The sequence below is a fragment of the Ornithodoros turicata genome, chromosome 1 (genome assembly GCF_037126465.1).
Source record: "Ornithodoros turicata isolate Travis chromosome 1, ASM3712646v1, whole genome shotgun sequence".
In the NCBI taxonomy this organism is placed as follows: Eukaryota; Metazoa; Arthropoda; class Arachnida; order Ixodida; family Argasidae; genus Ornithodoros; species Ornithodoros turicata.
This window is the reverse complement of record NC_088201.1, coordinates 29088237-29202832: the sequence shown is the minus strand read 5'-3', so window position 1 is coordinate 29202832 and position 114596 is coordinate 29088237. Positions and strand designations below refer to the sequence as shown.

General features: G+C 43.1%; 3 protein-coding genes and 2 long non-coding RNA genes across 7 annotated transcripts in view; 3 read left to right on the top strand and 2 right to left on the bottom strand.

The window, feature by feature from the left end:
• The first annotated feature begins 14106 nt into the window (after positions 1 to 14106).
• Positions 14107 to 17537, top strand: LOC135397928 (uncharacterized). Its single transcript, XR_010423891.1, has 3 exons — positions 14107 to 15266; positions 15340 to 15488; positions 15584 to 17537. It is a non-coding gene; the product is annotated as an uncharacterized LOC135397928 (long non-coding RNA).
• A 10852-nt stretch (positions 17538 to 28389) lies between these two features.
• Positions 28390 to 57488, bottom strand: LOC135377813 (uncharacterized). Of its 3 annotated transcripts, none has more exons than XM_064610503.1 (13): positions 57401 to 57488; positions 50442 to 51538; positions 50246 to 50340; positions 47555 to 47686; positions 45837 to 45948; positions 40682 to 40745; positions 38674 to 38805; positions 37485 to 37577; positions 37356 to 37406; positions 34181 to 34257; positions 34008 to 34110; positions 33660 to 33783; positions 28390 to 28775 (listed from the first exon to the last, which is right to left on the bottom strand). In XM_064610503.1, exons 2-12 carry the CDS (start codon positions 51509 to 51511, stop codon positions 33661 to 33663), a joined length of 2052 nt encoding a protein of 683 aa, XP_064466573.1. In that variant the 5' UTR covers positions 51512 to 51538; positions 57401 to 57488; the 3' UTR covers positions 28390 to 28775; position 33660. The 3 variants fall into 3 exon arrangements, with proteins under 3 accessions (XP_064466573.1, XP_064466572.1, XP_064466571.1); XM_064610502.1 differs by lacking the exon at positions 57401 to 57488 and adding an exon at positions 57238 to 57337; XM_064610501.1 differs by lacking the exon at positions 57401 to 57488 and adding an exon at positions 57033 to 57115.
• LOC135377814 (protein farnesyltransferase/geranylgeranyltransferase type-1 subunit alpha-like) lies at positions 57439 to 58666 on the top strand. The gene has a single exon (XM_064610504.1). It carries the CDS (start codon positions 57506 to 57508, stop codon positions 58496 to 58498), a length of 993 nt encoding a protein of 330 aa, XP_064466574.1. The 5' UTR covers positions 57439 to 57505; the 3' UTR covers positions 58499 to 58666.
• A 2523-nt stretch (positions 58667 to 61189) lies between these two features.
• Positions 61190 to 97404, bottom strand: LOC135377812 (short transient receptor potential channel 4-associated protein-like). Its single transcript, XM_064610500.1, has 23 exons — positions 97258 to 97404; positions 95009 to 95158; positions 93820 to 93942; positions 86303 to 86363; positions 86132 to 86199; positions 85872 to 86025; positions 85602 to 85712; positions 85463 to 85525; positions 85328 to 85390; positions 84911 to 85024; positions 82161 to 82294; positions 82023 to 82102; positions 81298 to 81352; positions 78871 to 78929; positions 78705 to 78757; positions 78561 to 78588; positions 78370 to 78462; positions 73693 to 73783; positions 72775 to 72915; positions 70634 to 70748; positions 70182 to 70291; positions 67716 to 68000; positions 61190 to 64427 (listed from the first exon to the last, which is right to left on the bottom strand). Exons 3-23 carry the CDS (start codon positions 93940 to 93942, stop codon positions 64305 to 64307), a joined length of 2124 nt encoding a protein of 707 aa, XP_064466570.1. The 5' UTR covers positions 95009 to 95158; positions 97258 to 97404; the 3' UTR covers positions 61190 to 64304.
• A 16354-nt stretch (positions 97405 to 113758) lies between these two features.
• Positions 113759 to 114596, top strand: part of LOC135377811 (uncharacterized) — a 1845-nt gene continuing 1007 nt past the window's right edge. The window contains exons 1-2 of the long non-coding RNA XR_010418204.1: positions 113759 to 113907; positions 114473 to 114533. This is a non-coding gene — a long non-coding RNA (uncharacterized LOC135377811). The remainder of the gene's footprint in view (positions 113908 to 114472; positions 114534 to 114596) is intronic.

Genomic DNA, 114596 nt, shown 5'->3' with positions numbered 1-114596 from the left:
TGAAAATCAGTACCACACAAATGCCCATTAAAATTTTGTGTTTGTGTTCAGTACCTCCAAACAACAATGAAAAACGTGTTGTGGCCACGGCTACAAAGGGCGAAAATGACTGACAGCATCTAGGATTGTCATAATTTACCTTATCGAAGCCATTGCTTCCACCAAGGGAAAACGGAAACTGACTTTTTTTGTATAAATATCAGCTGTCGGACGGTGCTGTCGTTTTTAAAAGGTTCGAAAAATAAAATTGAACCAGAAAATACAACGCTTACTATAATTAAATGTTTTACACAGAGGGAAAAGACGAAGATAAATTACGAAACTGTCAGGGTGGGCTCATGGTAAAATAGAACGGGGTGAGCAAATGTCCGGTCTCAGCTCCGGACTGATGAGCAAACGTCCGGTGAGCAATTGTCCGCTTTCCATCACGCACACCCTCAGTTGCAAATGTAAAGGGCCCTTGTTTCGGGCGACGTAAGGTTGTTGTCAGACGAGCGCATGGGGGGGGGGGGGTATATTTATTAGACGAAAAGGGGAAAAAAAACGGGGAAAGGTCGCATGGATTTCATACAGATGTCGCTATCGGGGTGGGACGTGTAAGTAACGCCCACTTCCAGACAGTCCCGTTTCGCCTAATAAGATTGCACGGCAGTCCCATTCCGCCTAACGCCTGTCACCCCCTGACCTTTTTAATCCGATAATCCGGATTAGGCGAAATGGGAATAGGCGAAGTGGGATGTAACCTTGATAACGTGGCTTCCAAAGTACCGTATCTACCGCACCCAATCAACGGACAAGATTCTGAATCACACACGCTGCCATTGGTTCTGGTATGTACGATAACTTCACCATGACGTTATCAACAGTCTACTAACAAGAGTATTAGTAGACCGTTGATAACATGGCTTCCAAAGTACCGTGTCTACCGCACCCACTCAACGGATAATACTCTGAGTCACGCACGCTGCCATAGGTTCTGGTATGTACGATAACTTCATGGGGACTTTATGAACAGTCTACTAGTAGACCATTAACAACATGGCTTCCAAAGTACCGTGTCTACCGCACCCACTCAACGGATAATATTCTGAGTCACGCACGCTGCCATAGGTTCTGGTATGTACGATAACTTCATGGGGACTTTATGAACAGTCTACTACTAGACCATTAACAACATGGCTTCCAAAGTACCGTGTCTACCGCACCCACTCAACGGATAATATTCTGAGTCACGCACGCTGCCATAGGTTCTGGTATGTACGATAACTTCATGGGGACTTTATGAACAGTCTACTAGTAGACCATTAACAACATGGCTTCCAAAGTACCGTGTCTACCGCACCCACTCAACGGATAATATTCTGAGTCACGCACGCTGCCATAGGTTCTGGTATGTACGATAACTTCATGGGGACTTTATGAACAGTCTACTAGTAGACCATTAACAACATGGCTTCCAAAGTACCGTGTCTACCGCACCCACTCAACGGATAATATTCTGAGTCACGCACGCTGCCATAGGTTCTGGTATGTACGATAACTTCATGGGGACTTTATGAACAGTCTACTAGTAGACCATTAACAACATGGCTTCCAAAGTACCGTGTCTACCTCACCCACTCAACGGATAATATTCTGAGTCACGCACGCTGCCATTGGTTCTGGTATGTACGATAACTTCATGGGGACTTTATGAACAGTCTACTAGTAGACCATTAACAACATGGCTTCCAAAGTACCGTGTCTACCTCACCCACTCAACGGATAATATTCTGAGTCACGCACGCTGCCATTGGTTCTGGTATGTACGATAACTTCATGGGGACTTTATGAACAGTCTACTAGTAGACCATTAACAACATGGCTTCCAAAGTGCCGTGTCTACCGCACCCACTCAACGGATAATATTCTGAGTCACGCACGCTGCCATAGGTTCTGGTATGTACGATAACTTCATGGGGACTTTATGAACAGTCTACTAGTAGACCATTAACAACATGGCTTCCAAAGTGCCGTGTCTACCGCACCCACTCAACGGATAATATTCTGAGTCACGCACGCTGCCATAGGTTCTGGTATGTACGATAACTTCATGGGGACTTTATGAACAGTCTACTAGTAGACCATTAACAACATGGCTTCCAAAGTACCGTGTCTACCGCACCCACTCAACGGATAATATTCTGAGTCACGCACGCTGCCATAGGTTCTGGTATGTACGATAACTTCATGGGGACTTTATGAACAGTCTACTAGTAGACCATTAACAACATGGCTTCCAAAGTACCGTGTCTACCGCACCCACTCAACGGATAATATTCTGAGTCACGCACGCTGCCACAGGTTCTGGTATGTACGATAACTTCATGGGGACTTTATGAACAGTCTACTAGTAGACCATTAACAACATGGCTTCCAAAGTACCGTGTCTACCGCACCCACTCAACGGATAATATTCTGAGTCACGCACGCTGCCACAGGTTCTGGTATGTACGATAACTTCATGGGGACTTTATGAACAGTCTACTAGTAGACCATTAACAACATGGCTTCCAAAGTACCGTGTCTACCGCACCCACTTAACGGATAATATTCTGAGTCACGCACGCTGCCATTGGTTCCGGTATGTACAATAACTTCACGGTGACATTAGAGAGTGGTAGTAGACCGTTGATAACGTCGCCGTGAATCTGTTGATTGTGAATCGCCGTCATCTGTTGATTGGGTGCGGTAGACACGTTACTTCGGAAGCCACGTTATCGACGGTCTACTAACACTCAGTATTAGTGAGTGTTAGTCGACACTACGCGCGCGCTACAGGTCAGCTACGATCATTGCTTTTCTGCAAGAATTCATGTTGTTCGTTGTTCATGTACTTTACCCCGCCGCATGCAACCGATGTTTATGGAGGGTCGTTCACTGCTCCTTTAATGGCGGCCGCTGTATACTCTGCATATGTCGGACAGTATTTACTACTGATCGATGATTCATTGAATGTCAAGAGAACAACTGTCCATCAGCACTTTCGGAAAAACAATGGAAGATACGTGTCACCTTCACCACAGACCAGTGGCGGATCCAAGGGGGGGGGGGGGGGCGATCGCCCCCGCCCCAAAAAAACCGTCAGTTTATACATTGGATTTCCCTCTTTCCCCTCCCCCACTACGCGCTCTGACAAAGAAACCGCCCCCCCCCCCCCCCCAAACCGAGGGTCTGGATGCGACCCTGCCACCAACAGTTTTATTACCGAGGAGGAACATTGCCTTTATCTGCAAGTCCTGTTGTATTGTGGTCTGTTACCAAGCGGGATAGCTGGATGACAAAACAAGGTTAAGGCATCGCTTTCCCAGGCACATGCCCCCGCCGATTAGGTTCTACAGTTCCTCGACAAACGAAGAGGCAAAGACCGTCGACTGCAAGTAGGAGTTGATCCGCAAATGATGAAAAACCATGGTTCCTTAGTGTAGTTCACGGCGCGTAGATTAGTTGAAATTTATGAAAACGAGCACGCTCGCTGTGATGGACTGAGCTAGCAATATACCGAGCGGTAGTGCCGCTTCACGGCGCTTGTCAGGCTGCATTTTCGTTTAATATAGGCGCCCGTAAATTGGCCCCATACCCTGCAGAAGCGCATATTTGCAGGATTGTGACACGGCATCACATGCACCCTATTCGAGCCAAAGTGTGCGTGCCCTGCTCGTGTCCACACGTAACAAACAAGAGTGACCGTACACTTTCTGGTGAATACAGTGTTCAGCATTTTTTTTCACAATCCATCCACTATCCATTCGGTATTCAATACTCCGCATTGATTTAGACGTGGAATGTCAGCTGCACCACGAACTTCACCGAAATTGTTCTGCGCTAAAAACTGCGCTAAGTGTGCTGCATGTGGATCTCAACATAGTCCATAACAAAACATATAGTGACAAGACATCCTGGGTCATGACATACGATAAATGGCCACGATAAATGTAGAATATACTACTACCTTCCTTGGGTGGGCTACTGTCCACTCCAATCACGGAAGCGTATCCATCCTCCAATTACGTCTCTTCTAACTGAACATGCGTGTTTCCGAAGTAAACGCCTCACCACAGCGTCAGGGACGGTACGCAAGTAGGGAAACATCTTACGGGACCTCAATTTTGTGTTGCATGGTTGTACAGGCAACCTCTTCCTTGGTGACTTTGACTCCAACGTTCAACCTTACATCAGAGAGCTGGGAATGAACGTGGAATGAAGAAATGATGTTGCAATGAGTGTATGATCGATATTCAATGTTTGAGAGCGTGGCCAATTGTGTTGGGTATATTTTGTTCGGTGATATTCAACTTCGTGGCACGCCCTCGTTGCTAATTCTAGTGTCTGCATTTTTCTGTCGTCGTTACCATCATTTCACGGGGTTTTAAAGGAGCAATGAGGTGGCATTTAACGTGGCTCGAAACCCTGTCTCATTCGTCAAGCTGTCCATCAGGAGCCACCATGCAAAATATTTTCGCTCTGCGGTGTATTGTTACTGCGCAATCAAATTAACCAGTCAAAGCAAGCAGCCCCGAACGGTCAGCACGATCCTCGCGTGATGTCGAAAAGTCCCCGTGCCTTTCTGTTGTTTCTTCTCGGATCACGCGCTGCTAATACCCGCTTGAGCTGCCGCGGTCTACGTCGCGACTCACATGCCAGGGGAACACTATACGTCACGACGTTGTCACGAGTTGAGTGCCAAGAGACAGTGAGGGGGTCAGCGGAAGCGATACGTGCTTCAAGGCGGCAGAGAACGTGCACCGATCCGCGCGAAGATATCCTGCAGAAACGAGAGCGATCTTGGACCGGACAGGCTGCTAACACCGGACCCGCTTCAGACCTTGATTTTTTTTTTTTTTTCGGGCATCCTTTCAACCGCCGAGCCCCACTGTCTCGAGTCTTGGTTTTTAAGTCTGCTTTCATCATCCCACAATGCCCGGGCTTGACTACTACCTGAGTTCACCTATACACATTTTCACCGCTCACTGGTATTAAACCCATTTATGAGCGTTCTTGTGTCGCCGTTCCTGATCTTGTGACGCTAGTACCTCCTCCTGACCTGTGATGGTCGCTTTGACCGACCACCCTCCTCGTTCCCTCATTCTCGGATACGCTCTTTCCAAGAGTGGAGGACATTTGAAAGGTGTGCGAAACAGAGGTCCTGCAGGTAACCAGCGCTCGTCGTTCTTTCGCATTTTATTCGTTGCACAAAACGCCAAAAACAAAACATTATTGGGGGTCATCCAAGTGATTCTTTAATTTCACGGGGGAAAAAATGACGACATTCGCGAAAATTAGTAATGAAAGTTCTGTCTATGGAGTTCTGACGCGTGGGAAGCAATTTGAGCGATGGCTGTCGGCCGGCACGTCCGGCGCCAGCAAATGGTCGTAGCAGACGACGCCAGCGGTCGTTATCGCACTTTCTGGATTATATGAGCATAAAAAAATGTTCCAGATATTGCTGGAATCGAATTCTTCAATATGCGTGTGACGTCATTAACTGTGACGTTATTACATCGCGCCATCAATCGACATCGCCACCATTCTGGGCTTTGTAACGAGCTCTATTACGGTAGGCAAGTGAACTAGGTTTGGCACAAACTTTCCACAGAGGAATCGTGAAGCTTTCTGGTATGGTGGTGTGATACATTGAGGCCCAGAGGCATGATACTCAGTACATCTAGAGTGTGTCTTGGAATTGCACCACCAGCTACAGGGTATCATTCATACACAGCAGCTATAGTTGACAGTTCACAGTCACAATGCAGAAATACCTTTTAGCTGTGCCGAGCGAAGCTTTATTCGGGGTCATTTTGTTTTCGAGTCCAACGCCTTCTTACCAAATATCTGTAAACGTACCTTCACGTATTCTCCGTGCGACGCAATTGGAGGATGCCAAATGGGGGGAACCAAGTCGCCCCCGCAGGGGAGACTCTTTCTTTTCTGTTTTTTTCCTTGCCCAATTACTTCAATATCAAGACCACACAAAATGTATCGTATCTATGGAGTCGCTACGCACATATGCAGTACAGTAATGTAATATTATTTACAACTGTATTTGCAATGGTAATGCACTTGGCAATCGATGTTTTCGCTAACATAATCTGCAAAGATTCCTCCAAACGAAGGGACTTAATTAAAACGGAAATTCACGCGAAAGCAAACTCTCCAATAACATCCGACAGAACGCGGGGAAATGCTGCACCACAGTGCAACATTTCCCCGCAGCCGTGACACGGGCAAGCACGAGACATCATCGTAAAATACATGTCTACTATTTAGTATACGTTTGCCCATGTCGTAGTGAAGAGAGGAAGAGTCCGCGCCGCGCGGGGACCACGCGAAAGCCAGCTGTGAAGCGCTCTCACCTGTATCAGTCCGGTAACCGGCAAAGTTTGGCCCGGTAGATTTCCAAAAATGCATGTGGGGTTCAGGGACGTACTCTCTCGAAACAGAAAGCAAACATGGGATACGACGGACGCATCTGTTGTGAACACACCAGCGTGAGCAAATACACACCTAGATGAACAGCGACGTTGTGTTGCTCTGCGCAGTGCTCGACGGGAATTTGGGGAAGGAAGGAGGAGTTCTACCATCCGCTACGTGGCGCCAGCGGACGGAGTATGACTGAAACCGTTACCCTAGGAGCGTCGCACGGGAAATTCGATTGGGAATGGTAATAACATTCCACTTATTGGCGCACTTGCTACGATGTCAAAGCATTAGGACTGGTCGCAGGTAGTTCGTGTCAGGTGGGAACATTGGCAGATCAAATTGCTTCGCGGCGAGGGAGAACCGCTGCCAATTATTTCATCAGTCGTAGAATTTTAGTGGGAACACGGGAATTGTGCAACTTAATCAGCATTTGCTACAGTGCTGTGCCGCTGGGTGGCCTGTTTCGAATCGATTTTTTCTTCACTACCTCTCTCTCTCTCTCTCTCTCTGGAATCGAATGCTGTCATTCAAATTTTCCCATGACAATGCATTCTGTGGCTTTAGGCTTGAGCTGTTTGGCAGACACCTGAACAAAACTACAAGAATGCCAAAAGATGCGAGTCCAGAGTCGGATCATTTGAAAAGTCACGTAGGCGGTACAATCTCTGAAACGTAACCACTGAAATTTGGCTAAAGAAGGGTGAAAATGGCTGTCATTCCCGGTTACACAATGATACGCCCGTTTATCACGATCTCGGGATGTCGCGCTTTTTATCAAAGACAGTCCAAGTTCTTCTTCTGCCTTGCCACCAGTCACATGTAGCGCACTGTTTATCGAAACATGACTGGAATGGTCGCTGTTAGTTGGCGTCCGTTGTTTTACTTCCTTTCTCGATAAACTTTTCTTACGCTACGCGAACAATAAAGAGACCGTGGAGACATAAACATCGACCCTCGAAGCACACTGGGGGACTACGCGTATACTTACCAAAATCATTTTACTCCGATTATTTAATCCCCGCACCACTCGGGTAACATGTTTACCGGCGACATCATGACGCACAAACCAATTCCAATACATGCGTAACTGCTGAGGTGTATGATGAACCCATTTCAGATTCCTTTCCTTTCTTTTTTTCTTAATAAACATATCCCCTCCCCCCCCATTTCAGATAACTTTTCTCATTATTGATGATTTGTCTCAATCAAAACGCGGAAGTCCCCGATTAGTAACGAAATATCGAAAAGTAGTCAAGACGACGCGGTCTCCTGATACGCCGTCCCTGGATTAATACACCTATCATCGAAGCGCCAAAAAATAAGGATTACTGGTACCATAAATGGGGCGCAAAAGATAATGATTGTTATATGCGTCAGTTTAAAACGATGCCCAACAAATTCGTAGCGATGATGAGAGCTAAAAGAAATAATTAACTGTACTTCTTTGACGCACAGCCAAACGCGTCAGAAATGCGAGAGCATTGCAGCAGACGAAGGACGGTCGGTCTCTGCACTATGACTGTGCATGATTTGCGTGCAGCGCAACGGCAAACCCGACCATAGGTTGCCATGGGCCACGTGCAGAAACGCGGGTTTCGCCTGCAAACGTATAGTGTCCGCTCGTTGGCGGTAGCCAAGGTCGTGCTAAAGACTGGGAGGTGGTGAGTTCGAATCGTACCACCGGCTGTGCTGTCTGAGGTTTTCTTTGGGTTTTCCGACAGTCTTTCGAGGCGAATGTCCGCAGAGTTCCCCTTGAAGTCAGCCCAGGACGCACACCAACCCCCCCCCCCCTGTCCCCACTCCTTCCTGCTGTCCTCACTCCCTCTGTCCACGTCTGTACGCCACTCATAAATAAAATGTCTGCTTGTCATGTTATGGGTAGTAAGCAGGATTCTATTCTGCTGCACAATTATATCCCCCTGTGGCGATTTTTCTGTAGAAGCAGTATTGATTTGCTAGAATAGGCAGTCCTCCTCTCCTGTCAATACGTTATACGTATATCCCGTGGAGCGCCTGATATACAGCCGTTACTAAGCTCTACACATGGCGTTGGGCTTACTCTTACCGCTTAGCCTGCGGATGCCGCTCACTACATTTTTTCCTGGCAGTCCGGACACTGCTTCTGGCGGTTTCAACCGCGGCACTAATCCCGCGAATGGTTTCAGCAGCTGCAGATCTTGGCACGGTATCCCTGACGACATTACGTAAAGTTTGTTAAACCTACTTGAGCGCTTCACTAATAAGCATGGCTGGGTGGGGACCGCCGAAGACGCTCGTCATGTGGCACTACTCAATCATCTAGCGGTATAATATCTAGCGGTTCATAAAGCGGTGAACAATTTTTTTTGACGTTAGAAGGGTAGAACTTCATATTAAGTAGCAATACATATGAAGGAGACAAGACAACCTTCATGGTGCGAGAGCTAACGAGAACTGATTTAATGACATATGATCTGGTGGAAGGCTCTGCAGCTCGCGCCAGGTGAACATGATTGTGGTGACGATGGCGCTACAGTTGCCCCCCCCCCCCCCCCTAGCGAATGGGCGAAGACCATGAGTGATGATGACACAGGTTAGGCGCCCATGAGACCCGCAGACGGCGTTTGGCGGGCTGCGAAGGGGATCTGGCAGGGGGAAAATCCTCGGTCGTCAGAAAGTTGACGTCGGTGGATGGCGGTGACTCGGTGTAGGCCGGCTTGAGCCTGTCGATGGAGATCTCCTCTGCTTTCGCGTTGATGCGGATCGTGAAATGCTTCGGAGAGCGTGCGATGACGAGGTAGGGACCGTTGTATGGGGGCTGCAACGGTTTCCGAACAGAGTCGACGCGCACAACGACGTGCGTGCACGAGGAGAGGTCCGGGTGGACGTACACCTTGGTGGTTGAGCCCAGGCGCGTGGGTGCGGGACGCAGACCGGTGAAGACGTCGCGAAGGCGGGAGACATAGTCAGTGGGATCGGGAATGGTTGGCGGTGCGATGTCCAATATTTTATCAGCCATCTCGGCCAAGGCTTCAAGAGAGACTGCGGTGGAGGTCGTTAGAATCATGCGCACCGTGTTCGGGAGCCGCTGCAAAAACAGCTCGCGCAAGATGGAATCGTCTAGGGCGGAAGCACGGTCGCCCAAGAGTTGTTGCATTCGGCGGAGTAGCTGGGATGGCCTTCTGTCGCCGAGGGCTTCAGCGGTGAGGAGTTGTCTTAGGCGCTCCTGTTCAGACGCGGTGGTGCGCCGGGTCAGAGCTGTCTTGAGGGCGTCGTACGAGTGGTCTGCAGGCGGCACGGTGATAATGTCACGCCCCTCTGCTGCTTCATTAGGTCCGAGGGCGCCGACAACGTGATATCCAGGTGGTTACGAATGCCGCCGCCACAGTGGCTGCGGTGATGTCCGGGATGGGTGTTGCTTTCGGCCACCGGGTGAAACGGTCGATGACTGTTAAGAGGTAACGTTTGGCCTTGAGAAGGCGGTAAGGGGCCGACGATGTGTAGATGAATTTTGTCGAACCGTGAGTCAGGCGGGAGGAAGGTGGCCACGGACGCGTAAGTGTGACGGGGCTATTGCGCCTTGCACCATAAGATTAGTAGTAGCATTCATGGTGCGAGAGCTAACGAGCACTGATTTAATGACATGTGATCTGGTGGAAGGCTCTGCAGCTCGCGCCAGGTGAAGATGATCGTGGTGACGATGGCGCTACACATCCATCTATTTTGCGAACGCCGATATATCGATATAACATCAGTAGTATAAGGACGTGTCCAGTACAGACCCTAGGTGCCTGGTTCGAACCCCCACGGCGTCTGGACCGACTTCTCTCGCGAATTTTTCACGGCGCGCGGTGGGTGGCGCGCAGGTGAGGGGTTGTTCGAGTGCATACCAGCGGGCGGAAGGGCTGAGCGTGACTTTATCGTTGTGCATTTTTCAACCTGGGCCGACTTCGTTCGCGAATGTTTTCCCGCTTATCGGCTCGCGGCGCGTGTGCGGAGGGTTGTCCGCGCGCTTACCGGCGGGAGGGGAGCGCTGCGCGTGCACTTACCTTCGCAAATTTTCCAGCCTGGGCCGAATTCATTCATAATTTTTTCGCTACAACAGCCGTGTGGTAGGCGGTTTACATGCAAGTATAGACGTCCAAAGGATAGTCATACACAAAAGTACAATTGAAAATATATTTATTAAAGTCAATAATGCCAGGGATTGTGCCAGTTGTAATGCTAATAGTGCTGCCAATTGTGATGCCAATCAGGTGAAGGAGAAAAACCAAGCCGAAAAACCTTCACGACCTGAAACAGAAGAAATAAAAACACAAGGCAGTACATGTAACGAATATACATAATTTATTCGCTATATCCAGTCCCTAGATTCTGAAAGAAAACATAATATCAACATTCATCACATTGCTTACCAATTGTTCACTTACAGAGCCCTACACCAATGACCTGAAAGATGACTTATTATTATAGGAAACTACATTCGCATTCAATAATACATTCAGTATTGTGGCCACACTGGATAATCTGAAAAAGACACATTTTAATATCAACACACTGTCATTATAGCAACAATAATCTGAAAGAGAATCTCATTTAATATTCTACTTTCAATAATACATACAATACAGAGGCCACATTGGATAATCTGAAAAAGGTACATTTTAATATCAACAACCATACTTGAATCCATGGCAGACCATGGACGTGAACGACAAGAACGACACGAACACAAGAGGAAATAAAATCTATAACACCACATTTAATCAAAGAAGATATTCTTAATCAAAACAACAGAGGACGAGAATTTTAACTATCATAAAATCATCCTCGTGACTTAATCTAATCGAACACCATACAATTTTCATTCTAAGAGACACTACAAACCTTACTTTGTTTTATGAACCCAACACAGAAAATAGATATGTTAAAAAATGAACTTCGCCCCATAGCACGCTCCTAGCCAACAACCAGCTCTAACAATATCTGCCCTGATTTGTTGAAGACGAGAGGCGTACGCCTGTTTTGTGACAGTTATGAACATTTCGAGCGCAATAGGGAAGATAAGTTGATTATTCCAACATTACGCAACTTTTAGTTAATCAATTTCTAATTAAGTGAATAGCATAGACATAAGGAAATAATGAGAAACAACACAATCAACAGCTAGCATTAATAGCGAGCCAAACCTGCAGCTCCTAGCCAACACGTAAACAACAGATACATGCAATAGCGAAACAATCTATCAAAACAAGAAACATTACAATCTAATACTGCGAATAGCACAGACTTAACACTGAAGAACAGAGGAACACTCTAAGCGGCGCAACGTAAACAACAACAGAGGAAAATAATCTATCATTGAACCATCATAAAATCATCTTCGTGACTTAATCTAATCGAACACAATACAATTTTCATTCTAACGAACGCTACAAACCTTGATGGAGGTACCCAAGACATAGAAAATATGCACTGTTTTCATCTCGGTTTTCACTCTTTTTGCTCAAAGCCGGGAGACTTTATGTCTCTATCTATATGACGAAAACGAAGCAACTATCATGCTTTATCACTCAAAGGGTTGGGGGCTATATTCCTTCCTCCAGCAAACAGGGCGCTCTCGAGCTCAGATAAGATAGTTCAAAGGTCATATATTTTATTGTGCAGCGCAAATAGTTGCCGATATTATTCGCGGGGATCACTATCTTTTCGTATCCTTTCCTTGAAACGGAAGTCTTTCGTCAAAGTGGATGACAAGTCGGCTAAGTTTGTACAGATGCGATATTTTCATTGAACATGTAGAGAAAGTCCAAATTATTAAATGATACGCAACAATATTCCATCAAAAACGAGAAACAAATTCGATTACATCAATTTTTGTAATATCTTGCAACAGAAAGTTCTATATAGATGAACCACACAGAAATATCAAATGTGAAATGCAACTCAGATATATCAGGCATTCCCATCTTAGAGATTATTTTTACTTATGTCAATCGAGTGAACAATTGAAACAAATACAAGACAATAATTATTTCAGGTAGTAACTTCACAACTCATAGAATATCAGTCGAGTGAATACTTGAAACAACGTCAAAACAATAATTAATTCAGACAAATCATTTCTAAACAAGCAGCGTGAATACAGAATCATTAAAAGCACACGTTTTTTCTTGCTCATCATGTCGTTTTGTAAATCAATTTCCATAATTCTCACGACAGGTGGATATTATAGCATTCTAAACCAGACAATAAAATTTTAATCAATAAAATGAGCATACATAAGTGTAGACGCGCACTTGAAAACAGAAGAGACAATTGCTATACATTGAAGAGATGGACAGATTTTGTACTCGATACCATAAGTCATGGGAAGATGTGATAAAAAACTGCTTCGAAAAGGAAGAGCCGCGAAACGATTCCATTATCGCTGCATTTCAATACGTCTTAGACATGGTCGTATTCGGAGATATGGTACAAATTACGGAATTGAAGGTGCAAGAACTTGTATGCCGAATCTACAATAGTTATAAAAATATTTGCACGTCAACAACGGAAGGGCCGCTGGGATTGATGGCGGAGTTTTTGAGGTTTTGCTAACGAAGAATTGAAATACACTAGACCAGATGTAATTGTAATCATTGAAATGGGCATTGCGTTCATCAAGAAAGCAGTCAGATCAAATTATCACATACAAGCGGTCTATATCGTACGATTCATTACGGATTTGTTGAAATTACACATATCTGAGATGGAAAGTACATAAAATCTTATCACATGATATGTTCAACTACCACGGCAACGCAATTATTTTCTTCTACCAGTTCTTGCAACGATGTCGAATGAGCAGAAGTTCAATATTGTTGTACAAGGTCTGATGTATCATCACTTATTGAAACTCAACGAACATATCAACTGCGGTGGACCACCGGACGATTTTCATCTAATACTGTATTGTACGCCATTCAAGCACAATCATACAAAGAAATGACACATCAATAAGAGATTGTGCAAGTTCGTCGCAACAAAGTGCAAGTTACTGAAGCGATACAAATGCGGCGACAACGTTTCGATTGCATTAATCAACGCTGGATTCAAGCGACCGATAATAAAACATCATTATGTAATACATTCCGAATTCATCAGTCAAGACAACAAACGAAAACTTCAAAGATTGGAATAGGACAATTGTAATTTATCGGAATAAACAAGCATATAACTGAAACAATAAATGTAATCTTTGTCATCATTATAATGAATTCTACGCATCACAATGGAAAACACTTTGCATTTAGCATGCCTGGACTGAGAGCAATGATCGCTAAGGAAACGAATATTCCACATTGTGTGTAAGAATTCTCATATGGAATCAGAGCTGACCATCAAATAGGTTTCACCCGACTACACTCTGTACAAGTTCAACACCCGAACGATAGAATTGCCGGAGAAGGATCGGTCATTGAAATTTAGAGGCATGATACATCAGTCTATGATTACAAAAAAGGATCACTAATCTTTCGTGAAAACTTATCATATTTCATGAATTAAATTCCACAGTGCATGTATATTTCTCAAACAGTTGCACTAGCCCAGACGTAGGAAACGAAGAAGAAAAGGCGTCTTTGACAAGAAGAAGAAGAAGAAGAAGAACCCGAGTGGAGTGCGAAGGTGAATCGGGTTCTGTATCTTGCTGCTGGAGAAGGCTGCTTCTCCGATAGCTCCTGCAGGAAACGGTCTGATCCCGAAAGCGACTAAGTGACTTTGCTCTTGGCCTCTATAGGACTGCCACTTGCCCATACCTTGCTGGTGCCCGGCGGTGTAAAGGGGGCTCCCCGCGGTCGTAAGATGCCGGTCCGCGTCAAGCGACATTGGTTCCTTCCCCTTGGAACACTTTTTAGAGAACGGGCTTTCTGCCATTCCTGTTGTTCTCATGCCTACGAATGGGTCTACCATAAGCTCTAAAAACCCTCAGATACTTATTCAGTGCCTCGAGGGCGTAACTCCCAATTTTAAGGATATTAATGAGGTACGTCAGTATGGGAAAGACGGCATCGTTTGTAGGTCCTCTGACATGAACGTGGTTCGCTCTTTGCTTCAAACCTCTACATTCGGAGGCCTTCCTGTCAAGTCCTACATTCCACATCACTTAGCCTGCGTCAAAGGGGTGGTGAAGGGGGTTGATGTCTCGTTGCCTGCCAGTGAGCTCCTTGACCTTTTCTCCCATCTCGGGGTGCTTGAAGCTTACCGGTGTAGCGCACCCGGTAACGACAGTCGTGTAGCTACAGAGTCAGTCATAGTGACCTTCGCGGGGCACACCTGCCCTTCGGAGATAAAGTCGTGGCCGCTGATATTTCGCGTGGACTTGTTCAGGCGTAGGCCGCTGCAGTGCAAGCGCTGCTACCGCTTTGGCCACATCACTAAGCACTGTAAGTCCGAGATGCGCTGCCGGCGCTGCGGTGATTCCCCCATGACGAATCTGCTTGTTCCCCTGATTCCTCTTTGAAGTGTTGTTTATGTGGAGGCGATCACAATGCTGATTTCCCGGCTTGTCCCTGTCGCGATCAGGAAATATCTCTCTTGGATCTTATGGACTGCGGCGGGATAAGTCAACACCACCTAGATAACACAAGGCCTCTTCATGCTTCCCTCTCCCTGCGTGTGACATAACGCTATAGTTGCCCGAGCCTGATCCCGAGTCCGATGGCCCGATACATGCTGATGCAAGCGTTGTGCAACTTGCCGGTCATCTCTTCATGCTTCTAGAGTCTGTTTCGTGAGATTTTGGCCTGTGCGTCGCGTACTGCATTGTCAGTTTTCTCGAGTGACAGGTACGTATGCTTTTGTAACGCTCTATGTAGAGATAGGCAGTGTCCGTTAACTGAAACGATGTTGGTGAGTCAGTTCCACAGGGCCGGTGCTGCGTTCCTCGCTGTCGAGACAACGACGAGGGCCCAATAGTGCATGTGTTCTCGTTCCCAGATGAAACTCTCAAGGAATAATAGCTGAAGGCGATTCCACGCGCAGATTTTAAACCGAGCATTCGCTCCAAGGTATGTAAGTAAACTTGAAGCCACTGCTGCTGAAATGCGCTGTGGGATCTTGCTTACATGTTGATTGTAATACGGTCGTCCTCATTCTCTCGCAGTTCTGCGAATGGCATTTTCAGCAATCGGAATTGTCGCTAAACTCACGCACAGCGATGGGAAGATGACTGAAATCGAAAGCGATCGACTACGATTGGTGCCAGGTGCTGTGCCTTCAGTTTATTCAAACTGCCCGGCCTACATGTCATCTACGCGTGCTCGTCGCGAATCAACGAATTCCAAACGCGCCAGGACGAAGAACACGACCCTTCAGAAAGCCCTAGAAAATTCACTAGGAACCAGAAGAGAAGAAGTGATGAAGAATTCAGTGTTTTCTATGACGACTTAAAAGCAAGTTAGGAGGCATCTGCAACACCAATTTTGGACAATGAGTGTGACCGACAAGTGTGTGATGTTTCTCCACATTGAAAGCAACCCATCGTCGCACTTAAGGTTTTATGTAACCATTTAAGTGTTCGAAGGAGTAAAGTAGTATTTCCAACGTTCGGATAAATATATAAACTTGGAAGTGCTTCATTCATCAGTTGGCCTTGTTCCTGAGTTGAAGCTAAATTCCATTACGTTCGTTAAAACATCGCTTTCAACAATAAGAGTGCGACGTCGCTTGCTTAGGCACGCTCTGGCGACCGTCCAAGTACCAGAGGGAAGCAGCGGAGGGACAACTAGCGTGACGTCACGGCATGCATGAAGAGGCCTTGTTTTATCTAGGTGGTGTTGGGTAAGTCAAAGCGTTCGCGACACAGTGTCATCAACTTTTACAATTGCATTCGGGTTCAGTGCCTGCAAGATAATACGAAGCCTTTGCGAAAAGCGAATCTATTATCAAATGCCGCGATGCAAATGGAGGATTTTACAAGCATGATGTGCAGGCGAAGTCTACATGAACTTCTGCTCATTCGACATCATTGCAAGAACTGGTAGAAGAAAATAATTGCGTTGCCGTGGTAGTTGAACATATCATGTGATAAGATTTTATATACTTTCCATCTCAGATATGTGTAATTTCAACAAATCCGTAATAAATCTAGCGATATAGACCGCTTGTATGTGATAATTTGATCTGACTGCTTTCTTGATGAACGCAATGCCCATTGCAATGATTACAATTACATGTGGTCTAGTGTATTTCAATTCTTCGTTAGCAAACCTCAAAAACTCCGCCATCAATCCCAGCGGCCATTCCGTTGTTGACGTGCAAATATTTTTATAACTATTGTAGATTCGGCATACAAGTTCTTGCACCTTCAATTCCGTAATTTGTACCATATCTCCGAATACGACCATGTCTAAGACGTATTGAAATGCAGCGATAATGGAATCGTTTCGCGGCTCTTCCTTTTCGAAGCAGTTTTTTATCACATCTTCCCATGACTTATGGTATCGAGTACAAAATCTGTCCATCTCTTCAATGTATAGCAATTGTCTCTTCTGTTTTCAAGTGCGCGTCTACACTTATGTATGCTCATTTTATTGATTAAAATTTTATTGTCTGGTTTAGAATGCTATAATATCCACCTGTCGTGAGAATTATGGAAATTGATTTACAAAACGACATGATGAGCAAGAAAAAACGTGTGCTTTCAACGATTCTGTATTCACGCTGCTTGTTTAGAAATGATTTGTCTGAATTAATTATTCTTTTGACTTTGTTTCAAGTATTCACTCGACTGATATTCTATGAGTTGTGAAGTTACTACTTGAAATAATTATTGTCTTGTATTTGTTTCAATTGTTCACTCGATTGACATAAGTAAAAATAATCGCTAAGATGGGAATGCCTGATATATCTGAGTTGCATTTCACATTTGATATTTCTGTGTGGTTCATCTACAAGGTGTCCCAGAAAACGTGTCATTGAATTATAATAAAAAAACTACACCACCTAGAGTCATGCGGTCAATGACATTTGTTCTTACTGGGTTTTTGCCACCTCCTCGTGTGAATGTCGTGTAACGTAAGTTTAATTATGTAAATTTTTGCAAGCTTAAGTCAGAAATTTGCCTAGTAAAGGTCACTTTTTTACCCCACCAATGTGAAGAGCGTGTCTAATTTAGTCAAATTATTGACAATTGACAGGGATATTCAGAAGCTATCCCATCGGAAAAAATAGCCGAACATCATGCTCTAAGGAGGTCGCACAGAATAGCGCACGATGAATTTTTCTCTTTGTCAGTCCGACGAAAGGAGGTTAGAAACCCAGCCCTCCCCGACGTCGCAGAGGGAGATAAAACAGGCAGGCTTATCACGTCCGACTTTCGCTGCGATAATGCTTTCCCTCTCCCAATTTAGGAACTTTTTCTACTATCACTCTGTGGGCTGGCTTCGGAACCTCCTTTCGTCGCACTGAGAGCGATTGCGCTCAAAAAGTCATCGCGCGCTATGGTCCGGTGCTCCGAAAAGCATGATATTCGGCTATTTTTTCCGATGGGATAGCTCGTGAATATCACTGTGAATTATCGTGAATTTGAGTGAATTCGGCACGCTCTTCATATTTGTGGGGTAAAAAAGTGACCTTTACTTGGCACATTTTCGAGTTCAGTTCGCAAATATTTACATAATTAAACTTGGAGTACATGACATTCCCATTAGGAGGTGGCAAAAACCTAATAAGAACAAATGCTCTTGGCCGCATGATTCTAGGTGGCATAGTTTTTTTATTATAATCCAATGACATGTTTTCTGGGACACCCTGTATATAGAACTTTCTGTTGCAAGATATTACAAAAATTTATGTAATCAAATTTGTTTCTCGTTTTTTATTGAGTATTGTTGCGTATCATTTAATAATTTGGACTTTCTCTACATGTTTAATAAAAATATCGCACCTGTACAAACTTAGCCGACTTGTCATCCACTTTGACGAAAGACTTCCGTTTCAAGGAAAGGATACGAAAAGATAGTGATCCCCGCGAATAATATCGGCAACTATTTGCGCTGCACAATAAAATATATTCGCCTTTGAACTATCTTATCTGACCTCGAGAGCGCCCTGTTTGCTGGAGGAAGGAATATAGCCCCCAACCCTTTGAGTGATAAAGCATGGTAGTTGCTTCGTTTTGGTCATATAGATAGAGACATCAAGTCTCCCGGCTTTGAGCAAAAAGAGTGAAAACCGAGATGAAAACAGTGCATATTTTCTATGTCTTGGATACCTTCATCAAGGTTTGTAGCGTTCGTTAGAATGAAAATTGTATTGTGTTCGATTAGATTAACTCTCGAAGATGATTTTATGATGGTTCAATGATAGATTATTTTCCTCTGTTGTTGTTTACGTTGCGCCGCTTAAAGTGTTCCTCTGTTCTTCAGCGTTAAGTCTGTGCTATTCGCAGTATTAGATTGTAATGTTTCTTGTTTTGATAGATTGTTTCGCTATTGCATGTATCTGTTGTTTACGTGTTGGCTAGGAGCTGCAGGTTTGGCTCTCTATTAATGCTAGCCGTTGATTGTGTTGTTTCTCATTATTTCCTTATGTCTATGCTATTCACTTAATAAGAAATTGATTAACTAAAAGTTGTGTAATGTTGGAATAATCAGCTTATCGTCCCTATTGCGCTCGAAATGTTCATAACTGTCACAAAACAGGCGTACGCCTCCCGTCTTCAACAAATCAGGGCAGATATTATTAGAGCTGGTTGTTGGCTAGGAGCGTGCTATGGGGCGAAACTCATCTTCCCCACGCCAGGCCTGGTATACTGACGGACGTCCTCTTCCCCGAAGGTTCTTGTGCGGAAAGACTTTCAAAAACTCGCGGCCTCGTGCGCTTTCTCGAAGAAACGGGCCTAGCGGAAAGACCACTCTAGTGCACCTCTCACCTACAGTGTGCCTCCGTCCCATCAGTATCGGTCATCCTACCTATGCATCACTTTGAAGTCCTCAACTCCCCTCTCCCACTTTCCTTTTTTTTCTTTTTTGCTATAGTCGTGACGATGCCCACTTGAGTGCGGCCAACAACGGCAAGCTACCTCGACACCCCCCCCCCCCCCCCATCATTTTTTAACATATCTATTTTCTATGTTGGGTTCATAAAACAAAGTAAGGTTTGTAGTGTCTCTTAGAATGAAAATTGGATGGTGTTCGATTAGATTAAGTCACGTGGATGATTTTATGATAGTTAAAATTCTCCTCCTCTGTTGTTTTGATTAATACTATCTTCTTTGATTAAATGTGGTGTTATAGATTTTATTTCCTGTTGTGTTCTTGTCGTTCGTGTCCCATGGTCTTGCAGGGTCTCTGCTGTTCACATTTAATTACATACATCTATTGGCACTTGTAATTATAATCCCGCAATCGCAATGATGGTGGTCACGTCTCAGACTTTCTATAATACAACTTGTAATTTTGATTGTAATTATATTGGTTAAGAATATCTCCTTTGATTAAATGTAGTGTTATAGATTTTATTTCCTCTTGTGTTCGTGTCGTTCTTGTCGTTCGTGTCCATTGTCTTCCATGGATTCAAGTATGGTTGTTGATATTAAAATATACCTTTTTCAGATTATCCAATGTGGCCTCAGTATTGTATGTATTATTGAAAGTAGAATATGATAATAAAGGAGATTTTCTTTCAGATTGTTGGTGTCCATCGCCGCTGCCGCCGCCGCAATGTATGTATTATTGAAAGTAGAATATTAAATGAGATTCTCTTTCAGATTATTGTTGCTATAATGACAGTGTGTTGATATTAAAACGTGTCTTTTTCAGATTATCCAGTGTGGCCGCAATACTGAATGTATTATTGAATGCGAATGTAGTTTCCTATAATAATAAGTCATCTTTCAGGTCATTGGTGCGGGGCTCCATAAGTGAACAATTGGTAAGCAATGTGATGAATGTTGATATTATGTTTTCTTTCAGAATCTAGGGACTGAATATAGCGAATAAATTATGTATATTCGTTACATGTACTGTCTTGTGTTTTTATTTCTTCTGTTTCAGGTCGTGAAGGTTTTTCGGCTTGGTTTTTCTCCTTCACCTGATTGGCATCACAATTGGCAGCACTATTAGCATTACAACTGGCACAATCCCTGGCATTATTGACTTTTGTACCTTTGTGTATGGCTATCCTTTGCATGTCTATACTTGCATGTTAACCGCTCACCACACGGCTGTTGTAGCGAAAAAAATATGAATGAATTCGGCCCAGGCTGAAAAATGTGCCGCAAAGCCCTCCCCCTATCTACCGAAATGCCATACCAAATATACCGAAATGCCATATCTACCGCGCAGAATCAGCGGATCAGATTCTCCGTCATGCACGCTGCCATTGGTTCCGCTATATCCGATAAGACCACGGTGACGTTATCAACGGTCTACTAAGACTCTCTAAAAGGGAGTGTTAGTAGACCCCTGACTAAATGCCTTCCGAAGTGCCGTATCTACGGTACCCAATCAGCGACTCGGAGCAATCAAGACTCGGAGTCATGCACGATGCCATTGGTATCGGTATGTAAGATAACTTCACGGTGTCGTTATCAACTGTCTACTAACACTCTCTAATAGGGTGTATAAGTAGACCGCTGATAACATGGCTTCCGAAGTGCCGTATCTACCGCACCCAATCACATGATAAGATTCTGAGTCATGCACGCTGCCTTGATTTCGGTATATAAGATAACTTCACGGTGACGTTATCAACGGTCTGCTAACACCCTCTAATTAGGAGTATTAGTAGACCGCTGATTACATGCCTTCCGAAGTGCCGTATCTACCGCACCAAATCGCAGATAAGACTCTGAATCATGCACGCTGCTACTGGTTCTGGTATGTACGATAACTACACTTTGTCGTTATCACTAACACTCTCTAATAGGGAGTGTTAGTAATCCGCTGATTACATGCCTCCCGAAATGCCGTAACTGCCGCACCCAACCAGCAGATGAGATTGAGTCATAATAAAACGTGATGTTCAATCAACGACAGTACTTTATTCAGGAAGTAAGATCCGCTGCCATTGAAATGAAGCTGAACCATTGTGCGCCCACAGGGAGTAAGATGCAAAGCGTTCGAATAGACCTCTACTAGAGAAACGTCATCATGACATTGGTAGACAGACTGAAACCGAAACAAATCTGAAGGAGAGGGCTGGGTTCCACGAACGGGCACTTGTTCGCTGCCTCCCATTGAAAGAAAAGTAGGGCCGAGGGTCGCGTCCCTTTAAGGGACCATATCTTATTCCCCTTAAGACCGTGGCTTTCGGGCGCGCCCTTGTTCACCTCTATCTTCGAGCGTAGTTCAATTCTACCAAATTTTAGCGCTGTCGAACACTATGACGTCATTTGTTTACAAACAGGGGGAGGTCTATTGTTGGACATAAACGAAAACGATCTAAGCGTGTTGCACTCCTCCCTTTCATTTTTTTTTTCTTTTTTTCTGCCAATAAATCCCCCCACCCCCTCTGTAGGCAACTCAAGGTCTAACCAGGGAAGGATAACGGTAATGGTAACGGAAACAGAAACGGTATATTACCGAAATTGGAGATCGTAACGATAACGGAAACGCATACCACGGTCCTCCATTACCGGAAACAGAAACGGAAACGAAAATTATCGTCCGGTATTGAATTCGGGTAATGGCTATTCCTGTTGTGCGATGATATTTGAGGGACTTTTCATTTTATTGTAGTATTTTGATGACTCCTTTCCCCGTAATGCTCTAAATACTACAAGAGAACACGGCAACAAAGCGCAATATTGGATCTCGAGGGTGCATCCCTCGCTTACCTACTCGTCCCAGTCCTCACACCCATTACATCAACACATGAGACTTACACAATATAGACTCCACGCACTCTACTCCACCATAAGCCTATAATTTTCATCTTTTTTTTTTACTTTTTTCATTTTACCGATGCCATGGCAGTATTGTTTACTACAAGACAGCGTCCGCCTATGAATGCGACATTGGACGAAGGTTAAGCCCATCTTGGGTTGCTGGACTCAGAGTGACTGAAGACATGCTCCTACATTACTTTAAAAAATCTTGCAAGACGTGCGCATCCCAACGACGTAAAATTAGGTACTTGTGTAGTGTGTACGCGTGACACTTAAGGAGCACTTAGGTAAACCAGGGTGCTGGCAGAGCCGAACGGCTGTCCTCCCGCAGCTCTGTAACAGCAGTTCCATTACCGGAAACAGTAACGGAAACGTAACGGAAACGAAATTGAAAAGCTGGTATCAGAAACGGATAACAGAAACTAAAATATAGCAGTAACGAAGATGGAAACGGTAACAAAAATACGTCCGTTATCCTTCCCTGGGTCTAACTCAACTGCTCACGCGCGCTGCACCTGCATAATGCTATTTTGTGTCCGAAGTAACTTGGAAGTAACTCGTCCTTTTTTTAAGTAACTCAGTAACTGCGAGTTACATTTCAGGCTGAAGAACTTCGTTATTAACTTAGTTACATTTTGCACACGGTAACTTAACTTGTAACGAGTTCTTTTTCACGGGTAACTTCTCAATCTATGACTAATACTCCCTACTAGAGAGTGTTAGTAGACCGTTGATAACGTCACCGTGAAACTATTGTACATGCTAGAACGAATGGCAGCGTGCATGACTCAGAATCTTATCCTCTGATTGGGTGCGGTAGACACGGCACTTCGGAAGTCATGTTATCAGTGGTCTGCTAATGCTCTCTATTTTAGTAGACCGTTAATAATGTCACCGCGAAATTATCGTACATACCGGAACCAATGGCAGCGTGCATGACTCAGAGTCTTATCTGCAATTTGGTGCGGTAGATACGGCACTTCGGAACGCATGTAATCAGCGGTCTACTAATACTCCCTATTAGAGGATGTTAGCAGACCGTTGATAATGTCACCGTGAAGTTATCTTACATACCGAAATCAATGGCAGCGTGCATGACTCAGTATCTTATCTGCTGATTTGGTGTGGTCGATGCGGCACTTTGGAAGTCACGTTATCAGTGGTCTACTAATACTCCCTATTAGAGAGTGCTGCAGGCTCGTTGATAATGTCACGGTGCAGTTAACGCACATACCGGAACCAATGGCTGCGTGCATGACTCAGGATCTCATCCGCTGATTGGGCACGGTAGACACATCACTTCATAAGGCATGTAATCAGGGGTTTATTAATATCCCCTGTAGAGAGTGTTAGTAGACCGTTGATAACGTCACCGTGAAGGTAACTTAGATACCGGAACCAATGACGGCGTGCATGACTCAGAATAATATCCGCTGATTGGGTGCGGTAAATACGGCACTTGGAAGGCCACGTTATCAGCGATCTACTAATACTATACTCCCTATTAGAGAGTGTAAGTAGATCGTTGATAACGTCACCGTGAAAGTATTGTACATACCGGAACCAATGGCAGCGTGCATGACTCAGAACCTTATCCGCTTATTGGGTACGGTAGATACGGCACGTCCGAAGGCATGTAATCAGGGGTCTACTAATATTCCATATTAGAGGGTGTTAGTAGACAGTTGATAACGACAAATTGTAGTTATCGTACATACCAGAACCAATGGCAACGTGCATGACTCAAAGTCGTATCTGCGATTTGGTGCGGTAGATACGGCATTTCGGAAGGCATGTAATCAGCGGTCTACTAATACTCCTAATTAGAGGGTGTTAGCAGACCGTTGATAACGTCAAAGTGAAGTTATCTTACATACCGGAATCAAGGCAGCGTGCATGACTCAGTATCTTATCTGCTGATTGGTACGGCACTTTGGAAGGCATGTAATCAGCAGTCTACTAATATTCCCTGTTAGAGTGTTAGTAGACCGTTGATAACGTCACCGTGAAACTTTTGTACATACTAGAACCAATGGCAGCGTGCATGACTCAGAATCTTATCCTCTGATTGGATGCGGTAGATACGGCACTTGGGAAGTCATGTTATCAGCGGTCTACTAATACTCTCTATTAGACGGTTTTAGTAGACCGTTGATAATGTCACCGCGAAATTATCGTACATACCGGAACAAATAGCAGCGTGGATGACTCAGAATCTTATCCTCTGATTGGGTACGCCAGATACGGCACTTCGGAAGGCATGTAACTGAATGGGTGCGGTAGATACGGCACTTCGGAAGTCATGTTATCAGCGGTCTACTAATACTGTCTATTAGACGGTGTTAGTAGACCGGTGATAACGTCACCGTGAAGTTATCGTACATTCCGGAACCAATGGCAGCGTGCATGATTCAGAGTCTTATCTGCTGATTTGGTGAGGCAGATACGGCACTTCGGAAGTCTCGTTATCAGCGGACTTATCGTCTTTATTAAAGAGTTTTAGTAGACCGTTGATAACGACACTGTGAAGTTATCTTACATACCGAAACCTATGGCAGCATGCATGACTCAGAATATATTATCCGCTGATTGGGTGCGGTAAATACGGCACTTGGGAAGCCACGTTATCAGCGATCTACTAATACTCCCTATTAGAGTGTGTTAGTGGATCGTTGATAACGTCACCGTGAAACTATTGTACATACTAGAACCAATGGCTGCGTGCATGACTCAGAATCTTATCCGCTGAATTGGTGCGGTAGATACGACACTTCGGAAGTCATGTTATCAGCGGTCTACTAATACTGTCTATTAGACGGTGTTAGTAGACCGGTGATAACGTCACCGTGAAGTTATCGTACATTCCGGAACCAATGACAGCGTGCATGATTCAGTCTTATCTGCTGATTTGGTGAGGCAAATACGGCACTTCGGAAGTCTCGTTATCAGCGGACTTATCGTCTTTATCAGAGAGTTTTAGTAGACCGTTGATAACGTCACCGTGAAGTTATCGTACATACCGGAACCAATGGGAGCGTGAAAGCGTGAAAAAATGCCATGAAGGAACTGGAGAGAAAGCAAGAAAATATGTGGACGTCAGTGAAAAGCGAGTTAAAAGTAACTTGGAACTGAACTTAAGTTACTTTGGAAAAGTTGCCTGAAAAAGGAACGAGTTCCTCTGAAAGTTACCACGGCACAAAAGTACCGAGTTACAAGTTACCAAAAAAAAAAAGGAACTTAGTTACAGTAACGAGTTACCTCGAACTCTGGTATTAGTAGATCGCTGATAACGTGGCTTCCCAAGTGCCGTATTTACCGCGCCCAATCAGCGGATAATATTCTGAGTCATGCATGCTGCCATTGGTTCTGGTATGTACAATAACTTCACAGTGACATTATCAACGGTCTACTAACACACTCTAATAGGAAGTATTAGTAGATCCCTGATTACATGACTTCCAAAGTGCCGTATCTACCGCACCGAAGATTTTGAGTCATACACGCTGCCATTGGTTTCGGTATGTAAGATACTTTCACGGTGTCGTTATCAACAGTCTGCTAACATCCTCTAATAGGGAGTTTTGGTAGACCCCTTATTACATGCCTTCCGAAGTGACGTATCTACAGTACCAATCTGCGAATAAGATTGAGTAATGCACGCTGCCATTGGTACTGGTATGTACGATAACTTCACGGTGACGTTATCAACGATCTACTAACACTATAATAGACAGTAGTAAAATCGGGTATATTCCACATAAAAGTCATCCTTGAGAGTTTTTCGGGGTTCTCTTCATGGGAAAAACCGGGACACCAGGAAAACACGAGGACAGCACGATCAAATTAATTCATGACGATGGTCACAAGCAGTAGCGTCTTAAAGTCTTATCTTTGCTAGTGCATTTGGGAGAGGGTAACGACGGAGGAAATCCACCTCCCCCATGTAAAGTCCCCATAGAACCCCTCCCGAAATATTTTCCTGGTTACACCACTGGTCACGAATCCGCCAATCACCACTGTGCTTCGGTGGCCGTGGAGACGAGCCACCATGATGCGCCAGTTGTTGCCACAGAAAGCCTGTGTTTGAAATCGGCTGTGGCGATCAGCTGAATACAGACTCCACATAGCGAGGGAGGAAGAGGCGGCATTAGCAGGCTTTCTAGCTGCCGCTGACCTGACCCATGCGCTGAGTGGGGAGGAGGGGGGGGGGGGTGAAGCTGGAGCACTGAAAACATGGAAGTACATCTCCGCAGCCTTCATTGGGATGCACTCTATACTATGTCAACGGCCAGGATGATTGGCAAAGTTACCCTATGCCGCAGTCTTCTGACGTAACAGAACAGAAATGGCATTCAGTGAAAGTGTAGCGGATTTGTCAGCAGTCAGCAATTCCAGCGCAGTTCCCTATGCAGTTTGTCTTGGATGCACTATCCCCCTCAAGTAGCATGAGACCATATGAGACAGCGGAAAGATCTCCGACACCATTACCTACCAAACTGTACATTATTTACATGCAAATATGTAGAAGCAATCAAATATGTAACACCATGAGTTAACCCATTCTGGGCCAATGACTCCTACAGGAATCATAATACAGTTTCGTCGATCAGGCTTCGCGAACGAAACCGAAACTCTTGTTCTCCGTGACCAAAGCTCACGGAGGGATAATACTTCATAACTCCACGAGCAGATGGCACTGGAGTGTCGTCTTCGTCTTCATCAGAACTGATTGGGTCAGCGAAGCGCGCGCTTTTTGCATGTGTCCTCGACAGCCAAAATACCTCTGAATAGGACAGCTAACAGTGATTTTTGTGTACAATAAAATTTCGGGTTAAGGCTATAAAACTGGAGTAGCAGTGCACACAGTGTGCTTCAATTCGTCGGTTCGTCTGTTTTATGGTCTGTTAATGACTCCCACAGAAATCATATGTCAGTTTGCTATAATAAACAGCGCAAAACTTTTCAAACTTTCTTCTTGAGTTCCTTACGTCTTGAGAAGCTCAGAAACAAAATTTTGAGGTTTTCCCTCGCTGGGGGGTAGAAAAATTCGGCCCAGAATGGGTTAAGGGTGAAGGCGACTGCATTTAGTGCATCGTGGGCAAATTTATGGATTTCATCATGACTGCAAGACACAAGCAGGGAGGGAGGTGACCTGCAGTCGAATCCCGACCATGCTTTCTGGGCGTTTTCCTTATGTGTTCTCTCGGTCGGACATTTTTTCGTCACTGCCCACCCATAGCAGGCTGACCTCTGTGCCATCTAAAGCTTTGATAATGCATATCTTTTTGAAGCTTTTCACCTACATTTCTTCAAGTGCCTTCTACACACATGTAGGAAATGTGCATTTCAGTACAAGCAAGGTCCTTCTCGATTTGTAGGTGCATGGATCACGGCTGCAGAATACTTTCCTCTTTCAAGTTAAATGTACCTAGACAAGTCATCTCCAGTACTGTGTACACTTTTCTGATACCACTGAGAAAGCATGGCCATGGTTGGCGTATTCTCATTTGGGGTGTCGCACCTTATTCACTATAGGTAGCACTTCCAGAGATCGAGGGGCATTAGCCAAGAGTGAGGTTTCAGAGGTTCAAACCTCACGAACTCGTAGCTTAGGGAAAAGAAAAATGGGAAAATATTTTTGTGGCTACACTAGTATGAGAGATAAACTGCAAACAACTGACCACATTTCTTGTCCATCTTGTTTAGCAAAAAAACAACCTAAATTCTTGCTTCTACAGTAGAAAATGAAATATTTGCTATAATTCAAGGTCAATTCTTATGTGGCACCTTGTGTAATTTTATTTTGATGTGTACAGTCTGCTCTTGCTGGGACAGTTGAGCCAGTGGCATGGAAATAAGTGCATCCAGCAAGCCCCTTAAAACTGAAAAAAAAAAAATCGGATAGTATTCTGAGTCTTGTCAAGCCTGTCATAGAATTCAACGGACTGAATCCTAGAAATCTTTGGCAAGATGGCAACACTCCTACCATGAGTATGGGCTAGGAAAAAAAATTATGCAACCCCTATTATGTCATGCAAAAATATGCAAAACTTGTGGTAAAACAGTGGTACACCAACTATGATGATTACGTTTATTTGAATCTTATGCATGTGTATTACAACAAAATTCATCGTCTAACTGTGCAATTCAATACCACGATACTTGCAGTCGTAATTTAGGTACATCCATTTGCATCAGTTAAGAGGGAGACAGGACCTTCCTTGCTTTAACCGTGACAACTGATAGGAATATGACATGAAAATGTGCTTGAGCATGGGGTGGGTCACATACACTATAATCACATCCACAATGCCACAGACAGCTGATAGAGCATGCAGTTTTTTTACACTTGTGACGTTACAGTAGACGCTGAGGGACTGAAACAGAGAGAGATTGAACAGATGATGCTGCATTTAAAGACTCCCATATGGCTTCTTGTCATGAATGATGTGTATTCTGCAGTCTGAAACAGCATGATTGCAGTTAGTATAATCTGCAAGACCTGAAACTCATGCTACAGGGCAATTCCACCAAATTTGAACCCGCATAAAACTTCAAACCAGTGTAGGATCTTAAATTTTGCTCAAGATATACATTTAGTACGTGTTGCAGAATGATTAAAACAGTGCATAATTTAAGGTTCTAGGCTAGAGCTCACGAGAGAAAAGAAAGAGAGAGAAAAAGGGGGTCATTTCACAGAGTCCTTGGCATTTCTAGATGATTTTCTCAAATGGCAACATCACATCTCAGAATGGGTGACTTTGTTGTTGCCTTTCAAGTAGGTATCTTTCTTCATCAAAATAGTCAACTTCACAAGAACAGGCTAAAATGCCTTTCGAGGATGGCCTAAGCATGAACTGTTAATTGAGGAAAGCTTGAAAAAGAATCCACTGTGGTCCCCTTGTAACACTTTCTTGCATACCAATGTACCACAAATGTACCAATGTACCAACTCGAATGGATCTGCCTCCAAAACCCCAACAAAAAGGTGCCACAATCTTTTAAAAATTTGAAAAAAAAAAGAAAGAAAACAACCCTCACAAAACAATAGAAAGAATAAAAAATGGCATGTGTGCTGGATTGAGAGAGTTGTAGCAATTTTTACAGCAAACCCTAGTCTGCATGCTTGAGCCAGCACATTAGCAAGTATTCCTCCACAGCTATTGCGCATTGTGTCTAATTAAAATGAAGTAGACTGAAGAAATCTGGAGAAGGAGCACATTTACATAGTTCGCATATCCTTTTGCTTTCTTGAGGTGGCCTCTCTGGATTACAGAACTTCAGTTGACGGAAAGGTTTTGATCAATGCAACAGACCACTATGAGACTTAAAGGGACTATCGCATCCGGACACATGGGTAGGAAACAGTTACGAGACTGCATGGCACCATTGGATATTCCATTTCGACAATTTTTTTCTGCCGAGAAATGCTCGGGTACCAAATAAACAGAGTTTTCTCGATCAGAGCAACCTCTGGGAAAACGAACATCATGACACATGAGATAATTCAACCAATGCGAGGGCGGCGCATCGCTCCCCCATTTTCTCTCCGAGCAATGCCCAGAAATATGGTGACATCATCTGCTTCGTGCATGGCTTCATGTATGGCTTCGTGTGTGGAAGAACCTATTTCCTCAAAATTGCTGTGAGTTTCGCTCAATAGTGAAATTGCGACATGAAGCGGAATGTGGGAACGCGGCCTGACTCTTATGTTATATCCACGATGTGAAATTGATGGGTAAAGAGTCTTAATTGTGGGTACAGCAGAGCCTGCACAGCGGTGCCTTCAGTTACATGAGGTAGCCATAAACCCAGCTTATAGAGGAACTAGACAGGGCAGATGCCTGTGTGAAACGGTAATAAAGAAAATAAAGTATCGATTTATTTACTAAGAGCGGTACGCAAGTCATGTATCACAAAAACTTTTCTTTTCAGTACAGCGTTGTGCTCCAAATGAAACAGGCATGTTCGTATAGAATCACCAATAAACGTACGTATGAGACGTTTTTGGCACTCTACCTAATAGGGAGTTTCCTCCCACCGACTCGAGTACCGCGCATGAGCTGTATGAATCAGTGAGCGAGTCGTAGGAAGCGCAATTTCGTACGAACGACCCACTCGCTCTGAGTCGTTTCGTTGTATTCGGCGAGCACAACGAAGCAAGATGGCAGCTGTTTGGAGTGGCGGAGTTGCAGTGAGACTGCCAGATGTTTACTGCTACTGACGGCATGTATCATCTGCGGTAAGTTGTTGGATGTAAGGACATATTTAGTTGAGCATTTCCCACACATCGGCGTTTAGTTGTGGCACTGGAAAATGTGCTCAGTGTCAGAAAGTTTGTTCGTATATGCAAGGCGCATTAAAGCCATGCAAAGTGCTTATCTCTGTGTCGTTCCCTGTTTGGTCTAACTATCGAGAGAGGCTCGCACATGGGTGATTAACCCTTGTCAAAGTGAAACTGCCTCCTATACATCCTGATTCATCAACGTGAGATCCGAGTCTCCCAACTGTGCCGGCGTCCGCCTGACAGCACAGTGACAACGCAGTGACCAACGTAGTTAATGTCAGGTACAGCCTTCCCCAAAGGGAAAGTCACAATGTACACTGCGATATGCTATATTTACTACAAGAAAACATGTGAGTGATACACCACGATCCAATTGCTGCTCAAATCCCTCTGGAATGCATTTGGGGATGAACGATTCTTCCGGTTTCGTAAAACTTTCTGTAGTTCGCTTCCCCTAAGCTTTTCGAATTGGATGAATCGGTCGTTTCGTTCAGGCACATACGACTCTGTAAAACTCCCTAATCAAATGGCTCATGAAGACGCATGCTGCGGTCACCATGACTAAAGATGGGTGCGTAGCATAAACCAGCAGGAGCTCCGTCCACAGACATATGTCAAATACAGCTGACATCTAGCTAACAGAACTAGAGCATAGGTGTTCATCAGGTTCCACTGGGGCACAGAGGCATCTTTCACTTTCAAGTGGACAACGGTAAAAACGCTTGGCTGAACTGTGCACAATCTTGAGCGATCAGATGTGACGCGTACACAAAAGTGTCATCGGACAGTTTTGTTCACACTTCCTGCACCTTCATCTGCGACAGGACGGAGTGGCAGAGGGTGCATCGAGTAAGGGTCATCATCTAACACAATTTCATCACTACTGTGCTCCTCAGAATCGCTTGCAAGCGAAGCGACGTTTCCTTCCGGTTCCTACGATCCCGACATAACCGGCGCTCGACGGCTCGCTCGCCTTTCCAATGCCCACCGATCAGCTGAGTGAGAAGACGTGCTCTCATTGGTGCAATTACGCGTGACGTTTTCAGGGTTTTTGTGAAGAGGAACTTCCGCAATCCGTCGTCTGCTCTTACGATGTTTTTCATCAGATTGCTCAGTACATACACAACCTATTCACTTGGGGCTTTCGCTGCCCCTGTCAGAGATCACAGAGGAATATCATGGTACTGAAGTTTCGGAATCGACTGGGATGGATGTGATAGTCCCTTTAAATGTGTGTTGCGTTCGTTTTCTCTCTATCATTCATTAGCCTGAGCTGCTTAGATCTGGATGTTGCGCTCTGGTCCTTCCACACATAATAAGATTGGATGTGGTACCCTACTTTTTTTTTTCCCCGAAACATAATATGATCAATGTCCAAGCACAGAATTAACATTCCTGCTCTTCTGCACTTTCATTTGTAGCTGTAATAGATTGATCTTTCGAGGCACTAGCCACATCCTACAACCTTTCTTGACACTGTGAAAGTTAAGCTACTTCTGTTGCTGTGGACTGAAAAATAAAGGCTGCGGTGGCATGTTAAACGATGGCTCCGATGCCATTGCAGGTGCTCTTGCCATGACCCAGGGCCGGGAACATCTTCTGCCACATTGTGCCTCATCTCGAAACACTAAAACGGCATTTCAAACCAAAGAGTACTGTTGTCACTAATATGCCCTTCCAATGAGAGAGCGTTTCCAATGAGACGCGACAGTGTTGTAAGTTACAACAGCTATACTGCTACCAGACATGTAACTTCAGATACGAGGAACTGTGACAGTAAGACAATGTGATGTTATGAGCTGCTTGACTTCCTCATCCCATGTCAAAAACAACCCAAATCCAAAACGACTTTATAAGAAACTCCATGATAGGCGCACCTGAGCAATGGGCGAAAACCACACAAACATGACTACCAGTTAGCTTGCATCTACGCCGCCTTATGCTTTGCAAGGAAGTGGACTTAGAAGGCTGTTTGACCTCCACTAGTTCTCTCAGACTCAAAAAAATGAAGAAAGAAAAACAGGTTTTATGGCATATGGACCAATATGAGGCACACACCAGAGGTCATCATGCGCATACTTCCTTCTCTGCTTGCTGCAGTAGCCCGCACACAAAGAGCAATTGCTACTCAATAGTAGAGACATTGTGTATATAACACAAAACAAAACACAAAATGAATGCACCTCAAGACTCATTACTTTTAGAATACTGCGTAAAATCAGAGCTACTTATGCGCTCAATGAATACAAACAAAGTGATATGCCATGCCAGAGTTAAATCTATGAACTGAAGTGATTACATGGAATGCACAGCAGACAGGAGCATCAAGGAGGTTATAGGAAGAGACAGAACAGGTTTTGACATCCTCCTGGGTAGCTCTGGGAGGTACATGATGGGACATCAAGTCTATCAGGTATATATCATTCGGTAACCTCATCAAATCACAGAAATGCCAACAGTGAACCCAAGGATACCAATCTTTTGTCTGTAATGGGTCTACACATGACTACCCTCGAAAGCTTCAATTACAAATTGCTAAGATATGCGTTGCTTTAAAATGTATCATCAAATGTGGTACCATCTCCAAATTTCTTCAGTCCATTCCACTTTATACTGGATTAAATGTGCAAGGTTTGTGTAGGGAGTCCTGCAAAATGAGGCTGAAGCTTGCAGGCTTTATTAAAACTTTAAAAATTGCTGTGTCTCCCTTGACCAAATAGTGTTATCTTTTTACATATTTTGTGCATAGCTTGCATGCAACAACATAAAGCCATCAACTGGATGACAACCCAATAGACATTACAAGGCAAATACTGAGACTGAGGCGATCTAGTGTTTCAGAAATGCCAGGGTCACTGCAAAGGAACACCATTTTTAGACGCCCTTTCCCTTGGAACCACCACTTGATATTTAGAAACAATAAAGGCGGTCATAAGGTTGCTCATTCGCTTGCTTCGCATATGAGCTTGCTTGTTCGAGTTTCAGTGGAACTGCCCTACAGTGATTATCCCCACAAAATGCACCACAATATATTCTCAAGCTAAGGTAAGCTCAGCTTACCTCAGATGTTAATGTCGAGTGATGAGTTGTTCTCAATTTCCATTGCCTCTTCTTGCACAGGACATTCAATCTCTGGCTTCCAGATACAAACAAATCCATCCTCTCCACCAGTCACTATGTGCTCCTGAAATGACATTGGCTACAAATTAGCGTTTAGGTCGGTAGGTAGATAATATAAGTAGAAAGTTGTAGTTGTTAAATAATTCACAGTAGACTTAGTGTGGGGTGCTCTTAAAATTACAAATCTGTGACTAAGGTCTGCACCTAGTGCACTGAGAAGAGAAAACCCCAATTTCTGCATCATCTGCAAAGAACTACAGGAATAGAAAATAGTCATGAACGTTGTACCTGATTGAAAAGAACCACCCTTGGGAGATCTTTGTGTCCATTACTTAGAACAGCTGTCAGCTCTGGGCTTTCATTCGTGATGTTCCACACTAAGCCCAAACCACTGAAAAATGCCAAGCATCACTACATAATGTCCTTCATTTTAGAAGAAAATATAAAGGAAGGATACACACCTTGCAGCACCAGTACAGGCATACATTTTGTCATCAAACATCACATTGTCCAGAACATGATCAATGGGCACATGGTCCTGAAAAGACCGGGCAAAGAGTACTTTATGCACTAACACTGCAATACTTTCAGAATAGGTATACAGTCGATCAGCTACAGCTATCACTATCCCAGTGTGGGTTTGGTCACCACACATTATATGATCACTTGTCTTCCAGTTGTATACTAATATGGGAGTAAAAGAATTAGATGACCTGCACCCACAATATCAACACAATAATTTTAAAATCATGAAATTTTGAAACAACTGGCCAGTATAAACAAGATTTGATGAGGGGTGGGGATCCAGGGAATACGACAACACACTGTTTGACAATCTAGTCACTCACACAAAGCACAGAGTGATTCCTGTTCTAGTACTTACAATGACATCAAAGAAAATGGACAAAGGAAAAAAAAAAAAGTACACTGCACAGATATAGAAGAGGGAACTGTTTCATATCCGGAAACATGTGTTACACGGTGATCTGTGGTGAAGGAATCTAGACAGAAGGTGTCAAAATATATTTTCAAATAGACGACGTTTCCATGATGAGGAAATGGGAGTAGGCTAAATGTGATGAGTTGTGGTCATTACTAGTGGGTCAACTGTGTGTCAAGTTCCTAGAATTAATGTGTAGTCGAACAATAACTCTGTTATTATGATATAAATACATAGAAAGTTCCTGTCAGCTTGTTCAGTTGTCAAAATTCTGCAAAATGTGTGTTAAATGTGTGTGTGAAAATGTGTGCAAATCAAGAAGCAAGATGACATTTTTAAAATTAAAAACAAAGAAAGGGCTTCACCACACCACACTTTTAGAATGATTGAGGTGAGAGTTTGATGCATTTAGTCTAACAGATGGGATTAGCCTCATTTTACCTTCATCAAGCCTTTAGCCTCATCAAGACAACCACGAATATAAGGGCCCCTCCAATATGCTCTCTCACCGTCACGTTTTTCAGTGACCACTGACCACATTTTCAACGTTGCTGCAGCTGCAATGCACTGCTATGTACAGCAATAGCATCTGCAGCCCTGGGCAGCATTTGGGCAGCTCTCTGCAGCTCTGGGCAGCGTTTCGCATGCTTGACAGAGTGTTCGTGATGATGCTTCTACGTAAAACCTTGCTACGAAGTATGGCCCTTCGTGAATGTGGACTCATAGGCACAGACTGCGTGAGCCAACCCCGGAACATTCCCGGGGGTGCCAGGCCCCCTCCAAGAACTCTACCCAGCTGACACCAGAGGCGGATCCAAAGGGGGATCGCCCCCCACCCACCCAAAACGTCAGTTTATACATTGGATTTCCCTCTCCTCCCTCCCCCACTACGCGCTCTGACAAAGAAGCCGCCCCCCCAAACCGAGGGTCTGGATCCCCTGGCTGACACTCAAGATGAATGTTACGATGGATATCCGAAAAATTGCATGCTTCATGCCAGTGAACATGATAATGTTGTAGAGCTTTGCCTCATGACACAGAATCCCAGACACCCCGCTCGACCTCTGTACTGAAGCGGGGGCAAAGTTCCCCGTAGCCTGAAGCGTTTGCACAGGGAAAGGGGGGTAGCCCACTCCAGTGAATTGAAAACTCTCTGCGTATGTGTGGACTACGAGATAGTTGCACATTGTCTCACAAGCAAAGGCCAATGAACAGTTGTTTCAACCTTAGAGCCTGCAAAAATATATCCATCCTTTCAATAAACATGCATGTTTCAGCATTCTTCTCAGTCTTGGGCAGTAACTAATGGCGAATTCGACTGGTCGATCTGGAGCAAGCCCCCAAATCCGCTACCGAGCAACAAAATCTGGCACGGAGAGACCAAATCCGAATCCACCCCCGAAAGACACTCGTGCTCCAGCCAAGAGCCTGACCTAAGTCATGCGGAAGTTACAACAATGCTTGTCGTTGAAGTTCCGGCCGAATCCAAGCTTTCTCGACGGGGTAAGAGGGAACACTCAGTCACGGAGCGAGATGATCAGAAACTACCAATGAAGCACCCTTTCTCCGCTGTGGAGCAGAAAAACCCGCTATAAATCGACCAGTCGAATTTGCCATTAGTTACAAGTAACTTTTATTTATTACTTTTTCAGTAACCAGTTACTTTTCTGCAAAAGTAATTTTTGACTGCAACTAGTTACCACTTTTGGTTAAAGTAACTTTTTAAAGAGGTAACTGTAAAGTAACTAAGTTACTTTAACATGGTAACTGTAGCTGTAACTAGTTACATTCAGAAATGACTAACTAACTCAGTTACTATTTTCACAGGCTCGCTGTTTCTGTAACTTACTTTTTAAAAGTAACTAAGTTACTTTAAGTTACTAAATTACTTTTTAAAAGTAACTAACCCATTACTGATTCTACTCATACATTGCCCCTCCATTAAAGGGACCACGAAGAGATACCAAACACCTCTGCAAGCATATGTAATGCATTCCTAGGTGCTAATCTGTTCAGCATGTGGAGTATGAACCCAACAATAACTGAGATATTAACTAAAAACCACGGCCAAAAAAGGCGACTGCTTAACGCCACCGCTGCCGGCATGACGGCGAAAACTGGCTGTGACGTCAAAAGCAGGTGACCTTGGCAGCTAGTGGGCCAGATTGGTGCAACCTTGGAGTGAGCAAAGGATGTAAGTGACATCAGTCCACTTGCAGGGGGTGTGTCGGGCGACCACTCGACGTTTTTTTTGTGCATGAACTACGCCCACATTGAATGCAATATGGCAAATATAGTATATATTTCAGATAATAGGCCTCCTTGAGAGCCGTTCTCCACTGAGAACTCTGATTTTTTGGGAATCTCATCCTGGACCCTTTCACATGAATTCGACTTATTTCACAGAAGCTTGCATATAACAATTCAATATCACGTAGAAGCCATGTAACACAGAGAACGCATACGCTGTGCAAGGGCGTCTCTGCGCATGAGGGGGGGCAGTGAGAGGGAAGAGGGAGGGCACCGCCGTAGCCAATGGGGCTTCCCGAGTGGAGTAACCGGGAGAGGAGATATGTGCAGAACGCTTGTTACTTGCAGAGCGTATTAGTATACACATTGGAAGGATACATTGGAGGTATGTACTTGGCACCAAGGAACTTATTATGAATACTATGAACAAGTATTACAAGTCTTACTACAAAGGCTTGACCAAGGTCCTTGCGCTGAATAATCCTCTGTGGCTTCGGCTATGGAAGGAAGAAGTGATGTAATAAAAAAGGTTACACCAATCAATCTAAAAAGTCTAGAGAAAAAAAAGGTCTCACATCTTCTTGTCGCCAGAGTTGAACAACCTCATCTGTAGTGATGCAAGATATCTGCTCCAAGCCATTTCTGTCTTTCACCCATGACAGCTTGTTCTGCAAAGATAGTAACAGTTGATATGTGTTTTTGGTAGATATAATTTCAACCTGCTGCTTCTGAGCACAGATAACAACAAAAACCAACACAACAAATTTCCCCATACAAAGAATTAACTTAAGCATGGTTCACAATGCTGTGTTTCATTGTGTGCAGATACCTGCGTGTGAATATGTGTGACATAAGCCATCCGCTGAACTGTTCACATACGTGCATTCACCACAAGTGTCAGCCAATGCAAGTCTTTCGTGACATCCTTGTCCACAAAGCGTTGTGTGTGAAACAAACTGCTTGAATGAAAGTGTAAGGAACCCTGCATTGTGTTTCTTGCCACATCTATGTGCTCCATGTTTATAGCAGCCACCATGTTGAAATTCATCTAATGCAGAGAAGGAGAAGCGCTTCAACACGCATGCGGGGAAGGCAGCGATTGGTTCTTCGCTTGCGGCTCGCTGCGTGCGTCGGAAAAAGTTCAACTCGGGCGAACCCTGTGTGTTCTGCTGTGAAAGGTTTTGCACGCGTCTGTTGCCACGGTAATCAATGTTCGCCCACGTCCGCATGCAAGGAAACGGAGAAGTGTGAACCATGCTTTAGGCTTCCAGATTTTCTGCCTTTCAACTGCAATTAAAATCAATGGTGACTCTATCAAAATAATTTCTCACACAATGCTCAGACTTTTATTAGTCTGGAGTTGCACCATTTCTTCGCAGAGTTCAATAGGAATCTTCTCAGACTATAAATGTTTTAGACATCAGAGGCTCATGAGATGTTCTAGCATACACATTCGTGTAGGGGTGTTATCCACGAGTTAACACTTGCAGCGCATTCGAGATCATTCTGTCTCATTTGAATGTGAATAGTTGTGTTTTCTTGCAGAAACAAGCTTGGGACCAGGGCAAGCAATGCAGCCCGATCAAAGCCTTCCATTGCTGACACACAACACTGCAATCATGAAGTGTGATTAAATGGACACTACTTTGATCCAATGCCCAAGACATTGTCTTTGACTAGACCATGTAAAGCCCAGTAAGAGTTATCATCTATGTTTTGTTTAGGCAACCTCGTGAGAGACACTTTTACAACTTAGCCACTTACCACTGCACACTCGCTGTTTAAGGTGGACTGTAGAGCCTCGTCCTCATCTGGCTGACCAATGTCAAACACGTTGATGAGACCATCCAGAGCCCCGGACATCAATGTGTTAGGCCGAGCTGGGTGGAACCGGATCTATCCCAAACACCACACACAGGAGGAAAAGGTGCCTGGGTCAACTTGGGCCTGACCCTCAGAGACAACAATGTTCAGGCTGCGTCTCATAAGGCGGAGCCCTGCACAAGAGCCCTGCGCAAAACACTCCTCCTTCGTCACGCAAGAAGAGCCCACTACCTATACGCTTGTTAGGGATGGAGTTTTTGCTAACCGGCCCAGTCTGATAATCAATGGACTCTACCGAACATTTATGAACAAAATATAATGTTACTTCTAACTGAGAGGGCATCAAGTTCTGGTTATTGCTATTAAAAAGTAGGGAAAAAAAGCGAAAATCCAAGAGCAGCTGAAGGGTATGAGATGCCCCAGTCAATATATCCAGCTCAATGCCTTAGCATACAGTAATGTGAGCACTTGAAACAAAAGTTCACTATTACATAATCTTTACCTAAGGTGGCTCACTTGCTGCCTGACACAATCCCTTTACTACAGCAGAGACATCAAAAGAAGACTCAAAAGGTAAAAAGGACCAAAGCTCAATGAAGGGTGTCATCACGTGTGGAGACGCAGCCTGCGAGAGGTATACTAATGCTGTGGTTGGCGCAGTAGGCCAGAAGGGTCCAAACGGGTCTGCCGTCTTCAGAGGCGGCTCCGAGCTGGGGCAGACGTCGAGTGCTCCACCCAACACGGTCTCAATCTTCCCTGCCCTTCTGCACACGCAGGTTGAAAACCCACTTGCCACAGCTACACATACACATTTACCACATCCCCACATATGGGACCTAGACCAAGCACACAGTGTGTCCCAAGTAACCTTATAGTATTCTGGCATATGTAGTGCATCACACCAGTTTTTCTACCAATCACCAGGCGTGTCTTGTTAAGATATTTTCAGAAAATTAGGTTTAGTTTTGTAATTCAATGCTGCAATGCCATTTCCTTTCACATATTATATGTACGAAATGTATTTACGTGCTGCATATCACAGGGCTCCTTGAGCTTGTTTGATTTTCTAACTATTTAACAGCCTTAACAAGGCTCCTGTGCTCACTGTAAAAATTATCAATGAATAGAAATTGTATGCCGATATCGTACACAAATTAAAGATTTAACACTTTTGGCACATTTGTTGTGATGAAATGGAGCAAGGAGTACATCCCACCTTAGTTCAAAAACACACATCCCCCAGTGGTAAGTATGCTCATACAATGAGTCAACACATGCTTGAAATACCTTTCTTTCTGCCACTCCCAGCCTCAGTAAACCATAAAAAAATTATTAAGGTTAGACACTGATCACTTTGAATGAAGAATTCAGTGATTTCTGGCCAGCAACTCAACTCCAGCCATCTACCAGAATACTAGAAGGTTCTCTTGGAAGAGTAAGTGTATGTGGCACACAGAGTAGCAGAGTTCACTTCCATGTACCTGCAGGGTCATTCATTGCCAGCCAGCACAAGCATCCCCTTTTTAGTTGACCTGTTCGCAGCACAAGCTACCTGCAGTGCTGGAAGTTGCTCATAATAATTGATTTTCCTCTTCTACTTATCTAGCAAGATGTTCAAAGTTAATGTGTTCATCAAATTAATATGAGAACAGGAACGCAATGCTCCTAGCATTTGCTGAGCAGTACTACTCGGGGAGAAGCTGGTTTGATGTTCATGTGGGAAGCATTGCATTACTTTGTATACCACATAAAGTTACCCTGGTACAGGCTGCAACCATATGTGCACACCTTGGAACAGCCATTGTAAAAATCCAGCTCCATGGTATGTTAGACAATGCTTGGCTTGGTTCCAAAAGTAAACAGTAAATGCAAAATATCCACTCAACAAGACAGATATAAAATCCTCTGTGCGAAAAGTAGTACTTTCCTTTCGCGACCATGTGCCCACCTGTGTTATGTCGTCACTATGTGTTTCCCAGTAGCCACCCAATATCTTGTTGATTCTGAAGTCCCTGAAACCATTAATTTCACAATGAAACAGCAAATCTGTACACTCTTCAATAACTTTCCCCGAAGGGCTGACCAACGTAAAACAGATTACAAAGTATTAAAACAAGGTTACGGATGGTGCCTGAACCATTAAAGTATCATGCAAACCATAAAAATAAGCTTTTTAAATTGTGGTGAAATGTTCTACCACTATATTAGCACAAGAAATAAGAGAGTAGCACAGCAGGCATATGACACGTGCAGCTCATGGCATATGCCACAAGACCAACAGCAAGGTCATTCATCACTCCAGAATCTCTTGTGTAAGTGTGGTGCTTTGGCAGCAGCGTATGAGATATCCCGCATTAATCTGCGTAATATACGGGGCAAATATTTCACCCTGAATGTCATGACAGTTATGTGCTTCTGTAACTGTGGTTTTGACAGGAGTCTGCAAGACTATGAAGATATTGTTCACACTTCATGGTTCATGTGCATCAACTTTATCCAGCATGTACTTCAATAACACTCTATTGCACTTCACAAGCACACAATTTTGCGTGGAGGATAGAAACTCGATGTGTAATGGAATATAATTGTGCATATCACATTGCAGGGCATGTACAGTTCTGGGTTAATCAGATGAAAGTTTAAACTCCACAAAGCAGCATCCTAAGTTGGCACATCCTAGCCATTCTGCCACGGTTTTCAAGCACCACCTCATGCTAAAGGGCAACATACAGAAGCCATGAAGTTACCTGAACTCTATAAAGACTTTCAGAGAGAAATATTTTCCATGAAACACAGCTTATCCACTCCTTGCACCACGCAGGTGGAGCCAGCGTCGTATGTCCCCTAGTGGCGCTGTGTAAAATATTGGGTAGCGAAGGGTGCGTATCTTCGCTTGCTTTGACTACGCTATTTGACTGCGTTGCAGCTGTTCCTGCTCTACTTGGCCTTAGAAATAGCTAAGGTTGCTGATTGTTGTTATGACACAGTTTCTGGCCCATGAACTTCCTGGACAAATTTTGGGACAAAGTAGGGCTGTCAAAGGGTCAAGAACCTGTGAATGCACATCACTCGACTAGTGCTGAAGATGTCTCGGTGCATTGTTGCAATGTGTGCTGGCTTGGAACTATTCCAAAATCGCCGTAAATCTCAGTAGTTGTCAGTTTGTTGAATTGTTATGGTTGAACGGTTATGGTATTGTTATGGTTACGGGGGGGGGATATAGAGTTAAAAGACGCGGAGAGGTAGGTCACAGCTATGTTGGTCACTGGGTTTGCGTAAACTATTCACAAACGGTACAGGTGATACTAAATTTCGATTAAAATTGCCATGGATACTGAGGTGGCGTTTCATTGGCCTGGTGGCTGTCTGGCATCAACGAAATTATGTCTGTGAGAGCTCGTTGCACAGCATTAATAATACACTCGTTAATAGTAACGTTCGAAACGAAAATGAAATTTCGAAAATGCAGAACTACACAACAATTTTTAGACCTTATTTCACTGGACAGTAGACATGACGACACCTTTAGCTTAATATTGCGTAAAGTCTTTTTAGCTTGTCGTTTAGAAAGTCCTGCAATGAGAGGGGTGGATTTCTGCGTATTTTGCTACACAATTAATAGTGTGTTTTAGTATAACGTACGCTGTCGCCTTTGCGCACGTAAGGGACAGCATTGGTGGTTCTTCGCACACGCAAGACATAAGCAGGGCTTTGTGCATTGCACAGAATCCATTACATACACAAAGGCGACAGCATACGGTATGCTAAAACTCACTTTTATTTATTACGGGCCCTTCCTATAGGGATGACCGTGTAGCACCGCAATTTCACCTCACCCTTGAATTCCACAAAGAATGTATCAAAAGAGAACACCAACCTGCCGGAAACCAGAAAAAATAAAACCCACCGCTAAGAAAGAAATGAAAACCATAAAAACCAGCAACCGTAAAAATGTCAAACCCACGGGAGAAATTGGGATTATTCGACTCCTATTTTATTTTGGCAAGGTTTGCCTGGCTAGAGCCATGACTGGCAAGTTTGTCGCGCCTCACACGTTTCATTACAAAAAGTTACGAACGCGCAGTGTAACTTTGTCTAACCTAGAGCCACTAAATAAAGGTGCGCTGTACAGAGAGATTGTAATTAGCTTCGCTTTAGTGGATACCATTTAGCGAGGCAAGTCTAACCGAAAGAAAGTAGGAGAGCCACCCCGAAGTTACTACCCAAATATTAACACGTGGCTGGTAGAGGGCGCTTCGGCTGCTGGAGAAACTCTACTGCAAGGAGCGGATTAGCAAAATATAAAATGCTACTTTCCAAAGTACCACACCTCTGAAAGATTCTAGCCTATGATGTGCACATGGTGCTGGTATCCATGTAAAGTAAGAGGCACGGGCAGAGAAAGTACTTTGTACTGTGTTTGACGACTTATGAACTGCTGTCCTCACACCCCTCGTTCGAGAAGAGCATTCATAAATTCATTGTATAGTCTTTGCCCTGAAGAAAGTGGAGCCTCTGCCATAACATGAACATTCTAGTTATCATCCCCCTTACACTTGTTTAAATTGTAAACCAGTAGTAAATAGGTTATCTTTTGTTAGTTTCTCTACTTTTCTCATTTCTTTTGTAGGTTTAGGTGCAATGCGGATGGCATTTCTTACTACTAGGCAACTTTGGACACAGAAAGCAAAAACCATTCTTCTTTTGTTACCTCAATGTACTTTCACCTACCACTACCTCCACTAGGTATATGTGCAAGCAATTATAAAATAGCTTTCAAAATATTTTTGACTAACTCAGAACAACGATTTTAATATTCCAAGTTGACAAATATGCTATGTAAGCGCATTGCCAAATATGAAAACCTGGACTGTGCCTGATATTTGTGCAGCACACTGTGAATGAACGAGATCCACTGACAACCTGGCTTGGAAGTGGAATGAAGGAGTCTTCATTCGTTCACAGCATGCTTGAGCGAATTAGTATTGCGGCACACTAAGTCCCAGATTCAAGTTGTCGCATTGCTTTCTTTCAAATTTTGCACACTTTACTAGAGACTGAAAAAAAAAAAAAAAAGTACGAGGTACTTGGGTACAGGCAACTGAATCACATCCACATCTTGCTATTCTTCATCTGCTCTAAAATTGATGTACAAAATTAACCTCAATACCAAAATATTCTAACTTGCACAAGGGAACTGTCAATCAAATCTCATACATTTCACCCTTGTATAATGCATAATTATATGCAAATATCTATGAATATTTGGATACCTGCCTCATGTGTGGTTTGCATGTGCTACCTAAATCTTATGTTACCATGAGTTCTTCAGAAGCGCATGTACGTACACATACTTTTACCAGATCCCATTGCAAACACCTTTCTGTCCCATAATCAGTTTCAGGCAATCTTGTTACTGCAGACTTCTATTTCCTATTATAAGGCAAGATAAATTCTAACTGTTGCTACTTTAGAGTTGTTGCAGGACTATGCAGTCAATGACCAAGTGGCAGGATGGACACAGAGAAGCAACAATTGGGTTGTAATTACCAGTGTGGGCAGGTACTTGTGTAATCCGTGCACCCAGGTAGTCAAATGCAAGGAAGAATTTCAGACTACCACTGCCCCTATTCTGACGGGGGTACTGCGAGTAAACACACTGGGTTGGACGCTTCTGCTACCACGACCCACGCGACACCAAGACATCACATGCGCCAATGAGCAGCACCACACAATGCACTTCACCAAATGGACCCAATTCCTAGTCACTGCACACACACCAATCAATGACAGCACGCACAATCTTGGGGGACAATCTACCATATACAAAACACCACCATAACAAAACTGTTGCTGCTTCACTGAACAGGTACAGCATAATCCAGCCCTCTCAGATACATTTATACCAACAGCTTCGCCATCCGTTAACCGCCGTACGCGCGACTCCTGCTTGGCCTCGTTCCCATGTTGACGGACGGCGAAGACGCCGGTTAGATTGGTGCGCCATGGCAGAAGCCTTGCGGCAGGCAAAACAGCGGCAGCTGCCGGTTACCGGACGGCGAAGCAGTTGGTTAGATTGGTGCACTATGGCAGAAGCCTTGCGACACGCGAAACAACGGTAACGCTGTGCCATCTCTTAGGCGAGAGCGGAGGCTTGGGAAGTGCCTGCCCTCGGCGTCCTCCTATTGGCCCGCATTTGGCCCTCACGCTTGGTCAGCAAATGCAAGGATAGTCGTTTCAGGAACCACTATCATGAAGACCTTCAAATCTGCTAAATCCCTGCCTGCCGAAACATTTCTTATCAGCTGAAGCGCCCAATAAAAAAACAAACGAGAGGGAGATAACACATCGGGAGAGTGAAAGTGTCCCTCTCCACTGACGCTACACTTCCGAGGCCCAAAAGTGTGTTAAAGAAATGCTATGGCATTTTAAAAGAAGCTTTGTTACAGTAACGAGTTACTCCCAACACTGCTCTTAATATAGGATCATGGTCAGGACAGACAAAGTGAGGAGGGAGAACAAAGTAGGTGCACCATCAACATGATTGATGCTGTTACACAACATTTTACATACCTATTATGAGAACCGCCAATACACCCGAACGCGTGCATACATTTGGGAACGCTTTACTGCTTTGGGAAAGCGTACACCATAAGAAAATTTCTGCCCACCTTTATAGCCAGTAAGCTTTACTGGTCTCTTACTGATCGAGGCATTAACTACACTCACCACATACTTTTGCACTTGTGCTTTATACTACCTTCACAATGTGCACATTTGAAGTCACACATACACATTTTCTATGTGTACGGAATATGTTATGGCGAAGTGTTTTCTCGGGAGATATGTGCTTCTCTGCAAGGGTGCTTCCTAAAAGCTGTATTATCGGGGGTTCTACTGCACTACTAAGAACCCATTCTCCAACTAAACATTGCTTACGAAACATTAATGAACAGGCTTGAAAATAGTCCATACAAGAATGGCAACAAAATGCTGTACATAAGCTATGAGAGATAATTTTCTGGAGAAAGAGATTGCTCTGGGTGCAATGACCAGGAGAGGTGGTCCGTAAAAAATGTCTCACAATAAAATGTATAGCTCACCAGAACAGCAAATAAGCATTCTCTTCATCCAGCTCTGTGCCAGCACATAAGTAGCGCTCGCTGCAGTTGAAGTCGAAACACGACAGCGGTTTCACCTTGCCCTCATGGTTTCCTGACAGTGCCAGTAACAAGGAAACCCCACAGAGGGATCCATACCCCACATAAGCAGATGTATGTGACAAACATTACACCCTTCTTTCTTCAATGCACATGCCTGCCTAAAATGTTATAATGTTGCATAACCATATTTCTACAGGACAGCAGGAACAAACCTTTTTAATAATTAGCCTTTTTAAGGCTGCAGTATGTACAAATAAATAAATAAATAAAATAAAATAAGATTAATATAACGGCACCATAAGGTTCATTTAGAAGATACAATTAAATTCAGTCTTTTAGTTATGGTGCCCACTAACAAGCATCCCATCAAACGCAGCATGGTGTGACATCAAACGCAGCGTGAACTGCTTTGCACGGAAAATGATAATCTTTTGTTCAACATAGCCAAGCAAAACACACAAGATATGCGAGATATTTTCAGTTATATTCTACAAATGCCAACTACCCCATTCTGCAAGATTGATCAATCGTTTGTTCCATCACTGAAATAGCTTTAGTGGAACAAGCTTGTTCCATAAAATGTTAATGTGTCGTGCAATACAGTACAACTTAATGGATGCAAATATGAGAACTGCCAATGGAACACGTAATATATGCAGATCAGCTGCAAAAAATTCCTCGTGATGTATCAAATTACACCAATGTATGTCACATGCTCACAAGAATCACTTTTACTTGCAAAAATTATCCATCAGCTACAGTTTGCATTTAAAGTGTGCATCTGAAAATATTCTCTGTCAATTCGAAGTGTTGTAGCCAAGCCTCAATGAGCCAAGAAATATTGTTGTTTTTCTGTTGTCGGAGCCCAAACTTTGATACAACGTGGCTGCATGCACTCAGGTTCAGTTATCCAATGCCGACTGCTTCTCCCTCTTTTATCCATAGAAATGTCAAGGTGGTCAATTGTGTCAAGGTGGCTTGAATGCAATTAAATCGAACTAAAGGTCAATCTGACCAATATCAAATTCATGGAAGCATACCATATAAGAATAACATTGGCTGCATAATGTCCCTGTTTTTGCATCCCATTTGATCTAGTGACAAGTAGTCTGAAAGTTGTTTCACCTTAGCAATGAGGAAGACACAGCTGAAGAGGAAGGGGATGAAAGATCCCTCATCTTCCACTGAGCTCAGCAAATTTCAATTCAGGCCGAGAAGTTATCCATGCACGAAACCTAACTGATGACTGACTATCATGCTTCTACTCTACATTGCATGTACAAGCCAATCCACAGCTTCAAAATTCATGCATGTTCCACTAGGCATTCAGCTGACAAACAATCTCCCATGGTAGTTGATCAACATCACATGTGCATCTTTGATAGTTCACAAATGCTCAAAGTTGAGAGAGAGAGAGACAAATGGGTCAATTTACATTTGTGTAAGTGTCATCCCTCTCTCCTCATGTTTTCAAAACAATAATGAATTCCCTATGTGCCATAATAAAATTTACTTGTGCATGTAGCTCACACCTTTGTCTGGCTCCATTGCATATTCAGCAGCTTGTATGCTCAGATGCAGCTTCAATGCAAACTGCAGTTTACTTCAAAGGAACAAATGAGCCCAACCTGTACAAAACACAAGTAGATTTTTCTCACCCACAAACTTTGCAACAGGATGGCGAATGTTTCGCATATCCCAGACACGGACACTACCATCCATATTGGAATTGTAGAGAAGGTTGGGGTTGCAGATGCTGAAGCGAACACCTGTGATCATCTGCATCTTATCTGTATCCGACAAATATGAAGGCTTGCATTAATAGGCATTAACTTCATTTGTGCTGTGCCGTCACACCCACAAGGCAGTTTCAACATGCCATTGCATGCCATAACACTCAAGAAAAGGACACGAAATATGAAGGACCTCTGTGTTGATGTGCCACAATTCTTGGTACTTTCATGCCTATACTACCTCCCCTTATTTGACAAATGAATAGATTATCCAAGTCCAATATATTCTATTTCTCCTTTCTGTTGCAAACTTCCCATTTATGTTGTTTTATTTGCGTTTGTAATTTCCTTAAGCATTGTTCGATGTCTCTCCAAATTTTCAATGCAGAATAATATTCTCTTTGACACGTCAATACTAAATGTGGCAAACATTTATGTAAATGGCCATTTTTGGGTGAAGTTCACTTGACACTCTCGCTAACACACAAGCATTAGCATAATTTCAGCAGCTTACCCTACATAAACTATATTTACCACAGGTAAGCTTTCATCACGCCTTTCTTTATCGGTGGCTTTATTTTGTTGTTGAACTATACATATACAGTCGACCCCCATTTATCGGGCTGAATTTGTCCGAATCCCACGCTATCCGGACAAGAAACCTTGGGACACGTTTCAGTCCGTGCAATTTGCCTTCATTTATCCAGGTTTCAGTTTACGGATTTGGGCGAACATTTCCGGGAACCACTGGGGAAGATGCCCAAACAACCACCTTCTCTTATTCAGTCTCGAGTCAGAGAAAACGCATGACCTACATTTTGTCTAGAGTGGACGACAACGTTGAGGAATTTCCCCCTTTTCTGCTGTACCCATGCACCGCACATTTTACTGTACAATCCAGTGTACTACAGGTGATACATTGTTCACAGGTGAAAACTGTTCACCTGCAGAGCTGTGATCTCTATGCAGAAACTAACGGCATCTTCGACTGGCAGCCTCCGATCAGTCTAAAGCGCTCTGGAGCGTGCTCTCTATCCTGACTGGTCAAAACGGAGCACTCTGCAACAGCTTCAGCAACTGTTTCTCAGCATGTGCCTCAAGCTCGGAGTGCTCTGGCTCAGAGCAACGTTACTGCAGTCGAAGATACCACAAGTTTGAAATCCATGGTCAACACCACAGTTCTGGAGTATGTCGACATTGACAGGCACGACAACACCTGCACAGCAACTGGGGATGAGGATGTCACTAAAGGGGCACTAAAATGCCACCACACGTTCACTTCAGATTACGTTACACGCTATGTTGATATCGCACCTTTTGTTATTCAAACCTTCCGATTCCGTTACGAAGCTACAATTAGAATTATACCAGACTCTTTCTTGCCTCTGCGCTACGCAGTGAACGTCGCTTCAGCCTGGGCATCGGGTATGCACCGGGTGCTTTTAGTCCATGCGGCGCGTGAAGGCGTGTGCCACGCCATGGAGCAGTTCTAGTGAAAAACATAGCGCGACATACGAAGCATGCTGGGGTCGCTGTCCGTAAGACATGAAGATAATTGTTGTCACTAGAACATTTGGGACTACTGTTGTGGGCTACAATTCAGTAAATCGGTATTAAAAAATGCAGCATGCGCATCGTGCCGCGCACTACACAACGCTACAACAGGACCCGTTGCAAATCCACACTAGCACAATAGGCATGCGCACGCTTCTCCTGCTGTCTGATAGGATGCCACCAATCTTTGCTTCCTGAGGATCCCGTTCATTGCCGCCAAAGACGGCTCTGTTTTCGTTGTGTTTTTCCTCTAAACAGTAGTGCTGTGTGAACTAGTTTTGGCGCATTATATGTACTACGTAATTGAAAAACAGACTTTCATTTGAGAACAAGTTGTTTTTGGATTTTAGTGCCCCTTTAACACTGACGATTCCACCAACAACTAGCATGAATTCAACGGTAGTGAAGAACCCAGTGTTGTGACTGTTGAGAATGCGCTAAGGATACAGAGGACGGCTCTGGCATTTTTTTGCACAAAATGAATAATATTTCTCGAGTTAAGTGCCGGATAGACGAGGGTCGACTGTATTACATATTTGAAATGGGAGAATACAACTAGCTCACTAGAAAGCTTCCCAGCCATGTAAACATTCTGCTTGCAATAGAATAAGACCAATTAAATTGATGAAGGGTAAGATTTTATCAGTTGCAAAACTTCACCTCAATGCAAGCTGTATGTGCAACTACAGCACACACGGTAATGCTCTTCTGCAAGAAAACAAAGCTGCAGACTGGTTATCCAACACTTCAATTAATCCAGTAGGTTGCAGAATGCACCCACTTATTCAATCAATCAGCCCTGCTTACTCCAAGCAGACGGATGATTATATCGGCCAGCAAGCTCTGCAGTGAACTAGACTTGTGGCCTTCCACACGAGGCAAGTAAACGTCAGTACAATCAATGTACACTTCGTTCCTAATTGTCCTCCAAAAAGGAAGCTTCAAATGTTTAGGAGGCACCGATTGCCCATATTAACTCGTAAAAAGTATTCCACGAATGAAGCAATACTAACATTAGGAAATGTGCCACGCACCAAAGGAGTAAAAAGAAGAGTGTCTCACCCTGTAGAATGGCCTTCTGATTTAGTTGCTCATCAAAGAGGAGTATGCTGTTGTCAGATGATGCTGCTGCTACCTTTCCATTCGTACTAGAGTAGCTACAAAATGGTAACAAACACACAACAAATATATCGGTAAAAAAATCAAAAGAGGCATAAAAGCTAAACAGACACAACCTGGAACCTGCAAGTTATGTTACCTGAGTCCAACCACAAACGGTTGTTCCTTAGGAACGTGCTTGATGGCATACATTCCAAGCTTCTTTGTTGCCACAGACTTCAACAAGCTGATGGGAACATGCTTCACCATCTCTTCAGGCTCTGGGCTCCTCTCTTTGGTACGGCCTTTCTCACGATCACTTGATCTGTCCTGGGTCTTGTCTTTGCACCGGTCATTGGACCTCTCTCTGGATCGGTCTCTTGATCTGTCCCTCGACCTTTCCCTACATTTGGATCGGTCTCTTGATCTATCCCTCGACTTGTCTCTACATCTGGATCTGTCTCGACCCCTCGACCTGTCCCGTGATCTGTTGCGCTCCCTGGACCTCTGTCCTCTGTCATGAGGCCTGTCCTTTTCTTTGGCCTTTCGCTCCCTGGACCGTTCACGTTCACGAGATCTGTCTCTGATCTTGGTTCTGTCTTTAGATTTCTCTCTTGATCTATCTGTATCCTTCGATCGCTCCCTATGCCCATCCTTGTCCTTAGCCTTCTCTCCAGATCTCTCCCTAGATTGGTTTCTATCTCTTGACTTGTTCTTCGGTCGTTCTTTGGAGCGCTCTCTGGATCGGTCTTTTTCACGTGACCTGTCCCTCGACTTATCACGATGATTAGACCTGTCCTTGGACCTATGCCTCTCTTTTGGCTTGTCTGCTTCCCTGGACCTCTCTCTCTTCTTTTCCTTTGACTTGTCATTGTCCCTCTTCTGTGGTCTTGAGCGAGCTCGATCCTTAGAGCCCCTTTCTTTTGAAATTATGTTATCTTTTGACCTGTCTCTTTCTTTTGACCTGCCTCTATCATTTGACCTAGACCTAATCCTTTCCCTCGACCTGGATCTGTTCCTGTCCTTTGACCTGGATCGGTTCCTGTCCTTTGACCTGGATCGGTTTCTGTCCTTTGACCTGGATCGGTTCCTGTCCTTTGACCTGGATCGGTTCCTATCCTTCGACTTGGACCTGTACCTATCCTTAGATCTTGACCGTACCTTGTCTCTAGAACGTGACCTAACTTGGTCACGGGATCTGTCCCTCTCACGTGTTGACGTTGATGGCATGACAAATTCACCTTCTAGCACCTGAAACTGTAAATAGCAATGCTGCAATTCAATTCTAATCGAAAGTCAAGCCAGCCTATTAGGTATCACTGCAAAAGCCTGTACTCTTCTGTGGGGTCAAATTTTTTTCCCGCTACACGGCCTTATATTAGGCAGAGCAGCCAGTGGAACTTGTAGTAGTGTAGCATACAAACCCCATGCGAAAAGCACATTCACAGATTAACCCCTCAAGTGCCACACTATATGAGTGAGTAGCGACCTAAAAATAGCAAACTTTTAATTGCAGAATTTCAATCTTGAAGCATCAAAACTATTGTTTAACATATTGCACAAAAATGCATATATTTCTTCATATTCGTTTGCTTTTGTTACAATCAGCTAAATCATTTAATCATCCAGAAGAACCTCGGCATATTCGAGACGATCATCCTTGTTTCTGACATGAAATGTCTTTCCCAGCGACACGGCAGTGCATTGTTTACATCCAGCCTACGCCACTGTTTGCATGTCTAGATGTCCCTGCCACAGTCACCCTCTTCATCTTCACAAACGCATTGTCATGATCACTTGCCGTGCAAAACTCTTTCCTTTTCTTCAATTCTTGGCGAGGCACTTCGTCAATAGGCAACGCATCTAATGCATGCAATGCATCGAAATTTTGTGATCATTAGCTGCCTTCGATTGGGCTGCACTTTGTGAACTAGTGCAAGTGCTGCAAGTTTCTGCCAGTGGAGGTGCAGCTTTGACAATAATCATTCAGAAAATTGAAATGCAGTCCAGACATCTGTGAGAAACTATCTAAGGCTTACACTTCTCTATTCTATTGGGCTCAGTGTGCACTGCACGAGAGCACTGCCTGCCGTGCACTTCGTTTGCACTCCTTAACACTGCCTTTTGCACTTTTTCACGAATCGAAGAAAATCTAAGGGAGAAGGTTCTACCTATGCATCTCTTACTATGCTGGTTCTCTCGTTAATAATATCTTTGAGAAATTTGATTCCTGCAAGATGATGATTTTCCCATTTGAAACATGTCTTGAATTCTGTAAAGCTCAGGTCCAATCCCACACAATTAAACACTATGCTAGGATGGCATATTTGTGGTACAAAATACCAATTTTCTATAAGTATTCCATAATACTCAGCACCTCACCCTGAATACTGGTACACCAGTAAATATTACTGAGTTAAAGCCTCAATTTTTGCTTGGAACACATACCTTCTGCAGAAGAGAAAGAGGCATTTGCCATATGACAAGGTGGTTCGGAGCTACACAGTTCAGAATCTTTTTCTGCGCAAACATGTACTAACGGTGTTTAACAAACTTTTTTTAGTGTTGTACCTTGGTGCCATTTTAAGCTTAAAGTAGTACAGAAGTCATTTTTAACACCCAGTTTTCTTCTTATAAAACTGTTAAGTTTGCCAGTAAGATGCACCATGCGAAGTAATTTACACCACAGAGTCATAATTATCGCAGAAACTGAATTTAAAATATGCCGCAAAAAGCGACCGTGCGCAACGGTGGTGAAGAGCAGTACCAGCCTGTGATCTGCCTGGAACCTCGCGCTGACGCTATAAGGAGAACGCTCGCTGATTGGCCTAGAAAAATGATGTCTGCTACTCCGCTGTCGTCTGCTACTCGGCTGTTCGGGGTTCTGATAAAGCCGTTCTCCTTGCTCGGTAATGCTACGGGCGCTCCTTGTATCCCCAATTATCCGGGAAAACTGGAAAAACAGGTTTACGGCGGCAAAGGAACAATGCGCTGACCCCCACTGATCGGCAAACCAGAACGAGTCTCCTTATGCCGTCATCGGTGACGTGCCATCGTACCTCCTCATCCTCGTTATAGCTGGAGTGGCGAGTTAAGGGTGAAGGCGCGGAGCTATGTTTATGTGAGTTTTTTTCTGGGAAACAAATTGCACACATCAAAACCTTTCGCGCTATTCGGTATAATGACACACACACTTTCATCAGATGTCTTAATCTGAATTTTTTTTGGATGGCCCTCTGTACTCCTTTAAGTAGGAATCCTGTAATTTGAAATGCCTCTTCCCAAAAACGAGCAGCACATTATTGAACAACTGAAGAGTGCATTCAGGAGACAGACGTGAACAAGTGTCTTGTTCGTATCTGCCTCTTGAACGCACTTTTTCAGTTGTTCAATTATGTGCCACCAACTCGCCCAAATATCTATTGTTAAGCGGTACATTGTAATTCAAGTACGGTCATAAGCCTGCTGTGCATACATGCAGTGTGCTAGCCATGAAAAAATCTAGCACAAAGTTTACTACCCCTGCCACATTGGCTGTCTTCAATGATGATTGAACCCAACAGCCAATGAACTAAGGTGCCTGAATACTAGCTCCCTCTGTGTAGGGTGAAGACAACCATGTCTTCTGCTACGAATTTCCACCATCTTGACGCCCATGCATATCTTCCGCTGCGCTCACAAAAGTGTAGCTATACGCTTAGCTACACACTACATCTTGGAGTTGAGTAAATATATAGCAGAGGTGGTTTGAAAGAGTCGCTGAAATCAGAACACAGCATTCATGCATGGTGAGAGTGGGTGTCAAAATGGTGGCTTTGCAGCATTCGCTTCTGGAAATGGCGACTCCACAATACACACAGGGAGCTACTATTCAGGCACCCTACACTGAACACGTGCGTAGCGCCATCAACCTTGTTACGTGTCAACTTCTCTGCAGTGGCGTCACTAGGGCACAGGTCACCCGATGCGGGAGCTCTTTGCGTCACCCCCACCAAATAATGTATCCCTTTCCATACCAGGCGATATATGATAAATAACAATTATCATGCCCCACACAGAAAAGTCACATGTTTGTAGAGGGGTCCTTATGTTATTTTTTATGTCATCGCGCTGCAGAAAAAGGGAAAAGCCATTTCGCTGGTGGAGCGCGTCACCCCCTTCCGTCTCGTCACCCGGTGCAGACCGTACACCCCTGGTGACACCACTGCTTCTGTGACCCTCCTGTTTATTTATTGTTGTTTTTTAATTCTGTGTTAGCGCCACGAAGTAACCGTGGCTATGAGCGGTGTACAGACGCTGACAGATGGAGAGAGGACAGCAGGAGGCAGTGGGGGACAGAGGGGTTAGTATGTGTCCTGGGCAGACCTGAAGGGGAACTGTGCTGACAGTCATCTGGAAAGTCTGCCAGCAAACCCCAAACAGCACAGCAGGAGCAGGGATTCCAACCCGCGTCACCTCCCAGTCTCAGTGTGGAAATGTGACTCCTCTGTGTCATCCATTCTCTTTTTTGTCCAAACTCAGGTTTTTTTAGAGTATGGAGTATCAGTTAACGTGTTTGCCAACCGGTGCTGAATCCAAAACAAGCAATATGGCGGCACCTCAAGTCCTTTAGCTGTTATCGATGAACATTTCTAACAACTTGGAACTTCTTTCTTAAAAAGATGTATGAGAAAGCTCAAATTTATCAAATCACAAACAATGCTGTGCTCCGATTCCAGCGAAGCTTTCAAACCTCCTCTGCTATGTATCAAACAATGGGAGCGAGAGTAGGCATTTCATAGGCAAATGCGTCGTGGCGAACTTAGTAAGCAGAAAATGGCATTAAAGGAGTACAGAGGGCCATCCAAAAAATTTTCAGGTTAAGACGTCTGATGAAAGTGTGTGTGGCATTTTACCGGGTAGCACGAAAGGTTTTGATGTGTGCATTTCGTTTCCCAGAAAAAAACTCACATAAACATGGCTCCGCACGTTCACCCTTAACTCGCCACTCTGGGTATAACAAGGAGGAGAAGTATGATGCCACGTCACCGATGACGTTACAGGGGCCACTCGTTCTGGTTCACTGGAAGTGGGGGTCGGCGCCCTGCCCCTTTGCCGCCGTAAACCGGTCTTGTCAGTTCCTTCGGAGAATTGGGGATAGAAGGAGTGGCAGAATCATGACCGAGCCAGGAGCAATGGCAATGCTTTTTCAGAACCCGGAACAGCAGACGACAGCTGAGTAGCAGACAACGTTTCTCCGGACCAATCAGCAAGCGTGGCCCTTGTAGCGTCAGCGCGAGCTCCCGGGCAGATACTGCTCTCCACCGCAGTTACATACGGTCGCTTTTTGAGTCATATTTTAAATTTAATTTTTGTGATAATTATGACTGTATGGGGTGAATTAATTCTTATGGTGCATCTTACTGGCCTGCTTAGCAGTGTTATACAAAGAAAACAGTGTTAAAAATGACTTCTGTGCTACTTTAAGGCAAATGCCATTAAAACTGTCCATGTGGGACCACACAAATGACATCACAATTTAACTCACTAAGCACTTCATGCCATGAGACAATTGATGTTCTGGGGCTGGAACACATATAGAAAGGACAAATACACACAAATAGCTCAATTGGTAGAGCCCTGGACCGGTAATCCAGAAGATGTGGGTTCGAGTCCTACAGCTGGTTAACCTTTTCAGTGACTTACATCTTTCATCATTTAATGTCATTTTTTGTGACCATGTTGCAGGGGTATAAGTCTTTGCACTTTGACACGTAGTCTAATACCCCTGCCACACGGGCAAGAAAAATGACATTACGTGCGTAAAGAGTTAAGTTTTAATGTCATTTGTGCTGTACTATACAGAGATATCGAATAGCATTCGTCTGAATGACACTTTCTGCATAGTGAGATTGCTGCAAATCATTCGCCCACAAAATGCGTACCCTCACTCCCATTGTCTGAGCACAAGAGCAATTTAAAACTTCCATAAAGCCTCTCTGTACTGTGCACTGCGCAGTTATTTTATGAATTGTGCAAAAACAAGCATTATTTTTGGCAAAATGCCTGGCGTTGTTGACAGCTGCTTTTCTGCATATTTGCTTTTGGCGTAGGCTGCCACCTGACAGGCAAGATGATCACAGTTTTCCGACATAGTACAGACCATCGACTATGAAATAAAGCAAATTTTCTCATGTTCTGGAATATTGTGGGTATTTTCGATCTCTTTGAACACGTTTATCCTCTTCAAGTAGCCCATCTCTTACGCAGCTAGTAGGAGATCTGCATCGACACCATCACGTTCAATGTCATTCCATTCCGACGTGTAGCACGACTATCATAAGAAACGGCATGCGGGACAGACTAACATTACACGCTAATATCATTTTTTCTGCCCATGTGGCACAGGTATTGAGCTGACAATGATCGACAGAATAAAGTTATCTTGCAGTGTGAGACGCATGGAAGTCACCTCCGTTCATGTAGCCCATAAAGGTAAAGAAAGCATTTACACGCACACAGTCTAGGCGTAACGCCTCACTACCTGAAACAGTCATATGTGGACTGAGATCAATTATTCCAGTTACATGCTTTGTTTAGGCACTACAAAACCGTTGCGGACACTAACGAAGAACTGCACGTCAATATGATCGTCAAAATGATGTTTCCTCACAACGTCGAAAATCACTACAGAGGATACAAATTACTCTGATTTTGCTTATCAACTCATGATATGGCTCACGAGGGATCAAAAGTAGTTGATCTTACGTACAAAGGTGCACATCAGACAGGATATTCGGGACTATCCGAACCAGCGTCGAGCAATGCTTAGAAGCATAGCTGCACGTGTGGACCGCAATAGGAATGAAAATTGTCGAAAGTAAGAAAATTCAGTCCACAGTGATACGTCTAAACCAGAGGATTTGTGTATCACACCCCTATGTTAAAACATGTAAAAATTTCCTACGAAGTCTTACCTAAATAACCTCACGACGACATCACACAGTGCACAAGCGAAAATTGTGGCTCCGGGGTAAATAATGACGCCAACAAATTACAGAATATGGCTCAGTACGAAAAAAAAAAGCTGAAAGTTAAATAAACTAATATGTAATGTAATATTTAATATCAAATATATACCTCGCATATATTTATATATTAGAGTGGACACGAACCACGACCCACGACGAACGTTCGCCAACACACAAGCACACACAGCACACAAGAGTGAAGGGTGTATCCAAGATGGCGCGTGGGGACGACGATGGTCCACGCGGAGCAAAGTGGGTGCCGTATCGGGACAGGCCTGAGTGGAAGGATGTAATACCAGTACCTCAAGACGACGGATCAAGCCCCATTGTTCGTATAGCGTACTCGGACCAGTTCAAAGATATATTCGATTATTTCCGTGCTGTACTGAAATCAGATGAGCGAAGTGAGCGAGCCTTCAAGCTAGTCTCAGACGCGGTTAACATCAACCCTTCCAACTACACAGTCTGGCACTACCGTCGCGCCCTTCTCCAGGATTTGGAAAGAGATTTACACGATGAACTTGGGTATATTCAGCAAGTGATTGAAGATAATCCCAAGAATTACCAGGTGTGGCACCATCGACGTGTTATCGTCGAGTGGCTGCAAGATCCTTCATACGAAAAGGAATTCACAGAGTCTATCCTGCAGATGGATGCGAAAAATTACCATGCATGGCAACATCGCCAATGGGCCATTTCAGAATTTGGTCTGTGGGACGGGGAACTGGACTACGTGACTGAGTTATTGGAAGACGACATACGCAATAACTCTGCATGGAACCAGCGCTACTTTGTCATATCTCGCACAACGGGATACACGGAAGACGTTCGAAATCGCGAAATCAAGTACACTATAGAGAGCATCCGGAAGGCTCCTCATAACGAAAGTCCGTGGAGTTACCTTAGAGGGATACTTGAAGCAGCTGGTGGTAGTGCAAGTAGCGAAGTTTGTCAGTTCTGCGAAGACTTGTATGCACAGGGCTGTCGTGTGTCCTACCTTCTCGCTTTCATTGTCGATACATTGGCCGACAAGTTAGCTGTTTGCTACGACGGCGATATTATGGAGAGAGTGCAAAGTTTATGCAAAATATTGGCACTAGAAGAAGACGTAATCAGAAAAGAATACTGGACATTCGTTGGCAAAGAAATTTTGCACAGATATAAGCAAGAACACTGTGGGATATTTGAGGAATCAAGCAAAGCATAATTGTCAATTGCATTTCTGCTTGTATAAGGTTTTTAATAATTGAAATTTTAAAAAGACTGCATCAACAAAGTTTTGGTGCATGCTGATTTTACCTTGTAAACCCAATTTGAGCCCTGCTTTCCATATTGGACATCACAGAGTAGCTAAATAAAGCTGTGTCCTCGCTTGGCAATGAGTGAACAAAGTTTTCACTATTGAATGGTCAGTACGAGCTACATATTCCCTCCCAGTGGACCTTTTTCACGTACGCATCGTATCCTAGCGGATCTCCAGCGAACCACATTCGGAATGCATCAAAACAAACCCACTGGCAGAAGACAACATCAAAGCATGCATGCAAATCTCAAGGATCAATCGTCACTGGAGCATTACAGGGTGCTATGGGGTTTGGTAGCTTTGGGTACGTAAAAGGATCTTTGTGGTTTGCACGGCATACGTGAACAAGATGAATCCTTTTGTGTATGCTGATATTTGCGAAAAGGTACAACTCAGTTGTAACAGTTAGTTCTTTCTAGCTTTCTAAGGTCTCTAAATGTAGCATGCTTTCGTCCTTCCTACACATAAAACTTTGCTATAGAGATGACAGACCTGTGCAAGCATATAATAGCTGTAGTAGGCAGGGCCTCCCTGGGCCCCTCTCCTCACGTCTCGATCACATAATATTTCTTGTTTGTATGAGTATGTGTGTCCATCAAGTCACAGTAAACCTTGTGTACCGGATTAGTCCCTGGTGTTAGTAGCCGTCAGGCCTTGGATCAGGTGAGCCCCTGAAGAGGCCCGGGTCCTGGGGCTCCATCCCTGGCTGCCCCCACTCCCCTCTCGCTGGCCCTGGTGGTAGGATGTTTTACAGACAACCCAGCTGAACAAGTTGTTTGAAACTGAAAGAGGCTGAAAGGACATGTACTCCACAAGACAAGTGCCTTGTCTTGTGCTGTACATGTCCTGTGTCATGTCATGTTTCGTTTTAGAATGTTTTATCTTTAGAAGGGTGTAGTCTGAGGTGCTGCAACAGCAGGAACTAGGAGATCTAACGTACGAGCAGTTTGTGCAACACGGACAAGAACCAATCACGAATTATCAGCGCTTTCCAAAAAAATTGATACCTCAGCTGAACTAGCTCACGGTGGTATACCCTAGCTATTGTAATCTGCAAGTAGGGAACAGAGGTACTAACCCACATACAGAAATTGGGTTATATTTAGAATTTCGTGTTATCAGAGTTTATTTCTTGCCATATTTAGAGGGCATTTCTGAAGAATTCTGAGCTTTTTGTCGTTTATTTGTTTACAGCCAAGCTAATATGTCAAATTCAGAGAAAAAGCGCCGGCTGTGAAATGACACACTCACAAAAGGAATTCGAAGCTGCCTTGCATAAACGCTTACTCTTACACAGCAGAACTTACGAACGACATCTGTATCACGTTCACCTGGCAACGTGAACATATTGAAATCTGGATATCCCATCACAGTCGCAATGCAGCTTTCGCTTGCGTCCTATCTACTGTCTGCATTCCAACAACTAGCTGCCCTTTTAAGACAATTTGTATGCCAACTGCACTCCCCTGTCCACTTTGAGGAGGGGGAGGACATAAGTCACAGAAAAAGGAGGAACCTAGACTCTATGTTTTTCAAGTATACAGTGGATCTGGCTGATATTATCTCGAAATGGCATTATGTCGTGTAGATTCATGAAAGAGTTTTCCAATGTCACGGTGACTAGGCAGGGATGAAATTCACCTCCATTACATGGATGCATTAAGCGGAAGACTATTACACTGTGCATTTAGTTCAAGAAGGCCACCCTTCCTTGTCGTGGGGATTGGTACCCTGTGATGCCTCGACAACCTTGACATAAAAAAGAACTAACCTTGTCAACCGATCATCAGCCAATCACCTTGCTTTCACCAGCACCTTGAGTTGTTTGATTTAATTGATTCTGGTCGTTGGAGACTTGTGTGTTTGTAGCCTGCCTCGGCTAATTTCTCGTTGTTCGCGTGGCTTTTCATGTTTATCTCTCAGTTACTGGGACCCCTAAAAGCGGTCTTTCTCATACAAATCTGAAAACGCACCCGTCATGTCAGTTTCCAAAAATAAAAATGGGAATACAGTCGAACCTTGATATAACGAAACTCACAGGGAACACCATTTCTTTCGTTGTACTGAATATTTCGTTGTGTCAAGCCTGACGAAATACGGCAGCCAATTGTGCCTGCCATACAATACAAGATATACAATACAATACAAGATTGGGAATACAAGTTATCTCGCTGTACCGCAAATTTCGTTGTATAGCGTTTTGTTATATCAACATTTGACTGTATAGCTGTCATTCTCTGCATCTACTTAAATGTAGGTGCAAGTATGAACCCCAAGTAGGTTGTGTGAACTTGTCATATACCGACTTCCCCAATTTCGGACCCTCAGTATCACAACCAGCTATCACAACCAAGTGAAAACTGTCCATTCATAATAGAAGAGATATCAGTATGCTATAAGTTGGAGTCATGACAACATGCCATTCATTACAAGACCAAGCTCAGTGGCTCGCAAGGCCCACAGTTTATCAAACTCAAGCTGCAACTGTTGGGTGGAGGAATGAGCAACGGGCAGTGCATTTTGCTTTTATTATCTCCTGAATATCTCGCTGAAAATTCAGGGATATGTTACTGGATAGCACATGAATACTGAAGAGTTGTTTCACAGTTCTTTTAATGAAACTGAACAGAGCAAGAATATTTTACAAGTTGTACACACAACAAAGTACGTACCAATTTCTACATTCATCCATTCATGAAATAGGGTATGCACAATAGAGGCATTCTGACAAAAAAGACAAAAGTATGTTAATACCTGTACTGCTGTTTACAAATATAGTTTGCAAATTTGCCCTCTGGAGAATACAATGAGAGAGAGCCCTGTACAGGTTAGTGATGTAAATGAAATATGAGATGTACAATAAGAGTTCCCATCACAATGAACATATATTGGCTATTTGTTCTTGCAGAATAGCAAGAAAGTGGCCAAGTTTTTGAATTTAAATATGCATAATGCACAAAAAGAGGATGCTACAAATGAAAACTGTTCACCTGTACAGCATTCCATGCATTCTTGCACATAATGGATGCTGCAGGTGAACATTACTTTTGAGTGGCTTAAAGCTGTCGATTATGTACAAGGGGCGTTCAAGTCAAACCGGGACTTTTCATTTTTCGCAAAAGTAAAATGAACTTACAGGCGAGAAATCAGTTTTATTTTTCCACGTAATCTCCAGCTGCACTAATGCACTTGTCCCAGCGTTTCACAAGGGCTTGGATGCCAGCAGCGTAGAAATCCTTACCGGCGCGTAGCAGCCACGGTCGGATCGCATTTTTGACCTCGTTGTCGCAGCTGGGCCCCCAAGGAACGCCTTCAGTGGCCCGAAGCAATGGAAATTGCTGGGGGCGAGGTCTGGACTGTAAGGGGGATGTGGCAGCAACTCCCAGCCAAGTTCCTGTAAGGCGCGTGTCGTGAGATGAGCGGTATGCGGGCGTGCATTGTCCTGTAGGAGGACTCCTCCTCTGGTGATGAGGCCCGGCCGCTTTTGCTTCAGCGCCTTATGCACACCCCTGAGAACCTGGCAGTAATATGCACTATTGATCGTACTATATGCACTATTGATATCGAGACATGTTATCCATTGGTCCTTGAGGATCAGGCGCTCCACAAGATGGATGTTCTCAGGAACTGACACTGACACTGGGCTCTGAGCCGCCCCGGCCGGGGTCGTCCTGCACTAATGTACGGCAGTCTCGGAACCGTTTGCACCACTTAAATGCTTTGTTGCGGCTAAGTGTATCGTGGCCATACTGAGCCTGAAGTCTTGTGAATTTCAGATGACTTTACGCCTTCATTCACGAGAAACTTCATGACAATTCGCTGTTCGATGTGCGCGCTCACCTCATTGTCGGCCATCTTGTCCAGCACGTGTCTTCTGTTTTGCACAAACTTTGGACCACCATGTGGTGAACGTGGAGGCCTGTAGCGTGTGAAAATTACGAAAAAGAAGTAGCGCGAGCCATTTGTACACTCAGGAGACAAAGTCCCGGTTTGACTTGAACACCCCTCGTATATACGTATGTCTCAAAGGCATGCAAACAAGTTGTCTCCTTTGTGCCTCATATTTTTCCTCCTACTCGTTGTACAACATTAGAAGTGAAAAAAAAACGTAATAACAAAGAATTCACTGATGACATAAAAGCAATTTGTTAATTGAAAACTTGAAAAAAGATATCTGGTACATGTCGCCATGCATAGAAAGAGTTAAGAACCAAACTACAATAACTACAGTGAACCCTCGTTAATATGACCACCACAGTTCCTGTGGATTTTGGTCATAAAGCGAATTGTCACACTGACATGCACCCTCCGGACAGATCGCTACGCAGAACAAAAGCCTATGGAACTATGATTTATTTTCTGAAAAATCCAGTTACCAATGTCTACTTGGAGCAGTAATTAATTTTTCTAAATGGACAATAGCACCATCAACTTCACACTTCTTGTAAATGTCCATCTATTGCTCAAAGAACAACAGTGCAACCTTTCAGGCTTGGCTTGCCTCCTTCGCAGTGACGAGTGGGGCCCACTCAGCTCACCAAGCACCCGATCCACAGCGTTATCGGGCGACCTCTGGGCAGACACAATATGTCACTCTCGGAAAGCACTGCGTGACCTGGTCCTGTGGTCACTGCCTTTTTAAGCACTTGCGCGCTTTAGCAGTTCGAAAAGCGCTATGCGTAATCCCGAGGTCAGCAACATCAGGAGTCATCCCAAGCCTTGTCGGCCTACTTTAACACATGTCGCCCTCTGTCTGAGGCACGTGGTAGCCTCTCTCTCCTTGGGGCTGGTCTGAGAGTCGAGTGCCGCAGTCATAATAATGAGCGGATGATGTGTGTGTTTGGCCCTACTCGTGACACAAATCTCTGTCATTGTCAGATAAGCGAATTGTCATGCTGACTAATGCAGGTGGATTTACATGGTGGCAAAACGGTTCCCAAGAAAAACAGTCATAAAACAAGCATGTCAGATTAATGGGGGTCATACTAACGAGGGTTTCGCTGTATACATTTCGTACACGTCAGACCAATACGCTCTTCCATGATGCATGCTCACACAGAGATTCTTTACTGTGGCAATATTATGTATTTTGCAAAGTTATTTTTTTATGTTGATTTTTGCTTATGAACCAGCAGAGAGGATTTTAATGTTATACTTCACACTTTAAAGCAAAAGTCGCACACAAAATAATGTTGCTTCTGGTCTTTCAAATGTGCGACACAAGGGAAGAACAGCATTACAAGAAGGCCAAGTCTACTTTGCACTGCAGACCGGAGACATGGGTCGAGTGTGTTGTTCTTGTGGAAAATGTTCATGCTCCTTGTAGCACCTCCAGCATGTAGTTACCCCCTTTTCACCCCCCCCCACCCCCACCCCCAAAGACATTAGCTCCGGAAGAAATACGCGGGTGAGGCCCCAGGTCAGTGGAACTAATCTGTCAGTGCATACATGTACTTACTGCCCATCGCATTCACTATCTTTACAGTTAATAAATTCCCCATGCAACAGACCCAGTCTTGACAGGCAAAGTTCTGCAGAAAAAGCACCCAGAATGACAAAGAGATAAAAATTTCTGTGTTGTAGTGAGGGTACACTCAGTCTCTGGCATGGTCAATGTGTCCGTGTTGTCCGGAACCATTCATTGCTCTCGCTTTGTCCCATTTTGGTAGGCAACCCTTCCAGGTGAGTCAAATTGGGCCTGTGTATGGGATCAGCTGTCCCTGGTGCTGGGTCCTGCTGGAACGTGGTGTACTAATGATGTAGAATTGGCTAGGTCACCTGATACCAGAGTGTTCACCATGGCTTTCCAGCGATTGAAGCTAATTCGTGAGCTCTGTTGAAATGGAAGCATAAAAATGAGAGCACTGCCTGCTCAGTCAACTTTTATAACTCAGAGCAGTCAAAAAAACACAGTAGCTTCTCAGCAAGCATGCTATACATTAACATTACATCGCCAACCGATATTTCGGACTCCAAAAATGCAGACTTTCCAATTTTTTGGACAAAACTATTGGCACCGTCAAGCGCCCCATACAGCCAATGTATTTCTGCTTCCAATACTTCAGACAGTGTTTCGGACGGACTGACTATTTTTTCAGAGTTTCCGTCTACCAAGAGCCGAAACAGACTCACTATAGTGTGTTTCGGGACTCAATATTTTGGACCACGCCACGAACGGAAGCGTGCCAACTGGTAACTGCGCAGAAGTGACGCGTGCGTGTGCACGAAGGCAGAGCTTAGTATCGCGTGCACTGCCTCTCAGTTTCTCAAGGCTACGCTAGCAGAAATTTGCCGCGATGCGTTATCCCGTGTCCATGCGGCGAAGCAAACTCGTGTAGACAGTAATTTCAAGCCAGTGTGAGTGCTCAAATAAAGTTTTTTTCTGATTTTTATTTTTGAAAAATTGCAGGTTTAAGCCTTTGTCTAAAAATTCTGACTGCTCGATATTTCGGAATGATTTTTGTGGCTCGCAGTCCGAAAAATCGGACGGCGACTATATTATTAACGTTTGGGTCTTCGTATAAGCATTCAACAAATAACTAGTTGCAACCAACCCTTGTAGCTTCTGAGTATACTAAATTGTGTTCCCTATTCTGATGCTCGTCAATGAACATGTGTAGGATTAGTACTGTGTCAGGGTCAGCATACACAGTGTGTCCCAGCTAACTGCACACAGATTTTTTTTAAATACCTATATGTATCACTTTTTTTTAGATGAAATCAATTGCAATATAGCATATGCTCAAGGGTACTCCTTAGGAGGGCACCAACAAACTCCTAAGACAATGTCCTAATTAACTTTCAATGATTAACTTTGTAATTATAAAAGCTACGAAGTTGTCCTAGTGAGAACATCTGGTCCCTTTGGTCCCCTGATGGTCCTCTCCGAGGTCCCCCTTGCCGTTTTCAGAACGAAAATCCGTTCGATAGATCGTCCACACAAAATTCATTAAGGAACACCTTTTTTTGTTCTTTATTTTGTTCGTTGCACAACTTCAGACATGCTTTCTCTTCACCCCCAACGTGAGAGGCTGATGGAGCACATTGCCTTATGCGCCGAAGATGAGCTTTCACTTGCGGAAACAAAACACACACAAATGTAACGGGTGACGCTATCGGAACTGCCCTTATCTTGGGTTCCATTTTCTGTTTTCTTTTAATCTTTTGCCAGGACGCAAAAGGCGATAGTGTGCTCTTTCACTCTCTCACATTGAGGTGAAGGAAAGACGCGTCTCCGAAGGTTTGCAATGAACAAAATAAAGAAAAAAGTGTTTATTTACGAATTTTTTGTGGACGATCTATCGAACGGATTTTAGTTCTATGTATAATTGGGCGTTTACGTCGCGAGACAACTGAGATGGGATTTTAGTTCTGAAAACAGCAACTGTATCAGGGGACCAAAGGGACCAGATGTTCTCATTGGGACAACCTCGTAGCTTTTACAATTAAAAAGTTAATTGTTTAAAGTTAATTAACACATTGCCTTAGGAGTTTGCTAGTGCCCTCCTAAGGAGTGCCCTTCAGCATGTGCTATATTGCAATTGATTTAATATCTGAAAAAGTTATATATATATATATATAGATTTTTTTTTTTTATCTGTTCGCACTTAGCTGGGACACACTGTATATACAGGGTGTCCACGCTAAGTGTGAACAGATTTTTTAAAAATATATCAATCACTTTTTCCGAGATGAAATCAATTGCAATATAGCATATGCTGAAGGGCACTCCCTAGGGGGGCATTACCAGACCCCTAAGGCAATGTCTTAATTAACTTTCAATAATTAACTTTTTAATTATAAAAGCTACGAAGTTGCTCCAATGAGAACATCTGATCTCTTCGGTCACCAGATACCAAAGCCGTTTTCAGAACAAAAATCCGTTCAATAGATCGTCCGCAAAAAATTCGTGAAGGAACGCCATTTTTTTCTTTATTTTATTCATTGCGCATCTCTAGAGACGCGTCTTTCCTTCGCCCCCAATACGAGAGGATGAAAGAGCACACTATCGCCTCTTGCGTCCTGGAAACAGATTAAAAGAAAACAGAAAATGCAGCCCAAGATAAGGGCAGTCGCGATAGAGTCACCCGATAGATTTGTGTTTTTGTTTTGTTTCCGCAAGTTAAAGCTAATCTTCGACGCATGAGGCGGCACTGTGCTCTTTCACTCTCTCACACTGGGGGTATAGGAAAGCCGCTTCTTTGAAGATGCGCAATAAACCAAATAAAGAAAAAATGGCGTTCCTTCACGAATTTTTTTGTGGACGATCTACCGAACGGATTTTTGTCCTGAAAACGGTTTTGGTATCTGGCGACCGAAGAGATCAGATGTTCTCATTGGAGCAACTTTGTAGCTTTTATAATTAAAAAGTTAATTATTGAAAGTTAATTAAGACATTGCCTTAGGAGTCTGTTAATGCCCCCCTAGGGAGTGCCCTTCAGCATATGCTATATTGTAATTGATTTCATCTCGGAAAAAGTGACTGATATATTTTTAAAAAATCTGTTCACACTTAGCGTGGACACCCTGTATAAAGCCTGAACTTTTTGGGAACTTTTTCTAAATTCGGGAGGTGAAAACAAGGTAAAGAAACATGTGCTCTAGATTCATGCGAATGCGGATGAAAAAACTTCAAGTATGCTAAATTCGGGGTGAAATCTGGCTCAGTTACTCCAACTGACTGTACTGGTTTGGTACAAACGGTGATGTAACTGCATTTGCTGCCAAACAAGTTAGTGTGCATTCCTACCGACGTCTCGGTGAGGGCAATTTGCCTCGTAAAAATCAGGTTTCACCCTAAAGAGGCAACCTTCAGTTTGGGGTGCAAATTCGGGGAAGAATTGGGTTAAACCCGAACACTTCAGGCTCTATGTATATACAGCATATTAATTCTAACTTGGTGTATGTGTCACAGTCTAAATATTCAGTTGCCTGTTCCACTGAGATTCCCTCTACTAGAGCAAGTAAAATCTGGGAACAGACTGAAACATCTTTTCTCTGAAGAATCCTGCATGCATTGAGTCGCTGAATTTACACAGAAAATTGCACTGGTGCTTGGCAATTTAATCTTTCTAGCTGAAATTGGGCATATATGATGCACATAAGTTAGAAAGCTCCATACTTTCTCAAGTGCAGAACAGTCCTTGTCCTTGTGAAGATAGTGCTCTTGCCAAAAGTGAAGCAGTTCAAGAAGGTTCTGTAACAGAGTAGGATTCCCAGAGACAGACTGCATTCTGAGTCCACTGCCTGCCTCAGGACATGTAAGCAGGTATGGCTTGTTGCTCAAAGGTGTACTTCCTTCTACAGCGGGGGTGGCCTGCAAGGCTCCCAGGTATGACACTAACTCTCCACGCTGCTGAGCAAAGACAAGCAACACCAGTGCAGTGTTCACACAGCTAACATTTTCCTGTGGAGAAAAATAAATGTCATAAGACACAACATTAATATTAATATGACTGCAAAACAGCTGTTGTGACACCTATCAGTAAGGAATTCTGACGTTTTCAACACAATATGTGTCACAGTGACCCAATGTTCTTAACTACGTATCACAAAAGAGTAAAGTCACAAACTCACACACTGAATGAGTAATTTTTATCTGTGAAAGCATTAATCTAAAAATATCTGAAAAATCAGATAAAATATAATTCATTTGCAATGTCTTGTATAATGATGCAGCTGTCTGGATGCACTGAGCAATTTTGATAACCGGCAACATTTTCTCACCATAATGCAGCATTGATTTTGCGAGCATTGAATGATAAAACACAACTGACCAGTGAAGAACTGCCCTCTTAAATGAGATGTAACGAGGTGAGAGATATGGCATATGAATCTAAAAAAACATTTGCAAGGAACACTGAATTATTCTGCAAGATCATACAGATGTCTGCAGATTGTGCCAGATCTTAGGATGGTTTAGCTGCAAGGGTACCTGAGGCACAAGGAGTACAGAATGGACGCCTTCATTGAAAAAGGACACAGTGGTGGCCAAAAAGACTTGCATCACTAGTGTAACATGCTTCCTCTAATTTTGACAGCAACACAAGATACCTTCTACTGTGTTATGTCCACGCGATGTTACCGTTGCTCAGGTTATCTATCTAGCTATTCAGACGTGACATTCTTATTTTAATATTGATTAGTTTACTATTACAATTTCCACTGAAAACAGGGAGGATACTGTAAACCCCTTAATATTCGCGAGTCCCTAATTTTTGCGAACTGAAAAATTCCCTAATTTTAAGGGCACAAATATTTCTGGCAAGATTTGACACTTCCGAAACTTGCTAGAATCCCAAAATTTATCTTCATAGTTGATTACTCATACGTATTTGAGCTGCTTTACAGTAATGGAAAAGGTAACCAGCGGTAGAAAACGGGACAAGAGAAGTAGAAGAAGACACACAGACCTTTACCTTACCTGGTTACCTTTTCCATTACTATGTACCAACAGGCCCAAACATTCACCCTTCTGCTTTACAGCACACGCATGTACAATGTCGCTTTTATCAAATGCAGTATGGACAATCTTGAGCTTATCACGAGTAAGCCAATCAGACCACCAATTTTAGCACCAAGAATTTCTGAAATTTAGTGGCCGCAAATATGTGCCCTGTGACCAATTTGCAAAAAACTGGGACCGTGAAATCGAAGGGTTTTATAGTATTGCACAAAATCATGCCTTATGTTTTGAATGAAGTGCACACAGCATATATATATTTTTTCAGAAATAGCACATACCATCTTTTGCTAATACGAAATTTATTTCTGCCACATACATAACGCAAGAAAGGTGATGCAATGTCTACAAAGTGGTTAATATTGCATTGGCAAACACTTGGGCTTCTTCACAGCTGCACATCACTCAGGCATATGTGAAACAATCTCTAGAAAAGCCGATGTGATTATCCAATTCCAGGCCCGTTTGATTCCAAGTTCATGGCATTTGTGAAAGGCCTAAACGCGGTTGCATTTCTTGCGCTTTCTGTGCCCCTCCTACTTGGACCCTTTTAGGGTTTGTAGTATTTTATAAATAAATAAATAAAATAAATAAAGTTATGCTCATAACAATACGTGTGTGCTACTGCAATACAGTGAGATCAGCATTATCTTTTATAATTGTGTGTTCAGTTTAAGTGAGATGCAAATATTAATACAAAGCCTTGCAGACTCTCCATAAGTTCCTTCGCTTCTATTTGGGCAAATGTAATATTAATATACTCATAATTAAGAAAGGTGATGTTGCTAGACAAAGCTAAACCTCTCCACATACTGACTTAGCAACAGTAAATTTTACAACTGCTACAAATACAATCCTTTTGGGAATGACGGTTAAATTCTTAATAAGTACAAATGCTCTGAGTTGATCATTGCATGCAAGACACCTGCAGCTGCAGTACTATTAGTTTGCTCATGTGTTCCATTAGTAAATCGTTTATTTCGTTTTTGTCTTTTAGAGATACACACTGCTAGAAGCAGATCTATCACATGGTCTCAGTTACTCGACAGCATAATGAAAACATAACAATGACACATGGAAACCCACACCTTTTTCTGCACCCTGTACATATATTAACCGTCTTACCTGAGTTAGATTGGAGATGTTCACCAGTGAGATCAATTTCTTCAGATAACGTACTCTGGTCCTTTGTTCTCCAATGTGGCTCAAGACATAACTTCTTCTTTCTGCATAATCTAGAAATATGACATCAGTATCAGTCAGGAGAAGGCAATTTTGATGCCACATAATATGATGTGGCTACACAGAGTGTTGTATGATAGGGTGAGCTCTGCCCATAGCTGGTTCCCGAAAGCACAGGGGCAGCTTTTGTAGCAGAGAACCACTGTGATATCATGACAGTGCAAATGTTAGGATTGCTGAGAGAGACATAATCTTCATAATCTTTAGACTATCCCTTTATATCTGTTTCAGCAGTTTTGTTTCAAAAACTGCCCACCATAATTTCATGCTAAATAGATGCAAAAGTGCTGCACTCAGTGAAAAGACAGACTAAAGAAAAGACTTAGTGAACATACCTCTAATTTCATCATCCTTTGAAGCAACTAGATGTTCTTGAGATAGTACCAGGCTACGCACAAACATGTTGGAGTCAACCAAGTGGCAGTTCATCAGCTGGATTAGTTTTTTCTGCTGTATATGCAAGAGGAAAATTTACATTAGCGGTTCATGCAATAAGAGAGAAAGTGGGTTCTCAAAATTCATGTACAGTCACGCAAATATGCAGATGCATATACAGAACACTTGTTATACAGTCAAACTCCTTTACAACGAAACTCAGGGGACAGCAAAAAAAATTCGCAGTAAAGGTATTTTCGTTAAAAAGGATGTCTATTATTGGACCCATAGGCTCCAGCAGGACCGCAAAAAAAATTTGCTGTACTGGTATTTTCGTTAAAAAGGTGTTCGTTATAAAGGAGTTTGACTGTATTCTTCTTCACATTAATGAGAACCAACCTTCTACTCGTGGTTTTTCATTACCCAGATCACCCAGATCAGAACACCAAAAAGTGGTAACAATTTGCCCGAACTGGTGTCATTCTAATGTGAAGTGTGCTTCACGTGAAGGCTATCACTTGCTCTACATTTTTGGCTCCTGCTCATCTTATTTTACAGAATTGTCAACATGTGGAATCCTGTTCCCCTTTTGGAGCTTTCCAAAAATTATCACCCAAAACTGCACCACCACAAGGTTTTTGGGTTATCCAAACAGTGGAGCTCAATGTGTCAAATGGCAATACATGAAGAACTAAATACATATCACATAATTAACAACTATTAATTGAAGAGCATTTCGAGCGTTCTGTTCTCGAAGTGCTCTGTGTGTTGCCCAAGCTCAGGATTTCCCCATCACGGATCAATTACTGTAGAAGTAGAAATTTTTGCGGGGACTTCATTTTCACGAATTTCGCGATAGAACTTTTTTCGCAAAATATAGGTAGCAGGGATGAAAGTATGGGCACTGGAATTCGCGACGATATGAGCTCCACAAAGACAAATCGACTTACTTGACGACCTTTATTCTGACAAATTTGTTCTTGTCAAACATTTCTATAATTGAAACGCCACTTCAACATCAGTATTTTATTCGCACAGTATATCACTTGGCATTGCAGATACTTGCTTTCACAAAACCAGCACGTATGTCATTGTTACGGTATTGAAGTTCACAGTAAGCCTTTATAATCCAGCCGGCATGTAGAAGCCGGCTAATTGTCGTTGTTTACTGTCGGTAGTGTCATGAACCCCCGATCCCGCGATTTCCGCTTCCACACGAATTCGCGAAATTAAGGCCCCGCGAAATATTCCCGAAACACGCTCCCACACGAATTCATGAATGATTAAGACCGCAAAATTAACCACTTTTACAGTAGCTATTATCTCTTGTAAGGGATCTACACCGGTTAGACTGAAGCTCAGGAAAGTGTCTCATGCTTTGTGCATGCCCCCACTTCTCCTCGGCACATCCCTCCTGGGATGGTGTTTTGAGACATCACTGATGGAGGCAATGTGGATGTGACATGTCTTCTGCACTGTACCGAAGGGTTTTCAGCACACCTTGCTTGGCAACAGTTTGCACCACAGTGAAAGGAATCTGTGGTGGTTCCAGAGTACCAGGTGTGTACTCTTCCTCCTCAGTATCCTACATCTCTCTAAAGGCAAATCCATTATCTATTCTGCCCACATGTGGTTATGCAGTGATAGAGCAGCCCTCTCATCTCCACTCCCACCAACCATGAGGCAATAGGGATTCATAGTTGATTCTGTTGTGTGCTCAGTGTGAGTGCCAGTTCTGTGAAGAATTTGCACAGGAAATAATCACAGAGATGTGACTCGTTGATTGACCCACTTAGTTATTTGCCCATTTTTTTTTAGTTTCTAAGATAAAAAGCAGTGATGCACAATGCACAGTATTTTCCATACACATTACCACTATATCACAGAGCGTATCATTCTCTGCCCAGTTAAAGCCCAGGTGATCCGAAAGACTTCATTGTGGCACATCACAGCACACCATCTTCATCACGGCACAGAACACAGTTTTTTGGTCGACCTACAAAAGTGTTCATGTCCCAATCCAGTACCAGGAATTTCTGGTAGACCTACTTTTAAGCAAATATGGTAATTCTAGCATGATGAACGTGATGAAGTTGTTCACCTTAGCCTCCGTGCTGATGATCTTATCAAGCTGGTGAAAAGCACGGACGTTGAACTTCACCAGCTCTCCTAGCAGGTCAAAACTGCTTTGCAACACCTCCTTCTGACGTACATTGCTGTTTACCAGATTTCCAGCAACTAGCTAGAAGGATAGAGCAAAAGAAAATGCAAGCAAAAGAGTTATATGCATTAATGTCATTCACTGAAATTCACACAACTGTCTCTGTTATCAATGTGGTATCAAAGACAATGGTACTCAAGCAAAGACTTTCAAGGTATTCGCCTCCTTTTGTTATGTTGATGCAGTCATACTGCGATACCTGGGGTGAAGTCTATCGTTGTACTGCTTCATGCATTCTCAACTGCAGCTAAAACAACAGAGTACATCAACACAAATATTTTTGTCACGAGAAAGAATACTCTCATAACAGTAAGACCATGGTCTCCATTAGCAATTTCTCGGCTAATCCGAAAATTTAGAAACCCGCATCCTTCGTTTGTCTCAATTACAGGAACAACAGCAATTTTTGCAACACGAAAACATTTATACCATGTGAAATGTCAGTTTTATACTCTGTTCCTCTCAGCAGCTATCACAGAAACTTTTTCCTAACATTGACAAAGATATTGTAAAGTCAAATTAAGCAGCCATTTATGATCTCGTGTGTGTGTTCCGATAGGGTAATGGTTACATGGTTAGGGTTATGGTAATAGGGTATGGTTAATGGGATAACTTTCTTCCACCACACAAAAGATGACTTCCCCAGAGTCCACGACAAGAAGTGTCCAAGAAGTGCAACGACAAGCCTTAGCAGATAAGGGGCAGTGAGTGAGGCTATACCCCTCTTGGAAATGCCTATACGAACAGCAGTGTGAACTGTATGCACAAGTAATATTAAGCATATTTTACGTGACTAACCTGTAGCAAGCCCATTGAAAGTAAGAAGTCCTGATCTGCACTGCTGGTGCAACCTCGAAGGTAACTTTCAATAGCACGTGACAACCAAAACCTGGAAGGAAAGGTGGAGGTCATGAGCAAAATTTTGTGCTATTTTTAACCTACAATTCAGAATGAAATTGGGTACTGCCTATGCATGTGGGTGTTGTCGCATTAAAGTAAAAAGAAGTATTTAGTCAACACTGCATCAAATATCATCGACATTACGCATATGTCAAAAAATGACTGGGCATTTCACAGGTGGATACAATTCGGAAACAGTGTTATAGAGCGGCAGTTGGATTTCTTTTCAACATATCAGATACACATATCGCAGATGGTGATACTTGCTATAGCATTTCTCATCTTGCTTGATGCAGTCAAGTTTGCAGGATTAAAACAATTTGAAATAAATAAAAAAATGGGGGGGGGAGTTTACTCAGAGCAAAATTGGTTTAGAATGCAGACACCCAGTGGAATCAAAGTTTACACAAAAAACCCGGACCTTACATATAACTAGAGCCTGAAGTTTTCATGAAATATTTTTTACCCCAATTTGGGAGGTAAGAATTGGGGAAAACAATATGTGCTCTAAATTCATGCGAATTCAGGTTGGAAAACTTCCAGTATGCTAAATTCGGGGAGAAATCAGGCTCTATTACTCAAACTAACTGTACTGGTTTGGCACAAACAGTGACGTAATTGTGTTTGCTGCCAAACAAGCGACTGTGCATTGCTACAAACATTTCAGTGAGGGCAATTTGCCAGGTAAAAATCGGGGTTTCACCCTAAAGAGGCAACCTTCTATTCAGGGTGCAAATTCGGAGAAGAAACGGGTTAAACCCTAAAACTTCAGGCTCTACATATAACTCATTTTGTTGCTTCATACAGATGTGAGTTATTTGTTCACATGTCATGCCTGTATACTGCCTGACAGGTGACCACATAACAGAAGGTATATATGATAGGGTTGCCAGTAAGCTTGAAGCCTTAGCTTTCCCATACAACCACCGACGTCCCAAGGATATCCTGAAGTGATCTAGACGTCCAAAGGATATGCACAAAACGTCATTGGAAATGTCCCAGTGTTGTCTGATTAGGATGCCTTGCAAGGATGTCACTGGGATTTCAAAATTACATCCAACTCTGATGTAGATCTTGAGTAAAAATACAAGCATATTTTGTGTGTAAACTGGGTTTTTCTTCACCCTCATGATGAATGGTGCATTATTCACTCCTGGGGTGCTGACCCTCTTAAAACAAGAACATCATAAAGCAGACGTAGGTAGGATTTGAAACACTACGACTCTATTTGACTGGCGGCTACTTTGGTCACTTCTACCTTGCAATATGATATGCAGCAAGCAGAAGCGCGAAAGCAGACCGAACAATTTCTCCTCTGGAGATACACAATATATCCAAATGTCCATATTCCGAAATTGATATCCGGTGGACATCTGTGGGAGCTTCATGGAAGGACACCCCTAGTCATATTCACAGGATTTCCCGCCACGGCTGTTTCAAGAATGGTCCAAATCAGATCCTCACAGGATGTTATATGGAGCATTTATTGCAAGAGAGAGAGAAACGCAGGTCGTGTAGTACTGCGGAAAGTCGATTTCCGATGGACCAACTGAATGTCTCAAACCAAAAGCAGTAAGAAATACAGACGCTATATTCATTATGAGTTAATGCACAAACAAATTCCTCATTTCGGCGTTGTTTGTGTACACAATCGAATTAAACTTAGACACCCCACCCTTCATATTGATTCGCAGGCCAACAGGGCTCTCGGATTTGTGGAAGCTCGCGTGACAAACAATGCGTAGTATCTGTCTTTCCCATGGAATTTCTTTGAGAGCACAGGTCTCCCTTCAACTCCGCGTATTTACGTGGTGGAAGGGGCAGAAGTGAGCCTGCTCTCCTGCTTAGGGTGCGAGAATCTTTGTTAACACGGTCTGCATTGGTGAATCGTGTCTTGGAATACGACAGAATGATCGCGGAGTAGTACTGTTTGCAGTACTGCTTTATGGAAAGATTTTTCAACTTTGTGAGCTGTTTTGTCTTAGGGATCGCTCCCGGGACCAACTGGAAGACCTGCAAACTGGACTGTTGAATTATGTGGCATGCCGGCTAATGTGGGGAATAAAATTCGGGGTCCTGAAAATGTCAGTAAGCAACATCTACCAGTTGTCCACATAATGTCTATTAAATGATAGTTGTGATGCTACATGGACATCCACTGGATGTCCCAGGATGCTACTAGGAGTATCCCCAGAACGTCCCATGGACGTCATCCGGATGATAAAAGATGTCCCTGAGACATCTCTTCATCCAAACTGAAACGTCCTGTGGACGTTGAGGTCCATGGTTGGCTGGGTTGTTTTTAAACCCAGTACTCATGAACATCAATGCACTGAACCGATCTCTAAGCTAGTTCTTTGATTCCTGAGAGCAGAAGGTTTTGTCAAACATCTGAAAATACATAATGCTCGACAGCCTCTTTCAGTTCATCATCATCATCGTGAAATCAGTGTCCAAGAAGAGAAAGATAAAGACAGACTGGGACAACGAGAAAGAGAAAAAAAAATGAAGCGGAAAAGGAGACTTTTTTTTTAGAATAATTTTTGCCTCAAATGTCCCAGAGAGTGAAAGGGCAGTACACAATCCTTATCGTAAAAATTGAAAAGTTCCAATGACTTTCCTGCAGGCACAGTGTTGAAATGTTGGGATGGTGGAGAATCGTGATGTTCCCATTCAACAGTTTCTCAGTTGACCTTGAGGTCCTCGCAATAATTGAAATAAGGCAATAAGTTAGGCACCTTGAGGTTGTGTTGTGTTCATTCGTATGTGTCCTAGCCTCAGAACAGTTAATTTCCATCGTGTCCCAGTGATAATTCACGTTCTAACCCTCATCACCATAGACTACTAAAAGGGGTGCTTGAGAGCATTAATCCAACCATTACAGGCATTTCATTACAACCTTCAACTCCATTTCTCTTCATTACAGGTGTCAGCATTTTCGGTACCCAATGCGAAGAGGTCTTTCACATTTCCAAATGTTAGCACAACATGATGTCTGGGGACCCAATACTAATACCCAGACCTGTATCAACCTCAAGAACAACCTGGGTTATTGTAGGGAAACCGTGGTAGGGAATATCAGATTCCCTACCACGCTAGAACAATGCTGCCTACCCTTTGACAGCTGCACATGGAAGTACAGATTCTCCACACACATTTTTCATGCATTTACAAACACTAGCCAGTGCTGAACTTCCTTTAGCCAAAAATTCAATCACCGTATGACGCTTGATGCTGTTATCTGCCTCAGACAATGCCACGAAATCAAGACAGTGTGACACAAACTTCAGGTTTCAGGTTCAGATGATATCAGGTTTATGTGACTCTTATTTATGAATATGGAAGGATGATGCAATATGTATGTGACATAGTATTGCCAGTGTACTCCACATACCTAGGCACATAACTTAATGGAAGCTCCTCATACTCTATCAACCATCCCCTTAACAATGTAACAGTGTTATTGTTTTTTACCTCTTCATTTTGTCCAACATCTCTATTTGTCCAGTGTATCTTGTGTGTGTGGTCATTCAGTATGCCTGATATAATGAAGTCTGTGGTGAGGATTGTTTTTCCTAGTAACAATACTCTCACTGTTTTTGTTCATTACTCTCACATCACATCACGCAGCCGGATTGGAATTGGAACTCAAATCGCTGGCGATACTGATATCCCATTCATCAACTTGCAGCTTAATTTTTTTTTTCTTCATGGTTCTTTCTTAAGTCACTAGTCTTAAGGTGCATGGATCCCCCAGCTTTCTATCATTTGAAAGAACATAAATCAGTGCTGGTCCTGATAATACAAGGCAGTCAGAAAATAACCGGACAAGTATTACCTATACGTTCACTACGAAAGAGGTGGTTCATGTAGATCGTTGGGAGAGAGTGTGCGGCCAACTAGTGAATATTGTGGTAGTCAGATTGGTGCCTGCCGCTGAGAAGGTCATTGCGTGCTGTACCAAAGTTGAACTGTGTGCAGTGGTGCGATTTTTAGTGGTGCAGAAGGCTTAAAACTCACTGAGATTCATCGGGGGATGTTAATGATTTGTGATGAGAACCGTATGTCACGAAGCCAGTGTATGAGTTGTAGTAAAATTCCAAAACTCCATCATGCGCCTTGAAGACGCTCCCTGGCCTAACCATACTGCTAGTGTCATGAATCCTTACACAGTTCCAAGTTACTGAAAATTCATGCTGGAGAATCGATGTGCTACCATCAATGAGGTGGCTGTAGCAATGAACATGATTCACAGATCAGCTCATCGACAGCAACACAGATTCTCCTGGACCAGGTCCTCAACGGATTGAACTGTGTCAGTACTCACGACACTAGCAGTACACCCAGGCGAGGAAGAATCTTCAAGGCACGTGATGCCATTTTTGAATTTTACTTCCCACTTGTCCACTTGGCTTCATAGCAAACTTGAACACTAAACACATTCAAACACGTAGACACTCTTCCAGTTATTTTCTCACTGTGCCTTGTAATTGTTTGCCCCATCTTCTCTGCATTTCTTTACTCCCCATCCCATATTTTTGGCACTTGAGGAGACAAAAGACTATAATTACACACCGAAAAGTAGAGCTTCCAGCTTCCTTTTTCAGTACCTCCACAATTTTTGTCAACAGGCCTTTGCTACCAGTGCACATCAGACTTCGTTCTAGACTGCATAAGGTAAAGACAAGAGATAAATGTGCAATAGATGTATACACTCTGTGTTAGTGCATATAGAGAAATATTCTTAACCTGAAAGGGTGCATTACCTTTGGGTAGCTGTAGTCTTTGGATCTTCTAAAAACACAATGAACACATTATTGGAAATGCACATGCTAGTAAGAATATTAAGTATGTTGTCCTAGGCAACAATAGTTTTATACAGCACAGAAAACACACTTCCTAGAACTCACCATTGCGTTTGAGTGCACTGTACTCACTCCACGATAGCATCACATGCTTATACCTGGAAACGTCAATTCCACGTTATGAAAGGTCATACAACAAAACATTTTGAATATTCATACTTAGGCGTTCTTAGACAAAGCAAAAGTTTCTTGAACAAAGAGTGCTACTTACTCTGCATGCTCGCAGAAGCTGTGCACAAGCCGCAATACCTGAATCTTCAGTGCCACTTCCTATCAGAAAAGTATGCTTCATTTCATTTCACTGTAAGCACAGTAAAGTACATGTGCCAAGCATGTACATGCACACAATATACATATTTAATGATCAAGTAACTTGGTACCACTTCTCATTGTTGCGTGATGCACTAAAAAAAATATGGATACAGTTGTATACACATTTTATTGATTCTGAAGATTTTGTGACTCCACAGGCTTCCACGCCAGATCTCACTTGCAAGAGATACAGATCACTTGCCAGATCACTTGCAATGGTTATACAGAGTACAGCACCACTCACAAGAAAGCTATAGCCAACATTTGCATATACCAAACTGACATAATGTGTTCGCAAAGTTAGCAGTAATTGGGTTTAACTGTAACCCTCTAAAGATTCGCTGCGGACTTCGAACATGTAAGAGGGGTGTGTTTAGTCTGTTGGCAAATCTAAGAACCGCTTGACTTTGAATTATCACATTTAGAAAAAATCAAGGGAAGTGGCCCCATCCCAGACTACATGTGCTCATCTGCCTCTGTTTTATTTATCTTTTAACATGATGAGACTGGCAGTCTGGTCTACTTGCTGTCCTAACAACCAACCTTGGATGTAAAGGATGGAATCAGGAATGGCATGACCAGTGAGTTCTAGGTGTTTTATTGGAACTTTGCTCGCTTGTCTTGTGTGTTTTGTACGCACCCCTTTGGTGTCTCCAGAAGCGCTCAGAATTGGCTCTGATGGAGTCAACTTCCATTGCTTCCAGCACAGACACCTTTGTTCGTGTCATAGACAGACTGTTGTTGGCAAAGTAAAATGCTGACCCAAAGAGAGACTTTCACGCAGTACCATTACACACGCTTAACACTGTACAATGAATTAATTGTCAGTTTATCACAGCAGATCTTTAGCTTCCAAATGACCCTTCAATGATGTGTATAGCACACTTGGCTGCCGTGCTATGACTGTAGGAATATTACACCACACGCTGGAGTCAACACAAGATTTTCTTCAGTTTCACCTTGAATTGACCGCCGCTAATCTGTTACACAATTTTGTTAAACACCAATCTCCAATAGAATCCTACGTTAAAAGAATAAACAAAATGGGGAGCGCTTAGATTCACAACAATGCGGTCATTAAAGCCAATAACAGCTCTCAGTAAAAGAAAGCCTAAAACGCAATATATGTTCCCCTGTACTAACAGCATTCCTTGCCAGGGTGAACACAGCATAACCCGAACTATATCCCGAACATGTGAAGGAAACATACTTCTGGCAACATTAGACGTCACCATTCCACAAGTCGGCTTCACCTAACGCCTGCGTGCTTTAGGTGAAGCTCGTTTTACGGCATTGCCGCATGACTCGCGGCTGGACACCACGTCTTCGCGAATTTCGGCAGCGTTGGCCAAAACAAAAACGCAAAAGCGCTACGACAGGCCTCATTCACTCAGAGCAATGAAAAATGAACAGTAACTGCCTATTTTCTAGCCTCAATTTTTATATTTGGTTTAATTCTTTTCATACGAATTTCTGATGATACAAATATTTTCCAGCGTCCTAAGAGATTCGTATGATAGAGATTCTACTGACGATGAAGATTCGACGCTATGACAGTTCCTGCATATGAGATGAAGTGAACGGACCACACAAGTCCCCAATAGGAAGCGAAACTTGTGGGGCATGATCGCAGCGATTGCCCATTACAAAAGACACTCCCCAGTTGATTACCTGATGTGGAAGGGGACGTGCTCTCCTTTTAACCTGTTTCCCTCCTTATTCTAGGTCCAGTTAAAGTGGGTCATAGGGAAGAAAGGACTAATATGCAGTTCCTTGACCTTCACATTGCATCATGTGCACGTGGTGAGCTGGCGACTGTTCGGGACGCTCGCTGGCTGGGCAAACCGAGTCCGAAATATCAAGCGACGGGGCTGTACAGTATCCAAAATTTTGGACGTTGTTATACATTAACTCTATGGGGACCGTGGCCGTTCCGTGAACGCATCCGAATAATCGAGCATGTCCGAAAAACCGGTCGGCGACTGCCGTAGGCAACACCTATGCCCGTGAAGTGCATGTGAAGCAGACACAAGAAAAGAATTTAACACCTCTGACTGGTTTACAGGTCATTCATATTTTTGCCGTACAAAAAGGTCATTCAGTAAGATGTTGCGTTTATGCTCCTAGACAACATAGCACCTGCAAAAAATGGTAATGAATCGTCACACAAATGACTACTGGACAGCAAAGTTTGAGGTGATCTTGATGCTGCCTTTTTGTAACCTGATGAAAATGTCCAACAATTGCTATATTCACCCTGTAGACCTCCAACAGATGCAATTCATGAGCATGCAAGCACTGACTTATTAATCCATACTCAGCTTACCGGACTGCATTCACAGTTGATATTGTGCCCAGGAAGCCTTCCTCTGTCCCTGTTACTGCAATGCAAGCAAAACATGGAACAAGAAACAAAAGCTCATTAATTCAGACATGAAAACACCCTTCTTCCCTCAGACAGACATAAAAACAACACGCCTGAAAGTGAAATTACCAGAAAGATGGCTTCTTAACTGCACTAGATGTATTCGACCAGCACTTTCAAGCTCTTACTGAGTACTGAATTCAGTAGCGATTATTCAATAAGCAATTATGAGAAAACTCCCATCTCTAGAAACCAAGGTAGCAAAAAGTGCAGTTGGAACGAGATGATGATGAAACATGCAGCAGCACTAACCACTACACACCTCACTGCCACCTACAAGTCCTGTGAAGGAACTATTCTTCAAAGTAAAGGAATTGATACCAGTACACCTAACGATTGTAAACAGCTTGCATACAAAGTTTGCAGTTCACCCCATTCCAGGAAGCACAACTAGGGTTGGACTGCCATTATTTTATGGGACTCTGCTAACTTAGTGAGAAAAACTCTAGTGGTGGTGGTGTCTATGTACCATAATGGTTTAAATATTGGTAACTTGAGTGGTCTCATGACTGGTCTTTTGCTTTTGCACATTTCTCCTAGCTTGGCTTCCATCCTCTCTCCTTACAATTTCCATACAAGAAACAGGTGATTTACATAGTAACAGATATAACAATTTGGATACTTACGTGCTATATTTCCAGACGAAATGATCAAAAAGATCTGAAAGTTGTGGAATCAGACGAAGCATTGCAAGAGCTCTCTGTACCTGAAAGCACATATGTTGTTTAGTGAACAACCAGAACACTGAGAATAGCTATGCTAACTTCTTTTCTTCTTTTTCCAACCAAGAGAAGACCCAAGACATAAACAGCTTCTGCACGAAACGCCATCTCTGCTTGAATTTTGAGTGCTGTCTCGTGCTGAAACTGCACTGTACTTTGATTCCATTGCGATATCCCTGCACGAAAAACTCCAGTTGATTAGGTTAGCATAGCACACACACAAAAAGAACATGAAGTTTTATCCAAGTAATGCATGCATAAGTGAAGGGAATATAACCCAGTAAACCATCTACATCCCAGCGAGGTCCATGTAACATCTTGAGCGTGACATTCGGATATCCCAGGGAGGTTCGCACAGAGCCTATAGACGTCTTTTGTACGTGCAATAGATGGTCATTTGTCCCACTTTTTCTATATCCACGGGACGTCCCACTAACTCAACTAATGAACATTCGGACATTCAGAGGATATTGGCGCCACCAATTGCGATCCGTGCGCACGAACACATATTTTGCAACATTTTGCGAGAGTTTTTGGTGGTGGTGGGGAGTGTCGGCACCATTAACGTACCCGTAACTATGGAGAGTGGCCACCACATAACTATTTCGTTCCCTGTTTCCCCTCTGTGCCCGTTTCTGGTATTTCCCATAACGGACACAGAGCGCGGCGGTTTAAATAAAGCAAACAAAGAAATGGAAAAGCTCACAGTCCAAAAAGCTTCGAAAGGTACTAGCATTCCCTTTCCAAGAGAAAACAAATACTATATATTGCTTGTCGCGCGAACTCCCGCGAATTCGAGGGTACTGTTCGCCTCCGAAACAAAACGGTGGGTGAGCTGTCTAAGTATAACTCGATTATATGCACAAAAACAACAGTCATGTGAGGAGTTGCGTGGTGTATTAACTCAGCAACAAGGTAATGCCTGTGTTTCTTACTCCTCTTGGTCTGAGACACTCAGTAGGTTCATCGAAAGTCAAATTTGAGAGTGCCACAGAATTCCGCATCTCTGCCTCTTTTGCAATAAGTGCTCAATGTAACATAGACAGTCAGTTTTGGAAGGAGCAAAATCCTGCAATCTTGCACAGGACTGCCCTTTGTATCGGAGAAACGTCATTCAGCCCCTGTTTGCACGTACTTTTTGGTTCGTGATGCGATCACCTCAGAATATCCAAATCTCGAAGTACCCAAGATATTCGCTTTGGGACGTACAGGGGATGTACGTCCCAAATTATTGGATCCAAAGAATTGGATATCCCCAACAACTAAAATATTTTGAGGTGACAGACTGGACGTCCATGTGACGTCCATGAAACATAGCTACAGTTGTGACATCTGCGACATAGTTTCAATCCAATCACGAATATCCCTGGGACGTACATAGGATGCCTCGACGTCTTGGACGTCTGCGACACATTTTGGACGTCTCCAGGATATTCGTGGTTTACTAGGAATTAATGGTTATATTGAAATTCAAATTAAATTCCTGAGGGCTGGCATTCAGACACTGTCCTCAAAACATCACAGAAGACTTTAACCAGTTCTAACTAAATTCTGAAAGAATAGCTACAGAGAACTTTTCAGTAAAAAAAGTTTTCCTAAAGACAACCAAGTGGTTCGTACTAGGTACACAAAGAATACTGGCCCTACACTTGCAGTAGGCACATTATTACAAAGGTAGCTGTGTGCTCACAAACACAAGATCACAGACAATGTCAGTTGAAAATATGACAATCAGTAATGTCCAAAACAATTTTGGAAGGTCAATGCAATCTCATGGTGTGTGGATGTCCATCGTATATTGATTTGCTGTTCTTTAAGCTTCACGGCGTTCTTACATGTAGGACAAAGATAAAGTCATAAGGATATTGCTATAAACTTGGGAGCAAAATATAGGATTCATAGTGCATGCCCGTATGACAACACACACAATGGGGTCAAATATGTATCCAACCCACCACATCAGACAAAGCATGCAGAAGTAAACAAATTAGCATAGGTGTGATTGACACGCACTTAACACATTAACCACCACAATCAATACAAAGTAAGGACAGCACAAATGAGGCCAATGAGTAAATATAATACCACCTTTTCTCGCATAATGAACACACCCTTTACAGAGCTAGGTTTTGGGGGGGAAAGACAGCGTGTTAGTTACCCAAGCAAAAATTGTAAATATAGCAAATAAGTAATTTTTTTTGTGATTTGGGTGTCATAAAGACAAACATTTGATAAGATGTGCATCACTAGTTGCACTAACTGCCCTCAGGATGTTTCTCTTATGAGTCTACCACCTGTGAGTGATGCTTTCTCTCTCTCTCTCTCTTTTTTTTTTTTCAGATCCTTCTGCTTTATGGAGTGTTTTCCAAACACAAAAACTACAACTAAAGAACTACACGAAAACAACGACAGCAATGAAAAAGCCAGCAAGTGTGAATCACAGTATGCTGCAATCAGCAGTGTGGCCATTAAGTGTAGGTTTGAGTTCCTCTGCTGATGCTCACTGACTTTTTTGTTGATGCATTTCTTTAACTGATCCTTGTACTGGATATAAGTGTTGTGTTTGTTAATTTGTGTGACACTAGCCTCGGTTCATTTCTGTCCACATAAATTCATAGTTCAGTCAGCACAATTACACCTTATTTTGCATACACATGGCATGTCTGCAGAGGCATAATGTTACTTACATGGCTCTAGATACTTCACAGCGATTGGTGTAAAATGCAATGATGTCCTACAGTGGGTTCCCTGGACCAATGGGTTTCTCCTTAAGATAGATGGATGACACTCACCTCCAACGAAATCTGACTGTTGTTCAGCCCCTTCTGCATCAGCAGTGACTTGAGTGTCAATCCACTGCATCCAGTGGTTCATCTCCCCCGCAATTGCAGGAAATCGTGGAGTATCTGAGAAATGAACAGCCCGTAAATAGGGTAGACCACAGAAAGCAAAAAACATATATGCTCCTTTGTACATGTAGATTATTTTTCATGCATGAAAGCAATTTTTTCGTGGTTTATTTCAGCAGTTTTGCAAATCACCCCTAAAAATAGAAAGTGTATTACCTCAACTGCTCATTCCATAATCAATAATAACAACAATAGCAAAAATAAATTTATTATTACTATTATCTTATTTCATGTCCCAAAGCTAGTATTTCAATACTAATATTAGTGAAAAGAAGTGCAAGGAAACACAAGTATGCTTACATGGTTTGGCACAAGCAATTTGAACAAGTTTTTTCAAAATTCCAGGCACATTTAAGATGACTTCTGCAGAACAGAATGCATAACAATAAGAACAGAGCATGTAAATGACCTCTGGACCACATTTGATACTCGTACCTTGATTTATGTCTCGTACACAGGAGAAATTGTCCCTGTTCTTTTCCTTACATTGTGCATAGACTGAAATGAAGATAGAGAATTCAAATAAGCTAACCAGTAACGGGGCATCAGAAAACTGTATGACAAGAAAACTTACGTGAGGTCTTGTGTTCATACATGTCCAGGTCTGACAGACTGATGGCGAGAATCTTGCAGAGATTTGCCAACTGAATGTTGTCTAACCGCGCAATGAGGTTCGTGATGTTGGCTGTATCGATACCAAACAAAATGGAGCGCTTTTAACATTCAACATGTTTGTAAACACTGGCATAGTAACAGCAGTGCGCTTTGAGTTGGAAAGACGACTGAGCTGGCAACTGCAATTCAGAATGCCTTATGATGTTGATTCAAAGGAAAAAAGACATACGTATTGTAGTGAGGTTCAACACTTCATGCCTTGATAGTAACAAGCACTCAATGAGGTCACAGGCTACAACACAGGTTTCCGTGTACTGCAGAAGTGACAAAATGCCGTGGAAAAGTTGTTCTTTGGAAGCAAGCTCCTTGGCAATGTTACCATCCTAGACAGAGAGTGTACCAACAATTAGCACCCAGACTTTCAGCACTAGAAATTACATACTGCACATGAAGTATGAAGTTAAGGTTCAATTATTACAAACTACTAACCTCAACACAAAGCCTGAAGAGAACTTCAATGCAGCAACTTTGTAGTACAAGGGCTTGGCTGCGTTCCACTAGTGAAATAAACATTGTGATAAAAAATATGAATGAAACATTACAGATACTACAGCGACACTGCAAAAGAGGAGCATGCATAGATGAAGTGACTGAATTTACCTTGACATGCTGCCGTTTCCAGTGGAAGCGCTGCAGGTTGCATAATTATACGTTCTAACATCTGAAACCGCAAAGAAGGAAAATTAACAAAGTAATGGCCTGAAACATGTGTCCTGCCACGTGTACCCAATGCATCTGTAGAATACCTAACACATCTGAAGATCCTCTAGAGTTGATAGGTGCAGTCAGTATGATGCATCCACAAACTCTGCTTACAAAATAAATAACAGAAAGAATGCTCCAGAACTAACACTGTAGGATTCTACAGTACTGTCTTTACAGCCAGAGCACCAGACTGTCCATTCTTTACACAACTAACGCTGATGAATTTTCTTCCATTACCAATGAAAGAAACAGAAACATAGCTTCAATTTCAATCACACACTGGAATAGCCATAAGTATGAATAGCCATTTCATGAACTGGCTAGAGCTGTATTTAAATTCTACGGCGATTTGTATAGATTACGTTTTGTATGCACAGAGGAAAGGGGTTTTTATAGGTTTCCCTGAAGCCCCATTGCTGTCTGAAATTCATTTGAACACCCTAGATCAGGGGACTCAAGGGACCCATGTGGCCCGCAAGCAGCTATTCTGTGGTACAGTGTGGTGCAGCCTGTGGTGCTGTGATGGGCAGTACTTGAAATACCAAGTAGTCGAGTATTACTTTAAGTACATTTCTGAGTACTTGTACTTTACTTTAAGTACATTTCCAATTGTGTACTTTGTACTGTACTTTAAGTACTTTTGTCAGTATGTTCACATCAAGTACTCAAGTACCCAACTGGAAGCAAAGACAGAAAAAAGGAAAATATTAGCAAGTTTTGTGTCTAGAAGCAGTACTTTTGAACAGTAAGGTGGAGTGCTTTTTCATAGCATACCGAGGGATGGAAGGAGGAATAAATCAGGAAATAAAAATATTTTCCACTAGCCCTGTAGCCCTATTTTTACTAGCCCAGCCCAGCTGAGCAGCTGTGAACAGCAATTATGCCATCTGTTACAGTTCATAGTCATGGGCAAGCACTAACAGCTGGGCTTCACAACTAGAATTTGCAAAAAAAATTCTTACATTGGCATTTAGCCAATGTCATCAACAGATTCGCAAGCAAAAATTTGCAACACACACTCTTCCTTAGTCGCGTTGTTTGCATGCACATACATTACCAGTTTTTCCCCTTCAAGATGTATCAGCTTGGCAGATTACTGCCTTAACTCAACTGCACTGTACTTGGCAAGTACTTTAGAGTATAATTCCTAGTACTTTGTACTTTACTGTAAGTATATCTAAAATGTGGTACTTTGCACTGTACTTCATGTACTACTGAAGTCAGGTATTTTGTACTTTACTTTAAGTACAATTTTGGGTACTTTGCCCATCACTGCCCGAGGGCCCTTGACCCCCAACCGATGGAAAATTAATAAAAAGAATTAGGAATGAAACCAGATTTTCAGACATTGATTTTACTCTTGGCCGGCATAGTGCTGCCCCTGTCCACGTTAGACAGCACACATGTATATGCTGCCTGAACCTGAACAAGTTACGGTCACAGCAACCTGGTACTAGTCACGTGCGCATTGGTAAACTAACACTGCAACTAATGTGAGGACTAAGACGGGTTCATCTTAATTCTCGCACTAAGTTTACAAGCTTATAGAAGCAGCAGCCTCTCCGGATGTCATCTGCAGGAAATTGGCAAGGAACAGAGATGCAGAGAAGAAAATAAATGGCGACGGAGCAGGGATGTACAAGGGCCATACTATTTTAATTTTTTAGGAGTCTTATTAAAGTTGCAAACCTGAAATAATCTAGTGTCAATAAAGTCATCATTGTCATAATTGTTTATGAAGAACTACATATTTTTCTAGAATCGACTAGCATATTTTCTGTACCTGATTTGGAAATGCAGCTTATTTATTTGTCTTGATGTGTCAAGTGGACCCTTTCAGTAATGAATTCTGCACACACCGTCCAACTCCACAATAACGCATGTTTTTGTGTACATTTTTATTTGAATGTATTTTAGGTATTTTATGGCTGCAGCCCTCCAAGATGTGGTCTAAAATCGATGTGGCCCGCAAATCGGTTTGAGTTTGAGGCCCCTGCCCTAGATTCTTCTGTGACAGGTTCCGTCATACAGCTATTGCTGTAAAAACCGAATCGGCTCATTGGCAATCTAGGAGCGGAACCTATCATGCAAGCTGTCACGTAAATTGAGTGTGGGGTTCCACAACTCTATGCAATCTTCAGTCCATTGAAACAATTCAGAAGCTATTCTTGCACGCCATTGCAAATATTCAGGGTAACAAGACGACTAAGGGACTTTTTCAACAGTGTCAAATAGTACCAGCAAGCGAATTTTTGAATATAAATGCTTGTGTACGTACGCATGACATCTATCTTAAATAATAACGATCAATTCCTGTCTCTTGTTGGTCTTATGCCCGAACAAAGTGGCTATCATAGTAGGAGAGATGCCGCATAGGCGTACCCAAGAGCTCGAAGAACTTACAGCGAACAGAGTTTGTCCATCCAACTACCGCAATTATTAAACACATTTGGCTTTTTCACTAATGCTAATGTGCCCTTAAACAAACACTTAAAATCATTGTTTTGGTGACAGCAGAGAGATGTGTGCAGATTTGTTATGTGTTCATTATATTATTATTACATTCTTATTTTGTTGCTACTGCTATTTAATAATGTCGTTAAAATTGGTATTGCTGTGTGACATTAAATTGCCATTGCACTGTCGGAGACCGGGGCCCTCTCCAAGCTACACTGGTAGCTTTTTGCTCCGGCTCCACCACACTGTGGGAACAATAAATGAACTGAATTGAACTGAAAAGTGTGCGTATGATAGAAGGCCCGGTTTCACCAATGCCATTGAACGAGTGAGTCTATGTGTGCACACTCCTCGTTTCCAAAGTGATTTGTTGTTGCAAATGTTTTCTAGTTGCTCAAAAATAAAGGGAAAGGAATCTTAACAATATTTTAAGGAGTAACATAAATGTGACCACAGTTGGACTGTAAGCTTTTGGAAAAATATGATGATGATGATAGGAGAAAAAATATCCAGATGTGAGCCCACTCACATCTGGACAAACTACTCCAGATCTAGTAGAGAGAAAAAAAAAGGAAAAAGAAACGTCTAAAAAGACAAGAGCTCTGCTATGCTCTTAACGAAGGTTATGAGCGAGTGCTGTGCACCTGACGATGAATCGTAGGCCATTAGCTCAGCACTTTCACGAAGTCTTGGAGAAATATCTTAGATGAATGGCAGCACACTTTTTCGCTTTTCTCGCAAGGAGGCATCGGAAGGGAACTCGTGGAATGAAGTCTGTGATACCTTCACTAATTTTGCATTGCAAAAATGGACTACGGAATAAAACATGCCCAGGTGAACTGACGATCTTCGTGACAGCTTGGTGCGTAAAGATTACGATATGTTTGGCGAAAAAAGGGCACAAACAGCTGACGCGAATGCGAAGAAGCCTGTAGGAGAACTACCGCGTATGCACTACAACTCACTGAAGTAGGGAATGTTGGTAGCGCCATCAGTGCTCCTGCGGCAATCATGTGAAACCAAAAAGCCGGTGCTGAAGCAGGGGTCAAGTGGTCTGGTCGCTCTCTTATTAAGTAGGTCTCGGTTTCAACACTAAACTTTTGCTAGTTGGAGTCTTGTGTTGGTGTCGTCCTTCTAGTTATGCACAGGCTCAGTCTTTTACACTATGCAGGGTGGATTTGTCAAACATTCAGGATCACAACGTCTTGTGGTCCAATGGTGGTACAACAATGTACACTTTACAGCACTAATCAGCTTTCAAGAATGGAGGGGAGCATTCTTTTGGAGGCCTGATCCCTGCCCGGATAGAATACTAATCTGGAGACATGTTGGTACGTCTGAAACGTGCACATCCCGCAAAGATTCTTGGTGCATATTACCAACCTCCCCAGACTAACCACATGTTCATCCGAGATTTGTTTAGAATGAGATTGCCTTATTAATGAAATGCTTCCTCTGTCTTCCTGTCCTCAGGTACTTCAACTACCTTCACTTTGATTGGACATTAGGTTCACCACCCATTACTAACATTACTAACACTGATAACAAACTTTGTTGCTCCATCCCACTCTGGACGAAATGCTAATGATCAATCTACTATTAGTTCATTCTTTTGTACCTGCACCAGCATGCCAATGAATAGCTAATGTCCTGACTGGGTGCTGCGCAGTCTGGACTTATGCTCTCTGAGCCTGGTATTTACACATCATCTACCCTCTCTAATATACCATTGCCCACATCTCAGTGGCAATTCATAGATGACATTTTCTTTGCTCTCTGTGAATTTTCAAGGCACACTTCTTGATCGTCTGTCACATGTACAACTGATTACACATAATCGGTAGCACACTTGACCGGCATCCAAGAAATGTGGGTTCTTTCTTCTCAAGAAGCGACTCCCGGCCTTTTTGGCAACAGCCATATTTAAATCCTTCAATGTTCCATGCGACAGCACATTAGGCAGGTGATCGCTTAGTGATCTAAAGGAGATTTTCAAGTTTGTTAAGTGATATCCTCCACCTAACTACAGACCAGTCTCACCAACAGGTACCCCCGTCAAAACTCATGGAGCAAATTGTTTATAAACAAGTAACACAAGATTTAGATGATAATGATTTTTTTTACAGTAATGTTTTTATATTTATTTTTCTTAGAATACAAGGAAGAAATAAACTTTTGCAGCTTTGCAACTTTTTACAACACATTTGAGATTATTTCCCCAAACATCATCCCACAACTTAAAGGAGCATTAAAGGAGTACAGAGGGCCATCAAAAAAAAAATTTCAGATTGAGACGTCTGATGAAAGTGTGTGTCATTATACCGAATAGCGCGAAAGGTTTTGACATGTGCAATTTGTTTCCCAGAAAAAAACTCACATAAACATGGCTCAGCGCGTTCACCCTTAACTCGCCACTCCAGCTATAACAAGGATGAGGAGGTAGGATGCCATGTCACCGATGACGTTATAAGGAGAACTCGTTCTGGTTCGCCGGTCAGTGGGGGTCAGCACCTTGTCCCTTTGCCGCCGTAAACCAGTTTTGCCAGTTCTCCCGGAGAATTGAGGATAGAAGGAGCGGCCGAATCATTACCGAGCCAGGAGAAAGGCCTTTTCAGAACCCTGAACAGCTGAGTAGCCGGCGACAGAGGAGTAGCATACAACATTTCTCTAGACCAATCAGCGAGCACTCTCCTTATAGCGTCAGCGCGAGGTTCCAGGCAGATCACAGGCTGGTACTGCTCTTCACCGCCGTTGCGCACGGTTGCTTTTTGCGGCGTACATTAAATTCAATTTCTGCGATAATTATGACGCCGTGGTGTGAATTACTTCTCATGGCGCATCTTACTGGCCTACTTAACAGTTTTATAGGAAGAAAACATCATGTTAAAAATGACTTCTGTGCTACTTTAAAGTGGTATCTAACATGGGCAAAAACTGCTGTCATCTTGTAAAGCTGTATGTGACAAGCATTCCCACAAAATATTTTTGTCCAAAGTTGTTTCACCGCGGCGCAATTAATTTGCAAAATTGCCTACCCACTCTCTCAAATCACCCACTCTAGTATGACGTTTGTGGTAGAGAGCCTCCTCATTCGTTGGTAGGAAAAACCGTCTGCTACAAACATTGCGAGCTGTTTCTTGTTGACTTCTATTCTCTATATGATTTATATCACGTTTTCTAAAAAAACAAAGCATATAAGCACCCTGACAAAATAAGGTAATATATAATAAGAGTAATATATCCGTGGCTTCTGTGCAATCTCAGAACTCACAGTAGCAGAAAGCAAGCAATGACGTCGGTGTTGTGGCGCCCCCTGTTAGCCACTGAACCAACTGTGCGGTGAAAACTGTCAGAGAGGCTGCATGCTGTCGGGAAGCACTGGGGTATTGCTGTACAACACACAGTTAATTTCGGGCTGCACCACTCTTTCTTCAGGTGGTGTCACCGGTCCCAAAAAATCGAGGTCGTATCGTGTCGACAGCCTTCAAATCCTCCGTTTCGGACGTCACGTAGCCAGAGAACGCCTGGCGTCTCCGAAGCGGTAGCAGACGCTCCGGCCTGCGCGGTGTTGTTCACCTCGATCATGTGATCTCAGATCCAATGAGTAGCGTCCCTACCACTCGCGTCACATAGTGACGCGCGTGGCGGCGCTCATCACGTGGCTATCCTAAAGGCGAAGGGGGGTGTTTCGCACACTGGGGATTTGGTGGGCTATTGCAGGCGCCCCAATTTCGCTACGTTTGCACTAACTGTGGGAAAACTGTTTTCGGCCGCCTAACATTCCATACCGACCAAAAACAGAAATAAAGTTGTGTGCCTCTAGACTGCTCCTTTAAGGACACATAACATATGTGTGTCAATTACCTAAGACAGCAAACAGGCCCTACACAATACTTCTTTGAGCTCAGAAATGTGCAGGTAATGATGTAATGGCCTCAGTCATCAGTCCTTTTCTCAATTTTTATAAATGAACTCCCTCACGGCATCTCTTCCACGGTCAGATTATTTGCAGATGATTGTGTTATATATCGATGCATAACCTGTCTCAGAGATCAACAGGATCTACAGCATGACCTATGCCTATTAAGCGACTGGTGTAAACAGTGGTTAATGCCTTTGAATTTACAGAAATGTTGTCATGTTGCTTTTTTTCGCCACAGAGATAGTTCTTCATATCAGTATTTTATCGGTGACATACCAATTTTTTGTTCTGGTAGTTACAAATACCTAGGCGTTGTATTCTCGTCCAATTTATTACGGAATCATCATATTCAAAAAATAATTGTCGATGCCACTCACACTCTGAATTTCCTGAGGCGCACGCTTAAGCAAGCTCGGTCTCATCTGAAGTGCCTAGCATACACATCACTCATGCGACTAAAACTTGAGTATGCATCGTCAATCTGGGACCCTAACCAGCTCCAAGAATCTTGAGGACATTCAAAACTGTGCATCATGTTTCATTGAGTCAGACTATTCCAAAGACTCAAGTATAACACTAATAAAGTGTAATCTTGGACTACCCAAGCTGAATCTCTGTTGTAATGTGAAACGCATCTGTCTCTTTCACAGAATCATCACATCCCAAGTATTAAAGGGAGATACATTAGTCTTCTACATCTGTTCCATGCCTTGACCATTCTTTCAAATGCAAGCGCTTTCACTGCAACACTAACCTACTTTTGAAATATTTCTTTCCACTAGCTACAATAGAATGGAATGGTCTTCCACATAAAATAAGAACATCAATCTGAATCATTCTGTAAAACCCTGTCCCATCATTATGGAATTTAATCATCTGGAATCAACTTGTCAGGAATTGTATATTTTTGCGCTCACACTGTTGTATCTGACATACTACCTTGTATAGTCTTGTATACCATGACCTGCCTACTTCACCCCCATGTAACGCCCTCCGGGCCTATGGGGGTATAAATAAATGATTAAATATTTACCTCTATGCCACCAAGGGCTAAAAAGGCTCTGATCCATTTGACTGACGAGTGTGTTTCACTGGCAACTTCTGCATCAAGTTCTGACGACAAGTGAGAAAGGGGCTGGAACTTCTGCTGTAGCATCTACGTACACAAATCAGACAGATATAAAAGCCTTGCATGGAGCAATTTTAATGTGTAGACATGGTAAGATAGCAAATAAATGTGATGACAGAAAAATGAACAGAAGAAATTGTGTTCTACTTGCTCTAGAACATTTGAAAGTATCCCTGCACATTACAGGAAAGCTGTGTAAAACTACATGTCATATTACCAAGTCCTGTCCAAAACCTTTTAGCTTCATCCAAAGAGTTTTTCATCCCTTCTCTAGTCCAACAAGTGACAGAAACATGCATGCCTAATGGTGCCATAGCAGCTGAAGCAGTGCAGCTTGCAACACACTTGTCTGAATCTTTCTGCACTCAAAAAGTGTCCACAACATCATGCACGAACAGCGCGAGATACAAGGCAAAGTTGGGCATCCCCAGGTTGCCATATTCACTGTACTCTTTCATGCCCGTCCTCCGCCCTGTGATGCCCTGCCAAAAATGGCCACACGTCACTTTGACATCACACCCTATCAACCAGTCAAAATACAGGGCGATTATACATTAATTTATTGCAATATTGGGAAGAGAAGTAAATTCCAAACATCTTTCCACATTAAACCCCAAAGATAGCAAGATCAGACTGTACCAAAAGTCCACAACATTCATGTACACACTATGTTTTCAGCACTTTGCTTTGTGAGATCACCGCGATGTTCCCACAACCAGTACACCCCATACACCACAGCTTGTCTCAAGGGGCCCGTCATTGGCAAGCAGTCTGATATGTCACCAATCTCCAGTGCCCAGAATGCAGTGTTGCTACAAGTGGCAGATTTGTTACGTAGCTGATCTCCAAAATGGAAGGAGCATTGTCTCTTGGCAAATATGCTAAATTAAAGGAACTATTTGGATAGTGTGAGTCTATTTTGTCCCCTTTAAAATTAAAGCGTTAAAAAAAGCGTTTGACATGTGTTTTTGGATTTGTCCATTGTTTTGTGCACTAGTTGCTACAGGAAAATACACTATTTTACAAAAACTTTTAGCCCTTGCCCACACACAATGTCAAATCTACAACACTAGTCTTAGCATCATTATCATACCTGAAGAACACTGATGCATTCCTTGTACAGCCTCTCGCTGGGGTTATATGAGACTGAAGCAAGATTCAAATGACGTAGATGGCAGTAAAGTATCTTTATTTCAGGCGAATCATCCTGTAGACTGAGGCTCACCAGCCACTCCTCAGGAAACTAAACAAAGAAAATTTTATTTTTTACATTTCTAGCCTACCCAGGTAAGCAAACAGAGCAGTTTTGTATAAATTCCTGTATGGAACATCAGCTACAGCATGCTGCAAGAAAGGTTACGTATGTCCACTCCAACCATAGCAAAAAAAGAAAAACAAAGCGAGTCAATCAAGCCACGGATCTTACAAGAGAGAAACTGATCTGATGACGGATCTTAGTATGCAGATTTTGCTAAATTTAGTGGCTGCAATATACGACCCATGTCCAATTCACAAAAGAGTGGGGCCATGAAGTTAAAGGGTTTTAGGGTATATTAATTCACTATAGATGTGAATGTGCACCACATGAATTATACCTCCACACAATCCCTTTGCGTGGTCACTAGCAGTCTTTTATATATATATATATATATATATATATATATATATATATATATATATATATATAGGACAAATAGGTTAATATATCAGACGGCTACGAAGTTGAATAAAAGTGAAATAATAAGACTTGGAGTACAGATTACAGGAATGTTAACAAAAACTAATTTATTTAATGGGCAATTTAACACATAGATTAAAAAAAGAATGGTCGACGTTTCGCCAGTGGCACTGTCTTCGTCAGGACAAAAGGATATATATATATATGGATAACTTAGTACAGATGGATGCAAAAGAAGATATAGACTACAAGTAATGAAGAGACTTGGGAAGCCGTATAAGCATTAAAAACAATTGCTAGTTTTATTACACAGGCACAGCGTCCTGAATTCAGGGGACCCCAGATGCCAACCGGCACCCCTTTCCATCCCCCACAGCCACCACCAATTCATGCCCGGGTCCCAAAAATTCGAGGCAGTCTGAATGACAAAAAGTGTCAAATGCTTAATTGTTTTCGTCTTGTATGGATTGAATGTATATTGCATTATTTGCATATGAATGTTTCAGTATACAGAATAATAACAAAAAACACACCACATAAGCTCTATCTCTGACTGTATCACTGCATCCCAGACTCCCGCTCTAAATCTCTTTCGCGAGACGAATTCCTTTATTACAGCGTTGTCGTCGAGCATGTCGAGTTTCTCCAGGTAGGCGTGCAAGATGCACAGATGGTTTAGCCGTCTCTGCCCCATGGACGATCTTAGGAACGTCTTTACTCTCAGCAGTAACGAGAACAATCGCTCGGTCGTTGCTGAAGTGGCTGGTACAACTAACAAGATACGGATACAACACGCCCAACCAACCGACAAAGCCTTGACTATGCTGGCAAATTAATTGATTCAGAAAAAGGGTTCATGGCGTTTTATTCGCATGCGGCACCCGAGATAACACTTTGGTGCCTGACCACCATCAGAATTTTGCGCCCCCTTCACAAATTTAGGGGGTCTACAGAAGCCCTGTAACACCCCTCCTGCCACCCCTGATGACAAGTGTATGAATTCGATAGACGACGCGACAGACTGGGAGCAGGATCACCCAAGTTACAGTTGTTATGCTTGTTTCAATGTTGTTATGCTGTATGTCTGTCACATTGATCAGACGTAGTAGGAATACCATCCGCTTGTAAGGGGAAGACGGAGGAGCTAAGAGATCTGAGGCATTTAACCACGACTGAGATGTGAATACAATTCACTGCTGGTAATGAGTGCTTCTGATTGCACTCGAACGTCTTGAATTTGATGCGACGTATTTCGCATGTTTAATAAGTAGTACAATTACTCGGTACATGTATGACTACCATACGTCGGTGTAACATGCTGCCAAAAGTAGTTAGCAGACCTAGGAAGCAGGATTGTGTACTCTACCCACATGACGACGCCACGGGACAAAAAGCAGTTGGTTAATAAGCAGTGGTGTCTCCATTTGTATGGATCTAAATCTACTGCAAATTATTAATTTAAATGGATACCTAGTAATCGCTATTGTACTACCACGAGATATCGTGGCTATAACCGTAACAACAAGTAGCTATTAACCAGGACAGTGCAGACAAAGAATGGCCTGCGGATAACCGCGGCAAGGACCGTGATCGAAACAGTGTTTCATCGGTATCTGTAGAAGAGTCGAAGTTCTTTTAGGCTTACAAGCAATGCAAAATCTTACCTGATGTATGCCTCTGAAGTGTGGTTCACATATTTCTTTGTTTAACGTAAAACACCGCGCAAATATTCTGTCGCTCAGAACGTTTGTTTCCGGACAGAAGTTTGAACCGCGACATTTCTTCACTCCTACATTACTAACAGCAAACCACAGTAAACTATAGCAAGAGGCAGACAGTTACAGAGACAAACGTAGAGCCATTTTTGCGTCACACTAACGCCGCTAAACGCCAACAGCGGAGGGTGGGCTCATTCTAGACATGCGCCTGCGCTGGATGGATGGATGGATGGTTTGGCACCCCCTGGCGGGCCTCTTGTAACGAGGGTCCAGCTCCGGCGGAGCGGACATGCAGTAAGAAATAAAAAGTTCACAAGACTACAAAGAATACACTGTTTCTTCCACTCAGTCTGCCTCTGTTGTCACAGTCTCTTGTCCGGTAGATCGTCGTGTCTTTTGAAACCAACTTCTTAGTCTTCTTTTCGTTTCCCTGACTTCCGTTTCCGGTTCGTCGCCGTCGTCTGCGGTGAACCCCAGTGCATTTTCGAGCAGAGCACAATCGTCGAGTTCCCCAACCACTCACATTCAGAGAATTACATGCCTAATATTTTCCGGTGCTTTATCCTTGCAGAGCTGACAATCGTTCCTCTATGTCTCGTACTTACTCCTCAGTACCCTGCGTTCGGAGCATGCCCGATCTCGCGTCGAATAATAAGCCCCGCTCTCCAGGTGTTTGTCATAGAGATGGCCATCGTTCTTATGGATGTTTTGCAGTTCGTATAGCTTCCAATGATGGTTACTTCTCAATTTCTTCTTTGCCACTCTCAGTTTTCTTTTCCGTGATTCGTTTTCGTATTCCGCGTGTGAGGGATTAGCCGAATTTCCGTTTGATGAGCATTGTCGGTATTCCGCCGCCGGTGTCCATGGCTAAGCTTGGCTAGTTAGGTAGCTAAGAGGCTAGCCTCTGTACCGGTAGTGTGCGCGGGGCCGAGTGCGTATGGTGAGCTAGCTCCAGAGATCAGTGGCTAGCTCACCAGTAGGTGCATTCTTTTCGCTTGCACCTCCTGCACCAGATCTGAACTGGATTATTTGCGTGCTGCACTTTCCTTTTGAAAAGAAAGGTATTACTAATAAACTTCCTTTCAGCTGGAAAGTGCAGCTCCCGAAAACCCGTCTTGCGTGGAGTCCAAGGTAGTGCAGTCCAGTGCAAGTGAAAAGAATGCGCTTAGTGTGTGCGTTTCATGTCCGGTGACGCGGAAAATTTAATTACGATTTTATACTCTTCTCTCGAGGTCGCTTTCGAGATTGCCTATTTTCATGGCATCGGCAACGTGGTCTCCATATCTGAAAAGTGCATCGCTGTTCTTTATTAAGACAAATTCAAACTCATAAAAGACAAGCGCAGTGTGTTATTTTGGTACTCTTGTTCTACAAGGTCGGCGCTTTGTTTTGTGAGCAGTTCCTGACAAGGAGAAAGACGGCGAGAAACCCTTTGAAAATTGAGTCTTATTAGTGAAGTTTGTTATTCGTACATTAATTTATTTGATAGTAAAAGGCGCACATAAAAAAACAATCGAGTAGCTTACAGGTAGGGAATTCTCATCAGCTCTCTTATCTCAGGGGTGGCTCAGTGGTTAGCGTGCTAGCCATGTCACGTTGAGACTGGGAGGTACCCGGGTTTGAATCCTGGTGCCGGCTGTGCTGTCTGGGGTTTTTCCTGGGTTTTCCTCAGACGCTTTCAGACATATGTCGGCACAGTTCCCCTAGAAGTCGGCCCAGGACGCACACTTCCCCAGGGCGTCAGTCGTGACGTTGCCCACATACGTGAGGCCAACAACGGCAAGCCCTTTCACCACCACCACCGCGTCATCCACACATGGTGACTTGAGGATAATAAGCAGATAATAAAGCAGACAAACAATCTATTTTTTCCTTCATGTTTTATTTTTTTCACCCAGGTGTAACAGTACTCTTCAACAGTGAATAGTTTGTGGGGCCGACCTGCTGAGGCACTTAATTGACTCAATTACCCAAAGAAATTGGGGAACCTGGAAACATTTTTAAGCCTGTTCCAAAAACGATTACTCAGAGGGTGGGTCTGCGCTACAGAGCAATGTCCTTGCCCGACACTTAGTTCTTTGGGTAGCCAGGAGCTTCCCGCCGTTTAGCGTCGTTGACAGAGAAGGCTTCCAGTTCTGCTTTGGGATTGCAGAACCCTATATGAATTAAGATAATTATATAATTGCAGAGTCGAACTTCTAGTGTGCCGAACAACCCCGGTTAGCGTTAGTCCAGTGATTTATCCAGACCCCCCCTACACCCCCCTAACAACCCCCCAAAATGTGGAGGAGACCCCCCTAAAATTTTGTGAGATTGCACAATATTTCGTCAAAAGCATGTAAATACACCCCCTTGTGGACCCCCTTGACGAAATTCTGGGTAAACCACTGCGTTAGTCCATGAATGATGTTGTACGTGCCAACTATTTAAAATTAAAAAAATTAAAAACATTAAAGGAGCAAGGAAGTGAGGGCACGTCGAAACCCTGCTTCATCCATCAAGCAGTTTATCAGGAGGCACCGTCATCTCTGCTGATGAAACCGAACGTAATGCGATACCATTGCTGCGGATACACTGAAATGCTAAGACATGACACAGATAATTCAAACTTCTGTGCAATTATTTGTAGATATTGATGAAATCTTAATTCGCAACATAACTGCATTGAGTTGTGTTCCAATGACACAGAGAATACCAAGCAAGCTCTCATAATGTTTCACTAAGAAAATTACACGCCCACGATGAAGTTCCGCGCATCTTCCCTTGGAGGCTCTTCACTGAGCATGGGCGTCGGAAGGTGGGGGCAGGGGGGGCGACGCCCCCGACTTTTCGCAAGTACCGCAAGGCCCTCGTGCCTCTTATGGTACTGAGCAACAACCCGGAAATGAGTCGAGGGCTTACATAATTCAGAGCTGCAGTTATCGCGTTACCTACAACTGGGTATGTATCCATTTTTAAAAGTGCAGAAGAGAAGAAAAAATCTGTTATATTGCGCTTCTGCTGCACTGGTATTCCTTTTTCACAATTTTCATCGAGGTGACCACTACCGACTGCTATTGAGAGTACTGAGACTGATATATAGAGATGGGGCTACAAAAGTCGTCAGAGCCAGATTTTGAAAGCAAATACACGTGTGTGATTTGGATCGTGCATCCCAGGGGGACCAGGTACGACAAACAGAATAAGACTAATCGAGGGCCATATAGGAGCATGTTGCTTTCTTCAAAAAACATCTGCCCTTTTTGTGGAAACACTAATTCCACAATCCCTTCTGATAAATGTTGATGCCATTCAATTCCTCCGATCACTACCATGTGTCTTTCGGCGCACGTTAAAGAACCCTCAGGTGGGCAAAGACAGTCCACAGACCGACCACTGTGGCGTCGCTCATGATCACAGTTGTCTCACGATGTAAAGCCACGAATTATTACTACCATGTGTCATTCCTATTCTATTCCTAAACCGTTCCCACCATTCTATTCCTATTTGCGATGCAGACGGGGTGATTCCCGGATAATTTCACTACAGCAATGCCTATATCTTACAAACGCAGTTTCGATTCGAACTGACAGACACGACACCCAGCGATTGTTGCATGAAGGAGAGAATTGCGAGTTGTGGCGCCTGAAAACTGAGATCATCAAGACGACTTGGATGTGACCAGTACTATACGAGAAGTCACGCCTTCTACATATTCTTGCCTGTTTTATTCCAACTATTCATGTAGATAACTTAAAAAAATCGTACCGACGAGTCGTTGGTATGATTTTTTAACTTATGCAGCAATAATGATCATTTGCAGACGAAATCATAGGTTAGGTCAGGTTGGGTTGGGTTGGGTTGGATTAGGGCTCGCCACCCCTGTCCGTGAAGGACTTCTGACGTCTCTGTCACTGAGTACAGATGCCCTCTATCACAAGCAAACCACTAAAGAGCACATATTGAACATGTCCCTTCTTTGTTTAACTGCCTCATCCACTACAACGTTGAACATGGTGTTCCAAATGGATTGCTCACGGTCTCTAGTTGCTCTCCGCTTTCGTTGTGCAGCAACATACTTGGCGCATCCTTCATACCCTTGCCTTTCACGATAGGCTCACAACGAAGCAAGACATCGCTCTTGCTGCTTGAAAGCCTGTCTTGCAGAACATAGTAGAAGAAGGCTAGTGTGAACTTGAAGATGGCAACGTTTCTCTCGCTGCGCCTTGGTGTGGTATCCCTTCTGTTCTATGTACTGTCTTTCGGTGAAAGGCCATTTTCTTGGTCGTCACATGACCACCTTTTGTAGTATAATCACGGGACCGTGGTAAAACTTAGTGCACATACCCGTTGTTATATTCTACAGCCACTGCTGAACTCAGAGCCACGTAGCCAGAACTGCGCCGCGAACCGTGCCGGTAGTGCATCTGCCATATTTGATGTTTTATAGTGACCAGCTTGCATGCAAATAAATATTACACTTTGTTCGCAGTAGTTTGCTAAGTTGCCTGAGACCGCTTGTACAATCGTGGAGGAATATCCTCAGCAGCTTTGGTAGTGCTTCAGCAGGTAGAAGCACTGCTGCAGCTGCTTAGAATGACACTGAGGAATTTCCACAACATTCATACAGGTGGACCCTGATTTTATTGCACTGCAGTGTGATAGGTACTTCAGTGTGAAACAGCATTATCAAGTGCAAAATATGACATCAATATGGACAGCACAAAATGAAATGTAGAGTACATACTTGACAAGCATACATAAAGACAATACTAGTCACATGCCACAGTAGTTGACCGTAACACATGCACAACAGCACATGCGCCCCAGTAGAAGCAAATGCCTCTCAAGCAACATACTTTGCTTACTAAGGAACTGCTTGGATACCATGAAGTGCTATCACCTCCAGGACTGCACCACCACAGCAGTTCAACTAAGAACAGCATGAACAGCAAGAACAGCATCCAAATATTGTACAATAGCATTACTGTCTAAGAGCACTAAAAGATTTCCTTACGCAACTGCGGTAATAAGTATTGTGAAAAGGGAGAAATACCCAGGGTTTATCTAGTATGCATTCTGACTAGCATTCTTAACATAAGTCTAAGTGGCTTTTCTCATGTACATGCCACTGAGGTAAAAATATGCAGTGATGTCAAGGCACAGTAATGAAGAACTCTTGTACAATGCTGGCTGCCTACATATCCGACATAGTTGAAAATAGAACAAGAAAAGAAAAACAAACAAACAGGCAGTGTACAAAGTTAATCATAGTTGATTATTACCCTTTTCCACATGTCAACATTGCATATGCTTGACCTGTGTTGTCAATGCGCCATTAAAACTCCAATCATCATCATCCGCATATGCTATTTAATAAGCACATAGGGCAGTGATTGCATGTAGTTAGCCCTTTATTGCGGTAGTGTATATACAGATGTATACCTCTTACAGTAATGAGCACATAATATGTAGCATATCACACAGAGTCAAGGCATATATGGGTGCAACAGTAACCAGTTCTACTGTACCGTGGTACTCTTCATGTATGGCACAAACCAGGACACTAAGATCACAGCATTACAGAGTGAAAGGAAGTTTAAATTATAAAGTTAATTCACAAAAATGTCACCCGAGTTAATATTGTAGAACGCATTTCAAAACACACTGGAATTTGTAGCACATATGTCTGTGGCTGTATTGCTCTGCACCTTTCACTTTTGTCAGTGTCTAGCACTTACAGCACATATTGAGTCTCTTGAAGTCCTTCCACATCTTGCCGTGAAGAAGCACCAAGTCTTTCTCACCTCAATGGTTTGCTTAGGACACACAAAAGGATCCAGAACCGCTAGTCCACTTGCAGAAATGCACTTAATGTGCCAGTGCCGATCACACCTTGTGGACATAACAGAGTTGTCTTCAGGAGTGATGTCTTTGCAAAGGAGACACGTCATGGCATCTTCTTCGGGACACCTCCTGCTAAGGCAGTTCCCCTGTATGACATCGCAGATATGCCTTCGCATATCATGCACATCACAGAGACCTGTGAGGCTCTCGTAAGCCTTTCGGCATACCAGCATATGAGCACCCTACAAGCGAAAGGGTCAGTTTGAAGTGTGTGCTCTGTGTCGCACTTCACGTTTAACTCACGTTGAGCTGCAGTGTTGCTCAAGTACAGCTTCACTAGCTGGGCGTATTTGAGCAGGACGTGTGTGGCTTGCTTCCTCAGTGGATCTAGGCAGAGCATATCTCCCTTGTCAAAGGAGCAAGCAACCAGTGCCCAGTGATCAGAGGTGGGCATCCTCACGAGGGCAAATGAGGGTGAGGGCGCCCTCACCCTCACATCACCCTCACCTCATGCACATTGAGGTGAGGTGAGGAAAAATTCTCAAAAGAGAGATTGAGGTGAGGTGAGGAAAATGTTTCGAGAGGGAGGTTGAGGTGAGGAAAATTTTTTGACAAGGACTTTGAGGTGAGGTGAGTGAGGAAAAATTTCCTAAATTGAGATTGAGGTGAGGTGGGAATTGGGATTGAGGTGAAAAATTTTTGAGAGGGAGGTTGAGGAGATGTGGAGTGGCTATTTTCAATTGCGCAATCTCTTAAAAGGGCACAGAGAGCCAGCTTTTTCTATTACCAATGTAGCACAAATGTTACTGTGAGCATAGGCTCTCTACACTAAAATGTGTTCGCTGTAAGCGTGTTAGTTTCAGACTTTCAGTTGAGTCAGATACATGATAGACGTGTCAGATTAGATACACTTACAAGTGAATATAGCTTATGTGTGCTTTATGTATTTAGCTCAGATTTCAACACAATCAAACTAGTCAGTTGAGTCACATGAACAAGTCAGTATAGTTCCGTGTGCTTTGAGTGTTTAGATTTCAACAAAGCCAAACTAGTCAGTCTGTAAGCAGATGTCTTTCACGTATTATTTGGAACGATAGTACATGACAACCAATGACCTTATCAGAGACACTGATGTAAGAAATGGAGGCAACAACACGCGCTTTAAGTGCAATAAGCGCAAATAATGGCATATATTCCGTATTGCCACAAGTTGAAATATTGAGCTTTTAGTATGGCAATGAAGTTAAGTGAAAAGGTACAAGAGGTCTGTGTCTACATAAGTAATTTAATAAGTAATAATTTAATTAGTAAGTCAACACATAAGTCACTAGTAATCCGTACAGCACGTCTACCTGATTGCTTCAAAACAAGGGTCATGAAGAAAAGGTCCCCGAATTCCGGCTACAAATGAATACATCTGCTATTTAAATAATGTTGATCGATAATATAACGTCATAACAGACAAAAATGCAAAATGTACAAGTAATTCGAAGTATAGCTGCATACCATCCCGAAAACGACTTCCGCTGTTCCATTATCATTCTCGCTTGAGAGATACTCGATAAAAGCCATTCCTGCCTTGCCAGTATGAAAAACAACTCAAAATTGCTCGGTTTGTGCAACTTCTCTACCCATGTACCCTACGTCCAATTTTTACTGATCGTACATGTAGTGGATACTTGTTGCAAGAAGGACGAACCAAGCAAGGCAATGAATCTTAGCTGTGGGTACTTGTAACTTGTTGTCAGGAGTCAACCAACGAAGCAGTAAAAAGCCAACTGCAACGTATACACCTACCCGCTCCTAATACTTTTTTGATTCCGTGTTAGCACCGCGAAGCAACTGTGGCTATGAGCAACGCCACTCCTAATTGAAAGAGCAATTGTGAAGTGAAAACGTTTTACAGAAACTGGTTAAGGTGAGCTCGACGAGGCAAATATTATGACAAGTAGATGAATATATTTTAGAAAGAAGGTTGAGGTGAGGTGAGGAAGATACTTTAGAATGAAGGTTGAGGTGAGGTGAGGAAAATACTTCAAAAAGAAGGTTGCGGCGAGGAAAATATTTCAGAAAAAAATGAGGTGAGGAAAAAGTGTTCTGGAAAATGTTGAGGTGAGGTGAGGAAAATAATTTTAAAAGGAAGTTGAGGTGAGGTGAGGAACGAAGTTCCCCCAAAAATGAGGTGAGGTAAGGTGAGGAAAAACATCTGTGACAAAAATTGAGGTGAGGGCAAAGATCGTGAGGGCATTTGCCCACCTCTGCCAGTGATTGCCCCCAAGATTGACTGGGTTGAGAAACAGTCTTTCTTGTGGAAGCTGTGCACAAAATAGGCAACACATGTGACGTCATCTCTGTGCAAACGCTCCGAAAGTCGTGAATCATATGCTGCTTGACATATGCTTTTCAGCTTAATGTAAGCTGCTTGTCATGGTCTTGGGTTTCCTATCTTGCTTCCAGTGAACACACTTCCTCTGTGATTCTTTCATAAATTCTCCTCACTGGTATCCCCATTGATGCTTCTCTTCGCACTTACTGTAGAACTTCATCTTGCTGATTTTGATGTTGTATTTGAGAAGGTGATTGGTCATGATCATGTTTATCAATATATATGACATGAAGTGCTCCACAGACCTCAAACACTATGATGCTAGACAAGCATTTCAGACCTGTTATTCCCCTTCCTTTCACATTTTGCCGTGTAGTTTTCCTCTCTCTGTCAGGGGTCTCTGTGCAGCAGGTGTATAGGCGGTACTTGTCATCCTTGTTGTACCGTAGATGATATCGAGCAAAACTATCTCTTTCCACCTTTCTCTTCCATTCTTTGAATTCATCCATTGATTGGAAGGTAAGGTTCGTCAGCTTGTAGCCAGCATCCTCATGTCTTTTCTCAAGGTGGGCTATCAGCCTCGTGGCATGCAGGAACGTTGCAGTGCATGATGGAATTGGACATCCTCTGGAGGCCTTCCCTTTAGTTTGCTGGCAAGTCTTGTTCCTTGTGTGTTTCTTTAAGCTTCTGTTATTAGCAAATGCTAAGTGGCAGAAGGAGCAGGTATGTGTCATTGCACTCTTTACAGGATCAGTGACATATAGCTACCATCCAAATGTAGATGTTTTGAAGGCAACCTTTAGTTACACAAAAAAAATTGTGTGTGCAGGAGCCAGGATGTACACTGTAAGGCAATGATGGGACACATGAAACACAGCATAATGGCATGTGAGTGTGATGTGAGGAAGACAAAAGAGGTATTTCATTGATCTTAAAGTCTTCCAATTGGAACATCTGCTTTCTCTTATCTCGCAAGTTACTGCGAAGAGTGTTGCAAAATCAATGTGAGAGAAATCCACGTTACTGAGTTGATAATAATATTATGGGACGGTTAATCGAAATCGGGCAAATCAAGGTGCCTTCAACAGAAAACTAAATTTTCTGTACCCAAGAAATCCAAGATTTGGGACTATGAAAACGAAATCAAGGTGCTCCGAGCTCCAGTCACTGCCTGCCACAAAGCACATGGAATCAAGAAAAAGTGGGCTAATTTCAATACGAGGTGACGCAGGGAACCAACCTCTGGGTTTTGACTGTTTCACATATTCTGAAGCTCAATAGATATCAATGGTTTCTCTAGATAATTGTATCTCTCTGAAATGTCCACCAACAGAAAAAGGCATTTTCAGTGGTACGAAGTTCGAACTGTCGCTGTCACTCAGATTTGGGAAAAAAAGGGGAGAGCACTGTTGCAAATCTGATATAAAAGGAACTCAAACATATGTAGTCAGAGCCGTCCCGAGGCAAGCTTCCTCCTGGGGCACCCCCTGGGGGGCATGCTTCGCCCAGTGACTGATTTTCGGCTGTCAAATTTTTGCAGAAATCTTATGAAAAAACACATGATTTTGCATAATGTAAGAAACCCCAAGACTAGGGAACACGAAGGGACAGACACAACACGAATTGATTGGAATAGCGTGTTACAGTCATAGGCTTCTGAATCCAGGAAGAAAAATGCTGCGTTTGCATGGCAATTTTTAGAGTTTAATTATGCAAATTAGCTTAATTAATAAGTAACACGAAGTAACACGAAGTTTTCTGAAGTAAAACCTATTTTTGGGAATTGAGTGGCATCCTTTCATGGAACACCCTGTATATATGAAGCAGATGTAAGCTTAAAATGTCAACACTCTTCATGATAAAGGTATGTACACCGTCTATGATGGTAGAAAATTTAGTTTTGGTGTCCTGCTAAACAGGTAATATTCCCTCAATCACAATGGCAGCCACCAGCAGACAGTCCGAAACCAGCTTTACACCAGCTGCCTTGTGAAGACATGTTTATATCTCATTTTTATCTCTAACAGCGGTGACGTGACTACTGTTGATGGTTTGCATTTTTACAAATGACAATACATTCCAGGCTTAGAATATAAACATCTCTTCACTTCATGATACTGATTGCATGAACATTTTTCCAGGACAGAGCCCAATATTACACCTTTCACTTCATGTACAAATTTTCTGTTTCAAAGAATGCACAGCAATAAGGAGCACGTGAGAGCACAGCATACCGTGCACAATGCTATGAGGCTGACTGGACTTTTATGTAGCTTGTATACTGAATTTAAAATACTGTGTCTTAAAGTAGTGCATTTTAGTATATTATTAATTACTTCTTCCAAAAAGTATTTTGTACTCTCTGTTGTATGCTGCTTTTAGTATTTCCTATTCAGTACGCCAATTACTCTGTCTCCATGCTGCCACTGACTTATTGCAGTCTTTTCACACCATCTCTCCCACTTTTTCGTTTTTTCAGGAAGATTTCCCTTTTTTGACTGTCCTGTTCACTGCGTTCCATGTTCCTCCCTGGGAATCTAGCTTTGGTAGGTTTCCTCCCAGTATTTAAGGAGGATTCAGGATTATGTATCCTTTGTTCTCTGCTACAGTGTCCTGGCCTCAGAGGCCTCTGGCTGTTTTCGTGTTGGGGGAGCTTGCCCTAACTGGCCTTCAAGTCTTTCACCTCTGAGCACTTAAAATTTGGCTATTGATTTTATGCAGCGATCACTTGCTGCATGGGCCAATAACCAATGCTGACTGCTCAGCTTTGAGCTGTAAAAGGAGATTGTTCAGTAGGGTACAGCCTTTTGCAACTATTTGTGGAGTCAGACCACAGCACGGAGTACACGAAGCAGATGGCTCTGCTTCCTATGACCATTCTTTAAATGTCTATTCAAGTCAGATTAACCTGCCACATACTAACAGTATATGGACAACACAGGTGTCAATGTGACAGTAGCCTTAAATTATGTCCAAGGCTGCACGAACTCTTTCTGAGGTACAGTATAATGCTGCTGTGACTTCCAGTGCACCTGATTACAATTGCTAGCAATGTCTTCTAAAGAAACAGAGCGAGAACAAGTGACAAACTACTACTACAAAGAGCAAAGCAAATAAATAACATGTTTAAATCCCCAGACGACACCCGCAGCCATGTGTATTTCTCACTACCGATACGGGAGCATCTTAATGTACCTCAGTTACCTTTACTTTCAAGTAGGAGCCTTCATGTTGTCTCATTCTTCTCTGCTGTTCCTCAAGCCAGAGTTTCTTTCTTCACTACAAGTATTTTATACTGTATCTGTCATTACACATTGGATTTCTAGGCAAATGCCTTTCTTTTTTTCCTTTAGTCCTAATAGCACATTTCAATACATGAACATGAATTGGGTGCTGGGAAGCCTGTCTACATTGACTATGTGCAAATAAATGCCTATTTTGGTGTTAGTGCCTATTCTAGCGTGAACGCCTACGCCATTTTTCCTTGAAAATTATCCGAGACTACATTTGTGTGGAAAATCAAGTCATGCCTACAGAAAGCACCATTTTACATGTGAAACCGACCTAGGCACAACCAACGTTCAATTGCTTGAATAAGTTGGGAATTAGATGAGCGACTCATGCTCACGACCTACTATATACTGTCAGTATATAGTAGGTCATGCTCATGCTCATTTCTTTAGCAAAGCAGCAGTGATATTCATCCCACAAGAGGCCATGTGTTATACATGCACAAGCTTACATCTCAAAGTGCACCAGCTGAGACAAATTTTCAATGTAAACTGGGCAAAATTTGACAACACACATGCAGCGGTGCCCACCTGGATGACAAGACCACACAACCCCTCGTCGGCTTCAAAAGTCCTTTATCGTCCACTCTTGTTAGTTCATGCAAGCCTGTGACCTGCCTAAAACAAAGTTAATGCACGGAAAAAAGTATGTACACTGAATGTCCTCTCCTTCAAGGCAGATGAATGGAGTCTATAGGTGCCTTAGCTGCACAGCAGTTGTGTAGGTTTATGGATAATGTTGAAAATTTTTCCAATACTGTGCTGTGATACTGTGCAAGAAGGAAGTATCACTTAAACCCGCGCACCGCAACAGCGATTCACAAGTTCATTCCCATGAAAGTACTCTGGGGACGGGTGACTACTGAGTGCCGGGTAAACTGTTTGTTTTTGCAATGATAAGGCACATGGCTGTGAAGAGAACTCTTGCAATTCATGTAGCATTGTAAGGAAAAGAATGGAAGTGTGCTTTATTTTCACCCTCTTTTTACGAACCTAACACATTCTGCCTTCTGTACTTTCCATACTCTGCCAAATGCACAGAAAAGAATCACCTGAATTTACACTGCCTATTACACCATTTTTGGTGCCTAAGTTGACATTTTTGCTGCCCAAAACACCCAAAACTCACTTTTTTGTTGCCAAAAAAACAGGGTCTATACATTACATTCTGCTCTAAGCTTTTATATGTTATTTTAAGTACCCTTTTGCTGTATCTTTTTGTACATTTATGTGCTGCATTTCGTGCCTGTTAGATTTCGTTAGGTGGCAGACCTCGGAATGGGGACCCCACCCCTTTGTGTATGCACCCTCCGAATGCTGCACAGTGTTAAAGAGAAATAAGTCAAACTGGGGAGGACACAGTCTCCCACCATTGTATCCTAACCAGTTAACTTTTAACAATTTTACAACAGAGGAGCCTCGTTAAACTGTGAGGAGGAGGAATGAAGAAAACAAAGTCATCAGCACAAAAGTAATCTTTTCTTGTGGGAGATGGGGAGGCTGAATTTACAGTGGGCTGTTTTTCTTTCTCCAGTGATAGCACAGCCTTGTCATATGGTGCAAGATATTACTAGGGTACAATTTTATTCCATTAGGTAATAGAATAGGGGTACAGTACTCAGCAGTTTGAATTATTTCCTGTTAACACCGTGCAACATTCAGATAGTGCACACAAATGGCTGTAGTTCTCACTCAGACCTACCTCCCAATGAAGTATAATATGCTCAATGAGTATAAAATGCATGTCTGATTATAGTTGATGTTAACATTACCTTGAGTTTGAGGGAAAACACAGGAGGAGGAGAACATACAACAGACTCACAATGAGTCTGTCGTATATTCTTTGAGTGATAGCTGGTGGATCTGCCCTTTCGGTTCATTAACGGTTGCCACAGTCGCAAAAAGCCCATTTAAAGAGGTCTCAATTTGATCCAGACGCGCTTCCAAATTCCTAAGATGCTCTGGATTATGAGGCATGTTTTTGTGAATAGAATGTTGGTCGTGTTTGATATCATTCAGGACTTTCGTCTGTTCTGTCTGGCCTTCCAAGAATATGGGTAAGTTTATCTGCAGATAATAGCCCTGGGTTGGACTCCACGTTGCCACTCAGCAGTATAAGCATTCTGAAGTCTAAACGTTGTTTGGCATTCAACAATAGTGCATGTGGATCTAGAAGACCAGTCACAGTGTGCAGAACGCAAAAGGAGTACGCGGGACTGGAAACATTACGTGTGGCAACGGTGACTTCCAACGTATGTACGTTTCTTGATTAAGTGGTAGAGAATGCCTTACTCAGAACACTATTCATAAGATTTGTACAACAAAAGAGAATATGAAATGAATCTGCGGCACAGTGTCAGGTCCCAAACGAACAATTCAAGATGAGTTGAACACACACAGGCGACTAAAACAACTGACCGTGTACTTACGAACAAAACGTGTTCCCGTGACAGAGCTGCTTTCAGTTCAACGACAGCCGCGGCCGGGACAGGAACACATTACCATGCGTCGCTTCTAGGATGGTGCTCACATTTTCACAGTAAATTACTTTCAGAAAGCAAAATCATACGGAGAGCAACGCGAGAAACATAGCCTTGCAAAACCGAAACTTTAGAGGGGATCACGTGGTGGACAGGACGTAATGGCGATTTTGGTTCAGGTTCAGGTTCAGGTCGTGCTTAATCCCCTTTGAGGCGGGGCAGTTTCCTGTCGGAATCACAAGCACTGAAGACTTAAAAAGGCAATAGAAAAAAGGAATTTGAGAAAAAAAACGAAGCAAAACGATGATGGAACTTCGGTTCCCGATGCACTATTTTGAGGCGCGCAGTGTACGCGTTGTCTGTCTTTCCCAGTTCGCCAGATGGCGCTTGGCCCGTTCGACGACCTCGGCGATGTCGCTGGCGTTTGCTTCTTTCGTTAGACCGAGGGCTGCAGCGATGTCTTCTCCGTTGGGGCGAGTGGTCTTCGTGGCTGGGCACCTGAAGAGAACATGTTCTATGTTCTCATCTTCTTCATGGCACAGGATGCATGTTGCTTCGATGTTATTAAATAGCTGTGACAGTCTCAAACGAGTAAGGAGGGCTCCCGTCCTGGCTTGAAACAGCAGGCCGCTCTGGCGATCTCCTCGGTAGAAGTTGAAAGGGGCCGGTTGTTCTTTGTGTTGGTTGTACAGGGCTAGGCTTTGCTTTTTGGTGGTCCGCTGTCTCCATCTGTCAATCTTTATTTTCTGCATTTCTTTATCTGTCCGCTTGTTCCACTCCATTGCAGTCGTCGCCTTTTGCCGGCTCGTCCCCTTGCTGTAAATTGAGTCGATCCTACTGATGCGTTTGATCCATTCGGTCTTGATTCCTCGGTACCTAATATGTTGGAATAGTTTCTTTATGTGTCTCTCTTTTGGTAGGTGGATTAGTATGGTAGTATTGGTAGTGGATAGATATTGACTCGAGCGACCGCTAGAGGGTGGCTACGCTGGCTACGCTCAGAGCCGTGTATGCCAAAGGGAGTCTGGCCATTAATGGAACATGCCTATACCTGGAGCTCCACCCACTTTTTGAGCTCTCTGGCCAATCACGAGCCAAAATACAGTTCGCTATTAACCCCAGGTTATCCAAGCCATATATTACCTGTATTAACTGGGTGCCGACATTTTCGGGAAACTGGATTGGATTAGATTGAATAGGATATTCCCTGACGACCTAGCAACATAATGGATTTTGCGTCCACTTTTAACGGCGCCATCTGGATGGTTAGGGGCACGCCGGGAAGACGCAGAATAGCAGAAGGCAGCAGAAGTAGCAGAAGCAGAAGTGCTTGCTAGCAGAAGTGCTTGGCCGGCAGAACCGCTAGTTGGAACAGACTGCCGGTATTATACGTATTTTAACTATGAAACATAACAAGACTGAACCAAGAACGGGCAAAGGTGTGTATATGAATAAAAGTATGTCATAAAATGACAATTTTTGGCCATTTGTAGCGTTTTTCTCGCTATTTGCCTGTGATCGCTGTCGTTACAAGGCCTAACAAGGACGACGAAACATATTATTTTCAGGTAAACATCGACACTGGAGCGTAATTTAAAGGTGATTTGCAAGATAATTGCAACAGAATGTACACTTACGGAATAAAATTGACGTAGTTTGTGAAAAAAAATTGACATGAAATCCTCGCTTCGCCGTTCCAAGCTACGCCGCCATTTTCGGGAAAATTTTGGTGTCATGGCGGCCCGCATAGAAAACAGCAGCCAATGAAAAACGCTCCATTTGATTGACAGGTCGAGCCCCTTTTTTAGGCTCCTCCTAATGGCCAGACTCCCTTTGGCATACACGGCGCTGGCTACGCTAGTCTGGCTCAGTGCCGTGTATGCGAAAGGGAGTCTGGCCATTAGGAGGAGCCTAAGAAAGAGGCTCGACCTGTCAATCAAATTCAGCGTTTTTCATTGGCTGCTGTTTTCTATGCGGGCCGCCATTACACCAAAATTTTCCCGAAAATGGCGGCGTAGAATGGAACGGCAAAGCGAGGATTTCATGACCAATTTTTTTCACAAATTACATGACTTGTATTCCCTAAGTGTAGATTCTGTTGCAATTATATTGCAAATCACCTTTAAATTGCGCTCCAGTGTCGATGTTTGCCTGAAAATAACATGTTTCGTCGTCCTTGTTAGGCCTAGTAACGACAGCAATCATAGGCAAATAGCCATGGCAAATAGCGAGAAAAACGCTATGGATTGCCAAAAGTTTGCATTTTATGACATAGTTTTATTCATGTACGCAGCTTATAGCGAATTCGGGTGGTCATTTCGTAGCAAAACGGCCGAGCGCTCGGAAATTGCTAGGTCGGCGACCGAGCTGGATCACGTGACCGTTGCCACCCGAACATGATTGCTAGGAATCTAGCGGTTTTAGGTACTTGGATCACGCTAGGGGCGTCGCGGTCGCAAGTCTTCGAGTTCTGTCGTCTGCTAAACCACGTGATTTCAACATACCACTGATCTCGATTGTAAAAGGCTGGATCGCGGATAGGGAGCGCGAGCGTGAAGAAACCGGCCGCCATCTTACGGTGCTCACAACAGTCGCCGCAGCGATCATGGCAACTTCTTGCAATTGCGGTCGTACCAACCGTACTGGCAAGGTTACAGGGCCTAAATTTATACAGGTGAGTCACTCTTTATCGAGGAATAAATAGGCGTTCATTCTGTATATTTAGTTGACCATTATGAAGTGTTTTTTTGCCCAAAACGAGCACTGGATGCAGGTTGCTTGATCGCTCTTCCGACGTTCAATCGAGCACACTTGCATTTTACCCGGCGGCAAATACAGTTTGAGTGCATAATATGCTTGAAAGAACACGTTACACTACACAGGTAGTGTTGTCATCAATATATGTGCGAGCACTCGAGCGCTTTTTTGCATGCATTGCTAGCATGGTACACGGTGTTCTCTGCGGAAGCAAGTGCCACATTCATTTCTTTGAATTACCTTCACGCACAAGTTCGGTATTACGTCATAATGAGACCACGATTGTCACCTTTTTTCATGTATTGGTATTGTTTTGTGCCTTGGTTTGATTTGTGACAAAGAATCCTACGTAACGGTGGTGTGGCGCGACTTGAATAACGCCTTTGTCTGAGCTGTATCGTCAGCTTGTTACATAGTAATAATTTGTAGCGTGTCGTGCTATTTGAAGCAGTTTTTAAGGCAAAAGTGGTCTCTCAATACAGGTTTCGTCATGAGGGCTACCCAGTGAATAATCTGTGTAGTGTGATACGGCTGGGTGTACAGGTAAGTATCACGTTCCTCATCCACTGGTTTCTACTTTACAGGAAGGAACAACCTCAGTGCATG

Bases quoted from the DNA above. Each gene is read 5' to 3' on its own strand.
- LOC135377813 (XM_064610501.1), bottom strand. The intron at 37,407-37,484 runs GTGAGACCTTTT...TTCCTTCCATAG, and splicing joins AACTCTGGCGACAAGAAGAT to CCGAAGCCACAGAGGATTAT. The intron at 33,784-34,007 runs GTACAACGTTCA...ATGTCATTTCAG, and splicing joins GGGTGGTTCTTTTCAATCAG to GAGCACATAGTGACTGGTGG.
- LOC135377814 (XM_064610504.1), top strand. From the start codon at position 57,506: ATGGCGCGTGGGGACGACGATGGTCCACGCGGAGCAAAGTGGGTGCCG.
- LOC135377812 (XM_064610500.1), bottom strand. From the start codon at position 93,942: ATGCTACAGCAGAAGTTCCAGCCCCTTTCTCACTTGTCGTCAGAACTT. The intron at 85,526-85,601 runs GTAAGTTTTCTT...TCTTCATTTCAG, and splicing joins GTATGAACACAAGACCTCAC to TCTATGCACAATGTAAGGAA. The intron at 85,025-85,327 runs GTAAGCATACTT...TTCATTTCTCAG, and splicing joins AATTGCTTGTGCCAAACCAT to ATACTCCACGATTTCCTGCA.